The sequence below is a fragment of the Mytilus californianus genome, unplaced genomic scaffold (assembly GCF_021869535.1).
Source record: "Mytilus californianus isolate M0D057914Y unplaced genomic scaffold, xbMytCali1.0.p SCAF_3, whole genome shotgun sequence".
In the NCBI taxonomy this organism is placed as follows: Eukaryota; Metazoa; Mollusca; class Bivalvia; order Mytilida; family Mytilidae; genus Mytilus; species Mytilus californianus.
The window spans coordinates 88,206,625-88,342,841 of NW_026262679.1; the positions used below are offsets into that span (position 1 = coordinate 88,206,625).

The 136,217-nt window shown below is 32.0% G+C and overlaps 1 protein-coding gene across 2 annotated transcripts; it reads left to right on the plus strand.

Moving 5' to 3' along the window:
- Positions 1-25,270: 25,270 nt before the first annotated feature.
- Positions 25,271-94,220, plus strand: LOC127735331 (prolactin-releasing peptide receptor-like). 2 transcript variants are annotated; one of them, XM_052245484.1, is made up of 3 exons: positions 25,271-25,528; positions 63,179-63,238; positions 92,581-94,220. In XM_052245484.1, the coding sequence occupies exon 3, from the start codon at positions 92,676-92,678 to the stop codon at positions 93,855-93,857; it is 1,182 nt and encodes a 393-aa protein (XP_052101444.1). In that variant the 5' UTR covers positions 25,271-25,528; positions 63,179-63,238; positions 92,581-92,675; the 3' UTR covers positions 93,858-94,220. The 2 variants fall into 2 exon arrangements, with proteins under 2 accessions (XP_052101444.1, XP_052101445.1); XM_052245485.1 differs by lacking the exon at positions 25,271-25,528 and having other exon boundaries at positions 62,936-63,238.
- Positions 94,221-136,217: the final 41,997 nt, after the last annotated feature.

The window sequence follows — 136,217 nt, forward strand, 5'->3', positions numbered from 1 at the left end:
TTTCCTTATTTCAAATTTCGCTATTAAATGGTGAGCTTTACATGAAAATTTTTTTTCTAGATAACCCTGAAACCATTGCAAACTAAAACGATGAATATTTAGTTCAGAATCAATGCAGCCATGTCATACAATTTTTTGTTTTTTTTTGTTTTTGTTGGTGACATCATTGTCTAAGTTACATAACTGATGACAAAACGCGCGTCTGGCGTAAAAAATTTGGTCTTGGCATCTATGAGTTACAAAATGTATTACTATTTACTACACCTTTTTTGTTGCCGTCTTTGTTAGATTAATTTGTATGTTTGTTTTAATTGTTAAGACAGTTATGTTGTATGTCTGTGCTGTATGATTACACAGTTTTCGATGCTGTTTCCCAACTATTGTCACATTAACCTATTATGTCTTTTAGGGTTGCTTACCAAATTTTGTCAATATACCGTTATATTGACAAAATTGGGTTCCGTTAACGGAACTATAAACAACTTTCATACAAAGGGTAGGTTTATTTAGCTATAAAACCAGGTTTAACCCACCATTTTCTTTGGAAAATGCCTGTACCAAGTCAGTTGTTTTTAACTTGTTCCGTTGATTGGAAGGTTTTGATTTTGTAATTTTTTTTATGAACTAACGCTTTTTGAATTTGCCTTAGAGTTCAGTATTTTAGTTATATACTTTTTACACATGGTCCAGTTTATATAACGCTCTTTAAGCCAAATCACACATAGACATCCAGTTTATTTAACGCATTGCTCTTTTAGTCAAATCACACATAGGCTTCCATTCTCTTTAATACATTGCACTTTCAGCAAAATTACACATAGGCATCCAGTTAATTAAACGCATGCTCTTTCAGCCAAATCCCAAATAGGATTCCAATTTATTTAACGTGTTGATCTTTCAGCCAAATCACACATAGGCTGATTCCAGTTTATTAAACTAAAGTTTGTATTTGAAGAATTGTAAAAGGAAGTTATATTTGATTAAAATGACGTCAGAGCAAACATCTACATGAATTATTAAAGTTATTCTACATTTTTGGTTATCAAAAGTAGCAAAGAGTAATAATTCTTCAATAAAATAGGTATAAAAACGATCCATCAGTGCATTTGTCTACTTACTATGCTTAATTTTACACACTATTTAGAACTTTTAAAAAACATACAAATCTTATAATTTCAGTCATAATTTGTTTTTTTTTTCAAAATACAAACTATTACTTTTACTTATCCACTTGTGATAATAAATATTTATCTTCGTTTCAGAATTGCGACAAACACTTATCTCCGTTCCACGAATACAAGTAATTTTGAGAAAGGTGTTGCAAATTGACGATAACTACACCTAAACCGTGTTGCTGCGATTGTTTCACATTAATTATGCAAGACAAATGTATTTGTTTATATCAATTCCATAATCGACAAGATTTCATGTGTTAACACATGCATTAACTCCATTTACAACTGTAACAGAAAATTCTTTTATTATGTGAAAATATGCAGATAGAATAAATCAGTGTGTTAGATGAAATTTTGTTTGAATTCTTTGATACTTATTTTCTGCATAATCTATGATTTATGATTCCATTACGGTAGATTATTGCTTTCAGACAGTGTGTATCTAAATAAACACGGTTATTGTCTAGTGAAATAAAGATGACTAAATTTACCGTCATAATTTTATATACTAGTATAACATTTTCACGCGATATTATATATCAATCAATAGTTGGCAGAAATTTTTGTTGAACAATGCACTTTTTGCCCAATCCACGCGCGACATATACACAACCGAACTTAATTAAGGAGCAAGCGCGAAGAACTGTTTTTCTAATGAGGTTGCTTTATACCAAGAACCAACATACTTTTTTGTTTGAAAACAGTTCGCGATCACGTGATAATGGAAATGCATGCAAATTTACATCTATTTCATAAATTATCAGGCTCTACAACTTTCTAAAAGTTTTATTTTGTTGTTTCTATTGTGTTTTTATTTGAATATATATTACAATAAGAATGTACCATGTGAAATATTAAATGTAGAGCTTTGAAAAGTATTTTTTTTGTGCATATAAGGGTTAAATATGCATCACTAGGAAGATTTCCGCTACATTATATCATTGTCAAACTATGTTTAAAGATTGTAAGATTTACAAATGCTATTTAGTGTTTGGAAATAATAGTGAAACACTAAAGTCTAGTAAATTAGATACATACTTATCTGTAAAAATGAAATTTGGTCCAAAGAATTATTCAAATGTTATTAAAAACTTGTTTTTTCTAAAAAAAAAATTTCAAGTTCAGAATATCGGTAAACATAAAGAATCAGGAAGATTAAAAAATATATACAAAGAACAGTTTATTGTTTATCTACTGACCATTGTGGACCCATTTATTTAAGTTCTTTCATTTTTTTGTTACCGATACAGTTCCAAATGTTATTTGTTTAATCCGAATAAAGAAGTTGTTCATTACGAACACTCTATAACGGGTAGGGTCTGAATTACTCAATTTATTTTTTAACTTTGGATTTAAGTTAATAAGCTGCAATAGTTAACCGACTGGTACACTGTATTCCCAATATTCATGTTTCCCCCCAAAAATATATGATATCCGTTTGTAATAATTATGTGCAAATTCAAGAGATACAGTAAAAATCATCAAAGATGAAATATGTATGTGTAACAAGACAGCTCATCAATGTTTTATGAAACCATATTTTGTTCTCCATTCTACATGTAATACTTTTTAGATATTTATGTATAATACCTTATTCGAACATATTAGATCCTGTAGGTTTTTTCGTTGTTTTTTTTATTAATGAACATCTTGCATTCAATACATTTTTATGATAAACAATATGCTCTTCAAAGTAAAGATATATTTATTTTTATTCAAATCCTATTGTTTGATTGTCAGATGTCTGAGTATTTATTCATAATGGCTTCAGTTCTCTAAGATATTTAGCGAGAGAAAGGGTGGGAAAAAAATCGACTTTACAATGACTTTAAAATATTTTGCATGAGAATACATAAAGACTTATCAACTCCTGTTGCTTTTCCGCAAATGTCGATCAACCTGCCGTTATGAGGTCAGGAAATAAACAAAACTCCAATATTTGGAGTCTTAAATCCTGGTGGACAAAATGGAACAAAAAGCAGAAATACCTGATAAAAAATGTAAATTGTCCCTGAGTATATATATTTAAATTCAAAATGGTCCAAGACTATGAAATTTTATTCTTAAATCATACATTCAGTACATGTATAGAACTACTTATGATAGATAAAAGCAAAAATGAAATATTATACAAATGTATCGGATAGTTTGATACTATATAAGTATACAGTCTAATTAATATCATATGTTTTTAATAATGTTCACTATTAAAACAGGTTTAACAGATTTAATTCAGAATCACATTCTATGATGAAGTTTTAATTACACATTTAAATTCAGGACTTGATATCAGTAACAATGAAATGTCTTCTTTTGTAATTAAACCTAACAATAAATTTGGATCTACTAATGAATAGAACATGATTATTTTCATTCATGTTATAAAACGAAATTCACATTTATCAAATCAAATAGATAACGAATCATCGATAAAAAATAGAGTTTTTCATTAATTAATACAATATTGACGAAGGAAACATATGTTGTTCTCTATTTTCATGTATAAATTAATAAATCTGTAAAACATATAGGATTTCACGACCGTGGTATATCAGTTATAAAATTTACATTCGAATGACTAATCGAATTCGACATTGAAAGTTTTCTGGTATTCCCGTACCTGAAAGCAGATCTAGAGTTGTAATCACATAACAATGTCCTTACAAATGAGAAAAAACGGACTTCATCAGAGTACTAAATATTTAACAGCGAAAATTATTTTATATTCATACCATATAGATATAAAAGGAAGCAAATAGTAGAATAAATTAAACACTGTCCACTGTTGAAGACTGTCCGTTGACCTGTTATTGTTCACTTCTGTGTCCTTTAGTCTTTCAGTCCTAGCTGCCTAACTGACAATCATACCACATTTACCTTTTTCAACACAAATAACATAGAATGATTTTCATGACAGTGTGGACATGGACACCTGATATTTGAATGATATCGTGTCGGTCACTGGCTGTCGACAACAAAGACTTCACGCAATTACAGTATGTCATGGGCCTCTCAATGGGGATATACAAAATTATTATTTTACAAAAGAGGGACGAAAGATACCAGAGGGACAGTCAAACTCATAGATCGAAAACAAACTGACAACGCCATGGCCAAAAATAAAAAGACAAACAGACAAATAATAGTACAGATGGCACAACATAGAAAACTAAAGACTAAGCAACACGAACCCCACCAAAAACTGGGGGTGATCTCAGGTGCTCCGGAAGGGTAAGCAGATCCTGCTCCACATGTGGCACCCGTCGTGTTGCTTATATTATTACAAATTCGGTAAATAGTCTAATTCGGTAAGTCACATTCGTGAAAAGGGAAGGGTATTGTAGTTACGACATAAGGAACATATCCGATATCATCTGTGAAACGGTTATTCCATAACGGTCAACCAACTCGTGATGGCGTACGTAAAATTTACGAAGGGATGATTTCAACTTCACCATTTGGAACTCTTGGCTTAATAGCTTCCTTGTGAGCAGCAATCCTCTATCAAGGAAATCATGATAGGAAACACAAGCCCGGGAATATCGTATCAATTGGGAGATATATACTCCGTATGCACGCGCTGCTGGAATGTTGCTACATACAAATGTCCATTCATAAAATAAAAGTTTTTGCATGAAAGTTTATAGGAATTTGTTTTGAATATATCTATATACTGACAGCATAAAGTTTCTTTCAAAAGAATGAGTATATTCAGAGGTGATATCTCAAAGTAATCAAGAGAAAAAAAGTAAGAAAAATTCTTTTCTGGCAATAAGTGAAAATATTAAGAAGTGTGTCAGTTATAGACAAGTAGTCCATCATGCATTGCAAATCGTTCAGTGGATTGGTCAATCGCTAAAATAAAAACAAATGCTTTATTTGTCAACAAACATTAATACATGCATTGACGGGATCATAAGTATGCTAAATAGTACATTTCCGTATAAGGAAATGTGCTCGACCTGTTAAATGCAGCTGTTCTGTTGATTTAAAAAACAATTGGACGGATCAAAACGATTTAATTTAGAATAGTACTTATTTTTTTTTATTTGTGTTTCGGTATCTTTCAATGAATTACATATGTTCACAATACCTTTTATACTAGAATAATTAAACGAGTGCACCCAGTTTAAAGGTTATCATCACACTGTTATTGTCATGTTGACTTGATAACCTGTACATTTTCTCGTATTACAGTTGACCAGTTAAGTCTTGTGTACATGATTTATTAGTCCAAAATAGATGTATTGTGAACATATCATTTAATTCATGGATATATATTGAAACACAGAAACCGAAAAAGAAGTGAGTACAATTTCAAATTGAAAGGGGACGACTATTCCTGATTCAGTTAAAATAAGGGAGGGGATGGCTATGCAAGAGGCTTTTGAAATCAGCATTAATAAGATTGCAATTAAACGTTTATGCAGGATTTCCTCAAATGTGCGTCCTCAAATAACAAAAAAAAATAAAATAATTGAGTAAGACCAAATGCACTGGAATTACCTGCTTAATTTAAGGAAAAGAATATAGATCCCATAAAACAAAATCTAAAATAAATATCAATGTTTTCACAACGCTACTCTTGACTCCAATCAACGTAAATTTTGCACACAAGACCGGAGTCATATGCTTCTTGATATTTTCACATGTTGTTTTTTGTTAGAATGATATTTAAATGTTGAAGAAAATCTGATCGTTGGAGTCCTCAATGGGAATTCAAATTTGTCCTGTGCAAAACATTATGCAGCTCAGAGGACTGAAATGATTTGTCTTAAGGTCCGGGGTTCTAATTATCAACAAAAATAATCTTAGTATGCAAGTTGATCGTAGGTTACTCTACATCAACGCGTAGGAATAAATGTTTTCTTATTTTTTAAGGAGCCACAGAACATTTGTGCAAGAAAAAACATAACGTTTTTTTTCTCGATTACTTGGTGATTTCACCTCTGAATATACTTATTCTGTCAAAAGGAACTTTTAAAAAATAGTCAAAACAAATTCCTATAAACTTTCATGCAAAAACTTTTATTTTATGAATGGACATGTGTAAGATAGTAATTGTGTAAATCCCCATTGAGAGACCCCTGAAATACTGTAATATTGCGTGAAGTCTTTGTTGTCGACAGCCAAGCCAGTGATACACACGATAACATTTAATTACGATGTGTCCATGTCCACGCTATTATGAAATTCATTTTAATTCCAATCGATAGCTGAAGGTTATTTTTCTGCTTATAAGTTGTATTTGGCTCACTTGCGGATACATGTATGACACACACAGATGCTTTCTTCCTTGTCTTGATTTTTACTGAATACATAAATGGGAAAAATACCATATGTTCTTTTAATTATATTAAGAACTATAACAAATTCCATTAATGAAATACAAAGGCGATGCACTATTCCTTTTCTATATTGGTTCTACTCTAGGACAGAGGACGCCCGGTGGCTAATGCTTAAAAAAAGAGAGGCGAAAGATATTAAATGGACATTCAAACTCATAAGTCGAAAATAAACTGACAGCGACATGGCTAAAAAAGAAAAAGACCACCAGACAAACAAAAGTACACAAAACACAGCATAGAAAACAAAAACTGAACAACACGAACCCCACCAAAAACTTGTGGTGATCTCAGGTGCTCCGGAAGGGTAAGCAGATCCTGCTCCACATGTGGCACCCGTCGTGTTACTCATGTTAATACAAAGCCGGTAATAAGTCTAATTCTGTAGGTGACATTCGGGAAAAGGGGACGGAATTGTAGTTACGACATTAAGAACATATCCGCTATCATCTGTGAAACGGACCTTCCGTGACGGTCAAACAACTCGTGATAGCGTCTGTAAAATTTACGAAGGGATGATTTCACATTCACCACTTGGAACTCTTGGTTTAATAGCTTCCATCCGAGCAGCAACCCTCTATCAAGGAAATCATGATAGGAAATACAAGCCCTGGAGTATCGTATCGACTGGGAGATATATACCAGCTGATATATACTCCGTTGAAAGTATTTCTTCTTTTCTCAAGTATATGAAAAGTTTGGAATAAAGGATGATGAACAAACCAAATTGCCTTGCATGCTAAAGATGATATGATTTTTGGTTTAGATTAAGTTTCTTTGTTTTAATACATCCGTCAATATCAACTTTAAGATTCAATAACAGTTTGGTGTTAAAATGAGTATAGCAAGTAATGGACGTAGTTAAAACTGTGTGTCTGTGCTTTTACGAAATGAACTATTCAAACTGCGCTCTCTTATTTCAGTTTCATTGATTTGTCACTTGTATAAAAGTGTCAGGGAATCATATTGTCAAGTTACCTACTGTTTTTCGTTTATATTTTAATACAAAGAATTCACTCTTGTTTTTAAGTTCTTTACATTTTTACTTATTATGTCTGTTTGTTTTGCTCACACATTGTTGTCAATATAATGGAATTTTATGCGACTGTCACACTAGTGAGAGATTTAGCTACCTATAAAACCAGGTTTAAATCACCATTTTCTACATATAAAAACCCTGCACCATGTCAGCAATATGACAGTTGTTTACAATTCGTTTAATGTGTTTGAGCTTTTGATTTTACCTTTAGAGTTCGGTATTTTTGTTATTTTACTTTTTACAAGGTACACTCCCATCGTCTTGTTTCATTTTAAAAAGACTCAGCAGTAGCTGTATCGGACAGGCCGCACAAATCTTACTAATTTACTAATTTGATCGCTTGAGAAGGAAAATGGTATGACTTATTGTTACGGTTATGACATTTTTCATAAAATCATTTGCTTTTAACAGATTTCAACTAATTCTTTACAGACAAGGACGCTCCATTTTACGATGTTTGCTTACACGGCTAAGGTTTGTCGATAGAAATGTTAGTCAAGAAGGAAGGTAATCGGAAAATGTTGTTAAATAATGTACGAAAATGTAAGCGATAGTATTGAATGGGGCGGCTGTCATTCCCTTTAGACTATTTAAGCATAAAAACTGCAAAACACTAGCTGCTTTCTTTGTAATATGTTAGCATTTATAGTAATAAACCGATAATCGAGACGAATAACAGTTTTAACCTTTCATTTATTGTAATAAATATTTAGAATGAAAGAAAAAGAAAATATCAGTTATTTTTTATCCGTCCATGTATATTCCCTGTAAATTTTATCCAGTGCTGTTCAAAATAATAATGCTATGCTATGTTATAATGCAAACGGTTTCATGCAATTAACATGCATAACAGACCAGGAAATTATCTTTGGTGTACTACTAAACAGCAAGAAGAAAATCATCGAAAAGAATATTAAAAGTCCGAAACTTAGAATATAGAAAGTATAGCCGATCATCTCGAAAGATGACGGGATTGTGTTTACGACAATTGGAACATAACCGGCGTCATCTGTGAAACGTCATCTGAGAAACAGATATTCCATAACGGTCAACCAACTCGTGATGGCATCCGTAAATTTTTCGAAAAATAGAGATGAAATTTCGCTATTAGCAATCAGTTTGGTTCAATTTCGTCAAAATAAGCTAACACTTATCACTGATGTATTATTGGCTTGAAAGTCAATAATTCAACTCATTTGAATCCATTCATGTAACCGTTAATTTAACAGTTAGTTGGGATTGTTGCACATGTTCAGCATGTGTTGGTCAGCATGTTCATTCATTAAAAAGAAAAGAATATCAAACTTGAAAAGTGAAACAAGGGAGACACCAAGAATGACCATTTTGTTGACTGATACGGCCTAGAAAAATAATTCATATACAGGTAAAACGATGATTTACATATATTTTTCAACCTATAACATTAAATCAAACAGATCTAGAAAAATTCGGTTGCACGTGTTTAACTGTCTGTTTATAATTATATTCATGTTTATATCGGGTTATGTTACCGTCGGCAGTCTTCGGTCATCTCAATGAATATATAGATAGCATCTAGTCTGAAATCCGCACAAAATCCTGATACATCATAGCAAGTCCATGCATTGCTAATTGTTTCTTTTGCACTTTTTGTAATTTGTTTATACCTTTTAGTAGCTATAGATAACATATAAGATTTGGGTCAAATCGATGAATATGAATTCGACATCTTAAACACCTTTGACTGGTTCCAAATGGAATACAATCATGATTTTCAGCGATCATTCAACATTAATTTTGTATAGCGTTTGAAATTTCGAGATCATGCCTCTTCGATTTAATTGACGTAGAACAAATTGACATCTGTTTAAACAGCGACATTCACAACATTCACAAATTCGTTATTTTATAAACTGATTTTTTTTTTACACCAAACGTTTCTTGAGTTTTATATTTCCAGTCTGTTTTACTCAATTAAGACATACCCGATTCAAATTCTTGTTTGTCTACATATCAAGGCAACAGTAGTTTATCTGCCGATGTTCAAATCCCACCGATCGAAAACAGACAGAAGATACCAAAGGGATATTCAAACTCATCAGTTGAAGACAACGCCATGGCAATGAACAAAAACGACGAAAGAAAAAAACAGTCATGAAAACAGAAGATAATAAACTAAACCCTGAGCTGCACGAACTTCATCCAAAAAACGGGAGGATCTCAGACGCTTTTCACGGCTAAGCAGAGCCTGCGCTACATGTGGCACCTGTAGTTTTGATGGCGTAAGTATACATATAGTAATAAGTCTCATTCGGTGATGTCACATTTGAGGAAAACCGAACCGGATTGTGATTATAATAATGGAACATATCCATCGTCATCAGTGGAACAGATATGCCTTATCATTCAACTGACTCGTGATGGCGTCCATACAATTATCGAAAGCCTTGGTTTAAAAGCTTCCTTATCCTTCCGGAGTACCTGAGATTACCCCCAGTTTTTGGAGGTGTTTGTGTTGCTCAGTCTTTTAGTTTTCTATGTTGTGTTTTGTGTACTGTTGTTTGTTTGTAGGTCTTTTTCTTTTTACAGTTTGGCGTTGTCAGTTTATTTCCGACTTGGTTTTCTTGTCCCTTTGGTAACTAACTTTCGCCTCTCTTTCTCTTCTTTGTAAGCAGGAACAAGAAAAAAAAAGAAAAAGACAAAAAAACAGTTCACAAAAGACAAAATAGAAAACTTAAAACTGAGTAACTCGAACTCCGCCGAAAATCGGGGGTGATCTCAGGTACTGTTGAAGGGCAAGCAGATCCTGCTTCACATGTGGCACCCGTCGTGTTGCTCATGTAAGTACAAACCCTTTGATAAGTCTTAGTAGGTAGGTCACATTCGTGGAAAAGAGGACGGGATTGTGGCTACGACAAGTGGACCATATCTGTCGTCATCTGTGAAAAATATATTCCATAACGATCAACCAACTCGTGATGGCGTCCATTAATTTAACGAAATGATCATTTCAATTTCATCACTTCGAACTCTTGGTTTAAAAGCTACTTTGTGAGCAGCAACCCTTTATCAAGGAAATCATGATAGAAAATACAAGCCCTGGAAAATCGTATCAACTGGGAGATAAATATTCCATGTGCAGGCGCTGCTGGATAGATGCTATATAGAAATGGAATATTCACAATTATGAAGCTGAAATAATCTCTTTTGTCGAAAAGTTTTGTTTTCAACTGACCCTCGTTGTCAATTTCTAGATTTAAGTCAAGAAATGAGGCAGACGTAACTGTATCTGTTGTATCCTTTTTCTCAAGTTCGATGGGATAGATGCTTCAACATAGTCACCAAACTTTGAATTATTTAGTGCGAGGACATCATCTATATAACTGAAAGTAAAGTTTAAGGATAATGACAACTTCTTTTTTTTTCAACAGAATCTCATGTATGCAGTCAGCCTCGTATGAATAAAGGAACAAGTCAAGAAGAAGAGGGCACAGTTTGTCCCCATGGGAATGTCGATTGTTTGTTGAAAAACATGTAATCCGAACGTAACAAATATGTTGTCAATCAAGAAATCAAGTATCTATATAATGTCAGTTTTAGAGAATTTTTTGTTTGAATCGGAGTGATTTTTTACAAAGTACGATTTATCTGTCTCTAAGAAAAGATACTTGTTTCTTCGTTGGCCATTTTTGAAGTCAAGTTTTAGGATAATGCTAATTTATTTATATTTTTTCCTAAGAAGCTCCTTGCCTCAAATGAATAAAGTCGACAAGAAGAGGAGAAAAGTTGGTTCCCATAGGAATGTCAATTGTTTGTTAAAAAACACGTCCTCTAAACGTAACAAAAATGTGTTAAATCAAGAAATCAAACTTCCGGACAATTTCAGTTTCAGGAATTTTTGTGGTTGAACCAGAGTGCTTTTTTTTTTTACAAAGTATGATTTATTCCTTCTTAAGGGAATATATTTGCATCTGCGTTGAACATTCTTTTTTTTGAAACAAAGTTGGATCAAATATTTTAATTTGTCCTTAAGTTTTACATGGGGAATACCTGTGTAAAGTAAATGCTTTTTTCTTGTACTATTTCAAGATGGAAGACACTTAGATTGTATGCCGGTACTCACACAGATCTTTAGGATTGTTTTATTGTCCACATCTGACTTACACGGCCAATAGCATATGTGTTTTCACAAGAACTCTGAAGCCCAGCTTTGATTGCTGATAAAATTGATGTTCATAGTTTGGAAAAATGTTTGGCAAATCTAGCAGTACGTACTATATGATTTACACACAAAAACGACGTTGTTTGGGGCATTATTTGTGTGGACAATAACATATTTCCCATGGGACTAGGAAAGGTGCTTAGCAAAATTTGGGTCTTTGAGGATCGATGTAGCATTATTTTTAAGTTATGATACCAATTGACGAATTTAATCTCGCAGTATATCGGGCCTTAGGATAACCCATTTAACAAAGAACTGTCATCGACAATGGCCATGGCACCAGTAGTAACGTAGCCAAACAAAAAAACAAATCAAGGCAACACAAAAAACCTGATGGAATCGCATGGATTTTAAAGGGAGCGAGACCGGGTGCGTCGACAGGGTTTAAAAAGTATAACAAAAAGTAAAATAACAAAAATACCGAACTCCCAGGAAAGTCTTTATCAAATGGCAAAATCAAAAACTCAAACACATCAAACGAATGGAAAACAACTGTTATATTCCTGACTTGGTACAGGCATTTCCTTATGTAGAAAATGGTGGATTAAACCTGGTTTTATAGCTAGGTAAACCTCTCACTTGTATGACAGTTGCATAGAATTCCATTAAATTGACAACAATGTTTGAGCAAAACAAACAGACATAATAGGTCAAAAATTTGGATACAGCAGTCAGCATTGTGTTATGATCTTAATAACTTTAAAAACAAATGCCGAACTCAAGGTGAATTCAAAAAGGGGAAGGTCAATAAAAACTGACAAAAATCGAACGTTATCAACAAAGCGTCTCCTGTAAGCTACTCTTGTCTTGCTATACGTACATCGCTGCGAATCCGCACTTATTCAGAATCGGAAATAGGACACAATTCGTAAAATAACAAATTAAGACGACTAGTCTGGTATCTAAAGATCCAAGATTAAAAACATGTCGTTAGTGTAAGTTGAAACACAGACAGTTCGATTTTTATATGCCAATTTGTGATGTTGACTCGTACTTATTCATGAAGAAATATATTATCATTCTTTTATATGAAAATAAATGCATGTGAATTCATTCATAAATTAAATCAATTGATACACTTATGTACCTACTTAAAATCAATCGTTGTTCTACTTTGTTTGAAGTGAACACATGTTGCCTCGAAAAAGATAACAAAATGAATCTCAACAATAGAGTGTTGCAGATGTATTTATGTGAAAGACTTGACATTTAAAACTATACTTTGATGGTTGGTAAAATATAAGATATCAATACCTCATTACTTCGTCCCCTTTATCGTGTCACAGTTAGATTAATTGTATAAAGGATATAAAAATCTAATTAATGAAACTTTATGAGTTCATGACGAAGGTCACGGTTTTGTATTCAATGAATTGTTCTGAATTGTCTTTGATGTCCAAGGTGTTTTGATTGTAAATTAAACTTTATTGCATTTTTAATGTTTTCCTTTTACATTTTACAAATTCAAAGGGAATATTGGTACTAATAAAACTTCGATTCATAAGTATGAAAGTCGACTTTACAGTTACAACGAATTGAGAAATCTTGTACTCCGTGGAAACTGCAGTTACATACTAATTAACATCAAATAAACAAAAATAGCAACATAGTCGTCTGAACTATATATAGTCCGATTGTGTCCTTTTCCCCATTGTCATATTTTGACTGAGTGTGGATTCTCATGGCAGGCGATGTATGCATTGCAGGCGACGCTTACCACGTCGACGCATTCAGTCTCGCACTATTTGAAGTTCATGCGATTCTTTTAGTTCTCTTCACTTGGTTTGTTTATTTTAAATGATTTAGATATTTGAACAGTAGTATCAAAATAAAAAAAAACTATTATTATTCATCTTACAATATCAGGGACCAAACTTGTTTTAGATATTTACTATTAGTACTTTTGTACATTCCAGTTCAGTTAATAAACGACCCTCAACAAAAAAGGTGAGATTGTTTGAGAGAAACCCAAATTAATCAATGTAGGAGGGATCCAGTTTTTTGCTATTTTTTGCTTTTTTTTAATACCCGTTCCTTCAAGTCATGGACATTTCATTTGAACTTTTCGTAGTACAATCTGAATTTCGAAAATTCTAAATAAGTTATAGTTTAGGCGGTTGATTCGACGCTTACCCTGACGAAGCACCCGGTCTCACTTCTTTTGAAGTTTATGCGATTCACTCAGATTTTGTTTGTTACCATGAGTTTTCTCTTCCTAATCGAACTACGAGATTTTTACATCGGTTAACTGCTTTCGCCTTAACTAAACAACAACATAGATTTTATCGATACGATTTAGATCTTAGACTACATTGACACCCAAAATCATATAGTAAAGTGAATGCAATTTAAACATACCTTTAGTGCTGTATTTTAGAAAGGATGATAGAAACACCGAACTAATGGAGAAATTGTATCTATGGATACAGATATATATTTTGTCTTAAATGATGACCATAATTATCCCGTTATGAATTTTCCCCATTTATTTGTATAAACCATACAGCAGCACCTCCAAATGATGTACATATTCTCAGTAAATATTCCCGTGTTTGTGTTTCCTATTTTATATACCTGTTACTTTCCATATTTAAATTTATTTGCTCATAACTTTCTTTATTTAACGTGTGTTTACTTTCATGCATGAAGTTTAATTTGATTTATCGTAAATTATTTCAAAAAAATAGTTTATCAATGTAAAAATGTCTGAAATGCAAACTGAAATGAGCTGCGTCGGATAGAAATGGACATTATGCAAGTGTACTTATACATGTAAATGTATAAGACTTTGATTTAGGCGGGTGATTCGACGCTTGCCCTATCAACGCTTACCCTGCTTAACGAATAAGACGTTCTAAGTTGCAAAACTTGTGTCTGATCCTATTGTCGTTGTTTTTAGACATTACAATATGTTTAAATTAAGACTTTGGTTGATATTTGAACATTCAAATAAGAAATTAAGATGACTTTTGGTCTGTTTGTATGGTTCTTATAACAACCCAATTTTCAAACAGTTAGAGACTTTGTATAGAGATTTTTCCAACCCGAAATAGGTTATCAGATGTATTGATATTCATTTGCTTAAGGTCGATTTCTATCCGACGCAGCTCATATTATATTTCATATATCAGTAGTTAGAAAAACGTTTACTTTTGAAAAACAAATAAAGGAATTAACAAATGTGAAAAAAAAAAATGTTATCGTCAAACTCCTGTCAAATAATTCTTTTCTCAGAATTTGCCCATGATCAGCTATTCAGCTTTATATAAATTTTGGTTTTTAAAAAATGAAGAGACATTTATTGTCGAAATGAGCATCTGGCGCAATAAAATTGGTACTGTTAATGTTATAACGTAGACCTTAGGAATTGGCATTTTTTGTTTTGGTTTTTTTTGTTATGTTGCTCTTCAATAGTTTCTTATCTTATACATCCTTGGCTTTCAAATATTCGGCTTTGAGTGTTTCTTATGAAAGCAAATCCGGAAAAGCGCTTCGGACGCATGAAATTTATAACGTGTTATTTTAATTTTATTACAGCATTGGGTCGATACCTCTGCTGGTGGACTCTCAGTCTTCGAGGGTATCATCATACTGAAAGGAATTATAACAAGCCTTTCTAAAATTGTCCGTTTATACATTTTGAAATAAATAAATAACTAATGTTTCAACTCCCTACGGTGCCTTCAAGCTTTTATATATCATGCTATATCGTGACCTTTAAATGCTATTATTACAATCAAGACACGGAGAGACAAATGGACGCCTGAGTTACTATAAGTATACCCGTTTCGCAGTTTTAAGGGCCATGAATATAAGAATCCTATCTAAATATTGATGAAGTTTTTTTTTCAATCAAATCTAAACACAAAAAAGTCATAAAAGGAGGCAATAAATATCAAAGAGATAACAAACAGTCGTGATAAACCAACAGTACTATGGCGAAAAACGAAAAATGATGAACTGACAAAAATCACAACATAGAAAACTAAAGACTGAGCAACACTAAAACCGGGGATGGTCTAATCTGCTCCAGATTAGAAGATCCTGCTCCACACGTGTCGCTTTCGGTAAAAGTTGATATTTAAGTATCAAAGAACATAGTTTTTTAAGGTATGTATTTGACCTTATATTCTTATTTTTTTTTCATCATAAATATATTTTTAATTAAATTTTATTTTATTTACTAGATGTCTTTATTATTGTATAAGTTCAAAGTTCCTTGATTTATGCAAGTATTGTAAAATGACAATTTCATGAAATTGAACCCCAAAAAATAAATCAGTGAAAAGACGCATGGGAAGAGACAAAAATGGTTATCTGTTTGTGATCAAATATTTGTCTTTCTAGCAGTTTTTAGTTAATTTTGAAAAGTAACCTGTACTACATCAACGAATATAGAGTTGTTTTTCTTTTTTTAGCCTCACCATCTCTCGCATACATGCCTTCAAAGATCTTATTCTAAAGGGTTCCTTTGTTTTCTTTTAACTTTAGCGACCGACAGTAAGACTTTTGCAAAGAGACCTGTTTGTCTGTGCAGTAAATAATTATTTACAGCCATACCCGGCTGGTATTATTGTTAAAAAACTAAATCTAAGTTTGCAAAGATGACCTTAGTTAGTTCTGATTATTTTGCTTAAGTCAATAGGGGTTAACTGTATTGTATTCTAATTCTGGCATACGTACGCATCAATCACTATCGGAAGATTCCATTTGCGACAATAAAAAGTTTTACGTTATAATATAGACGGTGCCAATTTTAAGAAACCGAATGTGCTTTTCGACAATTAACGTCTCTTCAGTGATGCTCAAGGCTAAAATAATTGAAAATAAAAACGTTGAAGAGCAGATAAAACGAAACGTTGGCCATCGGTAAATCTGAACCTGGACAAGGATTAGGAACTATGCAAGAATGATATACATTTCAATTATATAACAGAAAATTTCAATGAAACAACATCCTTTTGTCATGCCAGTATCTGGATCCTGGGCTGTAAGACCTTCGGGGGCTTGCTGTCCTTCATAACAGGTATTTGTGTTAGTAATAACATTGAGGGTACCAATAAAACTGCACCAAATGCGCATTTCGACAACTAATTTCTTTTCAATGATACAGAGGCCAGAATATTTGAATATCCAAATCCAAAACCAATACAAACTTTAAAGAGCTCATAAAAAAAAACACTACCTGATGGGATGGTGATCCCCCAGAGGACTAACTGTTAACCTGTTAGATGTATGGACCTAGTTCTAATAATATAACGTTTCCAAGCTTTATGTACTATACAGAGAGTCTCGTGAATCTCTATTCAAATTCAAAATACATGTAATTAAAACATGCCATCTAAGATATCAAACCTTGGCACCAAATATTAATAGGCTTTTTGTTTGATTCAGAATGGAAAAAAATGACAAAAAAGATGGTCTTACAGGTCTTATCATTTTGTTCATTATTGAAGTAACCACAGATCAATTATTTCCGAAAATCCTGCAAATTCCCTTTGTTACAGACCAATAAACCGTGGAAGTAACAATCTCAAAATATAAACGGTCATCCAATTAGAATCATGACAACAAATACATTGCATTAGAAGTAGCCTAGGTTTTGATGCTCAGGAATGATTTTTTTATTTAGTATTTAGTGTCCCGGTATACTATCCGTATAGTGGCATGATTCATATGTCACATTGTACGTGTTTGGAGTAAATTTAAAGATTACTAATATATAACTGTTTTAACGTAATGTTGCAATTGCTTGGGAAAAAGTTGGCATCTTCGTCTGTTTGACAAGGTCCATTTGAACGCGCTTTGGTAAGGTTATTTTTGGAAAAAAATAACGTTTTTTACATTTTGTATCCAAACTTTAGGCCTTATTCCACATACACCTGAATTAATAATTTTATTCACGTAACATAACATGGCTTTTCGTTGATTCTACCGTGGGTTAATAAGGGCTACAGTATTTTCCGATGATCAAATTTCGTAAATCGATTAAGGAGACAAATAAAAGTAACAACTGCAAAAGGAGCGAGGCGGTATGCGTCGCCATTGTAAGCGTCTCCTGCTATCTACTCACCAATCGACATGCGCAATCAGTTAAAAAGTCTCAATTGGAAATAGGACACAATTGTAGAAACTACAGTTCATACGACTATACTAGTATCCAATGATTAAAGATCGAATAAGCTGAATATTTGTAGCGCAGTAGAATTTGTTTTCGACAGAACATTTGAATGTTTGCCAACCTCGTTACGTGCAAGCTCTGAAATAAAGATTTTATGCGTTTCTATCAATTCTTGTACTTACTGATATAAAGCCATCATCGCAGAGACTGCCTATAATTATTACACCTTGGCACCACTTTTATTTTAGAATAAAATGACCAATATATACGTTTTCCTACTATAAAAATTGTATAAGAGTTGTAGAAAAAAGGTTTCTAAAAATCTTATAAAGTAATTTATATTCTAGTTCTGACTTTTTTTTTTTTTTTTTATCTCGAGTGTTTCTTTCCCTTTTTAAATGTTATTCTTATTGGATAAAACAGTTTTTGCATTATCAAAATCAGTAACTATTTTGAGGTGAATCTGCTCTTGTATTTCTTGAGACAAAACTTCTTTTCCATTAATACCTTCGAATATCACTCTGAACCAGACCTACAGACTACAGCTGACCATTTCACTTTTTACAAATCGTTAACAACCTAAGAAGAAACTTCATAAATAAAAGGAGTGTAGCCGTGGATTGTGAACGTTTATTGGGAGCGTAATTAAGGTATAATTCTTATCTTCCCAAGGTATTGTCTTCTTAAGTATCGCGAAGAAAGGTAATATGATGTCTATGTATCCTTTCTAAACATCTTCCTGGTTCTAACTATCAACAGCTAACGAATCAAAATAACTGATATTATATCACCCTGCTGTTACGTTAGTACTAATTTTCTCTGTTTAAACCATTGTAACGAGGAAGAAATGTACAATTAATAAAATTTTGTATGTTTTACTGGATTAGGAGCTTTCAAAAGACGTATCTTACATCCATTATTAGTTTCTATTCACCTTTTTTTCATGGCGTATTTGACAAAAGAAAGAGGTAGAGCAAATCTCTCCTGTTAATATTACACTCACATGGTCGAAATCTTAAAGTTGCCAAAATGACAAGATTTGGAAACTGAATAGTTAAAAGTCTTTATCATATCCTTATGTTTTGAATGATTTTACATATTTCCATAAAATCTAATTCCTATTCAGTTCCTGATGAAGGTAAATCCAGAAAAGCGCTTTGGACGCATGAAATTTATAAAGTGTTGGTTTCATTTTTTTACAACACTGAGTCGATACTGCTGCTGGTGGACTAAACATTTATTTTTTAAGAAACCAAGCTTTCAACTACCTCAGGCAAAGTTGACCTTAGATAGTTTTGGCTATTAATTTTATGTCCTGTTTGATCATATAGCTCTTCATCTGTTTCGGATCTTATATATCATTGGCTTTCACATTTTTACCATTTTACATTTTAAGTGACGATGTCCTTTTTATACGTTTTTGGGATAAATACTCAAAATTTGCCAAAATCTGTCAAAATTGCGGTTTTGGGCTTCCTTCGGGCGTTTATAATTTGAGCTGCGTGGGATAGAAATCGACCTTATACAAATGAATAGCATTTTTTTTATCAAATGTATTTATACAAATTATTGTTTCAACATGGAAGGCGGGTAGAGAGACAATGTTGTCGGTGAAATCAGGCAAAACAAATTGATCGAATTCAGACTGACTAAATATTTGACAAAGAGATTGTGATAGTCCTGTATAAAATTTTGTGTGATCAAAAGAGTTTTTCAACTAAAATGAAGAGGAAGGGCCAATCTTCGAGGAACTTAATTTCACAATTTTCAAATGTCTTATAATTTTTACTTAAATTCATAGTATCTCAGCACAATGTGTGTTTCTTAGGGTTCAAACAATATTATTCCTTAACCGATCACAGAATGAGCTGCGTCGGATAAAAATCGACCGTATTAAAGTACACGTATACATGTACATGCATATGACCTTGAATGGTTTTGGAACATTCAAATACGAAAAAAAAAGATGAATTGTGGTCTGTTTTGTAGATTTCTTAAATAAACTCAATTTTCAAACAGTTACAGACTTTGCAAAGAGATTTTTTCTACCCGAAATAAGTTGCTATTCTTTTGTATAAGGTCGATTTCTATCCGACACAGCTCATATTTTAAAAGATTAATGTTTTCAAGTGCCTATAATAAAATACATTTATATATATATATATACTGGGAGATGTTGGTTATTTATCCTTTATGATCACCTGGTTTTTACTCTTTTTCATGAGAGGAGGGTGGACGGGTGTCCTTTATTTAGGATTTTGTTTTACCATTCTTCTCTATTCTTTCTCTATTTTGCCTATAATTATTCTTTTTCCTTATAGTAATGCACCCCATTACTCTCTATTCTTGATTTTCCCTTTTACTCTGCACTTTTCATCCATTATTCTCTATTTTGTCAACCCCATCCAGACCCTCTTATATCTGGTTGACAAATTAGCTTGCTTGATTTCTTGAATTGCTGTTTTCATCCACCACGACTAAATCACAAAGCAGTGGTTATCATGCTGCCTGAAAATGATTCGAAAGTACATAATAATATAATATGGAACGCCTCAGCTGTCTTATGTGGAACTCTGATATTACTTTATGTTGTTTTATTATTACTTGATGATATTTTGTCTTTACTTAATATGGTTTTGACATTACGTAATGATGTTTTGATATAACTCAATATGGAATAGTCATTACTTAATGATATTTCGATATTACACGATATGGTTTCGTATTGACTTGATATAGTTTTGTCATTACTCAATATGGTTTTGTCATTACTCGATGTGGTTTCACCATTATTTAATGTGGTTGTGTCATTAGTCAATGTGGTTTTAACATTACTTGATGTGAATGTGACTTAACGTTATGTAGTTGTTTCATTACATGATGTGGTTTTGTTATTTTGTAATGATGATTTGCGTATTCTTTATATGGTTTTAACATTACGTAATGATGTTTCAAAATTTGACGATTTTACACCACATGATGTGTTTGTTTCATTATTTGATGTGGTCCTGTCATTCTTTGATGTGGTTATCCCATTACTTGATGAGGTAAAATCACGTGACCAATTCGGAAAAAACCTGTTCTATTTTTAGATAGATTTCCATGTTGTATGTGCCTTGGATGAGTGCGGCCATCCATCGAATTAGAGTTCAAATTAAAGTTAGGGTTACTGTTTGAGTAGAACTTTGAGTTAGTCTCCGATTCCGAATTCAAGTCATTATTAGAATTAAAGTTTTAGTTAGCATTGAGTTTCGAGTTGGACTTCAAGTTTGAGTCACATTTAAAGGTAGAGTTCTAGTTACATCATTAAATTTGAGTCACTTTTTGAGTTTGAGTAAGATTCGAATATAAGTCTCATTTAGATTAATTAAGATTTTGAGTTGAAATTCGTGCTATCTTACATGAGTTCGTAATTAAATTTTCTATCGCGGAACAAGGACTTTTGCTCGGGATTCCGAAAAGAGGGCTCCGGGGTATGCGTTCAAAAGATAAACAATGTTACAGTATACAAAACGCAACATAGAAGTTGAAATAAAGTTAGATGTGATGTGATTGACAATGAGACAACTATCCACCAGAGTTTAAATGCAGTGGATGTAAGAAATCATATATAGGCAACCGTACAGCCTTCAACACACCATATAGTCAGCTATAAAAGGCCACCATGCACCATGTGAAAAAATTCAAACGAAAAAACAAACGGTCTTATTTATATTTAAACAATCTACAAAAAAAAATGACACACATTTATACAACGACAACAATTGAACCTCGTGCTCCTAACTTGGGGCAGGTACATAAAGAAAGTGCACGTGGCGGAGTCTAACATGTATGTGAGCGCTAAATCCTAACCTTACATCGGACTGTTACACTTGTGTAACTGCACAACACGAGAAAAAATGTAAACTAGACAAAGTGATGCCCCGCACGCAACTCATTTAACCGCTTATACCCCAAAAATGACAAAAAAAAGTTCAAATATCTCCCAAAAGAGCAAAAGATAATAAAAATAAAAACCCTGACCACATGCACACCTTCAATATATGTACAAACAGCCAGCAGAGCGAAAACTTCCTAGCATTCAAACTGTAGGAGGAGTTATGCGGAATAACTATATACCCATAATGGGACGGACAGACGGACGGACGGACGGACAGGGGTAAAACAATATCCCCCAGCCTCCAGAAAGGCACCCGCCGTGTTATTCGAGAAAGTACAAACCCAGTGATTTGGTTTTATTTGGTAGTTCACATTCAAGAAAAAGATGACGGTATTATGGTTACGACCACTGGAACATGTCCGTCGTCACATGTGAAACAGATATTCCAAAAAGTTTATTTTTCAATTAGTGCGAGGTAGATCAGGAAATTCAATTGATTACAAATAAAAGATTGATAATTGTATAAGTTCAAATGATCATTTACGCTAAAAAAAAATCGGAGAATTCTTATTTTATAGTATTGATGCTTTGTCGCTAAGTCCGAGCCCCCTCCCCACGTTTCCCTGTAACTTTAGTGTGAGTTGATTTGAAGCGCTTCATTTGTTAACATTAAAGTTCAAGTCGTTTGATTTGTGTCGAGCCTGCGACATCAATGTAGCGGCAGTGAGACCCAACAAACCTATATTTCGTCGTCGATAGTGGCGTCGGCGTCTCTATCTCAATTCTTTTTTTATTTCTATTGAGTTAAACCTTTCATTATACATGTTACTAAACACGTATGCCATTATAATTTTGTACTTTTAGAATATCGTACTGTATTTGTTTACCTCAACTATTGTATCTGTATTTATATTGTATGTTTCTCTGTAAACTTGTAATTAGTTTTTAGAGAATAAAGTATCTATCCATCTATCTATCTATCTATAGATCGTAAAGTTTCTAGTTTTTTACGTTTTTCATTTCGGGACCTTTTATAGCTTACTATAGGGTATGGGTTTTGCTTATTGTTGAAATCCATACAGTTTTGTTTTAGTTAAATAAAACCGAATTAAACTGTTTTGACATGATAAATTTGTAAACCTCCATGAAGTATTTTAAAATTTGTATAGGAGTATAGGAGTTATTCTTCAATTTCAAGAAAAAGCATCTACAGAAAAACTTTTTTTTTAATTTTGTTTTTACCGATAAATATATAGATAAATGTACAGCCGATCAACGTGACGCTTTTACACTTACAGCAGCAATATCAGGCGAGACATAGGGTTCCGTGGAATATTTTACAAATTTATTACAAAAATACTGCTTTCGTTTGAGAACTTAGGATAAAAACAACAAGACAAAGTGGTTTGGGGATATCCCAATTATGTAAGAAATACTGTAAACTTTTTAATACTTTTTTTCTTATTATTGTCTGCCGGTTACCTTTTTCATGCTAAATAACTCTGAACAACCACTCGAGCTTTAATTTGAACTTTAACTCAATGGATAGCGATACCCATCCAAAGCACATTAAACAAATGATATATTGAAATCTGTTTAAAAATAGAACATATTTTTTCCGAATTGGTCACGTGGTTTTACCTCATCAAGTAATGGGATAACCACATCAAAGAATGACAGGACCACATCAAATAATGAAACAAACACATCATGTAGTGTAAAATCGTCAAATTTTGAAATATCATTACGTAATGTTAAAACCATATAAAGAATAGGCAAATCATCATTACGAAATAACAAAACCACATCATGTAATGAAACAACTACATAACGTTAAGTCACATTCACATCAAGTAATGTTAAAACCACATTGACTAATGACACAACCACATTAAATAATGGTGAAACCACATCGAGTAATGACAAAACCATATCGAGTAATGACAAAACTATATCAAGTCAATACGAAACCATATCGTGTAATGTCGAAATATCATTAAGTAATGACTATTCCATATTGAGTTATATCAAAACATCATTACGTAATGTCAAAACCATATTAAGTAAAGACAAAATATCATCAAGTAATAATAAAACAACATAAAGTAATATCAGAGTTCCACATAAGCCAGCTGAGGCGTTCCATAATATAATGTCATTTTACATTTATTTACACAAAGGGTATTGTAGAAAGTCACTCACGAATAAGATAAGAATAAGAAGTACAACTGGTTAATCATTATTGCAAAATTCTTAATCTAGTGCAACATAAAAAGACTTGAATGAAATCAATTGTAAAGTGATACATGTAGCATTCTTGTTATGAAGTTATGTAATCAATGTATTCAAGCTTTGTAAAACCGATGAAAGCAATTGTAAAGTGATACATGTAGCATTCTTGTTATGAGGTAATGTACCCATGTATTCAAACTTTGTAAAAACAGATGAAAGCAATTGTAAAGTGATACATGTAGCATTCTTGTAGAGAGGTAACGTCAGTGCATATTAGCTTTGTAAAAGCCGATGACTTCTATTTCTTGACAATTATTTTATTGTTCTGTCTAGTATTTTACGAATAAGGAAGCAATTTTATATGTGTTCTGTTAAAATGAAAAAGTTTTTAAAACTATGCAGTAAGTATGGGCAATAAGAGATTTGTTCATTGTAAAATTCAACTAATTCTGTTCATGCTTCAAACTACAATTATCTTTTTTTATTGACAATAGCTACTGATTACTTTATTAAAAAGGGTTGTCAAACGCCATGACTCCAATATCCTGATTTTTTGAACGAAAGCATTTATGTTATATTTTACAATACTTATGGGAAATCTACAAATATCAAGTACAATTATACACTAAATAGCATATTAACAAAACAGTAATAATATACCAGTAACAGAGATTATCAATCGTTTAAAATTTCAATTGATTTCTATGAATATTAAATTCTAAAGGATTAGAGAAAACAATGTTTTGCTTGTTGCGTGTAGGATATTAATGATTTCTTTTATAACTATTTTCAATTAATTATTTTTTTTACATCTTGTACTTTTATTGGATTTGAAATATTAATGACCACCATTTATAGATATTAAAGTTCATTTCTTGGTGTAATATTCTGGAATGATTTTTACCTCTTACAAAAAGAGGAAGGAACAATACAACTGATTAAATTTTTTATATATTTCCAACCAATTTAATCATCATCCAGATAAACAGCAGTAAAAAATCCTACTTGTGATTGTTGTCTCAACAAATATTCATTTTTTGCTTATATTTTGATATTGAAACCGTCGTTAATGGAATAGATACTATAATCAATTAGAAACAAAACTAGCCAAAGAAAAACAGTATGGTGACCATTTTAAATCCTCGGGTGTTTCTTTAATAACTACATAATTGATCTAGCCACATTTTAATCAATATTTCTATTTTTTTAACATCCGTTAACAAGCAATAGTATTCGTAGAGGATGCGCACTATGATAATGAACACTATCTATTGATTTGCATGGTTATAAAGCAGACGATATCCTCTGCCTTCATCTTCTCAATATTTTACTCGTGCTCACTTATCGTCTGTTTAGTGTGTTTTGGAGTTGTCTTTCGTAATACGCCTGGATTAGAGGAGATTTTTTTCTGTGACAAGCTAATATCAATATGCTTTGTAGAGCTTGATCGTCAAATCGATTGCAGTAGAGTTTGGAGAAGGATTGTCGCTGTGTGATGAAGATTTTCTGGATCTTAACTGGAAGCTACTAATCAGGTTTGATGCATTTTTATATCATTGTTCCACACTTACAAAGAATTTTTTGTTCTGGATGTTGCTGTGTAAATTTTTCTGATTAAATCTTATCTTTTTTATACTTGAATTTTAGCACATTTGCAGGATTTGCAGTTGTTGAGCTTTCTTATTCATCAGTAACTTAAAACATGAAATATAAAAAAAAAAAAATTTTTACTTTATGATACAAACACTATTAAGCCGGGAAACTAAATGTCAACTAAGACTACAAGATTCTAATCAAATGTTTTGAAAATTAGATTTTAGAAGTGCATTATATTTTCTAATTTGATTTTGTGATAAAGGCAAATTCAAATAGCAAAAATACGTGTCGATTTCATATAATTAAAAGATGTGATACGAGTATGTTTCATCAAACAACATGGAAACAACTTACTAAGTGACAAAAGAAAAAAAGAAAAATTATAAAACACATATTAAAGATTTTAAATCACAATTACTTTAGAGTAAATTGAGAAACATAAATAATTGACTTCACATTTCGCCTTTTCTGTTTGAATACAACATAACCTTAAATGGCCCGTAACGAAGTATTCAATTACAGTATTTCTCACGTTTTTTTGCCCTATATAGTATATATTACAACGCATCTGCTGTTTTTTTCAAAGCACAAATGAATTGGTATTAACATCTAGCGAGGTAGTCCGCTCAAACAGGTGCATGTGGCCGTCAAGAACTTGCAGTCAGGTGTTAGCTGTTACTCTGTACATTCAAGAGTTCTCCGTGACTTTAAGATGAAGAACAGCAAAATACCTTTCTTTGCTTTAGGCTTTGTTAGTGTGTGTAAATACACTATACATGTACATAAATTCATTTCTATTGTATTCATGACGAATAGAATATATCTTTTTTTTGTAATTTTAAAACAAAAACGAAGAAAAGCAATGTGAACGTTTTCATTCCATATAGACAAAATGAAACGCAATCCTTCGGTAAAAATCGCACTTTACTACCAAGATTTTTCTTCCCCTAAACCACAAAACTGTAAAATAGAAAGTATTGATATTCGAACCACCTAGTGCTGATGAAAATGCTTAATTCTAAATAATTACTAGTATTTTTTGTTAAATGCCGTGAAATGATACTACTAGAATGGTTATGATCGAAGGTCAAGATGGTACAAATTTCATCGCTAACGAACAAGTAACCACAAGGGAATTGTTTGGAAAACAATTTAAGAAACAAAAGAATATAGATCGTTATTAGTAGTCTGTCATTACCGAGAGCCACCTGGGTTGTATATTACATCAAAGGCCAATACATTTTTGTGATTTTTCTTGCGGAATATCTCGTGGCTAGTTGATGGAATCAATAACTCTGAAATTAATTGCTAATTACAAAGCTTCGCTGGAATCGTAATTTTAACGCATTTATAAACACTGAGCCTGAAAGCAATTCTATCTAGAATTAATTTAAGTCTCATTTGATGGTGAAAATACAATTAAATGCTTATATGACACTTCGTGATACATCGAAGATGCCCATTATTGAAAAATATCATAAACTACATACATCGAAGATGCCCATTATTGAAAAATATCATAAACTACACCTTCCTGTCTTGTTAACGACTTTAATGTTTGATTGAAAATAAATTAGGTTTTCCGTTAAACTTGCTGCACTGCAAAACTTGTTAATGTTTTTTTTATTAATTAGCAACATGCAATGTTATGATGACAAACAAATGTAATTGACACTCATTTTAATAAAATATTGGCGCATTCAATGAAGAATTGCAACACGTTGCGCATGAAAGCATCTTAGAAATGCGTTTTTGCTGAAGTCTTTATACATATCTAACATAATGTGTATGGGAGTACAATTTTTTGCTTTGTTATGTTTATTATACAAGTTTAAGTTAATCTTTTTATATTGTTTCCATGTTAATAACCCTAAGTACATTTTAATACTATTCTATCAAGTAGATCGAGAGTACTTTATGCACACATTTATAAATATCTACTGATTGTCTTGATAGCAAATTACTGTGAATTATTTAGTTTTTCATGTCTATTGATTGCAGAAAAAAATAAGTATTGACTATAAATAAAGAATACTTTGAAATCGTTCTATGAAAACAACCAACAGATGCTTATAACATTACAGTTATATTATGTATACACACAATAGCGTGGTAAAACCATATCATAGTTCTAGAATAAAGTTATTCATGCATTCTACAGTTTTGTGTTAGTTAAGGGAGGGAGACTACAATTATGTTTTGCAAATGAAGAAAATGAATAATCAAAGGCTGTACCGGAGACAGTTTAAACCTCAAAATTTGGAAACCATTAAAATGCAAAACACTTTTTTTATTTGGAATTGCAAAAAAAAAAACAATATTGAATTCTGAACCAGAAACATATTATGTAGCATTGCATTGACGGTTTGGCACAAACAAAAATCGCCATAATAAAACTGACAAATAAATGTAATAAACCTTTAAGTTTGCAGAATAACATGCATTTCGGACATATAGAGCTGTCAAATGGTGAGACATCAAAAGGAAAAATATCATTGCAACTAACGTCTTTTATCCGTGAAGGTTAAAAGAATAACAAAATGAACGCTTTGTAAATTTGTAATTTTTACAAACTCTCTTTACCTCGATTAATATCAGACAAAACGCACACCAAAGTTATTCATGCATTTACAGTTTTGCATAAGTTAAGGGAGGGAAACTACAATTATGTTTTCAAGATTAAAGGAAATGAATAATCAAAGGCTGTACCGGAGACAGTTTGACATGATTTTCAACGGAGAGTAAATGATATGGAATATAAAAATGAATACTGAAATAATTTACCTGAAAGACAATTTTACCTGATTAATATTGAAGTCATGAATATAGAATACGTCATATCTACACGAAGATAACTCAAAACTATAAAAACAAAACTTCTCAAAAGCATGAAGAATATAGATTCCGAAATGTTTCTTTTGAAATGTACAGGTTTAAATAATCAAAATGACTATAAAACTGTTATCATATAGTTAGCTATGAATACTGGTATATTATAATGATAAAATGTATGGCTCATATCAGAATACAAATGTCAGTCACACCCCAAATAAATCACATGCCAAACAACCCATAGTTAGTAAATCAAATGTTTAATATAAATTAAATCATAACACACCCCATATCAAACTCTCGACCTTTGCTCTCGAGCATGATCATTTATGGTTAGTATTGAATGTGATATGATATTCAACTTGATCGATGAATATGTTGTATTATAGTTTCATTAAATATACAAACATTCTTAACTAATAATGTATTGACTGAAACGAGCATGAAATCTACAATTCCCACATTGCACAACAAGAAAAAAATAGAATGTTTTTGTCTGAAATCAACATGATTTTATAGATTTGAAGAAAAAAATCAAAACTTAAATCCTTTTACTCTTGACATAGATTGATTTCAACGTAAAACGCCGTTCTGTTTTATTTCGAATGCCGTGTTGTTATTTATCTAAACGTAATAGAAATTAGTTCAGAAATAAGATTTCTTTCTAAAGTCAAATTTTATTTAGGATCGGTCTTCTGGCTAATTGATAGACATGCAATTTCGATTTATCGAAAACACCTGTTGTTTATTCCCGTTATATTAAGGTCGTTACCCTTCAAATCTTTTATTTATTAGAAATTCTTTTGATTATCTGCTTTACCGAAAACACTATTATATACAACACGAGAATATCAATGTTCTTCGATTTATGTCTGTTACATTGTTCGCTGAAATTATAAGAAAACTGCAGGTACTTCAGAAGATCAAAAGCAGTACAGTGAACAAACAATGTAGATTCAAATTTAACACATATACAAATAACGAACAACTGTTTGAACATTATTTAATGATAATATACACGTCCTTTCTGTAAATGAATATGTAATTATAGAAATGAATGTCTTAAGAAAGAAAAAAAAATAAGAAAATGAGCTGAGACCAAAAAAGTCAAAATGTAAAGTTTTTGAATTCCGTTTGGTTATTACAGTCATAAGGAATCAAAGTTTCTCTGCAAAGTTATAAACCATAGACGCCTCAATCATTAACATGTTATCTTTTACTGTGCGTATGCATGCACGTACCGCCTTTGGCAGCTTTACTAACACCCTATAAACGCACAGCGTCCAAAGCGCTTATCTGGTTTTACCTTCATCAGGAACGCTTAAACCTCAAAATTTGGAAGCCATTAAAATGCAAAACACTCAATTTTTTTTTTGGAGTTGCAAAAAAAAAAGAAACACCAATGTTGAAATCTTAACCAGAAACATTATATGCATCATTCAATTGACGGTTTCGCACAAACAAAAATAAGATCGGCATAATAAAACTGACAAATAAATGCATTAAACGTTTTGCAGAATAACTTGCATTTCGGACACATCTCTGTCAAAGAGTGAGACCTCGAAAGGAAAAATATCATTGCAACTAACGTCTTTTATCCGTGAAGGTTAATAAAATAACAAAATTAACGCTTTGTAAATTTGTAATTTTTACGAACTCTCTTTACCTCGATTAATATCGGACAAAACGCGCACAAAATTCTTTCACAGTGCTTTGTTTTGACAGAAACGAAAACATATGATAATGTCATTAAACTAATGTAGTGTCGTTTCTGTATCAATTGACAAGAATGAATATCACAAAGCTGTGCTTTCCAAAAATAAAATGTAAGGTCACAAGAGCAATTGAAATCGCTTTACATTCTTGAAATAACTGGAACATGTTCAATATTTTCAATTTGACTTCGTCTAGTATTCCTGCAAGATTCAAATTTGGTGCCTTTATAACCCACATGAGGTATAAAGCATGGTTTGCAATGTAGGTCTTATATTAATACACTTTTTAAAGGAAGAAACCCGAGGTTTCCACAGGAAAAAAACCAAACAATTACCCACCAACAACAAGAAAAAAGAAAACAGCGACGATCGGTAAATAGTCTTATGACATAGTTTCTTCTTTGGAGATATTTGTTATTCGGTTTCTTTATAGCTTTTTGCCGTTGAAGCGTTACAATGGTTTATATACCGTTGTGTATTTAAATGAAGTATAGTATCGTTTTATTTCTATTAAAGCTGGCGTCAACTATGGGACAATTTATCGACACATTTTCTTCTTTTTTCAATGTAGGTCTTTTTATACATATACGTATAAAATATCTTGAAGGGAGAAACCTGAAAGTTTTACTCTTTTTACAAGTTTTCATTCTTAAAACTTCGAATGAATCTTTTCTTGACGACAAAATTTATTCCTCAGTCGGTTCCCAACGACGTCAGCAAGTTTAAATCAATGCTTTAAATTAACCTTAATAAAATCTAATTAGGATAGTTTTTGTAAAAAAAATGCAGTTATTGAATATCTAATTATTTTGAAAACAATTTAAAGGAAGCGTGGAAGTGTAGCGAATCAAACTGTGGGCGTCTCAACTGGAACATACGGAAACCAGAACACGATAAATTATGGTGATGACATTACATAATATTAAGTTGTTAATGATAAATGATACATTGGATATTGATTATTTTAACTATAAAAGTATTATTTTCCTAGTATGGTGCGTGATATCGAATTGCCATGGGAGATTATAGATACAAATATCTTTGGTAGGTCTCCCGAGACCATTGTTTCTATAGTGTTTATTCCGATAAACACAACGTCAATTGATATTTTGACTATGTGTAATTATGTTATTCTGCATGTACACACCCTATAAACGGTTATCGATACTGCATATGCAATAAGTAACAAAACCTGTTTTCATTTGTTGCAAAAATCCATTTATTTCAACGGCAATCGGGTCTGCAGATAAGAATAAATCTGTTGTCAACTGTTGCAAAATCCGTTGTGTTGCAATGACAATCGAAACTGTAGACAAAAATAAATATGCTGTCAATTGTTGCAAAATCCATTGTGTTGCAATGACAATCGAAACTGTAGACAAAAATAAATATGCTGTCAATTGTTGCAAAATCCATTGTGTTGCAATGACAATCGAAAATGCAGACAAAAATAAATATGCTGTCAATTGTTGCAAAAATCCATTTTATTGCCATGACAAACGAAACTGCTGTAAACATATCTGTGATAGTCATTAATAAGATGTGATGTACCCAGTCATTAATTATTAAGCTTATGGATAACCTATATATTTGCAACAACAGGGAGCATTCTTGGAAACTTACGACAATGGCTCAATTATGATGTCTATGTCGTAAATATAACTTCTTTGGTTTGATTGGTTTGTTAGTGTTTGTTCCGGAAATAGACAAATTTGGCTGTATGAAAGGAGGAGATTTTTTTGGTACCAATTAGAAGGAACAAAACATTAAAGAAATTAAATCATTCTTTTATTTTACCCTTATGTCTATTGTATTTTTTTGGTATGAACGTTCTCGACGATGGTCAATCCAAGAAAGCGTTACGGACGCACCAAAGTCCTAAAGTGTTATTTTCATATTCATTAACTATGAAGACATGGTTAATTCATTTAAAATTGCAGGAGAAAAACAAATTTCTTATGTTATGTTAAGTTAGTGTACTCTTACGATTAATTACTTATAGAGCATTAACCTTAGAAAAATGCGTGGTACATGTACTTAAGTGTTTCAGCGAAACATGGTTTATTTCTGTATTAAGACTTGATGATTAGCGAAAGGTTGACCAAAAAGATGTAGAAGAGTTTACTAGACATCTATTCACGTGACACTTGCCTCTATATATACTGATATATACAAAAATTGTAACTGATGTTTCCGATTCATCCCTTCGTGTCCATTAACAACAATTCATTGATTTATATCAACCTGTTGACTGTACATATAGATAAGAAGATGTGGTATGAGTGCCAATGAAACAACTATGTTGTATGTATACTGTAGATCACCACTGATATTTTATTTCTTGTACAGGGAAAAACATTTTTTTAGCATTTTAAAAGTTGCCAATTTGTGTTATGTCTTTTCCATTATTTAATTTTTTCCAGTCTGCTTTCCCAATTTTGCCTTTTCTAGTGTGTAAAATTTTACCAATCTGATCTCCCTATTTTTACATTACCTGTATTTAGAATTTTGTCATTTTGTGCCGGTTCCTTTGTGTTGCCTATTCTAGTGATTTTTATGTATTGTTACTTACGGACGTCTTGAGTTTTAAGCAACATTTTGATTTTTTTTTACAAAAGTGTTATTATTGAGTTCATCTGTAATAGTATCTTTGCAGTTGTATCTGTCTCGAAGTATTCCTCTGGATTTTCGAATCTATCATTGACTACATGTTTTGCATCGTTAATTTAGCAGAGTTTTCTGCAGTGAAATTCAAAAGCAGCCGTGAAACTACAACGTCTTAAAAAATATAATGAATTTTATTTTCTAAAACTTCTATGTTCTTAAAGTATAAGATATCTGTCCAAATTGATAGATTTGCATTTTGTGAAATGTACTTCTGGTTTATCAATTCCATTCGTCTCAAATTATTTTGTCAGCCCAAGTAACTTTACGATAACGAGAGCCAATTGTTTGTTTTAATGACTCGTGTTTATCTTTGGATGTTTTCAGTTGCGAATAGAAACTTTTATATCTACATTTACATTTGATCTGTATGACTATACTAACAATTGAAAATATAACAAAAATAATTGTTTAAACGCTCCAAGGATCTATAACCAGAAAAGATAAATCAAACGAAAAACAATACAGGAGGTGAAACCAGGTGTACGAGGTTGGGTTAGTCTGCCTTTGAATATGAAGTTGTTTGGTAATATGTATATTGTCAAGAGGAGCGGACAATGAAAGAAACATATCCATAAGCTCGTTAGTGACGCGTCGGCACTGTAAGCGGCCTGAAGCAAAATATTAAGCTTATTATGGGATACTAGTATTTACTGAATTATTAAAGTACTTTCAAGATGATGATTTATTTGATATCTGGAATTCATAGTGTTATATAGCATTTTGTCTCATCTGTTTGCAAGCCTATCATTACAAATACGAATAAAAGTAAATGTTTTCATTTTGTCAGAGGAGGTTAAGTATCCATTTGAAATGACTTAAACATGTTAAAGACCCAGTCTATTCTCTGATTACAAGATATACCGAATGCACTTCAGAAACCATAATAATAGCATAATAATCCATATCATTTCATATAGTAATAGACTCCGATTAAATAGAGTCTGAGTCTCAATTATTTAGGCCCATTGTATAATTATCACTTATACAGTTGCATAATATTGTTACAAACAGAAAGAAATATGAACATATTGATCCCCGCTTTCTCATGTATATTTAATATTAGGAATAATATGAAGAAAACATGAAGACCTAAGACTAGATTAAAGATGTATTTGCAGACTTAGTCGTATTGTATTTCTGGTCTTGTATACAAAATTTTATCATAAGATGTCTAGTTGTCTTATTGTATATCATACACTATCTCTTTGTTTTTTAATAACAGTATAATTGAGACATGTATTCATGTCTTATTATTGGATCCTGCATGTTGACGCATAAAATTATAAAGGTCTATTTAAATTTTTTTTTACGTTTCCTTATAGTTAGAATCTACTTTATCGGAGTTATTGTTCCAAACGATGAACATTTGGCTTTAAACCTTCCTCTTTTCCAGTTGGAACCCCGTTCTATCTATTCTTTCAAAAAGTTATGGATCTGCTCCTGGGTATGTTTTCTCACTTGGAGAAACTAAACAATGTCAAAAATTGAACCATAAAAGGCATAGTTGAACCACTTCTTCCATATTACATCAAAAGCATTTTCACTGCATAGAAAATAAGGGGTAAAAAAAATTCCAGACTGCCAATTTTGTAGGAATAACTTTTATCATATTCAATGATGACTGTTGAGTCTTGTCTAGTTTATTTTTTGAGGATTAATAAAAATCTTTGACAACAATTAATAAAATTACAATGCTTCGAACACACGTGTTGAAATCAACTTTCAAGATTATAAAAGATGTCATTTTCCATGACAACTTTTTAATTTGATAATTTTTCGATCTAATCATGCCTCTACATACGCATGCTTTTCCCATCTTTTTATAAATGTTAAAGTGCAGGCGAATAGTTGGATATTACTTAAGAAATATTTCGATGTTATTCCAGACTTCTTCACACTTGCATATTAATAGGGATCATAGTTACAAAGCTTACTTAATTGTCTTAAAAGGCAATAACGAAAATAAATGTATTCTTAAATTAATTTCCCTACCAGAACTAGAAATAGATTTACTTTAACAAAATTGAAAAGGGTGATAGAACACACATTGACTCGATTTTCTTTAAATCTAATAATTGCAGAAAATTAAATCACTGGCTGTAAAATTGTCACCAGGTCTCTGCCATTAAATCTAGAATCGATCAATCATTGGTTTTATTAGCTTTACTGTTGACATATCCTACTTTAGACTAAGACAGAGAAAAATAAACAACATAATGTGAGGCATAGCTAAAGGTTCTTGAAAACCTTTATAAAATAGATCCTTAAATGAAGATAAAGTAATACAAATTACTTCTTCGACCAATGTACTGGTTAATTTCTTCATTTTGGTATTGAACGATTATCGACAGGAAATATCACTCATTATTCTCCATATAAAAAACTTAACAAAGGAAAATTGCTGTTCGTATTTTGAGGACAAAAACATTAGAGAATCAAAAAAAGTTGAAAAAGAGTTTTCATGAAATAAGGAAATTCCTTGAACATCACAACAACCGGAAAAGAACAGTCTTTGCCGCTCTTTCTTTCTTCCTTTTTCATAGATGTTTGACATTACGATTTCAGTCCAGATATGCAACATGTTTATTTTCTATTGTAAGCATTGTCATGTTCAAAAGGCTAGTTTAATCCCATATTATGCATTTCGATGTATAACTTAAACGGTCTTGATATTTTTATTTGCTTTGTCGATATCGAGTAGTTCTTCTGCAAATATGACGAAAAGAATAAAAAGGAAAAAATCCATTGCAACGAATACATTACAACGTTTTAAAATCACGTTCACAAAGATCAGAGTTACAAAGAATGGTTAGATTTGTGTTTTATTTGTATTTCATCAAGTGCAAATCAAATTACTTTGCTTTTTCCTGTTTGAAATGGTATATTCTGATTTGTTATCAACTGAAGACATGTTATGCATGCAATATCAGATTTGAAATAATGACGTTATGAGATGATTAAATACTTTTTACAGTACAGATTTGAGTAATAATTACTTCATAAAATTATACATTCATCGAATTTTTCATCATCAACATCAACAAAGATCCTTTCTCACATGCAACACAGAAGATGTTTTAAAGAATGAGTGCCAAGCAGCAAAATTGTGTTCAAAATGACAGAAGATTAATGCGGTGTGCGTGGATTTCGGACCGCTCTGGACCTTCATCAAAGTTAAGTAAAGGACCGGTGAGGTCCGGAAACCATGCCACATCCAATCAACAATCATCCAGAAAGACTAATTGTTCAGCACCTTGGGAAGCCTCGCTCTAACACAAACTAAACACACAACGTTATATAAACAATGCAACCAGTCAACATTGCTAAACCTGGTACAGGATGCTTCGAGGGACAAAGATATCAAAATAAGCCAAATACTCATTTACACAGCGTTGTTTCATACAATGATCAACATAGAACTCTAATAGAAATTGTTGTGAGGCAACACATCATACAATCTTATGAGTGCTTCTCCAAGATTGACAGAAAAACTATGCAGTATTACATAAGACGCCATCTCTAATACAATAACCAGAATAATGAAAAACACCATCCATCTACAAGACAAAGAGACTCTAACACCCGTTTAAATTACCACATTTGTACACTAGAATTAGATGATATTACATGAACTCCGTTTGTATTGTTAAGAAGACTAAGATGACGGTATTCACCTTAAAATGGACTTAATGTTCAATAAAAGAGGGACGAAAGATACCAGAGGGACAGTCAAACTCATAGATCGAAAACAAACTGACAAAGCCATGGCCAAAAATAAAAAGACAAACAGACAAATAATAGTACAGATGACACAACATAGAAAACCAAAGACTAAGCAACACGAACCCCACCAAAAACTGGGGGTGATCTCAGGTGCTCCGGAAGGGTAAGCAGATCCTGCTCCACATGTGGCACCCGTCGTGTTGCTTATGTTATTACAAATCCGGTAAATAGTCTAATTCCGTAAGTCACATTCGAGAAAAGGGAGGCACTATACAACGTAATGAAAGAAAAAAGTAAGGAAATACCAAAACATGTAATCGTTTAAAAAAAAGAAAGTAGGACCCACATCATCATAACAACAGGGAAAAGAGACAAACACGCAAGCAACATTAACCTTCAATAAAGCACTATACAGAAAACTAGATGAAGAAACTCCAACAAAAGCCGGGAGTAACCACAAGAAAAGTACACACTTCGACTTTATAAGTGGCATTAAGGCGACAGTAGTTTACCTATGTTCAAATCTCGTAAATCGATAAGAAGAGACAAGCCAAAGTACCAAACAAAAACTGAGGGAATCGCACGAACTCCAACTCTATGCGTGTTTCGCATGTGAATTAAGAATCTGGTGATGAATCATATTCAGTCATAAACGTGGAAAGGAGGCTTATGTGATGGCAACAACAAACACGTGAAGTTTTGTTTATATTATGATAAGCTATAAGAATGTTAATGTCAACAGGAAAATAATGCATGTAATCTGAACTATGCAGAGATTGCAGTTATATATTGTTTTTAGGTTCAATCATGCAAACTTCGACACAGTAAACATTTGTCTAATTTTTTTTTAAACATTAGATATATACATTGAATAACTAATGCTATCAAAAATCAAAGTTTTCAAAAATCTTAATCAAGTATGATAATTACTAGATATTTTTAAAAATCCAACGATGATGTATTATACATCCAGGGGGAGGAGGCGAATATAATAAAAAAAAACTTGGTATTAAAAGTCAACTTACCGAGATCTGCTTTGCGTTAGGCAGTTGGAAACTTACGGTTTTGTATGTTTGTTTTGTTTTTGTCAAAGTTATAATTAGTTCCGACCTGAAGTCGTCACTATTTTGTGAAACGTTATGTGATTTTAAGAGAGCAAGATCATCAATTTCTCCGACGAATATATATTTCTAAATTAAAACCAACGCTCAAACCAATGATTGCGTTGGATAAAAACCGCAAATTTTACACGTGTGCATGCAAAATACATTTCTTGGTAGATGGGTCTAATTACAGCACAAACAACATTTTCCAAAAGACCAAAAAAAGTGAAAAAAGTATATTTTAACAAAACGCATTTGACTAACAGGTCGAACAACTGATGTTCTTAAAACCCTGCTGACTGCCATTGGCGATTGCCAAATAAACGTATCACAAGATGTAAAAAATGGATCTTAATTATTAATTTAATACTAAACAGAAAACAATAAACTTGCGGAAATAAACAATGTATATATATATATCTCGAGTCTCTCGAAATTATTATTGAAGTTGATAAAAGCATGGAATGGAGGAACTACTGTAGTGTAACTAAAGGGATTAGCATGATGCTCGAACATATTGATGTTGAGTATTTTGTTCTTTTTGAATTATTTAGACTTTCTCATAGGACGGTAGTATATAAAAAAAATGCCACTGAAATATATTATTTCAATATAGTTAAGAAGAAACTTGAAAAAGACGAATTATTTTGTATACATTTGTAGTCTATGAATCGTCATATCGTCCATATCTCATCGACATTGTTCAGGAATATAATGTTTAACTATTCCGTATTGTGATATAAAGATGTTGACCTAAGTATAATCAGCTTTTATTCCTTTTTCAAATGAGACAAAGGGGATTAACTCTGCTCCTTAATTGAACTCCATCGTGTTGTTCCTCGGCATTCATACAAACTAATAATGTCCATCACTAGGAAAAGCGACAACTTTTTTGGACAAGTTTACGAAAGTTGCACAGAGAAAAATTGTTATAACTGATTTCATCCATTAAGTTGTTAAGTTGTGCCAGAGGATAACACTTTTCATTTAAATTTAAGCATATTCGAATATGATATTGGTAAAAGGTATATCAAAACAGGAAACGAGCGCATGTCGAGTCAATCTGCGACTTCATAATGTTGGTCTTCGAACTTTTTGAAGTTATTCAGAATATATGGGTACAACTGGAAAGATGATACCCACTGGATTTAAAACTTCATCAAGAGCTTGGAAAAATAAAAGATTTAATGTTGCTTTATATATAAAATCCTTTTAAAACAAAATTCAAGTCTAAAGCAACATGAGTGGTATGTGTTAGCCATAATGAATTCTGATTCTCAGGACGGTTTTGTTAAAACATTTCATTGACCATTGACATTTTAAAGAGGATATTTCCTACTTGATTTACAGAACTGTCTGAACATCCATTTACATAATGTGACTTTAAAACGAAGTAATAAACGTTGTAATGTTGATATACATGTACTTTACTTTTTTCGATAACCTTCCAAAACACTTTATCTTTCACTGTGGTGTTGAGCGTCGGTAAGTGAACTTAGTTATTGCCGGAGATTTGTGGTGTTTTCTTTAGTCCGTCTGATGAGAAGGAAATAAATGTCATCCATCTCGGTCGTTACATAGTGAGATCCCGTTTCCTCTACATCAATACTAAGAAATGATAAAGTTGTTTTAATTGTCCTGGCCTGTTTTTGATGTGTAAATTGCACCGTGTTACAATAATAGGCTGTAAATGGAAAATATTGATTACAATGTTCTGGTACTGTAGAATGTAGGAATGACAGAATGCCTATTACGTTAAATCACTGAATACTGGTTTTATTTCCAATTTATCATTAAGTTCAAGATTTCATTACTGTACTGTTTCGTTTAAAATTATATCACAAAGTTCGCCAAGTTTACTGATAAGGATTTTGTTCCTTTCGTCACATACGCCCCCGTAATTGCAGTTTTAGATTTCTCTATTATTAAAAAATATTCATAAATTTATGATTGATTATCACTGATGCCCAGGGAGACAGGTAGAAAATCTAATCCCACGCGTTTAGAAACATTCAATAAAGATATTTCAGGAAGTCAGTCACATCGAAGGATATTTAGATGTACTCTTCTTCCAATATCTTAGTATCTCATACTTACAACGTGTTTACTCCGAATAAAAATCATTATTGTACTTAAATTATTATTTTAATATAAAGAAAAATAGATGTTGGATATACCTCAATGAAAGCAATGCAACAACCAAAAATAGAAAATTCCTTTAGTTCTCAAAGATAGTAACATAAACGGTGCCGATTGTATTGATTCGCATTTCGATAATTAATGTCTCTTCAGTGATGCTCGAGGCCAAAGTATTTGAAAGACTAAAGATGAAAGTAAAACGCGGACAGGGATTCGAAGGAGATTCATTCCTTATTTGAAATGATTTCGAAATAATAATATGAAAACAATACTCTTATCATTAAATGTAATTTAGGACGCAATGCCGGACTTTTTCTAGTGTTAATAAGCAATTCATTTCTATATACATGTACATTTGTATTTACAGCCCTGCTGAAAAATTATAGTTTAAAATGTTATTGATATCTGAGCGTTCGTCATCCTTGCATATGTTTCTAGATAATTATTAATATCCTGTTCGTCAAAAATCTAAAACTAACTTTAATCAGAAATTACTTATATTGTTATAGTTTGAATTGCATCTGTTTTAAAGTAATTGCCAGTTACTATCTTTGCTAAACTGAAGAATTATAGTGATGCAGGTGACAAGGGTATCAATGATTACCGTCATCTATATTTGTTACAATTACAAGTCCTCTGAGAATAAGACATTTGTCTACTTTAGATATATAGAGGCTTTATGAAATATGTGTGAGGGTATTAAAGAAAATTTAACAAGTGTAGAATTATAAACTTCATTATAACTGTTAGAGAACAATAAAGTAAAAAAACAGTTGAGAATAAAGACCTAATATGTTACAGAATAGTAATCAATAGGAAGAAAGATCCCTGTTAATTTAAATTCAAAGTAATGATTCTGTTATTGACTTCATGTTTACCTAATTTGGACAGTCTGTTAAACAAAATTGCATTTTATGTGTTTTTGTTCGTTAAATTCTCTGCTCCTTAAGTGTTAAAACTTGCAATGACAGTAATAGCATGGATGGTGTTTATCTTTAAAATAGTAAAAACAAATTCAATGTAATTGTGATTTGAAGTCAAATGACAACGATGTTGTTGAAATAGGATGTGTGTCGTTGGAAGGCTGTCTCATTGACCTTTAACCTATATCTTCTGTTATTTATGTGTAAACGATAAGGCTCTACTTCTCACATGCATTGCACAATGTCATATCGTTCCCACTTATCCCTTGATTCTTGTGCTAAATCTGCTTCGTAGAATGGCGATATCATATTTTTCGTACGAGAGTATTTAATTCAATATGCACATTTTATTCAATCATTCAGTATGATTGTTGGTGTTAAAGTGGGTGTAATGAACTCTATCTATACTGGACAAAAAAAAAAAACCAACCAAACAGTTAAAAAAGTATAACAAAAATTCCGAACTCAAAAGTAAATTAAAAAAATGGGGAAGTCCATACATAAAGGCAACAGTAGTATACCGCTTTTCAATAGTCATAAATCGATTTAACTGAAACAAATCCGGGTCACAAACCAAAACCGAGGGAAACACATCAACTATAAGAGGAAAACAACAGAACAACATAAACACTGAACTGTTACAAAAACAAACGGACTAAATCAAACGTTATACTTTATCCACCAACGGAACCAATCGAAAACAACTGTTATATTCCCGACTTTGTACAGTAATTTTTCGAAGAAAATGGTGGATTAAACCTGGATTTATAGCTAGTAAAATGCTGTGTAGCAAAGTTTTATCACTTTTGTGTCCAATTTAAGGTTTTGAATATTCTATTTTACTCGGTTGGTTTCAGATGCTAAGTCGAAAATCTTGCTCACTTCATCTGGTGTTATGAAACCATAGTTAGTTTAAAAACAATAGTTATAGTTATTATAATCATTTACAAACCCGATTATTTTTTTGAAAAAAATAGCAGTTTCAAGACCTTGCATGATATAAAGGAATATCAAAAAGGGGGAAAAGATACCAAGATAAACAAAATCGTGGGGTAGAAGTAGATTGTTAACAATAAAGAGTGTAAAATATTCTGAGGATAAAAGGAAATATGTTTCCCTTTTGAATTTAAGAATATGTTTCCTGCTGTTTTTAACATCCATGTTATAAAGATTGGGAAATATCTGAAGATCCTAAGATTTTTTGTGTAGCAAAATATACTGGTACAAATGAACAAACATGTAAAATGACCTAAAGTGTTTGTAGTTATTATGACAAAGTGTATAATATTACTTTATTGATGTCAATTATTTACACTGATAGCTATTTGTTTTGTCTACTCTGATAATTAAAAAAAGGAAATTTGATATTCATAATTCTTATTGACAGTATTGATATTTGTTCGGCTCTCAGGAAAACATGAAGTTTTTCAAATCCTCCAAATCATATTGTGCAGACGTCACAGATATATAAAATATTAAATAGGCAATAAATATATTGTATATCCAATTTCAAACAAAATAAATGTTTTCATTAGAATATCTTTTGATTTTGAATAACCACCAATTATTAATATGATATCGTTAAATGCCAGATGCACTATAGAACGGACTTCAACCTCAAGATTGTATTGATATCAAAAGTGCCGCACATATGAATCGGACATTATCTTATCGTAAAATGGGTTAAATGCTTCTTTAAATGGACCCTACATAAGGAAATGCCTGTACCAAGTCAGGAATACGACAGTTGTTTCCCATTCGTTTGATGTGTTTGAGCTTTTGATTTTGCCATTTGATAAGGGATTTTCCGTTTTGAATTTTCCTTGGAGTTCGGTATTTTTGTTATTTTACTTTTTAAAAACCTGTGAAATTTTCATATGATCATGGTAATATTAACATACAATATAGAAGTTACATATGTGATAGGTCGGAACAGATTTCTTTTTTCTCTGTAGACCATGTACCTAAGACTTCAGATTGTTTTTTCATTATAAGCCAGTAACTTATTAAACTCATCATAGATACTTGATTACGCTCGTTTCGTCTACCAAAGACTTATTAGTGACGCTCGAATCAAAACAGTTAAAAAGGCCAAATATAGTACGAATTTGAAGGCCTTTGAGGACCCAACATCCGAAAGGTTTTGCCAAATACAGCTATGGTAATCTATTCCTGGGGTAGACAATTCTTAGTATTTCGAAAAAATCGAAGTTTATTTGATTTATATATATGACCATATCAATGATAATTCATGCCTACACACAGAAGTGCTGACTACGTAAAGTGGAAGAAATAGAATATGCTGCATTCGAATATTGGCTTTATCGTTCACGAAAACGATCAATCAGAAGGTTTGATAAGCATTCCTCAAACTCTTTTAGATCTGAAGATTTGGATTGACACCCTTCTAACACAATTAGATCTGAAGGTTTGGATCAACACCCTTCTAACACAATGAGATCTGAAGAATTGGACTAACCTTCCTCAAGCGTTATTTTATCTGAAGGTTAGGATAAAACTTTCCAAATTACTTTTAGGTCAGAAGATTTGGATCAATCTTCCTAAAACACCATTAGGATAAAGGTTTCGATCAATCTTCTTAAATCACTATTAGATCAGAAGGTTTGAATAAACCTTCCAAAACCATTAAGGTTTGTATCAAACTTCTTGAAGCATTATTTGATCTGAAGGTTTGGATAAACCTTCCTCGGGCACTATTAGTTCTAAAGTTTTGAATCAGACTTCATAAAACACTATTAGATCTGAAGGTTTGGATCAATCTCCAAAATCATTATTAGATCTTTGGAATAGGGTTAACCTTCCTCAATCATTATTTGATATGAAGGTTCGGATAAAACTTTCTAAAATACTTTATGGTCTGGAAATTTGGATCAAGCTTCCTAAAACACTATAAGGGTGAAGGTTTCGATCAATCTTATCAAATCACTATTAGATATGAAGCTTTGGATTAACCTTCCCAAATCACTATTAGGTCTGAAGTTTTGTATGAACCTTCTTGAAGCATTACTTGATCTGAAGGTTTGGAATAACTTTCATCGGGCACTATTAAATCTGGAGTGTTTGATCAAATTTCCTAAAACAGATTCAACGTTCCTCAAGCACAATTTTTTATCAAGTTATTAACAAAGCATTGATAGTATTAGATCTATATGGACCAACCTTCTTCAAACGCTATATGATCTAAAGGTTTGGATCAAATTAAACTTTCTAAAAAAAAACAAAAACAAATATTTCTCAGTACCTTTAAACTTTTACGTTTTTGTAAATGTGCAAAAATAATGTAAATCAAATGTTTATGAAAAATACTGCACACTTCCATAAGCTTTATGAATAATAGCTGTCAATGACCATGCAACCTGATGTGGGAAGCGGAGGAGTAACACATCAAATCTCAGTTTGTCTACAAGGGATCATTTAAACATTAATGTGACAAGCTAGATTTCACTTAATTCCATAATAGCAATCATTTCAGGGAATGTCTTTTGAAGTTCCGTAATATTTTAATGGCGTAGTATCTTTAGCTTCATTATATCAAAATAATTTCGATGTATGTTTTTTTATCTATCATTGATCGTCAAATTCGTTTTCAATTATTTGTTCAAAGAGATAAAACACAATAAATCGAACCAAGCGCCCCGCTGGACTTGATTTGCCTATCATTTTGTATAAGATTCTAATCTACTTGTAACCAAGGGAGGTAGTCGCCATATTGATCTAGAGGAAAACACCGTGTCATGTTCTTCAATTAGAAGGTCTACCTAGCTTCATTTACGTTCACATATATATTTAACTTTCTACTCGCTCTTTCCTATATTTGACAAATACTCTCATGACGTTTTCTGGTGAAGAGATTTTGATGTCGGGAAAGATATCTTATAAACTCTTTATGAATGAGAGTTAGAGGATTTAATATGAAATGGTTGGCATCAATATAGGCGATAATTGTTAACAGATCTTGTCAGTCAATACTAAAAACGTTGTTATGTGGAAACGTTCATTGTGGCAAGGTCACGATGTCGGGTATTGTATTTCAGAATCCCCTATTGATACAAATAAGAAGAGTAAATATGGAGAGAAAAAAAAAATAATCGAAGATGCCAGTCTTATTATATTTTTACGCCAGACGTGCGTTTTGTTTACATGATACTCATCAGTGGCGCTCGAATCAAAAACAGTTAGAAGGTCGAATCATAATTATTACAACGAAGAAGAGCATTAAACACCGAAATATCCAAAATGTTGTGCCAAACAATGCTGAGGAAATTTATGCAAGGTACAAAATTCTCGGCGTTTTGAATAATTCAACATTTTATAAAATTCATATAATCGGCACTTAAATCGTTGCTACGTGGCGAGATCACGATAACGGGTATGTCAAACTTCCTTATCAATGAGAGTGAGATGTTTTAATATGATTTATTTTTTTGGCATTACTATATGCATTAATTGTAAACAGATCTTTCAGTCGACACTAAAATTATTGTTGCGTGGACTGCTCATCATTCATTTGAAAAAAAACTTCCCAAAAAACACGCAGAAGCGTATTACCTTCCCATTTCAACAGCCTAAGTGACAGAATCTTAATTATTCCAAAAACTGAAAGTGTCTTATGTATTTGATAAATGAGAAAAACGTGTATGGCGTTACCTTACCTTAATTTGATATCAAGATTTTGTTACCCCATTGTAGGAGAGAGAGATCTTCTAATGTAACATTCAAATTAATTGTATCATGCGATATGCTCCAAGAGAGAACTGGTTGAGTTTTCTATTGCATCTTGTTTAATTCAAATTTCAAAAGATGTTAGAGAAAGCTACTTTAATTAAACTTTTGCATCCAATGAAGATATGGCATAATTGTTTAATTGTATCGAATATCACGTTTTGATGAGAAAAACCGTTGAAATGTCTTCCACTTGTCTCAGTTTTACATGTTATAAACTTGATAGAAATTGGATCTTGAGAGATTCCTATTGAATTATAAATGAATGGTTACACGTTTGTAGAAAGAGAAGGTATCGAATTTATAATTGTGAATTATAACAAAAAAACAGGCCTGTTTTACGCAAGGTAATCATATCATATTTGTCAATTTTCAAGCACGTCTAACAACATTGTATTTTAAGCGTTAACTTGCTTTTTTTCCAAATCCCCTACAGACTCCCCAACCAACATGTCAACAGAAAATGATATATGGAGCTATTGGGTTGAATCATATCCTATTAAAATCAATTATACGTAAATCTCTGAAAGACTTTCCTGATATCTATACGTACCAACAAGATTTCGTTAGAGTTCTACTTCCGCTTACAATATATAAGGAGAGATTCTGTACAATTCATTTATTGTGTTTCCGTCGAGCATATTATTCATTTTCTGTTTTACAATTCTTTCTCAGCATGTTGTTAACTACTGTTGTATTGAAGAACATTTGATGGATTGTTTTCTCGAAGCTAATGTTTCTGAACTAGTTGTTTCCGATGTAGGTTTTGGAAGTACTTTTATTATCAGTTAAACATGAACATATTCTAAATGAAAATGTAAAACTATAAAAGGACATTGGAAGGTTATTGATGCGATACAGACAAGAAAACACAAACACAAACACTAACACAAATAATTATTCAAGTCTCACCTCTCTGTTGACATAGATTAGTACATGTATTGATAAAGTCACAGTTATAATATTGAACAATAACAAGAATGTGCCCATAGTACACGGATGCCCCGCTCGCACTGTCATTTTTTATGTTCAGTAGACCGTAAAATTGGGGTCAAAACTCTAAATTGGCATTAAAACTAGAAAGATCATATCTTAGGGAACATGTGAACTAAGTTTAAAGTTGATTGGCCTTCAACTTCATCAAAAACTACCTTGACCAAAAACTTTAACCTGCCCATTCGCACTATCATTTTCTATGTTCAGTGGACCGTGAAATCGGGGTCAAAACTCTAATTTGGCATTAAAATAAGAAAGATCATATCATAGGGAACATGTGTACTAAGTTTCAAGTTGATTGGACTTCAACTTCATCAAAAACTACCTTGACCAAAAACTTTAACCTGAAGCGGGACAGACCCATGGACGGACGAACGAACGGACGCACAGACCAGAAACATAATGCCCCTTCTACTATCGTAGGTGGGTCATAAAAATCACTCTAAAAAGAGTTATTGGACTATAAAATAATAGGACATAAAACACACAACTATCTACAGGTATAGGAAATACTTTTTCTTTTCAATAAGACATTAGAGCAGATTTAGATTATAAAATAGCAAGATTGTTCATCTGTGAATTAAAACCTGAATTTACCATCAATGGGCAAATTAACAAAATAACAATAAAACGAACTAGCATTGTTACAAATGTACTAGTAATATTATTATACATGCTTCTCATCTTCGATAATACCATTTGTACTAAATATTTCATCAAAACACAATCTATTCTCAGCAACAATGCCTTCATATCGCCCAGTTTCTATTCTTAAAGACGCAACTCTTTTATTTACTAGGCATATTTATACATATGACTTTTCTATATAAAACTATTCTTGTTTAAATAATCTACGTAGCTAACTGCGTTCATTTCATAGACTATGTGGTTTCAATTCTTAAATTTAATATTACAACGTGCATTTTCTTATATAAAAAAAGTTTTTTACCTGACAATAGGATGCATAAGTTAATCTAGACCATAATGTAAAAAAATCATTTCCAATGAGATATAATACAAGGATTGATCCCATATCTCCGTACATAGCCACGATTGGGGTGCATCTGTTCTAACGAGATTATATTTTCCTTAGATCCTCACAGATGAATATTTAATTATCATAAACAATATATGTCTAGCTTGTTCGATTTTTTCTCTCTTGAGTTTATACTTTCACCTGCTAGTGATCTCCAACACAAGTGCGTTTTCGTAATTCTAGAATGGTTCAGTTTATATATCTCTGACTGTCCATCTTGGTAGTACAAATATTCATTCAGTTTAGAATTTAATTTGAGATAAAAACACCAAGGAACACTCTGTACAGGGGCGGATCCAGCCATTTATATTGAGGGGGGATTCCTTACCCAGGATAAAGGGGGGTTCCAACTATATGTCCCAATTCAAATGCATTGATCGTCAAAAAATGGGGGTTCCAACCACCGGAACCCCCCTCCCCTGGATCCTCCACTGCTGTATATAGGTAAATATTTATCATGATGAGATATAATTTTCAAAGGTTTCGAGTTCAAACCCCGAAAGGTGCGTTCGACTTCGATCTGAATTGACTAGGATTGCCAGTTTCCCTGCTCTATGTACTCCGGCTTCCTTCACTAATAAAAAAATGATATAGCCAAGTGCTATGTATGTGGCGTTAAACACCAACAATCAAGCAAATAATAGTATTTTAAGTCATAACGTTTACCAAGGATACTTATTTTTTTTAGGATTTAAGTAAAATAGTTTCAATCATATGTCGTTTGCAAAATTAATCTACTTTATCTTACATCTAAAAGTATGTTCCGGTTACATGCCAATTACAAAAAGTTAGAACTGATGCCCTGAAATTTGTTGCGTTGTTTAATCATAATACATGTAACAAAGAATGTTGCATTATAATACCTAACCTGTTGATTGGAAAATCCCACCTTTGACATTTATAAATAATACTTCTACATACTCCAACGTGGTGACTAACAATGAAATTGTATTTGTGAATTTGTACAAAGAATTTAGATATGTTAAAGAAAAGAAATAACATGAAGATTATTTTTATCAATCTTTAATAGCGAATAGGACATCAATTTTGTTTAAAGTATAACTTTAATTTTTATCTATGTCAAGAACTTAATTTAGACAATAAGAAAGATCAAAACTACAACTCTTAAATTTGATTTAGTTTGTTCAACACGTGCGTATAAAAATTGGATTTGAATTATTGGCATATTAACATTAATATTAGAGTTGTAGTATTTTCGTATCTTTATTTGTAATATTTAATTGAAAGTTATGACATTTCGTGATTTCGTATAAGACATGATTATATAAAGATAAAATATCAAAAGTATATATGATAGAGATGTGTATTGTATGGTTTCGCTTTGAATGTGGACATTCGGAAGAAGGTCACATTCGGAAGAGGGTCAATACGTTTAATGAATGTCATGCAACATTATGGTTTGTCTGTAGAATCTTATTATGATACTAATCACGGTCTGCGATCGAAAGAGATATTTCCTTTTCGTCAAATTATATTTCCATTTTCCAGCAATGATATTGCGTGGTTCTGTGATATCAGTAATTTATTGTTAGGTCTCTGGAATAATTGTGTAACTAATCTACCAACAGAACATTAGTTTCATTCAGTACGTTCTGTGTGAATGTCCATTTGAGTCTTCATAGGTCTTCTAGTGGTATCTGTGTTATAATCTTATTTCTTATGATGTCTAAATCAATGAGTTGTCCATGATTTACTAGAATTCTTAATTTCATTTTTTCCGAAGACGTAAATATATTCACGAAGTAAAATTCGGACCACTAAATCTGATGGTCATATTTTGGCGCTAAAAATTGAAGGACATTTGAGAACAATGTATCCAAATATAGTCTATTCAAAGTCTAGATCATAGTCGTAAAGAAAGGAACACACAATAACAATGAAAAATTTTGTCCTGCCTTTTTTTTTTAGCTGTAATCTCTGTCCTGCCTTTTTATTTTTCACTCTCTTCGGTCCTGCCTTTTTTTTTTTAGTTTATCCTGACTTTTTTTTTCATAAATTGTCATCCTGCCTTTTTTTTTTGCAAAGTGTCTCATCCTGCCTTTTTTTTTACTCAAAACTCCTGTCCTGCCTATTTTTTTCAAATTTCATCCTAGCCCCCCCCCCCCCCCCATAAAAATGAAATGGTAGCTCCCTAACTCACTAAAGGCAACAAATATAAAAGACAACTCAACTATAATCCTAATAGCAGTTATATTGTGTAATGCATCAACATTTTTCGAAACAATGATGATCCTTCAGTTGATTTGACCGATGACTACGAACATTTAATCGATTGCCATTGTCATTAATAAGAAATGAACCTTGTGACACACGTAGATGTGTGCCACGTTTGACTGTCAAGAATAGAATCTAGATTTGGTATTTAATGTTTAGATGAAAGCTAATATCTTATCTTGCTGCAATGATTGAGGGAAAAGTCTGAGCTGAAGTCTGGAGATCGTTAATCAGATATTTGAATAGTTAAACCAAAAAAGGGAAAATTAGATGTAACCGCCATACTTATATCGTCTAAGAAGGCTATTAGAAATTAATTGCGAATCTGCAAAAATACATCTCCTTCAGCAAAAGCTATCGTCTTAACAACTTACAAATAATGAAATGTAAATTAGTTTCATGTTGCACGGTAGACCTGGGCGGTTTGTCAAAGTTGACGATTAACGGTCTGTTCGACTGGATTCTATCAAAATCTAGATTGACAAGCTGAAGAATTAGAAGATTCTTTGTTCTCAAAATTGAAATAAACTGAAGCTTTACGTTGGCTTAATGAATACCCTTGAGAAGACGTCATAGATAAATCAATAAAATACTTTAAAATTATTCAAAAATGTCAATTCTGGTTTGAAAACGTCCCTTCATGAACACTTATGATTTATTTCCAGTGATTTCCACTGGGAACTAATCTTGACATTTTCATCGCCGTATTTGTCCAGCGGCGATCAGGTGATTAGCTTAATAATATTCTTGGTGGTTAACTAAATTATAAACTGCGTGGTCAAGCTACAATGATAACTCAGGAGCTATATAAGTCAAAGCAAGTTTTACACGAAATCCTGCAATGAATGACTGTAAAATAAGCCTCGTTTCTGTTTCGCCTCTTTATGAACGTTTAACTAATTTGTCTTGCACTGTTCGCCCATCCGTCCTAAATACAACAGTTGTATGGACTCTTCGTCGTAATCACTGATGTAGACCCCAATTTATGGTATCCAGTTGCATCGTAATGCGCTAAAAATCGATATTGAACTCTGTTTTTGGTAAACATTAATATGTCTGAATGATAGACATTGGAATAATAAAATTTGATATAAAAAAAAAAATTTGGACTTCTATTAAATTTGTTATTTTTATGTGTTAAGCGTTAATTGTGTTTAAAATCACAATTATTTAAAAAAGATTGATGAAAGTTTTTTGTGCAATCGAACAAACAAAAATATAAAACATATTAACCAACTAGAATTATACTAAAGTAAGAATGCCTGATATCTGGTGAATAAAATGCGCAGTATTGTTTGAAAAAAAGTTGATTCACGTTCTTAAAATCAAATTTCTATTTCATGTACCTAGCTTCTGAAACTTTTCAATCCTCTTTTTTTCAAACTTCCTGCTGTCTGATCTAACTCTTTGATTGGAATTACAAATGATTCAAACGTTAGAAAGCTATTTATCAAATCAACAGACTTATTTTATTTTTCAATTTATGTTGGTCCAAACAATTATTGTTATAAATTATATGAACATGAACAAAGCATCTCACATTCTCATTGTCACATTAAAAAGATAATCCACTGTAGAATTCATTAATCAGAATTTTTTGCGATGTCAAAGATTCGGAAAATCCTCAAGGACATAAAGTGATATATTTGCTATTGTCTGGTTACTAAGTTACAGATGAAAAATACTTATTATAAGTAATAATTTAAATGGTATAAAACAGTAAACCCCTAGAGCGTTCAATAGCGCATCAGAGATGAAAGGTACTGTCTAAGAGCTTTCTATTATATGCCCTTGGTGACATTTTAATGACAATGATCTTTATAATAAAATCATGTTATATATGGATTTTGAATATCCTAGGAAAAATAACAATAAATATGATATTTTCCAATATACTATAGACATAATTTAGTAATATCCCATTCATCGAGCATCTTAAAAAATACATTCACGTAATTGTCATTTATAAGATATTATACATGACATGTCAAATCGATGATGAATTGAACATTCTGTGTGATGTAGGGCGACGAAAAACATTTTCGTTTGCTTGATAAAATGGGCGTTTCCTTTTTTTCAGTTTTATGAAAACATAATTTTCAGATAAAAAGACGATATTATTCTTTAGAAATAATAAGTTAAACTGGATAAAAGGGATAATTTTTTTGTGACACTTTTTGCAGCCTTAGTTTACGCATGCGTAGCAGGGTATCTATTATACCTAGACGGGATCCTGCTCTCCGACTAGAAGTTGTGGTCGGGTCAGGATGCCAGGTTAATATATTTACTGTCGAAACATCTGATATCTTTTCAGGAGTCGAATAGCACTAAAGATCAATTTCTATCTAGAACTGTGCACACCTTTTCTGTAAACTTATTGAATGGACCGAGTTCAAAATGAGCAGTCGTATAAGATTAAAAAAGTGTATACACAAAGTAATATATTTACGAATGGTAAATATTTACCCTGATATTGCGTGAAACTATTTAATAGTTACAAAGTATCGTGTAAAAGTACAATCTCAACAAGTTTTGGTTTATTGAATGAGTGAACTTTATTTATTTCAAAATAACGATTGTTACTATATGGTTGCCAAAACCTGCTTGAATATTTTAAGTAGACAATTGAAGTTTTGTTGTACAATGTTATGTAATTTAGGTATTTTATTGGAAATATATTTCATAGTTTCTCATACATTTTAAAAGAATGACACTTGCGTTTTATCTTTGCAGATGGTTTGTTTTAGATTGTGTTTATACTTTGTATGTAATATATCATTATGCATTGCAAATGGTGGGACTCCAATAAAATATTGAATTTTAAATCTAACTTTGACGTAATTAGCGTGCACGTAGGAGTTCATATTTTGAATTGGATAAGCTATAATAATTTTTGAAAAAATTTATACACGTAAAGACCAACACAGGTTTTCTACAACTTTATTTGGTCTATTGATTTAGCCTGCGTTTTTCGGGAAAATAGATTCATCAAAACACTGGGAAATTGCTAAAACGCTTGTTTTTCCTCAAATTTGTTTATTTTGAATTCTGATTGTATTTATTGGTCAGTTAACAATAAACATATTAAGATTTAGGGTACAATATTGCCCTACCCCCAGTAATAAACATATTATATAGGGTACAACAAAATTGGACTTCCAGTTCAAAGTTTCACACCTTGACGTTAGTTTCTATACTGATTTTTCTGTTTCACACCTTGACGTTAATTTTCCTGAATCTTAAGTTTGCTACGTTCTTTTTAATAGTCTGTTAATTGTGTTTTTTTTTATTTTGACAAATGTTGTCTTTTTATCCCCCTTTGGTATTTTCTACTTTTTAACCATTTACGACAAACCCTGTACAGAAATACTAGGGAAGTCCGATTTGGATGTCTTTAACAATAACAATTGAGAAACTTTATCCACAGTTCATGTTTGATAACCAGACAATTAACGGGCAGACGGACTACATGTAGTATAAGCTGGTTAATCTTTACGAAGCTTAAAAAGAAAACGTTTAGCTTGCTATAAAAACAAATTTAACCCAACATATTCTTCGGAGTTGTCTGTACAAAGTCGTGAATTTAACAGTTGACTGGTTGATACAGTCGAGCGTTTGATTGCGTCAGGCTTTACGGACTGCCTTCGTTTTGAATTTACCTTGGAGTTCAGTATTTTCGATAATGCTTTCTTAACTGCAAAATTCATGTTCCTATATGATCCATGTTTGTTGTGTTGTGAGGAAACAACAAAACGCGTACTCGTATATGGGTTTTATGCTCCATATTTACAACATGAATGATCAATGAGAGAATATCACTGCTTCAAACTATTAATTTCAGCCAAAGTTTATGCTTTCAATTCATCTGTTTTTTATTACCCATTGGAACCTTAATTTTAATTGCAAAGTCTCCTGATGATTGATGTAGTCTGAATGTTTGTTATTGTTATATTACTAATATATTGCTTGGCAATTAATGACAATATTCAAATAAGAGGAAAATCTCAACAGTTATTTAATTAAAAATGTAATTAAATGATTATTCCTGCATATTGTAACTTTCAAAAATTATTATTTTTAACGGCCATCAATAAATACAAAAGAATAACTCTGAAGTTTACATTATAAGTCCTCCTGGATATTAGGTCATAAAACTTTTCTCAGTACTTGGAGTACAAAATGTCTGCTCGAAATTCAAAATCCAGTATTTTGATTGGTTGATTTCTGAGTCTGAGTACAATAATCGTACTCGAATGTTTTGTGACTGTAATCATCGGTCTTGATATAACAAAGAGTTATGCAACTGTACATTGAAGATTCACGTCTAACCTTACGATGAAAAACACCATTAAAATATATTATTAATAAGAAAGACGAAGGATCAAACATAAGTTTTAAAAGTTATTAACGCTTTCTCAAAAGAGAAGAAAATCAGCAAAACCGTTTTGTCTTTGATATTTCTATTTGATATTTCCAAAGTTGATATGTAATGATTTATTATTTCTGAAGTTATTTCTTCATGAACACCATTTCCCAAAAATGAAAATCTTGCATTGTACCACGTGGCACCGAATTCAAATTTACATTTTATTTCGTTAGATATCAATTTTATTCTTAAAAGCATAAACATTATCTAGACATAACAACTAAAAAAAAGAAAAGAAAAAAGGAAGAACAAGCATCAATTGATATTCTTTGCAATTCATTTATGTCTTATGATAAACAAAATTAATTGAGGATAGATTTTGTCTTCCTTAGATCTATTATAACCTATAACCAACAAACAAAATTCCAACCTTTGTAATTTCTCATGTAATATGAATAATTGACTAGATAAAGCATTGATAACTGATTATATGATGAATATGAAAACATAACCCTGTCAAATCTAAGCCTATTTACTTTGTAGAATAATTTTTTTCAGTTGAACATGATATCGACCAGGCAATTATGGGAAACTAAACAGTGTGAAAAGAGAATTTGTTTCATGCAAAAGATATCAACCATTAAAGTAGCTTTAGATTTTTATTTTCACACGACTGATTAAAGCCTAGAACATCCAAACTGGGTCAATTTAAGGCTGTGGTGGAAATTTTATTTTGTTTTTGAAGATTAAACTTGTACAAGATTTCGGAATGGTTAATCGTAAATATATACTAAACACAAAAGTATAAATGAACTTTCTGATCTCGGTTAGAATTCACACACTCTAAATATATAAAAAAATTGTCCTGTCGGTAATTTTAGATGCGTAAATATATTGAGGAAAATGGGGGTTTTCAGAACTCAATCCCCTCTCCCTCTTTATTTTCATCATCTCCAGAACATTATTTACAAACGAAACCGCAGAAATAGCACTTCTTAAAATTCCTATTACAATGTATTACAGAACTTTTTTCCAAATTGCCCAAAATTCAAACAATCCTACATAAAACTGTACTGTACTTTGAGTCTGATAAATCAAATTCAGGGACAAATAAAAAGTCTGCTGTCAGTTTTCGTTTTAAGGTTTACAATTTTTTTCCCCATTTATTTATTCATTCATTGCGTTATTTTAAATTCAAAACTTTACCAAACAGAACTAACAAAAATAAAAATAAAAATAGAAGAAAATCTTCAATTTGTTTACAATTCTATTATTTTTTCAGTTATTCCGAGATACAGCCTTTGTCAGTTTTTCGAAAGATTTTTTTGATATACTAGTATATAAATACAAGAAATATAGGATATAGGTTTTTATAAATCATTGCAAATAAAACAACTGACATTTTTGGAACTCTATTTCATTACAATTTAAGTTCAATACCATTAAGATATACAGTAACATGGAAGAAATCAAGGACTTTAATTAATCCTGTGTATTGATTTTCATTTGTCTCGTTAATTGGTGTTTTTATTTGTCGCGATTCCAACTTTGGTGCAGTTGTTTTGTTATCGCATAACTGTATTTACAAACAACTTCCGAAGCTGCCAGGAACTCTGCGTCGATTTCCGACTTATGATAAAACCTTGCTTCGAATTTGATTTACAAAGGGCAAATATTTTACCAGATACATCACTGTACTTAAGTCATAGTTGCTTTTATTGATTTGTTAATTGCTTAACCGTCAATGGTTAGATATGATATTTTCAAGCACGAGAACTATATAAAAAAAAAATGATAGAAGACAGAGATGATAAACAAAAAACGTTGTCACTGGAGATAAAACTATATTGACTATTCTATAGTTTTCAGATGAAATGAAAATATGGTCCTTTCACGTTTCATTTACAATATTTATCAAGAGAAAGTTTTTTTAACGTTTGATCAGTTTTTCCGTCAATTGAATCAAAATTCACTTTGCTTCTAGACAAACCAACCAAGAAATATTGTTAACGAAATGTCATTTAGTATGATAACTCATATATACATTTTTTGTAAATTTGTGCTGTTATGCAGTTCTAGACTTGGATTCTACCGGCTGCCAGGCCGTCTGCTAAATGACCGTGTTCGCTGTAGACAACACAATGAAATTGCCCAAAAACAAAATGTCTCACAAAACATGTGCCAGTAGCCAACCAGCAATCGCGTTATAAATGTGTGCTATAAGAAGATCAAACCAAGAAACACGCTGCCTCGTGAAGACCTAAGTGTATCGCCTTAGATGAGACGACAAGTTGAGCTTTTAACCGGTCCGAGTGTTGAAAATTCTACTGGTTGACATCTACATGAATGACAATGACAGACATCAATGGCATTTATAATGGAGAGGAATTCACATGAAATATATGTATTATACTTCTCTGTAATATATCATACAAAATTAAAATTTTGTTCTCACCGTTTAACTATTTTCGACGATGTCTAGATAATCATGCTAGTTGACTTAAAGCATAATAACTTATAATATATGGTATTCATACTTGTAAACATAACCTTAAAATCGAGAAAAAAATCAAAACATTTTAAAATATAACTGTATACTACCTGTTGTACAGTTAACAAAAGCCAAAAAGAAATAAATAAAAAAGTATAGTTAAAATATGAATTTAACATATTAATTGTCTTCATTTTTAGTAACACAATCAGATTAATGCTGCATGGCTAGTAGCTATATAAAAGAGTCAGTTACTGTACTAGACTTTTCGAAATTGCTAGTTTTCAACTCTCTTGAACATCGTATTTATTTGGCCTTTTAACAGTTTTGATTCGAGCGTCACTGATGAATCTTATATAGACGTATCGCGCGTCTGGCGTACCAAATTAACCACCTGGTATCTTTGGAATTGTCGGGGATATTGGTCAGCACAGCAGATCACACCACAACACGACTCCTCCGAGAAAATTGATATACAACCAAAGACAAACAACAACGAATAACACATAATCCAGAACTGAAAGACTGCATGACTTGGTTCAGGAACAAAACACCCTTTTCTTTATATTTGCATTAACAGTGCTTCAATATAATGTAAATTGAAAAAAAAAGTAAAATCACAAAAATACTGAACTCCGAGGAAAATTCAAAAAGAAAACTCACTTATCAAATGGCAAAATCAAAAGCTCAAACACATCAAACAAATGGATAACAACTGTCATATTCCTGACTTGGTAGAGGCATTTTCTTATGTAGAAAATGGTGGATTGAACCTGGTTTTATAACTAGCTAAACCTCTCACTGGTCTGACAGTCGCATCAAATTCCATTATATTGACAACGATGCGTGATCAGACACAATAGGTAAAAATGTCAAAAATAGGGGTACAGCAGTCAACATTGTGTTATCATCTTAATCACTTTAAAAACAAACAAATGTAACAAAGCACAAAAAGGAAAATTTAACATCCTCATTTTGCTTTTTTATTATACGACAGGGGTTCAAATTAACATTTGGTACTGGAAGGTCCAGGACCTTTGACACTCCAAACTGAAAGGTCCACAACCTAAATTCCAGGTCCTTCTTTTACTTGAAATATTTCCTAACATTGTAAGATACAAGTAACAAAATTAATGTGCTGTTGGTGTTAGGTCAACTTGTTTCATTGTCAAAGTCACTGTTGTATAAAATATTTAATAACAATTGTAATTGTCTTGTATATTATAATTCAGATAATCTTTTTTTTTTGTTATTGAGGAGGGTGTCACCATGGGTGGGTGTGTTGTCTCAACTATTGGTAATTTATTACTACTTATACCATTTTATAAAACACAGTTCAAATTCAAAGCTGTTTAAGCAGAGACGTATATACATGTGTATATATGTCTCTGGTTTAAGTGTATCATATCTAGTTGCACTATTATAATGCATTAGTTCCTCTGTGAAAATAAGATAAGAAACTTCCAGATTTGTACTGGTCCTTTAGAATTGAGAAGACATTACCTCTTGGAATTGTAGTAATACATTTACACTATACAAAAATCTACATGTAATATCAATATTTATTAATGATAAAGAAAATTACTGTCACATTTTTTGGGATTTGAGATGAAAATTTATGAACTAAAAGTAATTTTGAGTTTCTGTAAAAAAATATTTCCTACTTTTTCTTTCTTTTCAATATATCTTTTGGTTTTCAATTCTAGTGTTTATATTTTATCATCATAGATGTATTTTGTCAACTGCCTGGAATTATTATTTTTTCATTGTATTTGATCGGCAATCCCGGAATTATCCTTATCCGCTCTGGAATCGGATCCGTTTTTTGTTATTTTCTTCATTTCCGGTTTATAGCATCCAATGTTTTTCAATGTTGTTTTGTCAGTCAGATACGATTTTACTCGGATTTACACATTACTAGTTGGCAATTTTCGGTATAAAGCTAGCGGTTGAACAAAATGAACATCGCTGTCATGAATAATAATGATGAAAATAAATTTTGAGATTGTTTGGAAATTCAATGTTTGTTTAAAAAGGTCGGCAAAGTTAATTTTTATTTTCTTTCAAACCGAAGGTCCGTCGGGCGTAGCTTGTAACCAAAACGAGAGTCCGACTGCAAAAATGGAAGGTCGCGGACCTCAGACCACCGCTAATTTGAACCCCTGATACGATAATACTTTATACCACAGTATTTGGTACGTCCGAAATGCGTTTCTTGGCTTAATTTCATCAGGAATGCTCAAATCCCAAAATATGAAAGCCAAGAATGTATGAATACGCAAATACGTTCGGAGCTGTATGACAAAAAATGACCTTCAGTTAAGAGCAACTTTTCCCGAGGGAGTTAAAGCCTTAGTTTCTGAATAATTACTAAATTTATCAACGGAGTGTTTTAAGAAAGTGTGTTTTAAATCTTGTCAGTACCGATTCACTGACTTTATGAGCTGATGATACAAACATTGTACCCTCCGGGACTTACACATGACTTATCACATGTGATGACCTTAGTGTATTGCTCTAGATGGGACAACAAGTTGACCTTTTAACCGGTCCAAGTAGAAAAATCCTTAGTGTTTCGAAAAATTCAAAAGTTAATTTATAATTATTACCATATCAATGATATTTTATGTTAACATATAAGTGCTGACTATTATACTTGGCTGGTGATAAACACACACAGTGGTTACCTTAAAAAGAAAATAGCACCCTTTAAATTTTGTGCGTCCAAAGCGCTTTTCTGGGTTTACCTCCAAAGCAAGGCCAGGGATATATTAATAAATACTTGAAGAATTATATGGCTGAAAAGGATCCTTAACATAATAACCATCTATAAGGTCAACTTTGCTAGAGTGAGTTAGAACTAAGGGTTTTAAGAATTTTTATAAGTGTTATAAATCTTATCAGTGCAGTGACTACTGGATTAATGATGGAGACTACCAGTCCGCCTGCAGAAGTATCGACCCAATGTGTAATTATTATTATTTTGAATTGAAAGCCAAACTACAATGAAAGAGAGGCGAAAGAAACCAAAGTTATAATCAAAATCATAAGTCGAAAACGAACTGACAATTCCATGGAAAAAATGAAAAACGACTTAACTATCAAAATGCAGCTGTGGTTTGAATTAAGTAGTGAATTGAATTCTCGTCTTTTTGAAAACTACATTTTTTTCATATTTCAACATAAAGAATTAATGTGACAGAATATAAGTTCCCCCATAATATTTGTTCCAAAGAACTTTTATCATATAACAAAAGTTCCATTGGGAACTTTCCTTATGTAATATTTTATCCAGTGATATAAGAAAATTTTCTTCACAAAGGATAAAATATTACATGACAAAAGTTCCATTGGAACTTTTGTTATATGCTAAAAGTGTTGTGACATTTTCCACCAGTATGAAACTTCGAATTGGAACTTTTGTTTTAAGTTTCCTATAACAAATACACTGATTTCTATCACGCAAGGACGTATATTAGTTATATGTTAGTTATACGTCCTTGTATCACGTTAGCAAATAAGTAACAACAAATGAGGCAAAAGCATTTTTAAACATATGCATTGTACATGTATATACAACACACTGTTTAGAACAAAATCTTGAATGCAATGACTGTTCATTTACAGCTTTTTATGAGAGGGAAATATTCACCAATACTGTTAGGGCGCTCTTTGTTTTGGTCGTCCATTACTTGATCTTGTGGAAATTTGTTATATTATAAAAGTTCCAGGAATATTTGTACAGGTAAATGCCATACACAGGTGAGGTGAGCAGTAATTAAGATGCAATCAGGTGTAAAAAAATTACAATACACTCTTTCTTTAAAGGAACAAATATTATGAAACCATATATTTTAGTTCCAGGAAAATATCTAATAAGGGTGGAAATAAAATTATGTAATGTTCGTTCCCAAGAACTTTTATTTTCCATATTTTCGTTCCGGGGGAAACAAGTATTATGCGGAACAAATATATGTTCACATTAAGACCCACCTTAACGTGTACATGTAATTTAAGAATTTTGAAATATTCTTCTTATTACCTATTTATATGAAGGTTCTTGTATAACGTGTCTGCGCATATATATATATCGCCAATGGCAGTCAGCAGGGTTTAAGACCATCCGTTGTTCGACCTGCTAGTCAAATGCGTTTTGTTAAAATATACCTTTTCACTTTGTTGGTCTTTTGGAAAATGTTGTTTGTGCTGTATTTAGACCCCTCTACCAAGAAATTTGTTTTGCACGCACACGTATAAAAATTGCGGTTTTTATCCAACACAATCATAGGTTTGAACGTTGTTTTCAATTTAGACTTTTGTGTGTATATATATATATATATATAATATATATATATATATATATATATATATATATATGGCAGTCAGCAGGGTTTAAGAACATCAGTTGTTTGACCTGTTAGTCAAATGCGTTTTGTTAAAATATACTTTTTCACTTTTTGGTCTTTTGGAAAATATTGTTTGTGCTGTATTTAGACCCATCTACCAAGAAATTTGTTTTGCATGCACACGTATAAAAAATGCGGTTTTTATCCAACGCAATCACAGGTTTGAACGTTGTTTTCAATTAAAACTTGTTTATATTTTTTCGTTTGGGCTTGTATTATATTTTCCTTCGGGTTTATGTGATCCGTTCATCCTATTTTGACTCCTCAAAATTCAAGAGTCTATCCTAAATTGAGGTAAATTGTATGACTTTCCAAATACCGTTTCGATTCCTAACATCACTGAAGAGACATTAATTGTCGAAATCCGGATATGGTGTACTAATTTTTGCACCTTTTGTTTGCGGTATACCATCTTTTCCGCAAGTTTATTGTTTTCTGATTGGTATTAAATTAATAATTTTAAAAGATCCATTTTGTAACATCTTGTGATCCGTTTATTTGGCAAACGCCAATGGCAGTCAGCAGGTTTCAGAACGTATATATACATGCCTTAAATGTCAACTTAAAAGGCGAAATTTCCGTCAGACATACAAAACCCTGAATGATATTTCAATTATTGTTCTACTTTTGTTAAAAAAAATAAATAATTAAAATGGCCTCCTGAAATATTTGGAACTTACACATACATGGTCCTTAATGCTCTTCAACTTCGTACTTTATGTGGTGCGTCGTTGATGTGTCTTTTATAGAAGAAACGCGCGTACAAAATTTTAATTCTGGTATCTATGAGGAGTTTATTTGAATGTGTAATTTCTATATTGAAAAAAAATTGACAATAAAAATTTCGCCACCTTTTCACATTCTTAGCTGTCTTGGTCAATATGTAAATATTAGTTTTTATGCGCTAGCATATCTAAACGTTACAAACTTGTAGTAAAGCTTACAAATTCATATCTCTCCCCGTTTGTATAGATATGTCAACATTAAGTTTTTATTTCCACTATTCGTGCCATGAATATTCAGCATCAATTAGATATTTTGTAGGATGTGTATACAAAAATGCAAAATGCAAAACGATTGATTCAAACAATGTTGCAATGCATTATATGTGTTTCATGAAAAGTTAAGGTGTATTATTCGCACACATTTTTACAGTGTAATACTTATATAGCCTAGTTGTATTGTGAGCTTAAAACTACAGTAAATTGAAAATATCGGTAATTGTAATTTAAATATTCATGATTAGGATAATCCGCAAAACATCAACCAAATTAAAGTAATTGTGCATAAATATTGCAAAAAATGATAATAAAATATTTAAGATGAAAACGATCAAATGTAGATTCCCAGAAGTAATATAAACATACAATAACAATTCTGATAATAAGTTGCTTAATTATAAAATCTCGACGCAACAAACAAATTCTGCACTGAATATCCCCAGTGAAATATGCTATGTATTATTAATTAACAAAATAGTTGCTTAAATAGGACCTCCGAGCAGATCAGACAAGTAATATTATTTATATTTGTCAGAACATGGCGTTTCATATAACCTTCATAAATATTTGTTCTATTACACATTTCATCGATATATTTTCTGGTTATTATTGAAAATTGATACGTTTGAACTTTTTGCTCAGGTTTCAAAACACTCGAGTAGAACTGCAGTTTCTCGTTGATTTACATTTAATGTGATAAAGTACGAAGGAGACGATATGCAAGAGAATAGCTACATCATATGCTAATTATTTAAATGAAAAACATAAAGGTGAAATATTTTAAGCGACTTTTGATGATACTGACTGCAGAGTTTACAATTCATTATCATCACGCAGTCAACAAAAAATGCATAAACTATAAGAAAATTGTTAAAATGGTTCCGAGGAATTGTCTGGAGCAAATCCCATTTTTTTGAGATATTAGAAAAAAAAATGTAAAATGATTTTATAACTTGATAAGGAAAGATTGTCTTGTGTGTACAGTGCTATCTAACCGACATTAGTTCTTTTGCTACGCTGCAGGTGCTTTGCCAATCGATTTTTGTAGAAGCTGAGAATAACTACAATGTCGCGGTGAAATGAAGCTCTTTCAAACGTTTAAATCCATTTAATTATTGTTAATGAATATCAAGACTTAAACTGGACAAATGCATCTTAAACTTTGTCATGATTTCAACATGTGATAAAGACGACATCTTGTTTTTGTCTGCAGGTTTGTGGAATAATGGCGGGAAATTAACAGATGAAACCTCGATGTGACAAGATGGACTTGGTAAGTGACATATTGTTGATCATATTGATTTGTAAATATCAAGCAATGGATTTCTGATATCAAATAATTTTTATATTGAGTGAAAGATTCTTTATTTTGCTATTTGTGATAACATTTGATCTTCTTTTCAAATATCGATATTTTCTTGTGTAGAGTTGTAATACATGACATCATGCGTGCATAATTTTACAAATTGTAATAAAACATGGCTTATCAGTATCTCCTTATACTTTGTGTATTGATTTTTTATCAAGCATTTTTTTTTTATGATTTTAGATCGCCTTTACAGATAAGGTTCAGTTTATTTGTAGAAACTGTAATTTATTTGTTACGTTTATATGATCGTAGTCGAACTGAAAATGATACCATGTGTTTGCATTTTGCTAACATTATCATAATTGTTCTATGTATTTCATTAAATTAAACCATTTCGTTTGTATCAGCAAATTGCCTACCGTATTAAGTATAAGTAGGATCAAACTTAGAAATATATTTGAACAATGTACAGGCCTATTTTTTTTATTACAAACAGGGCAGTGAGTGTGTTTCCACTTACTGTCAATACTGCGGCATTTTTATATAAATCTTGTTTCATTTTATTTACCTGAACGTGAGTTTTGATTTCTCATTTGCAATTCCTGACAGATAGCCTCGGGATATTGTCTGAGAAAAATGCGTGAAAATTATATGAAATTTGTTTATGGATGAAAAACCATCACTCTAATGATACAATGTAAGGTCTGTTAACATAGTCATACTCGGCTTTACTTTTCGGTCTTTTTGTTTTTTTCTTGGTATTTAATGTTTGTTTTAAGTTTCTGATTCCCAACTGTTTTGGCCTTGAGCTTCATTTAAGACACTTCATGTGTCGAAATGCGATGAAACTAATTCCGTCTAATGCTATTTAAGCCTTCACTTTATTTTCGTTGATTGATAACAAATATTCACCAAATACGCGATATAAACAGATATAAACAGATAAAAGGCCAGCTAATGAATAAATTATTGTTTTTGCAATTATTTTTTATAGGCAGAGTGGACCTTTTACTATTCTGGCTAACTTGTTTAGGTCGTTTAAGTTTTAGTGTTCTTAAACATTTGTGTATTTGAATTACCAAACTTTGGTTCCATGACGTACCTGATGACGGCATTTCCATAAACACCACGGGTAGTTCGCACTGAATTCTGTGTCACACCATTATATTGCACTTTGCAAAACGATGTTTGGACACACCTTCTATTAGATCAGCTTTTTCATTCAATGTTTAGCATATCTTTTTTGTTCGTTGGCGTATTATTCCCAACACTCAATATCTCAGTCTAATTAAAAACCGATCTCGCATCGTTCCCGTTTTCTGATATGAAGGGACATATCAGAAAACGGAAGCGGTGCGAGATCGGTTTTTAATTCGATTGAAAATATCTAAACTTATCAACCTCTGCAGGTACATTTTAAATAGGTTTTACAAAATAAAAATGGATCGTATTCTGAAAATAAGTCTTGCATTTTGATAAAAAAGAAAAGTAATGTGTCAGATGATTTAAACTAGTTCAATGGTATCTATAAATAGTTTTAGTATAGAATTAAAAAATTGTGAACTGAAAACGCATAAAAAGTTACACTACGTCTAAACAGACTGTTTTGAGACAACTGTCTGTGTGGTCACAATGTGTACATGTACAGTACCACTGCAACACCCTTCATCTGTGCACTGAAGCATGTAGTTACTTAGCAGTTTCTACAACGGGTTAATCAAATTTAGTAAATACGGCTATAATTTGGCAAACAATCTCACTGTCCAATACAGAAATAATGCAAGCATTAAGACAACGCGGAGTACATTGAACTTAACATTACATGCCAATGAATGTTGAATATCCTCTATCACTATAGATTACCATTGTGCATAGTTTACATGTATACATGACTCGATCTGTAACATAAAAAGTGATATAACAAAAAATACCAAACTCCAAGGAAAATTCAAAACGGACAGTCCTTTATCAAATGGCAAAATCAAAAGCTCAAACAAATCAAACGAATGGAAAACAACTGTCATATTCCTGACTTTGTAAGCCCGTCATTAAAAAAGTGTACATGTACATGCATATAAAGCTCACGCTAGATCTGTATCACTTAAAAGTTGTACAAGTAAATGAGATTTACTCCGTGTTCCAACACTTACAAGGTGGATATGTATGTATTTCTGGGTTGCACATGTATGAAAATGCTTGTAGTTTTATATAATTAAATATATGATACCTGATTCATGCCATCATAGTTTTATGTAATAATATGAACATGTATGCAAGATTTTATCATTGTCACTGCAGATCATCAAAAGTGTATCGAAGTTTCTCGCTCCGATTAATTTGAAATAGAACGGTTTTTTTTGCTTATTTTAATAGTATTAAATTAATACCGTATAAATGAATGTAGCTGTTTTTCAGGCATATTAATTATAGTGTCCTGATATTTTAGAGATACTATTTATGTATCAAGGATTATTAATAGCTTTTATAACGCGCATCATGAACTGTCTTGTTTAGCCTTTTAAAAATAGTTGTCAGTCTTTAATGATCTTCGTCGTAAAAGGAAAGCCATAGTCTGTTTTATGCAGAACCCCTCTTATCGTTTCCACATATCTAAGCAGGTGAAATAATGTGTGTCTCTTATTTCAGGCTCATCATTAACAAAAATCGACCGTTTTTTATTTGCTCATGATAAGGAAACTGCTTGAAAAGAGACAATCAATTTGGTTAGTTTTAAAACAGTAATTATGGTACGATTGTTATGTTGTAACTGTAAAGATAACGACTTCAGCAAATACTCTTTTTTATATGGAATGCAATGTATAAGTGCTAATTTAAAAAAAAAAACACGTAATTTTGTTCCATTTTTATTACACTTTGAATTCCATCTCTCAATAAGCAGAGACGATAATTAACTAAATGCATTGTACTGATAAATGCATTTCAATTACAATCACAAGTATGAATGCCACAAGATAATTAGTTGAAAAATTATGACTACACAGAGAGGTAATTGTGTAATCGATGTCATAACAGTCACCATAACCTTCTAACAAATATTATTATCCAATCCCTGTATTTTTGCTTTCATGTTATAATTAATGCTTGGTTAAACTTAATTGAAAAACAGTTAACACTTCTGATTGGTGTTAAAGTACATTAAAGGTAATATGATGACGTAGTCAACGTCAAAAAAAATTTACTTTCTGCTTATCCTCACGACACGAATTGTTTGTGTCGACCAAATATAGGATAGGGCGACTGTTGTTACGGGAAATATGTAGAAACATGTATGCAAAAAGGGGTAAACTAAAGTTTACCATTACTAAACTTATAACTGAAAAATTCAGTTGTTGTAGAACTTCCTTTACCCTTAAGATAATTTTTTTTTTATACAAATATTTTCCTAGCTTCCCAAATGTTTTATTTAAGTAGATGTACCAGTTATTTTATCTTAAATGTATATTTTATAAAGGTTAAATGTACATGCATTGGAAAATGTAAAAAAAATATATATGCAAGATGCCAGTAAAGTAGTAAAGCTAATTAAGTTGATTAAGTCGACAGTAGTTTACCTATGTTCAAATCTCGTAAATCGATTAGGGAGAGACAAGTCAAGGTAACAAACAAAAAATGAGGAAATCGCATGAACTCAAAAAGGAGCGAGAACGGGTGGGTTGACAGGGTAAACGTCTCCTGCTATGCATGTATCACCCGCCATGCGGATTCACACTCAAGTCAAATTGTTCAATCAGGAATATGACACAATCGGTATAAATACAGATCTAAACAGAATGGAGCTCTCATACAAGATAAAACTACCACACTCAAAGAATATCATGTAGCAATAATTAATCATTAAAGATGAGTCTCGAATTCCTTTGTTTTTCATATGTACAATGAAAAGTGACGAAGTTCACCTTGACCGTATCCTTTTAGCAAAAGGTCATAAAAAAAGAGATTTATCAAACCGTAGTCGAGGTAATCAGTTTTTTGTAAAATTGCCAATGGTTTGTTGTTAACATTCAACGTTCATAAAATTAAGGCGGACCACACTGTTGGTTTCCTTGATTCAACATTAAAAATCATGTTTAGAATAATAAAAAACATACAACATATTCTATAAAATACAAACAGAGAAAAGATAATTACATTTCAAATCATTTAACATATTGTTTTAGTACTCACGTATAACGTATGTTTCATGTAGATGCTTTTGGACTTTTCGGGTATCATATTATTCTTACGAACACACAGAAAATTGGATTTACAATGACTATGTTTTACGGACGTTATCATAATTTGGTTGACCGTTATGGAATATGTGTCGTACTGCCTTAGACACAATCCCGTCATCGTCCTCGATTGTGATATCAGTAAATGAGTTTTTTCACCGAATTGCGCTTACCATGAGCAATACGACGGGTACTACATGTAGAACACAGAGATCACAGGCGGTTATGGTCTGGCTCGTCTTTTGAATTAGTTTTCTATCCAGTGTTGAGAAGACTTATGGTTTCTTTTTGTATTTTTTCGTTTTTTGCCATGGTATTATCGAATTTTCTTCGACTGAAGTTTTAAATGTCCATTTGTTGTCTTCTGCATCTTTTTTCATCTACTCAATTAAACCTTGCGATTTAATTGTCTTCGACGAGTACTTCTCTTGAAACTATGTCGCAATATATAAAACCTTCATTTCTTTTTAAATCTAAATATCCCTAGACCTGTTTACAAAGGGGTTAAGACGAATTTTAAGTCGAGGACATCAACAAAAATGACCGAGAGAAAGGAGACAAATGACCAAAACATTTCATGATAAAAATTACACAACACGTACCTCTCTGAAAACCGGAGGTTAAAACTGTTCTTTTGGAGGAGTAGCAGTCACTGATCAGATTATTGTTTCAGTCGGAAATACAGTGACATAGAAAAAGCAGATAAGTCGTATTCGTTGCATTTTATGAAAGAAGAAAAAAATCACATGGTCGTGGTTAAAACAAATTGAACATATCAATGATCAATGATATAACAGGTGTTCCGTAGAGTTCAACCTCATCATGATGTTGATCATAGAAGTTTCGAAGAGATTACTTCAAATATTTCAGTATAAACGCCACTCTTTCAAGGAAATCCGGACTGAAATGACAAGATAGGGAATACTGTTTGAACTGTGAAATATACAATCCATATATTCAGGTGCTGCTAGAATCTTTTTACACTTGGTGATCTTGCATCTTTTCAAACGACTATTTCCAAGGAGGAAATTATATGTCTGTTTTATGTTAAGCTGGACCTAAGGACTGAAATTACCTTCTCTTTCAAAGGTCTATTAGTACATACAACTAAGTCTTCTTCTTGTGTAACAGAATACAGATAGGATTCAAATTATTTGTTTAAGGTTCCACTAAAGTCAAAATATAGGACACTTCATAAACATCTAAACTTTGCCTGTTTTTTCAACCTATATTGAGTAAAGTCCTAAACTATGAGAACATATGTTTATTTAAACATACTTAACATATACACACTGTGTAAATTGTAAATAAACTTGAAATTGTTATGTTGTGGCCAAACCGGTTCTTGGGGTGAACACTAAATTTTCAAAAAAATATGAAGGCCTGCGAGACGACTTAATTTTCTTACAATTGGTATTGACGAATACTGTTACATGTATTGCAGGGCAAGCTCATGTTGATTTGTCACAAACATATGTTTTAATGGCATATTTAACCAATTTCCGTATTGTACCTTCGATATTTGTTCACCTAGATACATGAAATTAACTGAATCTCGAAAATCAATACATTTTCTGAAAAATCAACATGAGCTTGCCCTGCGTTAGATATAACAGTTGCTGAACATCCGAGTTCACCCTATTTTGTTTTATTCATATAGCTCAATCTTAAGATGGGGTTTTTCTTTTTTCTGTCGTCTGCCTTCGACATAGAGATTTGGATTGCCCATGTAGCGTCGTCTTATCTTTTTCAAAAAAGAAATTTAAAGTCATTTCATTTGTCGAAAACTTTAGACATCAAATAGCTCTCTCTTTGCACGTCATTGTTTTGGTGAATGACTGAAGCTGATCATTTTGAAATAAAAGGAAAGATGCGATCATCATAGTCACTCAACTTTTATATATTCATATAAATTAATATACTAAAGTGACGATTTTATGTCAAATGATCTAATTGGATAGTGGCAAGCAAAAAAATATCAGTACGTGTATGTAACCAAGAAAAACGGCCAGTTGGAGTTCGGGAAAATTTTATGTATGATTTCTTCAAAAATTAGCCAAAAAGTATATTTTCTACTAAAAATTTTCTTTCTGTAAAATTTCATTCCGTATTGAAGCGCATAATAATCTAGGTAGACGCAACATACGACAGTAAAACACACGTGTTACGAAGGTCTAGCTGAAAAGTTAAAACACAGTTATCACCAGGTGTTGTACTGAAATAAATTTGCCAGTTTTTTATGCATTTGTTATCTTACTTGATTTTCTTCAATTCGGTCAATGGTCCTTTAAAAAAAATACAATTAAAGTAAACGTCACTGATGAGGACAACTATACAACAAATTTGCACCAAAAATAGAACCATTGTATAGATCAATATATGGTCGTACGCAATTAGTAGGCACGCAACCTGTATAAAAAGCTTTTGTTTTCGCGACGTATTGGTGTGCTTTTGAATATAAAACCAAAATAAAACTAGAAAGTTGAGGTCACGGAAAGGACAGGGTTCATACATTCTAAAGTTAACAAGAGGAATACGATAAATATAGCAATATACCTTTCAAATTTACATTAATGAGTGTCGAGTTTGTTTTTAAATGTATTATTGTGTCATTCCCTGTTTCCATTCTCATTTTTATTATTATTCATTCAAAAAATAAGAACCACGATGGAAAGCTGTTTTATTTTTGTTCTGTCTTGTTGGCGTATTTATACCTCAAATATCCCTTTGGTCCCATTTGAAACTGATAATAAATTACACTATTTTTAAGCAGAACTTTATTTTCTCTCTACCGAAATCGGGAAATGTTATAACTGAGTAAATGTCTGGTTCGAAGGATTACTTTCCACATTTACATAAGTAACGTTTGTACTTTTCTTAAGATTCTAACATGTCAGTCGTAAAGTGACCGTCAGAGCCAACTAACAAAATAAAAGACACAATTTCCTGAAGCAAAATCACTTGAAGACATTACTTCTCACAATAAATTGTCTGTTGAATTCTCTCTTATGGCCAATTCAGTCTTGGTTTGATTAGCTTGGTCCTCAAAGGACTTTGACAACATTGCTGTCTTATTGAATTTAGACATACGCTGTTCTCTGTTTAACTTGTTCAACAGATTTTCTTAGAGAAAATTAATTCTTTGTGTTCGAGATGAGGTTCATGTTGTTGAAATCTAATGAGATATTTTCTTCAGTCTTAAGAAAACAAAACAAATGTGAACCATAAATTCACCAAAATGGGTGCGATCGTATGTTAAAAAAGCAAGATAATCATACAAGTTATAAAATATATTAGGTGATACGTTTTTGTGATGAATAAGGTGTCGAGTTTTATTTATTGGTGCAGCAGTTTTAGAAATGGTTAAGGGTTTATGTTGGTTCAAAGCATTTTGAAATTGTTGAGTTGGCATTCAAATATGTGCTTTAAAACAATTGATACCTATTAATATCTTAACAGCGTGTCTAGACTTGAGGGGGTGTGAGCTTAATAATTTAAGTAAAGACATTTGTCTTTTGTTGATTAACGGTTTTTGTTGGGTTGCTGTCACATTAAGTATACCATATATATGTTCTTTGATGTATTTCATTGGTGAGGTTCCTGACCTCGGACGTTATGGCTAAGCTATATAGTTATATAGAGATATCAACATATTACAAAAAGCAAGAACAATCTAAAAACCTGGATTTAGAGCCAGTCGTTTTGTTTGAGTTTGTTTACGGCCATCAGATAACCATCTTCATTTTATTTAGATGTCTATTGAATATATCTTTGTTTAATATTGGCTGCTGGTTTATTGACGTTTAACTGACTTCTTTTTCATTTCAAAGGCAGTTTATTTCAACATTCATGATTAAAATGTTACACTAAAATTTATGTTATGGTTGGATAAAAGTGTATATTTCAGTATTTCCCTTTTCCCACTGTTACATATTCCAAGTAACCTTCAATTTACGAAATCAGATTAACTGATATACGGGTTATTACATAATTCCTTTGATTAAAACATACAAATATCTTACAATCACAGTTTATTATTTTACATGCATCTATCACGATATAGATTACAACAAGAAGAGGTTCTTTCTTATCCATTTGTCGGTTAACTTTTTTCTAAAATAAAACTCTATAGAAGTTTTATCATATACATCGTTACATATAATGATCTTATCTTTTAGAGTGGAAGATACGCGCCAACTATTCGAAACCTCTGCACAACACTAAATCATATACATATTAACTTATAAAAGTGAAGTGTTTGATAGATATACTCTAACAATTGCACTTGACATTTTGTATGTAGGTATTGAAGATATGTTTCGATATGACTTTGAAAAAAAGTGTAACGCTTCCTGTTTTACATTCTTAAGTTAGTATAACGAATAGCAGCAACTCTTAATGATTCCGTTTTCTGCATTTTCAAAATATTATGAAGAATATGAATTCAAGCAGGGTATGCACAAATAAGACAGCAATACAACGACTCGAAAAAGAAAACAAAGATCTCTATAGAAATTTAAAGCTCAACTCCAGTAAATCAATTACTTTATTCTAAATGATATTTTCTTCCAAAGATCAATCAAAAAGCAGGACAATATCAAAAATATTTGATAAAATTGAGAATGGAAATGGGGAATATGTCAAAGAGACAACAACCCGACCAAAGAGCAGACAACAGCCGAAGGCCACCAATGGGTCTTCATGCAGCGAGAAAATCCCACACCCGGAGGTGGTCCTCAGCTGGCCCCTAAATAAAATTGTGTGCTAGTTCAGTGAAAATGGACGTCACGCTAAACTCCAAAACATATAAATGAACTAAAATTAAAAAACATACGAGACTAACAAAGGCCAGAGGCTCCTGACTTGGGACAGGCGCAAAAATGCGGCGGGGTCAAACATGTTTTGGTGAGATCTCAATTCCCCCCCCCCCCCCCTATACCTCTAGCCAATGTAGAATAAAGAAACACATAGCAATACGCACAGTAAAACTCAGTTTAAAAGAAGTCCAAGTCCGATGTCAGAATAGGTAACAAAAGAAACTAAGCAAAATGACAAAAACATGGATACAAGTAGATGACGTGAGAACATGAGAGATACCGTAATCTAACAGCAGGAATTTACCGTAAATAGACCTCTACAGATCAATATCCTCTAGCGTCAAAACTGCGTGACAAGCTCTAAAAAACCTTGAGTGTGGATAAGTTCTAAATTAGGTCAACGAAACCGATTTAGATCTAAAAACACCGTCACATTCTGTGGATAAACTTGTTTCTTCAGAGACTGACGAATATCTGATATCGACGCCAACTCTGTATCATCCCAAAACTAAGTTCTGGCTATCTATCGAAGTACGTGAACTGGGAATATTCTTGAATCGTAAAGATTATATTTAGGTGATAGACAATTTCCTGTGGGTAACATATTATTATAAAATGTTCTTCAACAACTAGGCCCTGTGTATAATATCCATTTATTTTTATTTTCTGAACATCTATTGGAATATGTATAAATAAAATAAAAAATGAGAGTATACACATTTACATTTTCAAAACTCTAAGCCTGTTATTATCTAGTGTGATTTTTTTTTTTATTTTTCTTCATCTCGATTGATTGATTGATTGTTGGTTGCTTAACGTCCAGTGGCAAATATTTCATGCATATTCAGGACGATCTTTATCTCGAAATTTCATCCCACCAATATCACTGCATTTATTCTATGACACAAACTGATTTCTGAATTTAGAACGAATAAACCTTAGCTTTTTATGCTTGTATTCTCTTTTTTTACATTTGAACTAATTGCACTGCACTTATTAACATTTAATTAATTCAGTGTATAGACGAATTTGCTTTCTGTGATGGTAACCTTTATACTGATAATAAGGTGTTCTTATTTATGAGTGTTTTGACAACTGTCTGAACACCTGTCTAGGCTGTAAACTAATCATTTAACCTGTTTAATATCATAGACTCTTTGAAAATCATAAGATATTAAAAAAAGAAAACTAAACTGTTCATTTTGATGTAATATAAATGGTTTTTAATCGGCCATTAGATATTTACCCCACACACTCTGAAAATGATGACTTAATTGTAGACTATATATATATCTTCTTATTTCTATATAATTCGTAATTTAAAAATTTTCATGCAATTATGTCTTTGTTAATTCACTGTCTATTCTATTTATAGAATGATTCCATCGACCCCTTATGAGTAATCGTTTTTTAATGGGGAGGGGGGGCATTAAATACACTTTTGAGGGTAAGTTATCCCGGCTACGATATTTGCAAGTTCAACCAGGTTGATATTTCCTATCTAAATCCAAAAATAAAGATTCTAAATACGTGTATTGTAATGTGGAATTACAGTATACGCAATCATATCCAACGAAGTAAGACATCACGTGACTTGGGTGACGTAGCGAGCCGCTATTTTGTGTCATTTTGTCCCATAAAAAATGCATAAGTGCTGATGTTTTTGGAAGTGTCGCATGTATTTTTTAACATCATGTATTTTTCATGCAGAATTTGTGCTGTTTCTGTTATTTTCTTCGTTGATATTCTGATGTGTTTGATTTATAAATTTCTTGATAAAAAATAAATTATATCAAGTGTGAAGGGAAAAATATAGTTACCACTGAAATTTATAAGAAATATATTTTTATTCACTTTTTTTTATAGATTTTTTTCCCTTTTTTCTGTATAATTTATCGTTATATAGAAAAAAAATACATTCTTTTTGGAAAAAAAAATGTTTTCGTCTCGAGAGAAAATAAACATGCAGATCAATAGATAAATGCTCTATACCTATTAAAGTTAATGTCCCTTTAAAATTTCTATGACCAATATGACCAATCTACGAACAGGTTAACTCAGATTTGGGTTATAATGTTACATAACAACAAATTGTCAGGTAATGTAAAGGAATCATGTCAAACCAAAAGCCATCAGGTGACATTAACATTCTGTGTACACATGTATTTCACGAGTTTAGTTTTAGTGATATACAAAAGTTTTCTAAAATAAACCTTTACTATCGAAGAAATATATAAATCTTAATAATTTCTTTGTTGAATAGATAGAACCGCCAACTTCTGTTTTGACATAATTTATCATTGATATATATATAGTCATAATTATAAATTAACTGTTTACAAAACTTTTTGATTTTTTTTCGAAATACTAAGGATTTTCTTCCCAAGGAATAGACTATCTTAGCTGTATTTGGCAGAACCTTTCGGAATTGTGGGTCTTCAGTGCTCTTCAACTTCGTACTTTATTTATCCTTTTTAACTTTTTTTGATTGGAGTGCCACTGATGAGTCTTTTGCAGACGTAACGCGCGTCTGTCGTACACATTATAATCCTGGTATCTATGATGAATCAATTTTAATGTTTATTCCTAGGTATAGATATCGCAATTACAGGGTAACAGTTGGTGATGTTGATACTTATTAGTTCTGTAAACTAATTATCTAACCTGTCACGATCACTTCAGATTCGTTATATAACGATATAAAAAAGAACTTTTTTCGCTTCTTTTCATGCAGAATAAAATCTTAGGAAGTCATAAATATGTTTTTACCTTTATGCACTCGGCTAACTAACGAAATTACAACGTCTTTAATCATGCAATGTGCTAATTAATGGGATCATACACAGCTATAATAAAGGTTCATATGCGTAATTGAGTCCGTAACATATCTTTCAAGTTATGATAGATTGAGTTCTTAGCTGTGTTTGAATTTGTTGATTTCTCCCGTGAATATGCCATATCATTATTAGTAGTATCGTGCAAACCTGTATCATAATAATTTAGGTAAAAATAACTTTTCAATTATGTTTCTATAAATGTGTGTGTATCAGCATTTTCTTACCTACAAAAGTCAGCAATTGGTGTGCTATCAATGGTATATACAGCTAATGTTTATGAATATATATTGTGTTTTGAAATTAAATGCGTTTAACTTGAAGAAAACGTGGAACTTTCTACGGGTACACTGCTTATGGTCGTTAGTTGACAACAGCTAAAAGAGAAATGGGAAAATCTTCAAAATGTATTTTCACAGATTATAAGAGCACATCCCTAACCACCAATGACAGTTGCAAACTAAGATATAGCTAGTATGTTTGTATTGAAGTGACTTCTAGTCATACTACATATAAGTCGTATAACTCTGAAACAAGGCAGTGAACATCACAAAACTAATAGCGATCCTTAAATCATCACATCAAATAATTGGTGGGAACATTTGAAAAACTACACAAGTTAAAAACTGTCGGACAGAAATTCAGTTCAATGTGTACGCAGTTGCGGTATGTAGGACAGAAAGCCACAGGACAGACTGTCACAAACAAAAAGTCAAGGACAAAAAGTCAAAGGACAAATGTTTTAAAGTTTTAAGAAAAAATATTAGCAAAGACTTATTTTTTCCAAATCGTTTGTGTATTTTAATTAAACAATTTTGTCATCAAAATTTAATACTGACAATATTTAGATAAATAAAAATTATCTTTTTTGTAGTCTTGCTACATTGATCCAATAAATATCATGACTCTTTGTAAGATAAAAAAATGATAAATTAATTTAAAAATTTCCTAAACTTTTAAATGAATTTGTCTATAAATCGAAATTATTTAGAAAATTCCCTTTTATATAGTCACATGATTGAAAACTAATCAAGTGTGACTTTCTTTGTGTTCACAGATGTATACTTATTCAACTTTCACTCCTTTAATAGTTAATCATTAAGGTCTTTCCTTTCTTAATGGAAAGACCTTACTGTATTTCGTTTGTTTATTATTATTATTATTCTTTTTCCTCGTCCGATTTCAAAGTCAAAAGCCAAAAAAAGTACGCGACAGATACAAATGATCTTTGGTATTAAGTATCGGGTTAATAAAATCTATCTTGTATTAGGGGCACCAAAGTGTACTATTTACCTTATAGGAGTTATCTCCCCAATTACAAAAATCATTGTTATCGCTACTCTTCATAAACTATAAGAGTTACCGGCAAATGGTTTTTTTTGAAATGCTCCTTGCCACATGTCGCAACTTTAAATAATTTTAACCGAAGCGATCCAGTGACTTCTTATAGGAATTATTTCCCCTTGAATATTTTACTTTTCAATATGCATATGAATCTCATGAACCGTAAGTTATAAAGACCTAGGGTCTTTTGATTTGAAATCATTGGACCATAACTTGAAAATATAGGTCAAGGTCAAATGTCAAGGTCATGTACAAAGAGGCAAATTATGTGTTTTTGGCACTATTTAAAGAGTTTGATGTGTGTTTTAATGCTTTTGTAGGTTGACATTGACCTTTAACCTTAATACTTGTTAAGTGATCTCTCAAATGATAAATCCCATGTGTTAAGATATAGTATTTAGGCTTTCTATTCCGTTTTTGCATGATCAAAGTGAATCCGTTCTCTGTGTTAACCAACCAACCAACCAACCAACCAACCAACCAATCAATCAATCAATCAACCAATCAGTCAATCAATCATTGCATGCATGTTTCTGTCTCTTGTGTTTAATATGGGGTCCAAGATCTCATTTGTTTCTTTTTCGCTTGTTTCAAGAGACCATATCCCACATGTTAAATTAACTAACCAACCAACCAACCAACCAACCAATCAATCAATCAATCAATCCATAAACCAACCAACCAATCATTCATTGTGTGCATGTTTCCGTCCCATGTGTTTAATACGGGGTCCAAGATTTCCTTTGTTTCTTTTTTCGCTTGTTTCAAGAGACCCTATCCCACGTGTTTAATCAACCAACCAATCAACAAATCGATCAATCAACCAACTAACTAACCAACCAATTAATTAATTAATCAGTCAATCAATCAATCAATCAATCAATAAACCAACCAACCAACCAATCAATCATTCATTCATTGTATGCATGTTTCCGTCTCATGTGTATAATATTGTATTTACATCTCTTCTGAAAAAAAAAATCCACATGCTTGTTATCCGATGTTCTGGGAAACTACATGTCCAATTGACCCCAACATTTGCAGTCAGCAGGCTATACATGTATTACATCTTCATAAAACAATGTGGTGCAGATATCTTTCAAGAATTTTCCTAGAGAAAAGAAATTGCAATGCCGTAAAAATCGCTTGCTAGCTCCGTAAATCTCAGTTAAATCCTACAATAAAATGTCCGCTCCTAGATTGAAATACAAATCTGTGTTACAAACTGCTGCTGAAAAATGTACATTGTATGAAAATAATCGATAAACGTGTTTTAAAGTTACACAGGATCAATTAAATCCAAAGCATGCACTGCTCGTGAACTGTGATCGAAATGTCAATTACCTACAATGACAAAAGAAATACATTGTGTGTATTCCGTCGCTATACATGTTGTCTGTCCAACGTCTCCACCTAAAAAGAAATAAAAATACTAAGTTTTCGCTATTATAAAGCTTCGTCACGTGACGCCACAATCTGGCGCGAGACAAAGACGCGCGCGGGACCTAAAATAGAATAAAAACTTTCCAAACTAAATATAGAAACTTAACCAACACACTAATATGGACCCTTTAAAGAAAGAAAGAAACAAACAAACAAACAAACAAACACACACACACACATATCAATCAATCATGTTTCAATAGGGGGGGAAAGACCGTTTACAATTGCTTTTTTAAAGCAATTGATTTATATTTATTATCTGCTTTTCATGGAAGAAAATAATATACTATACAAATGACTATAAGAAAGATCGGCTTTGCACAGCTGTAGACTTTCTAATCACGAGTATAAGCTTTTAAACAAAGCTTGGCTGAAATTTCCCTATTAAATTACCTCACGGTTCGAAAAAACTTAAAGTCATTAATTTATCAAGTTTCAGCGTTTTATATAGATATAGCTGTCTTGGCAAAAGAGAATCAATAGGTATAAATATTGACATGGATTATAGGTCATTGAGACAGAAAAAAAGGAGAAAATAGACATCTAGCAGTCAATGAACGGCATAATCAATTAACAAGAGTTCTTTTTTACCATTTTCCAAATTATGCATCACCTCGACAAGATCCAACAAGATATGGACACAGAGGGTGGATCAATTCTTTAATTTACTTTACAATTTTATTCCATGTAAAAATGCCGTTAACAGTGCAGAGAATACGATTCTGTGTAAAGTAGAATATTTTACTGTAATACGGATGATAGTACTTTTCGAAACACCTTTGATCCGAATTTAATATGCCATTGTATTGGTATGAGTTTGATGACATATCACTTGATCGGCTTGAATTGTCGACCTATACTTCCTTTTCACGCTTTTCTGATACATCTATGTAAACCCGACACTTAAAGTTAGACAAATCGAACTTACATGGGATTTTATGTCTAAAAGATAAATGAAGCATCTACGCGAAAATGAACGATACTTGTGACGAGTTTATTTTTTCGCCATCTTCCGTATTTGGTTGGCCGTGGCGTTGTTAGTTTCACTTCGACTTATGAGTTTTGAATGTACCCTTGGTATCTTCCACCTCTTTTGTTCTCATTATTGACCTACGATGACAAGCCAAGTATTAACTCAATAAGCGAAACAGGATCACTCAGTAAAAACAGATTACCATAAATATCTAGAATGAATTATTTTCTTTACATTACATTTGGGTACCATTACTGTCTAGGTATAGTCTCTAGATATATGATTCTTTGATATTCTCAATTTATCAAGTGTTAATGACCATTCACATGACTAAAACTTACACCAGTAAACAAATAGTTTTTCGCACAAATAATATTGTATGATTTTTCTCTACTAATTTACAGTTTCCCAGCATAAAATGGGAATCATGGTTCGATGACGTCTCGGAAAATATATAAAAGTTTTTACAGACTTGCGCTGACAACACGCTGTGCCGTCTAGATGAAACCATATATAGTCCAATAAATTCGATCTCATTCTTTTTCTACACTCCGGACAATTCAGTGCAGTATCCATTGCATTGACCTCGGGTTATTCTCGAAGAATATATTGTTGACTTGTAGATGTATTTTGATTGTTTGTGTCGTTCACTTGGAGTCTCATTGACGTATACACACAGCTGTTTTTGTATGCCATAAAATCATTACATTATACCGTGCCAATTTTACATCTATGAATGAGTTCGATCATTATGACAAATCAAAATGTTTTTAGTACTAATATAAGTTTTTGTGATTTTTAAGGTAAATTTTCTACTTTTAGACATCTTAATTCTTTAATGTCTCGGAAAAATAAACGTATTTCACTGAATGCTGCGGTCGAGATCAGGATTACGATGAATTATAGTCAATATTCTGACTCATATTATGTTGTGCAGCATCAATTTATTGTGTTTCTGTATTTTAAGTCCAAAATGTATAAAACATCGGAAACATGAACTTTGGATCTAAACAGGAAAGCCAAAGCCATATAAAATCATTTAAAAAAAGAAGCGAAAGATACCAAAGGGACATTCAAACTCATAAGTAGAAAATAATCTGACAAAGCCATGTCAAAAAAAGAAAAGGATCAAAATTAAACACAACATGGAAAACTAAAGACTGAGCAACACGAACCACTACAACAGTCGGAAGTGATCTCAGATTAAAGTTACGAAATCAGAATAGTATACATTCCGAAACGACGCAAAGTCAGAATACTTTGGATTAATTTCTTGTTCATCAAGTGCATTATTTACAACTTTTTTTTCTTACATGTAGTCTATCAGATAAATATTCTATGATTGCATGTGAATATTTTTAAATAAAAGAAAAAGGAAGAACTCCCAATTCAAAGATAAAAAAAAAAACAGAATAAAAATTATTGTTCTCCAATCAAATAAAATGAAAATACTTCTAATGAAGAAAAAAATCGAATATTCATTTCAAATAATCTAACTATATTTTTAATTGTATTTCTGGGGCAAGGTTTCATTTTTAGGATAAAATTAGATAAAGCTGCAAAGGCTTTTAGATTTGAAGTATAATCGATTATTCATTTGGAAATTTGATATTTAGGGTGTCTTTTTATTGAACATTTATACTAACTTTTGCACTCACAGTCATATTTAGTTTATGGCAGAATGTCTAAGATACAAAATGTCGAATCAATAAAGACCTATGGCATTCCACTATAATTTATCTAGGTTATTAGTAAATGTAACTCCTAAACCATGCCTCGTCAACTCCGCACCATTTGCAATTTCTAACATAGACGCATCGGTGGTGTAATGGTTAAAAAAATAAGGAGAAATTAGAAAAACAGAGTCGATTCGGAAAACATTAACTTTTTAGCTGACAAAATATATGTCAATGTTTTAGAAATACTTTGGAAAAACCGTTCCAGTATAAAAAGTAAACTAAAATAAAGATTTAAAAAAATTGTTACTCCATGTGCCAAACACGATGTCGACATGGCCAGGTATACCCCGAAGGGTTTGTTTAATAATGAATTGCACGCCTATCAAGAAAAATGTGGAATGATATGGAAGACATAACATTTGAATGTACATCATCGTTTTTCATTCATGAAATAGATACAGATCACAGTGATAGTCGAAACATAGAAATGTTGATACCCGGACAACTTCCTTCTTGTAGTGACTAACACTTTATGAAGAACATCTATTTTGGCTTTGTAGAATTTATGAATACACATCAGCGTACGCGTCTTACCTGATTGGGTCGCGAAAAAGAATGTTTAATTTTCTAAAATGGAAATAAGGTGGGATTATCGGACATTATTATTTTTCCAAATAGATACCCTTAAGAATGATTGTAGCAAAGTTTGGTTCCAATTGTTTAAGTTGTTGCAGAGAAGAAATTAAGATTTCTGTCAACGGTTACCAAGTGCCGAGAACAGCGCGCATGACCCTTTAGGCCAAATGAGCTGAACATATTTTTTTATTATCCATATCTAAAATAAAATGTTTCATTTTAAGGTATAACAATTAAGCAGCTACATTTAGTAAACACTATAGATAAGAATAGCAACCTTTTGTACTTAATGTCGTATGAAATGAACAGCTAATACATTTCGAAATATTTCTATAGATATGAAGCTAGTGTCCTCTCAAAATCTTTGCAAACACATAAAAATCAGAATGGCAGTAGTGTGTCATTCAATACAGAATGAGGAAATATCTTTCGGTACCTATCTTCACCGGTTAAACGGAAAGCAATTTCCTGTATAACTCATATCGGATGCGACGTTCCGAGACTTGGAATCTCGTATTTTTATACCCGCATAAAATAGAAAATGAGTTGCAGCAAAACTCGTAGGAATGAAATAGATGTGGTAATCAAAAGATAAGAATTTAAAAAAAAAACTGTAATGTATTACAACATTAGCTATATATTACTCCAGCTTAATCAAAATTCATAGATATCTAGTTTCAATATTAAATACATTTTATAGAGATTTGAAAACGATTATCGATCATATCAATATTATATGAACATGGAATTGCTAATGGAAAGTGGGTAAATACTATTGAATTGTACTTAAGCTATAAGATGATTTATATTACCATATATAAATTTTCAGAATGATAAATGTAGTTGAACAATACATAGGAAGATAGAAAGACACATCAGCAAAATAAACTAAAATAACTTAATGCATCAAATTTCTCTTTGAAATTTCATGATTCAACAAGTAGACATACAAATGTACCAATCACAGACAGATTGATGTCAACATAATGCTTGTATTTGTTCTCTCATTCCCCATAAAAAAAGGAATAGGAATTTAAAAAGGCGAGTCACATTCTGTAAACTGACAAAAAATAAAATGAATAACTCATTTATTTGACAATTTTCCAACTATGAAAATACTTTATATCACAGTAAAAGCAAAACAAACCAAAAAAAAAAAAAAACCTAAAATATAATGCCTAGTATAATGACATTTTGAATGCAATCTTCTTGAGCATGCCTTACAGAACAGATGCATTAGGGCTTCTAGGGCAGCTTTAACAGCTAAATTTGACCTGATCGAGCTTGCTGTAAAACAATTATACCCAATCTAAGACTTGAAAGTATACAAAAACCAACTGTTGATCAGCTTATTGGCATTCCAGTAGAGAAGGCGTCTTAAACTCTCAAAGTGTGAGCTTTTTTTCGTTTCAAAGGCCTCACTATGACTTGGAGATGAAGAAAAGCAGTAAAAGCGTTGTTTATTTGCTTTGGTTTTGATTAAATGTGTTAAGGCATTTTGTTACATGAATAAATACACAAAATTACATCTCTCCATTCCAGTAGAAATTTACAAATATTTTCATTGATCTCGTCTGATCACGCGAGATAAAGTATTACATATGTAACGTCTGCCTTTAGGTATCAACTTTGACCAAATTTGTCTTTTTGTTGTGGTGGCCTCGGTGGCCGAGTGGTCTAAGTAGTCGAACTACTGTATCACTAGCCAGTCAACACTGAAGTTGTGAGTTCGAATCCCGCACGGGGCAAGTGCACTCGATACTAATCTTAATTGACTAGGATTGTCAGCTTTCCTACCGAAGGTCGGTGGTTCTCTCCGGACACTCCGGCTTCCTCCACCAATAAAAACTGACCGCCACGAAATAGCACAACAGTGTTGAAAGTGGCGTTAAACACCAATCAATCAATCAATCTTTTTGTTGTGTAACATTTGCTTGCCGGTTCGTGTAGCTAACCCTGTGGTTAGAAGAGAAAACAAACACAAAGGTATTATTCTTAAACAAAAATGATCTTTTGAAAATCAAGAAATAACCGGACATTTGTACATCCTAACTTTGGTTTAAGATAAAATATTCTATATTGATAAGATTTGTTTTGAACAAGAATGATTTTTGATGTTTTAAAAAGGCATCTAGCTATATGTCATGTAGTTTATTGTGGGTGTGTTTTTATGTCTGGGCTGGATTTTTCACATAGGCTGTAAAAATTAGATTTTACACAAAACAAAGAAAAACAGATATAGCCGTACACTTAAAATATCCTTTATTTTATCCTTAAATATCCAATAATTAAATGCATTGTATTATGAAATACACATGGTTATAAAGAAAGACTTAGTCTGCGTGTCGTGTTTTTAACATACTAACATACGATATATGTACAAATGAACACATTTTAATGATGCTAGTTCCAGTTTTATAAAAACACTAAGAGACTTTGTAGCATGCTGTTATCTAAAGCACATTTGTACAATTTACATGTATATTTAACACGAAATAAAAACCTGCATTATTGATGTTAATATGATTACTTAACAGCAGTAGTTTTCTAAATATCAATGTCTATTTTCTGGCTACATAACTTGAAAAATTCAAGTAAAGAAAAGATATAGCTTGTTATTTAACACAAAATTGAATAGTTCAGTTGGTAAAATTTATCTTAATAGGTTTTCGAAACTTTAAATTAAAAGTATTGTCTGAAGATGATGGTTTTAGATGTTTGAAGTGCATGTAAAAATCTTGACGTCTGTTTATTGATTTGTGATAGTCAAACTTTAAAATGAATATTCAATTGATTTTGTTAAGTTTCTGTAATCCACACTAATACATGGATAAAATCTCTTCTTGAAGACTATGAAAATAATTGTATACTGGAAAGATTTGTCACCATAGCAACACTTACTTTTTGCAACAATGAAATGATTTACGTTAATCCTCTTGTTAGTTTGCCGTTGCATCATGTTTTAAAGATTCCATATAAATGATGGGTCTCGTGTGAATAGTTCTGATTTTGTTGGAAATTAATTGTAATTCTCCATTACAGAATTGATAGTTTAACGTGGATTTGGGTGCGACATTCCTTATATAATGACATACTTGTTTATGGATTAATATGTTACAGTGATATGATTTTTAGTAACAAGTCGTCTTTCAGAACACAATGTTTTTGTACTGTCATGTACTTTTTCGGGAAAATATTTCTTTTAAGTTTAAATGGTATAGACATTCAAATCTCTTAAATCTGTTTAATTGCTATTTGCCTTTACTTCCCTGTTCTTGTGCTAAGGATATTGTATCCCCCAGTTTTCCGTCATCAAAATTTGTTTTTTAACTTTTTTTCATTTAGAGTTAAGTCAGCAAGAAAAAAAAAACTGTTAACAGACAAATGTCTTGCAAGCTTTGAAGGATAAATATAATGCATGCGTTGGTTTTCTCTTTTGATTTTTTTCACATTGTATTGTCTCTCGTGGATAGCTGTCTCATTGGCAATCATGCCATATACCTTTATTCTGATATAAATATAATATAAGTATTCGTCGGTCGTAAAATTAGTTTAAAACATGTTCTGTCTATACCAATGGCTTAGGTAAAATGTTAGGGGTTGTCTCTAAAATAGTAATGATCGTACACACATGTTAAAAAACTTTATGAATATGCCTAGCAGTTTTCTTGAAAAATGTTATTATATATTTTGATTTTTTTAAGGAATGACTGTAATATTTTTTCTATCTATGAAGAAATAACATTAAAATATGGTGCACACTGAATAACCCGCGAAGCGTGTTATTCAAAAGTGTGCACCACATTTTTTTAGGTTATTTCGAATAGACAGATAAGATATTACATTCATTCCTTATAATTTAATTCTAAATTCCATTTTTAAGGAGTAAGTCATGAAAAAACGTTGACCACGTCACGGTCACATGACAAAATTATGTCTATAAGCTGACAGACAAAAAACTTTCAGCCAATCAGAAGACGTGTTACATCCAAAATTAAATTATAAGCATCCGTTAATGAAATACGTTTTAATATTGAGTCTGAAAAAAAGACAGGCCTCATTCTTTAACATTTCAACTTTAAGATGATAAGCATCAAGCTTTCTTAATCAAATAGGAATGATCAAAACAAGGTATCAATTCAGTAGCTATTAGCTTAAATCAAATACTGTTTTACCAACATCGACAAGGGCGGCAGAATGTCGGTTTATTTTGGCTTCGAATGCCCCCATGATGTACCCATTACTTTATTGTTTTTAAGTCATCAGATGGATATAATCAACTAGAGGTCTGTATTCCGCGACAATACGGCTAATATTTCAATACTTTTACTTTGAAACATCCGGCTTACGGTTCACCAGAGACCGGAAATGGTGTTATATTTTATCTTCGAGGAGAACACATTGTTCTGGTTACAAAAAACTGCTCTAGCAAATATACCCAGCGTTGTGTATATCCACCTGTATGTGTATTGCACGAAGGACGATTAGACCTTACCATATCCACTTCGCTTTGTTGTGGTGAGATAATAACATCGAGAGACGTAAAAGAGACATTATTTAGCTTCTGTTAATTTTGACCGCGAAAAACATTGATAAACTTGGTACCAGACACATAATTCTTGTAATTGAGTTCAAAGTCGTGTAGCTGTAAATTGGTAAATTATTGTTTTTGGACATTGATTTAATTGGTTCCAAAACAACCCATATTTCAGAATGCTATTTTGGAAAATAAATGCATACATTCTGACGCTTCCTATTTTAGGCAGAAACTATATATCAAACTACAGTATCCTTTTAATGACGTCAATATTGCCTTATTTACTTATAAATTTATGGTCGCCATCATAAATTAGGGGAAAATGTGAAATAATGTGACACGCGACTTTTTTTGCAGCATTCTTTATTGATTGGTCGAACTTATTAGGGAACGACTATCGACAAGAACAAGGCGTTCAATCAGAAGCGATAACAAAGTTAATATAGCGATGTATATAACTAACTTATTGTTTTGTTATTCTGTCAGTCGGTAATTTGAAGGGTACTACTCGAGAGCGCAAAATCTTAGTTGATATATTAATTCCATCATCGTGACTTTGACGAGATTTTCCACATTCGGATTGCTTAATCCAATCCAATTAGGGAAGGCTAAGACAAGGATTGATGCAAATTAAACAGGAATGGAGAAAGTTGGAATGCGACTTACTTTGATACAATGTAAAAATAAATAGGATTGTGTATTTTTTCAGCGTTTGAAGTCCATTCGAGAACAATAAAGTATTATAGAATCCTGTCTGATGAAGGACAATAAATGAGATTTTCTCTGGAAAGTCTATTATGTTATCAATGCATAAAAGACGATATAAAGAAATCTGATTCTGTTCTATGTGTTGACTTATTTGACATACGGTAATAGAATGGCGTTGTCATCGATTCAGTCATTTTACTATATTGGAATATTTCTTCTGTGTCAATTTACAAGAACATTTTTTGAAATTGATTTAAGAATCATTTTTATATATACTCATACAAGTTTGTTTTCTCTTTTAATATAATTGCTTTTTCACTGGTATTTGTAAAAGATTGTATTTTTGCATTCATTGTGGATAATCATAAGGCTGGAATCATGAACCCTGTTTACAGGTCAACAATTTTTTTTTCACTTGGATGATTTATAATTTAAGCCGTAATCAGTAATGATTCAAATAATATAATTTAAAAGGCTATTTTTTTACTTTCCCATTTAAATTCTATCATTTACAATTTATATGTAGATGTCATGAATTTCGATTTATCAGATTAAGCAATAAACTGGATGGCAACAATCTATACTTTGCTTCTACTACAACTATTCACAGTGTAACCTTTAACATTTAAGGATTTTTTTAACTTTCCAAAATTGGTAACAGTGTCATATTATCTATTTACATGATATCATGATGACATTTGCATCCATTAGAGTATCATACACCACTCCGAATGATTAAAGTAATGCATATCTTTGAATCGGCTTACAAGTAAAATACGACACTTAAGTTCACCCAAGTGGACTGTAAATACAAACAATCATTATCCAAGCTTAAACGCAAAGATATCATAAATAACATGGTGCATATTTAATAATTATGTTGTTGATGCATGAACCATTTGATTATACTATATACAGTTGGTAATCGAGGATATGATTGCAAAACAAAATTTGCAGCTAATGTAATGATGAAGAGAGCTGACCTGTTCTTAATAACAGAACACTGGGATTAATTGAACCTCATAGAATAAGTCAGTACTCTTGGTTAACCGACTGTTCCTGAACGATAAATACAAAGTTTCATTCTAATTGCTAATTATTTATTACAAATTCTGATTAACAAGAACACGCACAAGGGTAATTTTTTTGTTAAGAACATAATTCTTGAGGAGATATAAGGGTAATGTCTTATAATTTTATGGAATTCGAAATGAGATGGAATAATGGTCATATCGTATCATTTAGAGTGTTAGTATATTTTCAAGTCCTTTGACCTCGGAAGATGGGGATCATTGTTTTAAACTTTGGTTTAATTTACTTATTTTGTATATCTATGATGTATGATTACACACTTTCAGCTGCTGGCTCTCAATTATTGACTATGTCTGTTTGAGTTGCTCACTCAGTTTTGTCGATATAACGGAACTATACACAGCTATTATACAAGTGGAAGATTTAGCAAGCTATAAAACAAGGTTTATCCCACTAATTTTTTTTCTCGGAAAATGGCTGTACCAAGTCAGGAATATTACAGGAGTTTCCAGTCGTTCAATTGGTTGTGAAGTCGTGCATTTGGTTTTGTCTATTTTTATGGATTTCCCCTTTTTGATTTATGCTTTAGATCGGTATTTTTGTTACTACATTTTCTATTTGGTCTGCCAACGATGTTGAGGAGGGAAGCACGAATATTATTCTGGTTGTAATTCGTTCTGTTGGTTCGTACAAGTTGTTGTACAAGGAAAAATTACAGACCTCAAGGTACTAATGCATCTCTGAATTTCCAAACCTTTAGACGCGTTATACGTTATGTTGACCTAGTCTTCCCTCGAGGATCTCGCACGACAGGAATGACCGCAAACGTCCTTTGTGAAAGTAAATCCAAAAATTTGAATGGCAAGTGTCTAAAACTTTCTTTTGAACCCTCCTTCATATATGTCTATGCTTACTTTGTCAAAAAGGGGGTTTTAATAGGAAGTTTCCGGAAAATGATATTTAACCTTTAATTCTTTCGTAATGTTCCTCAATGATTATTATATTTAAAATTAAATTTGTCCTGGCTAGATTTACTTTGGCAAAAAAAAATATACTGCATTCATATTCATCGACGAAATTCTTAGTAGTCATAGTACAACGTGGAAAAAAGGAGATGTAGTGGTAAACATCAAAAGAGAGGTGAAAGATACCAAAGGGACATTCAAACTTATAAGTCGAAAATAATCTGACCACACCATGACAAAAAAGAAAAAGACCAATAGACAAACAACAGTATACAAAACAAAGAGAGAAACAGCAATCCAACAAAAACAAAATAATAGCTTAACATCTAGAAGGTAACAAACAGTTTTCAACAATAGAATGGTGTCTATGCATCATACAACGTACTAAATCATCAATGTGAATACACCTGACAGAAATAATCAAACAGTTGTCATCAAAACCATATACCCCAAATAACGAAAAACATTAAGATAAGACATTCGACGCTTACTGACAAACACATAAATGTGTGGCGGGGTTAATATATTTTTGTGACCTCAACCTTAGTAAAACCCTATTTAACGTTCTTGTTCCTTAGATTTAAGCATCTGATTCAGATAATTTAAACTTTTACAAGTGAAGAGATCTTACTCAATTTCAACTTTTACAAGTTTAGAATATAGCAAAGTGCTCTCGACCAATGAAAGTGTAGAATTTGGTGTTCCTTAATTGTGAAGAATGAATGGAAATCATGTTCTTAGTAAGGGATTATCCTTTTGTTTAGGCCTATTTACAGTTCAAAACAAAGAATTTGTATAAATGAGTTACAACTGCCTGAAGCACATTTATTAGGATTATTGATTTAAAAGTTGAATTTTGAAACAAACACAAATGATCAAAATAAGTTTGAAGTTTACTTGTGCAGTACAATTGATACCGTTTGTGTTATCATGTGAATACTTAGAACTTTCAAATTACAAAAAAAATAAACAATTATATCACTTATACAATTTCTACAATTTCATTGTAACGTTGTGTCATCTAATGTCTAAAACACAATTTATTAAAATTTCCCAAATTAAAAGTAAGTCCTTACATCACTAAGACCAATACATAAATGAAATGCCTAAAAGGGAAGTCATCCATTAATCATAAACATTTCACGGACAATGAAACAAATTCTTGAATAAAACCAATCAAGAGATCATTTGAGCCTTGAGCACTTTACAATATTCTAAGTTTGTAAGAGAATGATAATCCCTTTCATCATGATAAGTACTCGCTAACGCTCGTACTTAATCATGAAGAAAGGGATTGTCATTCTCTTACATATACGAAGAGATCTCACTCAATTTCAACTATAGTGATGTATCTGTCCTTTATTAAAGTTATGTTTAAACCACATGGTCTTATTACGAGAAAGGTTGTATAAAGGAGACTTCTCATACTTTTTTTTATAGTCTCTTGATGCCTTTTAATTTTGATTATCTCCCCTTGGTGAATATACTTTTGTTCAGACACTTAATTAGGTATAATTTATCGGAAGTCATTAGCTGTCTGTATACTTAACTTAAAAGGACATATACACTCATCTTGTGTAACATTTTGCGTTATTCAACATTGTTCGACGATTTTTTATTCAAATTGTTACTCTCATGGCGCCTTTATATATCCATTATTCTAAACTATTCTATTAAACACATATTTTTTTGTTTGAAATCTAAGCGATTACTTTTTGAAAAACATTTATTGTCTGTTAACCAAGCATATTAACTTTTCGTTTCTAGTAAGTACATGTTATCAGACATTACCAGATCATTTATCAGTCCAGTTGCCATTAAAGATAACTATCTTTCGAACACATTAACAACTTAATTACGGTCCATTTGCATGACAGAAATGATCAACGCAGTCAGTGAGAAAAAAAGTCCATAGGATTGACAGTATACCATACTTATGATCATTTGTTAATAGAATTTTACATATGGCAAAATTGAAAATGGCACAATATGGTCCCTAAACTCTGCTAAACATATTAGCAGTCGTTCCTAAGAAAGTGCTACAGCATTGACCATCATAAATTGGGAAGATCACGACAAAAATAAATAAAAATAGTCCCAGCATGCATGTCGGTTGAAGTTATATACTGATTTGTAAGTAATCAGGATCTCCATGAAACCAATTTAACCTAACTGATCAGTTGCTTCTGCTATTGGATTATGTGTCTTATTAAAATGGCGGCGAATAAAAGAAAATTTATTGCTCATTTATTTCCGCTGGGTCATCGTTTATGGACAATAACTAATAAACAAGCAATGGCACTTGAAGCTAATCAGTTATTCAATATAAATGGTCTAGTAACGGATACAGTTCTTTGGGTTTTTCCATCAAACAAGTTTCCGTTACTAATTTGGTGTTGTTTTACTGGCCATTGTATAAAAGTCTGTGAACAGAAGAATTTTGCAGCCAAATCATTTTTTTTTTTAAATTATACAGATTGATAAATACGCTCGTCTAGTATGAACACTGCATTTAGTTTATGGGCATTATTTCTTATAACTTAATTTCCTTGCAATTCTTAAGACACATTGTTATCAAATATCTTTTTGATCATTTGACAAACAATTTCATAAAATATAAAACCTTTCTACATAGAACAATCATTTGAAAAAATCCAGTGCTTGGCAACCATACCACATCTTCTTATAGTTTTATCAACTTCCGAAGGTAGGTTGTCGGCTCTCCGAACTTTTCCGAAGTCCTGCTGAGTTTATGAGCTTGGACGTTGATATTCCTGTACGTAGCTATTATTGGCCAAAATGCAGCCCTTTAATAATTATGTAATTTCAGTAAAAAACTATCTGCATTAAAATTTAATTGTAATAGTAGCTTTTAATAGTCTAAAGGAACTGGTCATACTATCAAAGTAACTACGTTTTGAGAAGAGGCTTTTGTCATATACTTTTCTAGGTTTTTTTTTCACTTTTACTATAGGAACAGAACATCTTGTAGAAGTTCTTACATTTAAAAAAACTTTTTACAAATTAATTTTATAAGATTCATCGTTACATAGTTTTTTTGAGAAGAGTAACTTGTGAAGAAAACTCTTTTTAGCTATCATATTTTGAACTATTGTTTTACCGTTATCTGATACTGATGAGAGAAAGTGTATATCAGATGACTTGTTTCAGCAAGTGATGAATTTAAAAAACAGAAGTATGAAATATGCTTTCCCATTATATCATTTTAAAAACGAGGAATGACGTAATAATTTCAACTTTATAAATTTGAGATAATATCTTAAGACAATGCACTACAGTTGTTTTCAGTTATTATGACTTTTATCTCTATACATCATAGCGTTTAAGATTAGAAACAAAATATCTTCATCATTCATTCAGTTCATATTTACAATGTACAACAAAATACATAAAAATAGATATTAACAAGAATTACCAAAAATACTGTGCATTACACCAAATCACACAGACCACTAACACACGATTTTCCGAGAAAATAGACGAACAATCATAGTCAATTAATAAAGAACTTATGACTCAGATAGCCCAACTTGGAAGAGGCACACTATGTGGAGGAGTTAAACCAGTTTTACGTACACCCCCTTTGGCGATCCTCAAAAAATGTCGAAAAAAAAAAAAAAAAAAAAAAAAAACACTACCAAAGATGACCCCTTACTTGAAAGTGAAATTAAAACCGGCACATAGTTTGGAAAGCAGGGTTAAATGTGCTTGCTACTACAGAAGGATAGCTAAGGTAGCTTAAACTTAGTTGAACACTGTTTGTGTATCAGTAATGAAAAAAAATAGCAAATTAGATAATAGTTCTGAAAGCTTCGTTTTCTTTTTCAGTACAAAAATCAAAGCCATTGACGGAAGCTAGATGCGAGGTTAATCTTGCTATACAACCATTTCATTTGATGATTTTTTTAAGTGATTGCAAAATGACGACACAAATAAATGCAATTTTTTTTCATTTTACAAAACAAACCTTCTTTTATTTAGTAGTGATAACAAGTAGAAAAATCTCTTATACAAACGATACCGCGGTATGTTAATGTCAATTTGCATGAGATCCATATTAAATTTAAACGTATTTATCGTTTCAGGTATTATAGTTTCCGAAGACGACACGATAACCCATCAATCAAAACCTTTCAACACAATCTCATATCTTGCTGATTAAATCAAACTGCTAGTCACGATGGAGAATGCTACAAACATGACAAACGAAACAATGGAAGGCAACCATACCATCACTGACCAAGTCATGCATAAACCTGTACTGATGGGTATATTTGTACTGCTGTATTGTGTTATATTTTTGTTAGGTGTTAGTGGAAACACTCTTGTGGTGTATGTTGTTGTTCGGAACAAGACAATGCAAACAATTACTAATATTTTCATAACAAATTTGGCTGTATCAGATATTTTGATGTGTTTGCTAGCAGTACCGTTTACTCCGCTTGGATATTTCCTACAGTCCTGGGTATTTGGAGAGGCACTTTGTCATATAGTACCAATGTCACTAGGTATATGTGTGTATGTATCAACGCTTACATCTACCGCCATTGCTGTTGACCGTTATTTTGTTATTGTATATCCTTTTAAACCACGAATGAAGGTTTTTGTATGTTTGCTGATGATCGTTGCAATCTGGGTCATATCTATTTCTATATCCCTCCCACTTGGTATTTATATGGAACTAACTCCGCAAGCGGACGAATCATTTATGTGCCGGGAGAAATGGCCACGTGTTCAAGCAGGGCAGTTTTTCACTGTCACTAGTCTTATCCTTCAGTACATTGTGCCTTGCAGTATAATTACTTATTGTTACACGAAGGTGTCTCTAGCTTTGAAAAAACGTTCCCGGTCAAAAATTGGAAGTGGATCGAAATCTAGAGAGCGAGACGAAATGGAAATTAAGAGAAAACGACGTACAAACAAAATGTTAATCGCTATGGTAACTATATTTGTTTGCTGTTGGCTACCATTGAACATAGTACTTTTAACAGCTGAATATATTCCATCTTTCTCAAAGTGGTACTACTACACTCTGTTATTCTTTAGTGCTCACGTGATAGCAATGAGCTCTACAATTTACAATCCATTTTTATACGCTTGGATGAATGACAATTTTAAGAAAGAGTTTAAGCAAGTGTTGCCCTTTCTGTTTAAAAGAGACCGCGAGAGGCCAGTGAACGGAAGCTATACTCAGTATACACATGTTGACAATCAACCCTCTGTTGTCATTAACAAATCTCCTCAAAAAGACCCTGATGACAATAAACTAGATGGCAAGGTTACAAAAGCATATTACGACACTGAATCAGAAAAAGTTCAACTAAATGTTAATCATGAAGGTGACACAGAGGACTCTGTATGACAGTTTAAAGTGTGTTCTCGTAAAATCTCGCCACACGGAGTGACACCACACGCGATTAACAGTCTGACAATAGTGCCTGGCAAATCGGAGTGAGTTTGGAATCTAGATACTTAAAACTACTGATAAATTGAATTAGAATGATGTTTGAATTTGTAGAACATAAAATATGTTCTAATGTTTCAAAGGGTATATTTAACTCTTTGTAGGAGATCGCAAACAAAATGAACAAGCTCATTCAGTTAGTTGTATGTATCATATTGTAAAAATGTTTCGCTTTGTGACTATCAGTGTGATTATGTTTCATTCATTATCTGTACATAATTGTTGTTTTATTTGTGAAATAAAATCGAACTCTTAGTTCTATACAGGAAGTTAATATCGACGAAAGAAACTTTCAACTCTCTAGTTGGAGCCTTTCATCAAACTATCCATGTTATATGTTCAAATTCCAAATAATTATAGTAAACTTTGAATTGAATTGCCATAAAAAGATATCAAGGGGACAATCAAAAACCATTAGTCGAATAAAGACCGACAATTCCAATGAAAAAGTACGAACATAAAAAAGATCAGCCCACAAAATACCACAGAGAAACCCAAAGATAGAGCAACACGAACCTCACTAAAAAACGGTGATGAACACAGTAGCAACGGATGGGTTAACAGTGTGTTCCCGTAAAATCTCGCCACACGGAGTGACACCACACAGAAAACCAAAGATAGAGCAACACGAACCCCACTAAAAAACGGTGATGAACACAGTAGCAACGGATGGGTTAACAGTGTGTTCTCGTCAAATCTCGCCACATGGAGTGACACCACAGAGAAAACCAAAGATAGAGCAACACAAACCTCACTAAAAAAAATGGTGATGAACACAGTAGCAACAGATGGGTTAACAGTGTTTGCCCTACTAGACACACCAATCATGTTACTCGTGGTGAAATGATTTGTTGAAAGATGCAATCACAATTCGAGTACACCATTTTGTAGATGGCTTGGGTAAAACTTAAAAAGCAAAGTAGTAACTGGGATGACGAATATGAAAAAGAACATAAACAAATGAAAAGTTTTTTTTCAAGGAAAAGTGGATCGACAAGTAAAAATCATCTCCTTGTCGTTGTATGGTTTAGATAAGCAAGAGTCGCGATACTCTTCATAGGACACTCAAACAACATAAAATATATATTATACAAGCACATAGTTTTTTTAATTTTGTGTGACTTTAACAGAGCTTTAAATGAAGTACATCAATTAAAAGATATGTTTTAAAAATAAAACAAAAAGAACATATAAAGGACAAATGTTACGCTCAGACAAAATCGTAACAATATTAAATTAAGAGTTAAAGTCTCCTTGTATACTGAGTTATGCAGATATTTTCAATGTGGAAACTAAATTTGGATTTATAATTTCGAGAAACGTGTTGTTTTAGGACTTGAATGAGATGTATATGTACACTGTCGATATCTTTTCTTTTGGTAAAATCTGCTATATAGTATTCTGAAGTGCTTATACACTGTATGTAAATCGTTAACGATTTCAATTAAAGAAGGTGAAAACAACTAGGGGACAATAAAAATCCATAAGTCGAATAAAAAATAGACAAAAAAAAAAGACAAACAACAGTGTGCAAAACACCATCCATGCAGAAATCTAATTATTTAACAACACGAACCTAATTGCGACCAGTAATCCGGGAGTTAACTTAGCTGCTCATGAATGAATGAAATGTTTCTTTACTACTGATTTTCGTTAACATATTTGCCTAATTATTTTGATGGTATTTCGAGCTCTCTGCGAATTTTTGCCTTCATTTGTCATCTTTTGTTATATTCTGACTTGCAGGAACTTCTTAGGAAGAAAGAAAAGAAGTTAGCAGTATCCTTTAAATTTACTTTCCACTACATAGATGATGTTCTCTCACTAAATATTTCAAAATTTGGTGACTATGTTGAACGCATCTATCCGAATTAGACTCATTATCGGGTTTGTACTAATATGAGCAACATGACGGGTGCCACATGTGGAGCAGGATCTGCTTACCCTTCTGTTTTGCATAGTCTTTAGTTTTCTATGTGTTTTGTGTACTTTTGTTTGTCTGTTGGTCTTATTCTTTTTTAGCCATGGCATTGTCAGTTTGTTTTCGACTTATGAGTTTGAATGTCCCTTTTGGTATCTTTCGCCTCTCTTATACAAGAGTAACAGAAACCGTTTTCTTTGTCTTTAACAACTTGTAAATTTGCGGTCAATTTATATAAAGCGATCAAGGTCAAGGTTCATTTACGTACACATTCGTGTTGACATTTTATCAAGGCCGACGTTATAAGTTTGAGGTAAACATATTCAAATTTACTGAAATCATTAAAAACTCGAATCGCAATTTAATTATATGTATTGAATAAGTAATCATACAATTCTTTAATAATGTTATACAAAAATGTGTAAAACATAAACTAGTTTAAAAATTTATATACATTTGAAAAAATATTGATTGTTACAAATAGGAATTGATGCGAGAAGATCAATGTTATAGATAAAGACTGTAGTGTTGATAAAAGCATGAATGCCAAGTGTTCAATAATACATGTACACAAACCAATATTTATAAAATAAATATTTGAGGGCACTAAATAAGCTAACTTAAAGAATAACAGGAAGTTATACTATGTTATTACTGTAAATGAAATCACAAGTTTATCCACCTTTTTGTAATGCTCATTTTCAGACTGCATAGTACATGTACCATCACATCAATTTTTATTCCTTTACAAAAAGTAGTATGTAATTTCTCTTAGATAGCATTACTTTCGATTCCCTCAAAGCCACCCATGAAAAAATGTAGAATGATTTCGCGAATGGAGTTAACATAATCCCGAACTTCAAAAAGAAAACAAACTTTCCTTCAAATCCCGACAGAGGACTGCGACGATTATAATTGTACAAGCACAATAGCACTCAAACAGAGTCTTTCATCTAGAGCAAAATTTCTGTAATAAATAAATATAGGAAAATAAACTATAATGCAGTATTTTCTTAGACATTGTAAGGCTTTCTAAAGCTACTGGCATGTTATAATTCTTAAATCACATACTAATCTTTCAATCGGCTAACCTCGAGTGCCTCCGCTTCTCTCCAACTGGAGGTACGGAATCGGCCGAGTTGTGACGAATGACTAAACTTTAACAATTTTTTAGCCAGATGTGTACTATAAAATGAAAAGAACAAATTATAATGTTGGTGTTCCCAGGCACTTTGCTGGATTTATCTTCATCAGGAACGTCCAAAACCAACAAATTTGAAAAGCGTGGATGTATAAATACATCTAGTATATATTATGATTATGACCAAACCGGAACTTAACAGAATAACTAAAACCATCTTAATTTATAAACGTACAATTTAAGAAAGGTTTGTTATAAATCATGTCAGTACCGAAGTACTGACTACTGTGCTGATGATACCCTCGGGGACTAATATTCCACCAGCAGAGGTATCGACCGAGTGCAGTAAAAATGAAAACAACACGTAAGATAAACTTTGACTTAGGGAGTTCAAACCTTAGTTTCTTAATAAATACTTAACTTATTAATGTAGAACTTATGAAAAATATATGTCATAAATCATGTCGGTGCAGATGATATATATACCCCCAAGGACTAGTAGTCCACCAAGCACCGGTATCGACCCAATGCTAGAAATTGAAAATAACACTTTATTAATTTGCAGTGTCAGAGGAGCTTATCTGAGTTCATCCTCATCAGGAACGATCATACATAAGAAATTGAAAGCCAAGGAAGTATACTTGAATACCTGATAAACTATAATGATCTATACAGACTTAATAAGAATATCCAAATCAATCTAAGGTACAAAATGTATAATCTAGTCTTTTCACTTCAGTATCAGTTATGACCATTTATCTGCAAATCAACTTGATCAGATACTAGACTGTCTGCGTGCATTCTACTGATTTCCCACTGTTCATATATCTACGTATAAGCCTTACCCACCAAGAATTGAAATGAATCCTGTATTTAGTTTTATCTGTTTTTTTTAAATTTAATTGCTTGCTATTTACTCTTAAATGAGGAAATGGTAGGACTCCTGAATCGACGGAACCCACCATATTCAATTTTGTTTGTTCAAAGACGTATAGCGACAATGTTTGTGTTTATTTTTTTTCGTAGTTGTTTTGTTTGTACATCTTTCTTGTTTTCTGATATTTAGCTATTAGACAAATTTGATTGTGTTCTCTCACGGAAGTGTCTTTCGTTGATACTAACACTAACGCTTACACAATACGAAGATGATGCAGGAATATTGCTACTTAGAAACGAAAATTCACTTATTGGAATCGAAAATAACAACATAGATGTGACAATGCTAAATAAGGAGAAAGTATACAGTTCTTTTAATAGCAAAGGGCAATTATAAACATTGGGGTTAAAAGTCGAAATCGTGTGGATTTGAGATTAATCTTTACTTGAGGAAAGGACATGACCTGTGTAGCGGAAACATAATTCAAATTAATTGGCGAACATCATTCATTTTTCTTTAGTAAAAATATCTTAGATAAATTCTGTTTCATTTGAACAAAGACCAAATCCTTGACAGGAGTAGTGGTTCATACATAATCATTGCCAATCAGAATAATTATCGTGTCCACCGAATCGAAATAAAGTCTATTAATTTCAAACATGTAAAAACTCCAGCATTTAAACAGTATTTTCTTCTTTCCGGTTTTGTTCATGTTTCATTTTATCCGAACTAGACCCACAAATAGCATTTGCACATCTTAATTTTAAACATTCCAACTGGGTGCATATTTTTAGAGTTTATTTCAAACCAAAAACAATACAGTTTAAAGATCTGTAAAAAATATGTACATACAAATTATTACAAATATTTTCAATACAATCGGAGACAACAGACAACAACAAAAAAAAACCTACAGGATTGAAACAATAAAGCATTTACACATAGGACCGTCAAGGTAATCCTCCCAGGATTGAAACAATAAAGCATTTACACATAGGACCGTCAAGGTAATCCTCCCAGGATTGAAATAATAAAGCATTTACACATAGGACCGTCAAGGTAATCCTCCCAGGATTGAAACAATAAAGCATTTACACATAGGACCGTCAAGGTAATCCTCCCATAGGGTATCACCAGCCCAGTAGTCTGTGTTGATATGAATTATCATTGATATGGTCAAATTATAAATTTACTGCTTAAAAAACTTTTGAATTTTTCTAAATACCATTGATTTTTTACCCCAGGAAAAGATTATTTTAGCTGTATTTGGCAAAACCTTTTGGAATTTTGGGCCCTTAAAACTCTTCAACCTCGTACTTTTTTTTGCTTTTTTAACTTTTTTTTATTTGAGCGTCACTGATAAGTCTTTGGTAGACGAAACGCGCATCTGGCGTACACAATTTAAATCCTTTTATCTATAATGAGTTTATTTATATCTACAACTTATTTTAATATTTTCCTAAATTAAGAAATACCTTTATATGTTTGTTGATTATAATTGTACCAGTTTAAAAGCAGAAATCTGATGCGTTTGTATGATACTACCTTTAAATATACAAGTGTCTTATGTTATAATGTTTTTGACATTTTGAAATAAAATGAACTTCATCCTCAATATTAACTTCAAAGTTGGTTACATCTAATCTATTAAACACCTGCTATCATAACCAAGTCTTTTATGAAATAAACAGTAAAAAGACAAAAACAAATACCATGCAAATGAATTATTTTAAAGCAACTTTAAGATATGACATTCAAGACAAGCACTGACAATCGATCGACTTGGAACGAACAGATGCGCTTATGATTGTTGAAGACTATCTTGAAATCTATTGATGTCTTCTTTTTTTAATTGTCTCGTTGGTTTGCTGTTTTACTGACGTATGCTCATGTATCGTTAATTCACATGACAGTGTGGCAAAGGCCGTTTGCAGATATTTGATGGTTATCATGTTTTCATACTTCAAAAATATTTGTGACAAGAATGATGTTCAAAATGTTCTTTTTCGGGTCATATGTTTTCAACATTATCAAGTTATATTATCTGAAAATGATGAATTACAGTTTGCCAATAGTTTCGGGAAATATTTTAGGAAGTTGTTTTTCTTTGTTTTTTTTTCCCGCAATACATTGTATCATTGTTTTAAATGTTTTTTGACGATATTTCATGACATTTCACTAAAACATTTCCATAACACGTAAAAACTAGTAATTTCGTTTTTGCTTGGTTTTAAAAATATTTTTTTTTAATTTTCTGATGGATTTTGTTATTTATTCACGCTAAATGCAGACAAAAAAATGTTCGCCGATTCCCTTTTCTGGAAACTCTAGACAATTAAAGATCAGAGAGTAAAATAATAAGATGATTTGTCATTGTCAGCTGAATGACTATTTGATGTAACTTTGTAAACAAATCTGATGAACTCCGAAGGAAAACGTGTTTTGTCTATCATGTATATTTACAATTATAAATGACAACAGCGAAACTTAATTCCGATTTACTTTTTGGTGTGGTAAAATTCTCAACAAATGTGTAAGAGAACACTTTTCCTAACTTTCTAATCATTATGAAAATTCCATTTTCTCATTTCCTAAATCCCACAGCAGTGTTCCTCTCCTCGGTTATTATGTAACATTTGTTTTCAAGCTGGAGGTTCAGAAAATATTATATCATACTTTTATCATACTTGTAAAAGTGCGGAGGTAATATGATTACCAATGAGACAACGATCCATCCGAATCCAAATGGCTTGAATTTAAGTAAGTAAAGTTTAACCTTCAACAATGTTCAAAACCCATACCGTATAGTCCACTTTAAGGGCATACGATACATTTACAGGGGAAGTAATGATGTTGCTTACGTAAAATGTTATTTTCGCGACGTCAAACTGTGACATTTCAGGAAAAGATGCATATTTCGACTGATTTTTATCATTCAGATTGATTTTACTTGAAAACGAGTTCATGGACCCCTCTTTTTTAAAATGACATTATGTTTGATTACGTATGAAGATTATTTGTACCAATGTTTATGAAAAAGTCACCGATGAAATGTTTTTAAATTAGATAAATATATAGCAAAAAATACCGGTTTTTTTTTCTAAAATACAAAAATACGCTTTTGTTTATCTTTTGAAACAAAAAAAGTTAGGTATGTCTATCGAAAGAATAGAAATGTCTAAAAAACCGAAATTTTTAGTAAATGTCTAAAATTTTGACCCCATTTATCTCTTAAAGAAGCACATGAAGGTATATTTTTTATTACATATCTAAATTGACTAGGTGAAAAATAGCTTGTATGCAAATACGTAAAAAAATCACCGTGGGATCAAAACTGTATCGTATGTCCTTAAAAGGTTACGACATGACAAAATGAAATTATAAAATGAGTGTATCAATTGGATTGCTATTGTTAAAGACCGCATGATGAACTCTAGCATTTTTGTAGGTGTTGTCTGGATGTTGTCTCATTGATGGATACAAGTACCCATAACTTTGTTTACTCATATTGATGTTTTCACATGTAAGGATAAATGTTAAATATAACAAATGCAAAATAAAGGATGGATGCTTTCATCTACTAAATCCATGTATTGGTTGGAAGAACAAAACAAATGTGCAATTCAATATTTAAGTAAATTACAGTTTTAAGTCTGTACTAAAATAACCTTATAAAAATATCTGCAAAAAGCAAATTTAATGCATTTCTTCAGGACATTCTTTTGTTGTGCTGATTAAAAGAACAAAACAAATATGTTATTGGATGCAATGGTGCATTATTTTATAATAAGAAACGCATCTAAATCAATAAAGCTGAAATAGACAATCTTTTGAAACACGTATGGTGATATGTAATTCTTTGTGAAGCTCTTAGTAAAGCGATGAAGCTTAAATGTACAAAGGAAAATTAAAGTCATTATAGCATGCATAATTAGTGTCACATGCATGTGTAGCAATTTCATTTAAAAAATATATCTAAAAGCTCCAAGTATAGCGATGAAGCTTAGATGTACAAAGGGAAAGTCAAAACACCATACAAGCTAAGTGTCACATGTGTAGCAATTTCATTTAAGATATATGTTTAATGGGACTCTTGAGGAGACTTTATTTAGAATAAAATATTTCATATTGCTTCGGGTGTGTTTTAATTTGACTTTAAAAAAATATTCCTAAAAATAAATATCTTAACAAGATTAAGCCTGATTCATACAAATAAAAATTCAAATAATGTTAGTTTTTCTTAATAATAGCTACATAATAGATGAACACGTGACTTTGTCTAAGCTTTATCACATTGAAAAAACAATAAATGTTCCGGTATCACTGAAGATACGTTATTAGATTTGACAATGCATCCATATTTAAACTCAATGTATTATAACTGTATTATAAAAAAAATTACGTACATATAGACCACTAAAAAATGTATATAATGGTGTAGGAAATTATCTGAATTTAATATACTTGGTAGATACAGGAGTGTTTTCGCAAAATTTAGATGTGGTGTGGCGGTAATTAATGGTCGTTACGAACATATTGATATAGAAAATAGAATCATGTTTTAATTGTTCTGATGACGATGAAGATCAGAAACATGTTTAATTTGTTAAACTGTGCAGAATATGCAGATATTCGTAATGTTATTTTTAATCATGCAAGTGTTGTTGATTTTTTTGTTTTTTGTTGGGTTTTTTTTTTTTACATATGTCTGATAATGAAAAAAACAACTTTATTTTTATACTGCCAAAATCTGCAATGAAATTTTTTGTTGTTAAGTTGTGTTATACGATGCTGTATATTTTATATTTAACAAGTAGTGAGACGTTTGAATTAAGTATTTGTCTTGTCTTACAAAAATAGGAAAATAGGGTACGATTGCCAACGAGACAACTCTCCACCAGAAACCACATGATGTAGAAGTTAACAACTGTAGATTTATCTTGTATCCATAACTCGGTGTATTGTACCCAGTTTGTAGTCCCTACCATACAAAAAAGGGAAATTTTAAGAGAAAAAAGGGTTGGAATTTTGTAAATGATATGAAACGGTATGATGTATGTTATTACGTTTCATTGTACTTTCTTAATTTTATTTTTCATCAGAAGTACCATACGAATGATAAACATTTAACGTTTTATATTATTCATTTTATAATAAGCCTTCCCAATAAAGAAAATCCGCCAAAACACCTTTCGACTATCATCATAAAGTACAACAGCCAGTTAGTTCAGAAAGCCCAACCTACAAATCACTTGATATATGATCCAAATATTCCTCGCAGTTGGCCCGAGAACACAGTTATTTCGTAGTGCATTTCTTTTAGACAATAAATTCAAATTAAAAAAATCGCACCTGCTCTATCTCAAAAAGAGTTTTACAGTGTAGTGTACTACTATTGATACAAATAATATCAAAATTATAGAAACTTCTACCAGCTCTAACTCAAAATATTGACAATTTTGTGTTAAGGGGGGCTAAAATTCAGTTTGACAGCTTCAGACATTCTAATTTTTGACCTTTTTTAACTGAACCAAATCACTACTTAACATAAAGATTCAGCACCCAAATTTTTTTTAACATGTAATTTCATCCCCTTACTTAATATTTCATGCATAAAATATCAAGAAATAAATTGGGAAAGTGTATAAAAAAAAAGTTATACACTGTTCACACTAGGGACTATATTCGTTTACACTACCGACTTCCATTATATTTACTCAATAGAAAGTGCGGATTTCTCATTGTAAATATAACAATATGGGTGGATGTCCTTGTATTGACAATAATACTTCAACACCATCATCTATATCAACCTGTAGATGTCCTTTGGTGTTTTGTCACTCACCTCGCATCATTTCATTTTTTAATCTGAAATGGTTTTGTTACATTTCCCTCGAGCTCGGTATTCATATTGACATAGAACTCGTACACGAACTATCCATAGATGTTCAGTACACACTGAATGACGTCTACAATATGCATGTTCGATGTCATAAAATCATGGAAAATGGATGATTATACGTGTTCATGTATTGTTTAATGAAAGGGTGATCTCTACTAAATAATAATTGCAAATGAAAGATTACTTAAAATTGATTGATCAATATGCATGCGATATATGTAACAGAAGTTATTTTTGAGCTATACATAACATGTGAACTACACTGCTACTTTTGCAAAGGTACTATTTCTGTACTAAAAATCTGTAGTACTGGAAATTTACTTTTAATATTAAGTACTATTTCTTTACTTTAAAATTCTTGTAATATTTAGGTACCTGCATTTTACAGTACTTGATTTGTACTTGAAATATTTGGTACAGAAGTAATACCAACAGTGATAACAATATTCCATGTTTGAAAATCATAACTTTAAGAGATTTGAAATAGACAAACTTTCAAAATGCTGAAAATGTAATGGTGTAGCCAAAATTTTGTAGTACTTAAATTTCAAGTACATATCAAGTACTGTAAAATATCGGTACCTAAATATTACAATAATTTTAAAGTAACAAAATAGTACTGAATATTAAAAGTAGATTTTCAGTACTATAGATTTTTTGGTACAGGAATAGTACCTATGCAAAAGTAGCTGTGTAGTAAAATAACATCTACAACAAAACAAAAACTACAAAATTAAAGTTCCACTCGAATATAGCGTACTCTATAACATATTCCAAATGATTGAGAAATTACACACTGAAGTAAAAGTTTGTGGTTGCTAGATGTATTTTTGTTCTTTGCGTCGTTCGGATTCCGTTTCTTTAGCCTGTATTTCTGATGTACTTTACCCTAGTCTTGCCACAAACTATAATTATATACTTCTAGCTGATTACACACAACACAGAATCTGTCAATTATGTAAAAACGATGATACGTATAAATAGTGATTTATATAAAAATAAGATGTACTAGTAGTATGATTGCCAATGTGACAACTCTCCACCAGAAACCCAATGACGTAGAAGTTAACAAATATAATAGGTCACCGTACGGCCTTCAACAATGAGAAAATCCTATTCCGCATAGCAAGCTTTAAAAGGGCCCGAAATGACATGTAAAATAGTTCAAAGTATGGAAATAGTGGCCTGGTTTATGTACAAACAATGAACGAAAAAAAAAATCATTTACAGCAACAAACGACAATCCATTTTCGATAAGCCCATGTTAGTTCATTCGAAGTTCTTATCGCATACATGAAAAGGGTCTTTCCGTTTTGAATTTTCCTTGGAGTTCGGTATTTTTGTTTTTTTTACTTTTTACACGGCATGATGCTATGTCTTTAATATGTGAGCAGTATTAGGTCCCAAATTATTAAGTTAATACACAACAATAAATTCTAAAATATATGGACGCAGAAAATGTTTATGGCAACATCAGGTAAACTGAAAGGTATATTTAGGTCAACTTGTTTTGTAAAGGTCCTTTTTAAACCCCTATATTCTTTTGATATGTGTTATAATAATGGCATCTTTGAATTTGAATTGCAAAGCAAACATCTGTCATCCAATTTGTGTTATAAGGTGTTACGTTTAAAGGGTATGCAATTCAAAATATATCCATGATAATCTCCCTGCGTTCGAGTGGAATTCGATTTTAAAAAGCTCGTTAAATGTTTCACAACTCATTTTCATCCCACTGAAATGTATATTGAAAGAATGTATCACGGTATTATCAATAATTCTGTTGTAGATCGAATCTGGGACTATTAGTATAATAGTCCCAGATCGAATATAAACATCAGAGAACGAATGAAAAGGATTTACATTAAAAATTTAAATAATATCTAAAAACTCATTATTTTACCACAAAAATCTATTTGATGAAGATTTCTAATTTTCATTAATCGTAATGATAGTTTATAATTTACATTTCGGTATCTTTCGTCTTTTATCTAGTATTTCATTTACCGTTTTATAATATTGACAGCACTTTAGACGATTAGTTCTAATTCCTCTTTAAGTTTATGACATATAATACATTTCACATCAAACACATTCCTCCGAAAAGTACATCTCTTACAAATAAAATAAAAACGTCTCTTAAAATAAGAGGCAAAGTAATTAAGCTCACATTATTTTGATAAAACCAAGAAGGTTTACAATTTGTTTGGAGTAATAATTTAAGTTTAAAATAAGATAAATTGAACATATGTTGGCTACCGCGATTATATGTCTGTTCGGAAACGATTTAACAAGTTTACATTAGGAAATGCAATAGGTGCGATGAGCGGAAATGAAATTAACAAATTCTGTGATTTATTTCATTTGTAAAATCAATGACGTGTAAGCAGATTAGTCGAAAATTATGAAAATTGATGATCAAAATATAACAGGCAGCAGATAACCCCTTCAGTACAGAAGAGAAGAACTATACCTTTCTTAAAACAAACAATAAGACACAGCAATCAAAACCATCAGTCGAAAAAGGAGGAAAGGACAAGCAAAAATTCATAATATATTACACAGAAAAAGGAAGAACCATACAATGTTCCGTACATAAACTCCGGTGCTCCTCTGCATTTCTGCTCAACTAGCGACACCCATCGTGTTTTCTAATGGTACAATCTAATAAATCGATAATGGTTCACACCGTTGTTGAAAGGTTAGAAAATATTAAAGTTGGTGTAAGTTCAAAGTACGTCCTTTCGAATTCTGGGTCCCAAATGCTCATATATTTCGTACTTTAATTAACCTATTTTTTTATTCTAGTGTCACTGGTGAGTCTTTTGTAGACGAAACACACGTCTGGAGTACACAGTTTATTTTCTACAGTTTTGTAAGGCAAAAATATACAATTCTTCTATTTACTACCAGATGCAATTCAAAAGAATTGAGCTAAAATTTTCGATCTAACAGTTACTCCTTGACGTCCACACCTCCCCTCTACATAATACAAACGGGTTAAAGCCCCTGAAAACACAGGCTATAAGCTATCAACTTGGTAGACGAAAACAAAAACCAACATCTGTTGTTATTAATTTGTTTTAAGTCTCATATTGGGATACAAATTAGGTCCACCAAAAACGTAAATAACAAGCAATCTCTCATTTCAAACTGTGGAATTAAAACCGTGTAAGTATTTATATGTGAAGGCAATCATTAACACTACAACTTCCATTTTTATGCCCCACCTACGATAGTAGAGAGGCATTATGTTTTTCGGTCTGTGCGTCCGTTCGTCCGTCCGTCCGTCTGTCCCGCTTCAGGTTAATGTTTCAACTTGAAAATTAGTACACATGTTCCCTATGATATGATCTTTCTAATTTTAATGCCAAATTAGTATTTTGACCCCAATTTTACAGTCAACTGAACATAGAAAATGATAGTGTGAGTGGGGCATCCGTGTACTATGGACACATTCTTGTTTTTTTCTATTTTTACACATAACATGCTCACTGAAAGGGAAATGTTGATACGTTGGTTTGCTTCGTTTAAGGGATAATCGTGAAAACTTTGAAAACTTTGAAAACTGAAACAACAAAAGGGATGATTATGACCATATATGGTGCGAATTGACCAACATCTTATAAACTTACATATATTGGAATATTAACAATTAATCATGCACTCTTTTAATCAGAATGTTTTAGCACTACACATTATTGTTGAAAGCAACACACAGGGGTTTAACCGTGGAATTTCAGTATGGTCATCTGACTTCTTCAATCCGGAAACCGGAAATAAAACTCATGTCCATTTGGCTGTGTGTATGGAATGTAAATACACACGCTTTGTAAAAGCTACCAATGTAGAAACGGTCAACTTGATCTCGTCTTAAATGTTCATGATACATTTGCCACATAAGCAAACGATAATCAATGATCATTCAAATTAAAACAATATTCCAAATTTTACAGGTTTTTGTAAGAAATTGCATTATTTGACAAAATTATTGTTTTGTATCTGAACGCTATTTAATTCTAATTGTGTCGACTAAGAATGTAATTCTGCTTCATGTATTGGATAGATACTCAAAATGTGCTAAAATCTATAAAAATGGCAATTCTGATCCATCTTTCGTCATTTATAATTTGGTCATGTTTTGAAATACGTCAAATAATGATAAAACCTTAAAGTACAAACGATGCTGTGACACTGTAAAAATGGGTAAAGATTGTAGGTCTTCCAGCAAATTGTTCCTACTTCTTTCATAAGTATCGAACGTAATTACTTCCTTCTTAGACGTAATTTTCTGTCGGAAGATTAAAGGAGTAATTTTACTAAGTGAGTATCACATTAAAAACGTCATGAAAATACTGCATCTTTTGCTTGAAAAGTTAAACGCACAGATAAAAATTAATTCAGTTACATGTGTTTATTGAATGCATTGCCACAGTAATACAAAGAAGATGATACTAGTAATATTTCAACGTCTCATACTTTATCTATCAATAATTACATTACATGTATGTTTCATAAGAATCCGTACTCTTGATTGGTTAAAAGCAAACGTGTGACATTCCAAAATCAAATTGTGTTTTTCAATAAGATTCAACATTCATGACTGCACGTGCTTTTCATGACAACGCAACTACACTGTCTGCACAGGACAACAAATGAAAATATTGATATAACTCGTAATTTCATAATTGTAGTAGACTAAGCATATAAATGTAACTATAAGAATTGAAAGCTTCTTTTTGTTATTTTCTAAGGTTATAAAAGCGTTGATTATGTGCACATTTTTAGAATGAAGCGCTTCATGCAAAATGTGCTACAGTCAATGGTACAGTCAATGCTTTTACGCCCCGATAAAATTAAAACACGAAGCTCAATTCTTAAATGAAATCTAAAGTAATTTTATCAGTTGTGGACCACTGCGTACATGTCTAGTAATTGAGTAAATATTGAAAATTTATTCTTTAATGGCCGAGAATGATATATGAACCCAAACGTTCTTGTTTCTGAAGAACTTTATCATCAAATTGGCAGTCTTATATTTGTTCAGCGGATCATATATTAATTTAACACAATTATTACATTATCAGCTGTATAAAGTTGTTAAGCCTAATCATGACATCGAATTAATGAAGAACAGTTGGATGTCGTAAAGATAATTAGAAACGTCGCGAATTTGGAAGGACACAAACTTACTGTACATTGCCGTGTAAACAACTTAATGTAAATATCTAATAAAACATGAGGCTGATAACAAGATTGAGCAGTTTTATTAGGCATTTTACAATAACTTTCAGATTTATGAATACACAGTTTTTTTAACCTTTATTGTAAGACGTGTCCTTATAAATATTAAAGCTGCCCCCATTCTACTATATATAAAAAACAAACTGCTGTGCACACTATTCCCACTCGTATAACTAAAATGATGTCAAGACATTATTTAAGAAACATGATAAAACTTTAAAATAAAAAAAAAAAGTATAATAGAACAATATCAAAGTCCAATCAATAACCATAAGCGTTAGGGACTGACTATATGAAGAAGAAAAAAATAAGACAAAAAAATTGCCCACAAAACACTGCTGTGACAAAACAACATCATACCTAGAAGGTACACACTATACTATTAAAGAACACGAACCCCGTTCCAGCAGATGTCGAACATTAAGTGCAGTATTTCATAGATTCTGATGTTCTATCAGCCTTTGCATCAATTTAAGCTTGACAAATTGAATTATTACGTGTCATGAAATAGAATTTGATTAAACGTAAGAAGGTAAATCATTTGTTTACAGTTGATTTACCAATGGTAATAATATACTCAAATGATGCCGATTTGGAACTCAGTGCGCACGACAAGTCTCTGATTGATTGATACTTGTTTTGCTTATATAACGTCCTACGTAAATATTTTAATGCATATTCTATTTCAATGCATATTCTATTTCAATGCATATTCAACACAAGAACCAATCAACAATTAATACAATAGTAGGCTCTTCGAACTTGGTCGATTGGGTCGAGGGTAAGCTATTTGGACAGCCTCTTAAAAATGATGATATGTTAGATAGGACATAAATTTTGCCTTTATTCAGGACATTCCATGGTCCTCTCAAATAATTGTAGCGACGGTCTGTTACGTTAGGAAACGACCATTTAATTTCAAAAAGGGGGGGGGGGGTATGGTTTTTTCCTAAAAAAAATATTTTGATCCCCAATTTGATGAAAAATTTTCCCCATACCTTATAGTGTTAAATTTTGAAAAAAATAATTTGATTGATAGCGTCGAAAAACTGAAAAAATTCTGACTCAGACAAAAAACCATAACCCCCCTTTTGAAGTTAAATGGTTGCTCCCTTAAGACTACGTGACACTCGTTTTACACGACGCACTGGATTTTACATCTACATTTCGACAAGTCGTGACTATGTATCTATACCCCCGCATAACCAAACGGACGCCACTCTTATACTGTCACAGTGTATTACTGCGAAGGTGACCTCAATTCGAAACCCCAGTCAATCTTATAGGGTTAACAGGTTTCGAAACCATAACTCGTACAATAAACAGTTAATGGGCATCAAATCCAGTCAACCTGAATTTTCATGAACGCAAACATATAAATATTATCGAATACAGGTGTAATACCACCAAATCATAGTACGTCACATCCGGTTGCATACGAAAATAGGTCGAAAAAAATATTCCCTTGAATTTGACAGTTGTAGGTAATTGATCCTATATTTCATTTCAATAAAACATTTCCGGGTCATAAACATATATCTTGGGTATTTTAAAGCACCATTATTTTTTTATTTGGGGATTTCTATAGAATATTTTGGAAACTTGAGGTTACATGGTTACTAAAGCTTGTACACAGGTTAAAAAGAGGGAAAATTTGATTGGTTAACTTCCAGTTATGGTTACTTTCTTATATGCAATGAAATGTTATGTGAAATTTTTTCTATAGTACTGGACAGGATAAAACTTTACTCATGCCAAGTATTTCTTTATTTGAAACAAAGATAAATTCTGCACAATTTTTTGAAAAGTGCAAATTTAACAAAGACTCATAGGGGAAAATCAATGGTGGTATTACACCTACAAAGAAATTGCTGGCTCTATAGTAGATTTTTTGCATGTCTAAGAGTTTCATGTATATAGTTTTATTACGGAAATTGGAAAATGCGAAGATATAAATATATCGACTTCTAAATTTATAGGGAGACCAATGTATCAAATGTAAACATTTCATCAGATATATTGTATCGGTATGTCTTGTATCCAAAAGAAATACGTTAAATGACTATGAACAACAGCAGACATGCATTTATCAAAATTAACTTCTTTTTTGGCACCTCACATTAACAACTACGAAGTTGTGAACCCTTTATTATGCATTATTTATGTTGTAGCATCAGTTTTGATTCATTTTGTTTTTGTCATAACTTAATAGTTTTCCTAATCCATTTTTTTTTGTCTAGGGATTAAATGTCAATCTTGTCATCTTTTAATTACGTAACATTTTAGATCCTGGGTTGCGGACAAGGTTAGATTTCCTAAACTTTTTAGGTAAAAAAAATGCTTAAAATCATCGTATTTCGATAATTATATAAACATCTTTAAAATGTGCTGACTAGGAGGCTACACATATATTTAAGAATCAAATTGTGGTCTTATTGGTATTTTTTTTGATAAAGTTGAAATCCAAGGCAATATTGTGCCAAAAGTGAACCTTGTCCTTTAAGTGGACAGTCGAAATTTATGCTTGGAGAACATGTTCTAACATCTCTTTATATCTGAAAATCACCGAGTTCTCTCTTATATGTAATTAAATCTATGATGAATTTGTAGGATATATACAGTTCAGCAATAATGAAGTTTTCAAAATATAAAGTTAAGATCTAAGTTGAACCACAAATCTTAAAAACTGCGCTGACATCTACCATAAGCAGTATAAGCAACATGGGTATGAATTATAGCTTTTACACCAATAACTAAGAGATAACATTATATTAATTGTGGGCGATGATAGTGAATATTATGTTTGTATTGCAATTCATCTTTCAAGAGGATTCCAAAATTTTGATTAACCAAGAAGAGCCATTATAGCCATAGAATCATCACATCTTTAAACAAAAAGATAGTTTACTAGTATTAAGTGCGATTTATTAGGATTTCTTTGAAGGAGGCATATACATTTTCTACTAAATAAAATACTATTTTAACATGATTATGTCTTTTATATATAATTGAAGAGAGAGATGAAATAAACATTAAACATGCCTTTCGTAACTGGAAACACACACTGCATTTTTGCTATCTTTCAATCGTATTACATGTAACTAATATACAACCAAAGGCCACAAAAACATTAAAAATAAATGTTTTATACTATCATATAATTTTAAATTTTTGATTCAAGTAAATACCAACATCCTGTTGCTGGTTGGCATAAAACACCATACCAGCATATCCATTAAAGTGCAGTAACCAGAGCCAATATTTTTTTATATTAAATTCAAACTTATTTTATGGCTTTATCATATACCATTTGATTTGATTAAATCTGTACTTTCAAAATATCAATGTCCTCAAAAAGAAATGTGGTCACAGTTTTGAAAAGATCAAACGCTATCTTTTTTCAGATTTTTATTATGTTTTCAAAATTAAAGAAAAATGTACCATTTCATGTTAATTTTAGATCATGAAACAGTCACTCTTTTTGAAAACATAGAATAACTTCCAAAACGTCAATTCGTTTTTACGTAGTTTGAAGTGTTTAACATACTTATTGTGTTTTTTTCTAAATTCTACCTCTATCCTTTAACATTTCAGCAATGACCTTGACCGACAAAAATCCAAAAGAGAGGCGAAAGATATCAAAGGGACATTAAAACTATAAGTCGAAAATAAACTGACAACGCCATGGCAAAATAAAAGATCAGAAGACAAACAACAGTACACAAAACACAACGTAGAAAACTAAAGACTAAGCAACACGAACCCTACCAAAAAACCTGGGTGATCTAGGTGCTCCGGAAGAGATCCTGGTCCACATATGGAAACTGTCGTGTTGAATATGTAACACGACAGTTTCCATATGTGGACCAGGATCTGCTTACTCTTCCGGAGCACCTCAGATCACCCAGGTTTTTTGGTGGGGTTCGTGTTGCTTAGTCTTAAGTTTTCTATGTTGTGTTTTGAATACTGTTGTTTGTCTTTTGATCTTTTATTTTGCAATGGCGTTGTCAGTTTATTTGTAATATGGTAAGTACAAAAAACCCGGTGAAAAGTCTAGATTCCTTTGGTTACATTCAGGAAAAAGAGGACGGGATTGTGGTAACGACAATTGGAACATATCCGTCGTCATCTGTGAAATAGATATTCCATAACGGTCAACCAACTCGTGATGGCGTTCGTAAAATTTATGAAGGGATGATTTCAACTTCACCTCTTTGAACTCTTGGTTTAATAGCTTCCTTGTGAGCAGCAACCCTCTATCAAGGAAATAATGATAAGAAATGCAAGCCCTGGAATATCAAACCAATTGCGAGATATATACTCCATATGCAGGTGCTACATAGAAATGGAAAGTTCACAATTGGAAAGCGGAAATCATCTCTTTTGTCAAAAAGTTTTGCTTTCAACCGTCCCCCATTGTCAATTTATAGATGTAAGTCTCGATATGAGGCAGACTTAACTGTATCTGTTGTATCCTTTATCTCAGGTTAACGTTCAACATAGTCACCAAACTTTGAATTATTTAGTGAGAGGACACCATCTTTATAGCGGAAAGTGAAGTTAAAGGATACAGTTAACTTGTTTTTCTAAGAAGCTCCTGTATGAATTCAGCCTCATATGAATAAAGGAACAAGTCGGCATGAAGAGGAGCACAGTTGGAATGCAGATTGTTTGCTGAAAAACAAGTCCTCCAAATGTAAAGTTGTCAATCAATAAATCAAACATTTTGATAATGTCAGTTTCGGAGAATATTTTGTTTGAATCAGAGTGATTTTTATACAAAGTACGATTTATCCCTCCCTAAGACAAGTTACTTGTATCTACGTTGGCCATTCTATTTTATGAAACAAAGCAGGATCAATTACTTTAGTTTGTCTTTTAGTTTGGAATGAGGAATACTTGTGTAAAGTTAAGAAAAAAATCGAATGTTTTAATACTATTGCAAGATGAAAGAGTCTTAGATTGTATGTTTTCTAAAAGATCTTTGGTATATTTTAATATTCACATCCGATTCACGCAACCTATAGAATAGGTAGTTTCACAATATCTTTGAAGCCCGGCTTTGATTGCTGATAAAATTTATGTTAATAATTTAGAAAGAGGTTTCATGGAGCACTTAATAGACCCAGCAATATAACTTGTTTGTAAGGACATTTATGTAATATATGTATCCAATACATTGAAGGAAGATCCAGTTCTTCATCTTTGGTCAAAATTCCAAATGAACATAGAACAGACCAATGATCATTCAGGATTTCCTCATTGGTAAGTGTCGTGCGGTGTAAGTTTCCAAGTGAATTTTTAATATATAATTCTTTTATGAATCAGTTGACGAAACGTGATTTACACACAAAAACGATGTTGTTTGGGGCTTTATCTGCGGGGACAACTACATATTTGTCATGCAGGTAGGACAGGTATTTTACAGCATTCGGGTCTTTAAAAATTGATGTGTTATGTGTACTCATAGACCATTCAGATCTTTAATTCTGATTTGTATCGCGTTTAACCCATAGCCTGGCATAACTCTGGACTGAATCCATCAGTATTTTGAAGGTGTGTTCCCAATTAATGGATCAATGCTCACGAGATTTCGGGCCTTTGGATAACATATTTCAAAGAGAAGTGTTATTGACAATGTTTAGGTCACCAGTAATAATGTAGTCAGTTGGATTATATATGAATAGGAACTAGCACAGGTGCAATCAGGAGGTTTAAAATTGAAGTCGCCAATATTGAGATCCTGCAACACGTGTTTGTAATTGAAAAAATGTAGTTGCAATTGATTTAATATTGGTATGAGAAATGACAGGTACAGACTGATCTTTAATATAGGGAGTTATTTTTGAGTAAACCTATTTTATGATTAGGAATATTGCCCAAGTTGATGGCATCAAGACCTTTGTTGGCAAAGGGAAGTTTTAGAAAGGATCTCTTCTCTTTTTCATCTGGCGAACTGGTTTAAAAAGTCTGTGATGCAAGCTGTTAGTTTGTATTGGTTCGAATGGTAGTTTCCAAACATAAGTTGTACAGAGAATGCAGTTTTGAATGTGAATAGAGCCTCGTGCGAATGTGATGAATACCCAACAGCTTTTGTATAAATGGCAGCAGGTCATTAATAGAAACATCATGGAAAGTAAGTAATGTATAATGATGATGACCATTACTGTGTCTACGTCGAGGAGTAGAGTTGAAAATGTTTGACCCATGAATTAAATGGTATCTATGTGTCTTGTTTTTATAGAATCGAATAACCTTGAAAAGAACCTCGTTCACGTAGTAATTAAAAGAATCAATGAATGCCTTGCAAAACAGCTAAAATGAAGCCTACCATCCTTAAGAGGCTAAAACTACAGATGTCAGTAGGCGCTTCTTTTGTTTCATTTGTCTATGAAGTGATTAGAATTTTTACATAACTTAAGCACATGACATTTCACACGGAGATTTTCCCATACATGAAGTCACAAGATCTTGCAAGAATTCTGCTGGCATATGCCCTTCAAAATACAGTGGGTGCAATGTGTCATTAATCTCTCACCATCTTTCTCTAACGGTAAGGTAATAGGATGGATGCAGTCCAAATATGAGATTGGGATGATGCACGAAGAATAAGTTGTTTCAGTATCGATTCAGAGCGAGACAATCTGATCAGACTTACGTTTTTACTGGTTGCAACCTTGACACGCATTTTATTCATGGCATGATGAAAAGATTTAAAGTGTTTGAATATGAAGCTTAAAATTTGCAACAAACTTTCTTGCACATACAAGTGTTTCATCTTTGTCAGGGCTCGCTGGGCATTGCGAGTTGCTGAAATCATTGACCGTTTCTTTCATTGTCCAGTGCACTTATTCCGCCGATGACGAGGTGGGATAGGAGGGGGATTGTTTAATGACCTTGACTACCCATGAGGGTGTTGCACGGCCGGTACTTATGTCTTTTCTATTCTAAATACAGATGAAATTGTGTCGCATCCGGTTATAGAAGGTACAGCAGGGAAAACTTTACAACTATATGTCGAAAGACAGGTTCATATTTTGAGGAATAGTTTAAAATCTTCGCCCGTCATTTACACCTGTGTGCTTCTCATCTGCACATTCAACTCACTACAGTATTTGTCATCTGTTTTTGTAGTAGTTTACACACAAAACAAACACATCAGAGCTCCGTATAATTATCCTATCGTTTTTTCCCAATTCTCTAAGCTTAAAGTCAGAGTATACGCACGAAGAATCATACGAGTATCGAACCCTTGTGACTGCTGAACAATTAATGAGGTCATTTACAATGTAGTCTTCTATAACCTGAAATACTTTAGTGGAAGCTATTGTCTTTGTACGACCTTTCACTTTCAGCAGGCGAGTTTTTTATGACGAAGCTGTCTTGAACGTCTTCAACTGTATGCACCAGAGTAAAGCATTGAGACATATATTTATAATGGTCAGCTGCAATGTCATCGAACGTATTATGTTTTTAGCACCATCCATACATTGTTCCAATGCCATACCATCTCTGGTGTAATTTGTAAGTGATGTGTCAAAGACAGGTTAAAAAAGGAAAGAAGAGATCTCTGCCTTAAATTGTTTAACTAAATCATACTTTCATGATTTTCTCATTGTGCCCCATCATCTTGATAAAGGGAAACTAGAATGGAGCTGACGTAGTGAAAGAACATTAAATTTTTCTATGGTAACATCATCTCGCCAAAACCAAAGCACATTTGAATACAAGTTATGGATTTATGAGATCTGAAATTTTTTTCCCCGATTTACATATTATGTTTTTTTTTGTGATAATGGTTTAATTTGGATTTTGATATAGGACTATAAAAACTCCCTGACTAGCCTTCGAGAAGAGCATTAGCAGCACAAATTTTAAACATTTTCACGCCTTCCTCCACGTACAGTTGCAAGCAAAGAATCTGGCATATCTTTTGTACGTTTGCTTACAAGAAATAAGGCTTCATTCGATAAAGATAGAGATAAAGGACATAACATTACATTTGAGTCGATTGTTTTACATTTTGCTTTAATAATTTGTGAAATTAAATTGAAACCTACTAGTTTTAGCACAAACTATTCGCAGTTTTTAAACTACTAGTATACATAAAATGTTCAACAACGGATATATTATGTTATATTCTTGTATAGAATAATCAATATAAGATAAAACAAGAATGTATATAATAACTGAATGTTGAGTACCAATGTACTTTTAAAATGCGGTCTGTAAAACTTTGCAATGTCATTTTTTTTTTATAGAAAAAGGGTTACGTAGTTTAAAGTCAAGTTTGTAAATTTGAACCATTGTATTTTTGAACATTGATTAACCAATATTGTGATTCGTATCCGCTAATTCAGAATTCCAATATAACTCTGTAAATATGCGACTTTTTCTCATTTGGTCACAATACTAATAGTCATCAATACAGAGATTTAAGATGGAAACGGGGCTGTTTTCTTTTAAATTAGAATAAACAGAACGTTTTAAATAGATTTCAGACAGTCATTCTTTGCTTTCCTCGTAGACACTTCCTGGTTGGAATTTGAATTTTTTTAATATTCGTAATGGATCCATTACATAATGCTTCAATTTTTTAGTTAATAATTTCTCGCTTGTATTACAATGCCAGTGTGATTCCAACAGCATTGACATCCCTTCTGAAATTTATATCAATTATGAAACTGACTGATTCAAAATAATCGTCTTTAAAAAAAAATTTACACTTCCCTTAAGAAATTAGATTGTCAGTGATTCAACTGGAAAAAATTGTACAGGATGATCAAAAGAAACCTTAATATTTATAGAAGTATAGTTATGTCTCCATTTTACATAGCCAATTGTTTTAATAGAAGACGATTTAGACATGTTTCTGGTGCCATCTTTTTTATGAAGATGAAATCCATGACTATAAAAAAAAAGTCTTTTATCTGTCGCTTTTATTTTATATAGAAACTTTAGAAAGTTAACTATATTAGTATATTTGTAGACTCCTCAGAACATTTCATATAAAAAGTCGAGTTTATTTAAGGGATAACGATTTAGGAAAAAACATTGATACCAATAAACGCGAACGTATTATAGTTTGTTTTTCATTTTGTGAGGTGTAAATTGAGAAGTTGGAGAGAGTATAAAATATAAATGAATATCTTTGAAAAAAGAAAAACATACAGAAGAAGTCTTACAAAAACTGTCATGAAAATTTCGAAATTAAAGAAAATGTAGCATTTCATGTTGAATTAAAGTTAATGAAACCGTCACTCTTTTTTAAAATATAAAATAACTTCCTTGACGTCAATTCGATTTACGTAATTTGAAGTGTTTAACATACTTATTGTGTTTTTCTTCTAAATTCTACTTCTATCCTTTAACATTTCAGCAATGACCTTGACCGACAAAATTCCTAATGAGAGGCGAAAGATCCTAAAGGGAAATTAAAACTCATAAGTCCAAAATAAACTGACAACCCCATGGCAAAAATAAAGAACAACAGACAAACAACAGTACACTAAATACAACATAGAAAACTAAAGAGAAACACGAACCCCACCAAAAAACAGGGGTAATCTGAGGTGTTCCGGAAGGATATGCAGTTCCTGCTCCACATGTGGCACCTGTCTTGATGCTTATGTAAGTACAAACCCGGTAATAAGTATAATTCCTCGGGTCATATTTGGGGAAAAGAGGATCGGATTGTGGAAATGACAATCTAAACCATTGCCATGACGTCAGCCTATTCATTTACCATGGTTTCTTTTTCTAGAATTAACGCTTCCTAAATCTATCGCTAAAATTGACTCACCAATACATATTCAATTATTTCCTTTGTGTGCTTAATTCCATTACCTTGAATTGGCTAACTTGCTGATTTCTGTTCACTTATAGAATTGATTTAAGTATCAGCTAGTCTATTAAAAGGTATATACTATTAAATTCAGAGCAAAGGGCTTGCCCCGAACACTTAATTTCACAGTATATACCTTTTCATAGACTATCCAATTTAGCACATATTTACAACTCAAGTAACCTTTTAATTGGTCTGTTGGTAGTTTATTATAGCTGACTTCTTGTATCACAGGTGTTTGTAAAACAGAGTTCATTAACTAAGTTTCATGTTTTGTAAATTCAATCAGTGACAGTGATTTACCAGTCCATGAGTTTATAAATGCACCAAACACGAGTTAAGAAAATAGCGGTTTATATTTCAAATATGTGATTTTAAATGGCCCTTGACTCCGGAATAAAAAGATGGTAGCTGCTAGTGTAAGTATGTATATTGATATAAAGCAGTGTCTTACTACGTGTACTTCTTTTCGTGGTATGATGACGAAATAAATTGACCAAAAACTGGCATATATAATTAAATTGCAGGATCCTGTGTATTGTATAAATGTATATTCGCAAATCCCTATGCGAGTAAATCGTGATGTGTCTAGAATTAGGTTTCTTGCTAGAAATTTCGGTAACATACATATTATATATACTTACAATTTGTTCGAATACGTCCTTATTTTTTTGTAAATTACGGATGATATTCAGGTGCATAATATCGGTAATTGAGGGGAAATTTCAGTTAAGTATACTGTAAGTGCATGTGATTTTGATCTACTATTTTTTCAAGTTAATTTTCTAATTATTGGTTGTTTCGTGTGAATCATTTAAGATAATTATGTGGTTATTTGAACTCGCTGATAATGGGGCCTAATTGATAAAAAAAAACTAATTTTGAAAAAAAGGATCAACAAATGTTTAAATAAAAGACACACTGGATAAGCGTTGGATCGTTAAAAAGAAACCATTCACCCTCCGGGCTCATGTTTTTTTTTAACAAACAAACGCTTATCCGTCGTATTTATATTTTTGGAACATATCCGTCGTCACCTGTGGAACAGATATTCCATAACAGTCAACCAACTCGTGATTACGTCCGTTAAATTTATTAAGGGATGATTTCAACTTCACCACTTGGAACTCTTGGTTTAATAGCTTTCTTGTGAGCAGCAACCCTCTATCAAGGAAATCATGATAGGAAATACAAGCTTTAGAATGTCGTATCAACTGCGAAATATATGCTCCATATGCAGGTGCTGCTGAAATGTTGCTACATACAATACTTACAATTAGTTCGAATACGTCCTTTTTTTGGTAAATTACGGATGATATTCAGATGCATAATATCGGTAATTGTGGGGAAATTTCAGTTCAGTATACTGTAAATGCATGTGATTTTGTTCTAATATTTTTTCACGCTAATTTTCTAATTAATGGTTGTTTCTTGTGAATCATTTAAGATAATTATGTGGTTATTTGAACTCGCTGATAATGGGGCCTAATTGATAAAAAAAACTGTAATTTTGAAAAAAAAGTATCAACAAATGTATAAATAAAAGACACACTGGATAAGCGTTGGATCGTTAAAAAGAAACCATTCACCCTCTGGGTTCATGTTTTTTGTTTAACAAACAAACGCTTATCCATCGTATTTATATTATTGGAACATATCCGTCGTCACCTGTGAAACAGATATTCCATAACGGTCAACCAACTCGTGATTACATCCGTTAAATTTATTAAGGGATGATTTCAACTTCACCACTTGGAACTCTTGGTTAAATAGCTTTCTTGTGAGCAGCAACCCTCTATCAAGGAAATCATGATAGGAAATGCAAGCTTTAGAATGTCGTATCAACTGCGAAATATATACTCCATATGCAGGTGCTGCTGAAATGTTGCTACATAGAAATGGAAATTTCACAATTGGGAAGCTGAAATCATCTCTTTTGTCAAAAGTTTCGTTTTCAACCGACACTCATTGCCATTTTCTAGATGTAAGTCTCGATATGAGGCAGACTGTATCTATTGTATCCTTTATCTCAATTTTGATGGGATAAATGCATTCAACATAGTCACCAAACTTTTAATTATTAAGTGAAAGGACATCATCTTTATAGCGGAAAGTGAAAGGATAATGATATCTTGTTTTTCTAAGAAGCTCTTGTATGAATTCAGCATCATTTGAAATAAGGAACAAGTCGGCAAGAAGAGGAGCACAGCAGGTTTCCATGGGAATGCAAATTGTTTGTTAAAAAACACGTCCTCCAAATGTAACAAATATGTTGTCAATCAAGAAATCAAGATCTTGATCATGTCTGTTTTAGAGAGTTTTTTGTTTGAATCAGAGTGATTTTTTACAAAGTACGATTCATCCCGCTTTGGTAAGTGTCGTGGGGTATATGTTGAGTTTCCAAGTAAACGATGTTGTTTGGGACTTTATCTGCGGGGACAACAACATATTTGTCATGTAGGTAGGAGAGATGTTTTGCAACGTTTGAGTCTTTTAAGATTGGTGTAGTATGTGTATTCATAGACCCATTCAGTTTTTTTAATTCTGATATTTATCAACGATCTCGAAAAGATTATCTACGTATTCTTTCTCGCGTTTAACCCATGGGTCTGGCATAATCCTCAACTGAATCCATCAGTATTTTAAAGTTGTGTTTCCAATTGATGGACTTAGGCTCCGATATTTCGGGCCTTTGGAAACATATTTCGCAGAGAAGTGTAATTGAAAATGTATAGTTCACCAATAATAACGTGGCTTTAGTTGGATTATATATGAATGAGGATCAGCACAGGTGCAATCAGGGGGTTTAGACTTGAAGTCGTCAATATTGAGATCCTGCAAAACATGTTTGTAATTGAAAATTTTAGTTGCAATTGGTTTAATATAGGTATAAGAAATGACAGGTACATACTGATCTTTAAAAGAGGGAGGTATTTTTCGCATGAACTGATTTATGAAGGATATTGCCCAAGATGATGGCATCGATACCTTTTTTGGCAAAGGAAAGTTTTAGAAAGGATATTTTCTCTTTTTCATCTTTTCCAATGCGAACTGGTTTGAAAAGTCTGTGACTGGTAATATCCGAGATGATAGCTGTTAGTTTTTATTTGTTTATAATAGGGTTTTGAAGTGGTTTCCAAAATAAGTTGTACAAAGATTGAGGTTTTGAATGTGAATAAGGCCTCGTGTGTGTGAATGTGATGAATATCCACCGACTTCTGTATGAATGGCAGCATTATTTAAAGAGACATCATGGAGCGTAGGTGAAGTATACATGATTGTGTCTACGTCGAGGAAAAGAGTTGAAAATGTTTAACCTATGAATTAAATGGTATATAAATCAAACCATGTTGAGAGCACACCGTTCATGTATGGTTTAATTATGAACAAGCAGGTGACTTTTTACATCACGATTTCCCCTTACATGCAAACACAAGATCCTGCAAGAATTCTGCTGGCTTATGCCCTTCAAAATACAATGACTACAATGTGCCATTAATCTCTCACCATCCTTCTCTTATAGGGACGGAAAAGGATGGATGCAGTCAAAATATGAGATTGGAATGATGCACGAAGAATAAGTTGTTTCAGTGTCGATTCAGAGCGGGCCAATATGATCAGACTTACGTTTTTACTGGTTGCAAGCTTGACACGCATTTTATTCATGTCATTATGAAAAGATTTAAAGTGTTTGATTATAAAGCTTAAAAATTGCAACAAACTTCCCATTACATACAAGTGTTTCATCTTTGTCAGGGCTCGCTGTTCATTGCAAATTGCTGAAATCATTGACCGTTTCCTTCAATGTCCTGTGCACTTATTTCGACAATGACGAAAGGGTTTTAACGACCTTGACTACCAACGAGGGTCTTGCACGGCCGGTACTTATTTCTTTTCTATTCTAAACGCAGATGCAATTGTGTCGCATCCGGTTATAGAATGTACAGCAGGGAAAACTTTATAAATATATGTCGAAATACATGTTCATATTTTGGGAATAGTTATAAATCTTCGCCCGTCATTTACACCCGTGTGCTTCCCATCTGCACATTCAACTCATTACATTATTTGTCAACTTTTTGTAGTAGTTTACACACAAAACAGAAACACCAGAGCTCCGTATAATTATCCTATCCTTATTCTTTCCCATTTCTCTAAGCTTCATGTCTGGGTATACGCATGAAGTATCATACGAGTATCGGCCCCTTGTTACTGATGAACAATTAATGAATGCATTCTTCTATGACCTAAAATACTTTGTGGAAGCTGTTGTCTTTGTGTGGCCTTTCCCTTTCAGCAGACGACTTTATAGAGTTCTTTATTTCGTAGCTGTCTAAAACATCTTCTATTGTATGCACCAGAGTAAAGCATTGAGACTATTTTTTTATAATGGTCCGCTGCAAGGTCATCGAAAGTATTATGTTTCTTAACAGCAATCATACATTGTGTCAATGCCATACGATCTCTGGTGTAGTTTGTAAGTGAAGTTTCAAAGACCGGTAAAAAGGACAGAAGAGACCTCTCTTTTAAATTGCTAAACTAAATCAGACTTTCATGATTTTCTCATCGTATTGTTATCTTGATAAAGGGGTACTAGAATGGGGCTGACAGGGTGTGAAAGAATTTTTTCCTATGGTAAAATCATCTCTGCAGTTCGCCAAAACCAAAGCACGTTTGAATACAAGTTATGGATTTATGTTATCTGAGATTTTTCCCCCGATTTAAATTTTATGTTTGTTTTTGTGGTCATGGTTTCAATTTTGATTTTGATATATGACTGTTAAAACTCCTTAACTGGCCTTCGGAAAGAGCATTGGTAGCACAAGTTTTGAACATTTTCATATCTTTCTCCACGTACAGCTGCAAGCAAATAATCTTGCGCATCTTTTGAACGTTTGCTTATAAAAACTAAGGTTGCATCCGAGGAAGATAAAGATAAAGAATAAAGCATTATTTTTTTTCGATTATTTTACATTTTGCCAAGGATTTATATCTAATATATGTACTTGATTTTGCTTTATAATTATTTGTGAAATTGAATTGAAACCTACAAGATGAAACACAAACTATTCGCAGTGTTTAACTATTACATTAACTTTTCAGCAACGGATAAATCATCTTATTCTTTTTTATATAAAATAAACTTCTTGTACACTATTTATTTTAGTAATAAGTACAGAGATTTTAGATGGAAAATGTGCTGTTTTCTTTTAGATAAAAATAAACATAACATTTTAAATAGATTCCAGGATGTCGACCTTTGCTGTCCTAGTAGATTTCCTCCTGGTTGGAATTTGAATTTTTTTAAATATTCTTAATGATTCCATTTTCTTAATGCTACCATTTCTAAGTTCAACATTTTTCGCTTGTATTACAATGCCAGTGTGACTTCCCGCTACATAGAAATCCCTTCTGAAATATATAACAATTATGAAATTGACTAAATCAAAATAATCATCTTAAAAAAACTTAGTCAGGGAGAACATGATTTAGTTTTTAATTGTAATTGGCTTTGAACAAGTTCTCAGTAACTGCGAGTACTTTTATATCTGTGGTTTGTGTCTATTAATTTTTATATTAGTTGTTTTTCCTCGTACTGATCATTTGAGTTAAACCAATTGCAACTGATTTTTACAGTTTTTCCGTATGTTGTGCTGTTATAGCACACCCCCAGGTTTAGGGGGGGGGGGGGGGGTTGAACGCTTATATTTAACCCTGCCACATTCTTTATGTGCCTGTCCCAAGTCAAGAACCTGTACCGTTCAGTGGTTGCCGTTTGTTCATGTGTCATATTTTTTTGTTGTAAATTGTTTTTTTTATAAATTAGGCCGTTAGTTTTTACTCGTTTGAATTATTTTTTATGTCTTTGCATTTTAAAGCCGACTATACGGTGTGGATTTTTCTCATTGCTGAAGGCCGTACAGTGGCCTACAATTGCTGAAATCCACTTCATTTGAACTCTTGTGGATAGTTGTCTCTCTTGAAATCATACCACCTTATTTGTTTATTGTGAGTACTATTCCTGCAAGAAATTAGGTTGTCAATGACCTCACTTGGAAAAATTTGTAGGTTACATATAAGAGGTGAGTTGGGCTAGATAACTAGTTGGCTCACAAGTCTGTGACATATATGTGATAAAATAGGCAAGATGTTTAACGCCACAATCAGCGCAGTTGGCTATATCAAGGCGGAAATTATATTTTTGGCAGAAGAAGATAGAGTACGTGGGGTGAGCCACTGAACTCAGCAGGAAAACTGACAATCCTTGTCAATCAAGATCGGAGTCAAACACTGTGACATCTCACTACAATGGGGTTCAAACTAAGCAAAGTAAAAGACAAGAATACAAAAGAATGACCATAGCACAATATCACATTGTCGGGATATATAAATACCGAGCCACGCCGACAGGATATTTACAAATATGGACTAAACAGTAAAGGTTAAAAATATACAAAGACAAATAAAAAGAACACTATAACACATATTTAAGATGATAAACAACAATAGTACCTAGAATCTATACTTCAAGACCATCATGTATTATTTGTGAAGTTGATACGGAATAACAAGTTCTTGGTACCTTCCGATGAACCTTTTTAGAAAAAAGGACGAAACGTTCTTTGACATAACCCTTGTTCATCAACTTTCTGCTCAGACACTGGTGACGTTTTTTAAGGTCTGATTATCAGCTGCAAGCTCTTGAATACCGAATGAGTTGGGAAATGTATATCCCATATGCAGGTGAAGTTGATATATTGCTGCTAAGGTGGAGGAAATTTATAAATTTAGAATTCATAGATTCTGGTACTGAGATGACCGTTTATGTCAAATTCGAGGTATAAGTCTAAAAATGAGGCGGAGGAAGCCGTGTCTATTGTTTCTTTAATTTCTAGTTCTGGAGGATATATTAATGGAACCCAATCAGAAAAGTTTGGATTGTTAATGGAAAGAACATCATCAATATATTTGAATGTGAAATTAAATGATCTGGCTTCTTTGATCTTCTTGTTTTTGGCAAGTGTCGGAAAAAACTCCGATACATATCAAAATAAGAAGAGGTTGGCAAGGAGAGACGCACAGTTCGTTCCCATGAGCGAAGAAGATAGAATGAGTGAAAAAAGTGTGAATGCGAACGAGATAGAGAGAGAGAGAGGGAGTGAGTGAAAGACGACACAGCTTACTAGCGAACAACATAGTGAGCGAATAAAAGGGAAGGACATGAACGTGAGAGACAAAACGTGAGTGAATGAAAAGATAGAGAGTGATAGAGAAGGGAGCGAACAAGAGAGAACGAGACAGAGTGTTTGAAAAAGTTAGTGAAGAGAAACGAGTGAGCGAGAGAGAGCGAAAGAGCAGTGAGCGAACGAAAGAGAGAGTGAGTGAAAAAGAAGCGATAGCGAGTGGATTAATAAGTGAGTGAGTTGATGAGAGAGTTTATAATTTATACCTTATGACTTTGGAGCATTTGGGTGTGTGTGACTTTTTATTAGTTATTGTTTATTTCATATTCAATGCAAAAAAGTCGCATATCTTTGGCTTAAAACAACGTTTTTAACATTCTGCTTTATTCACATTTCTGTTTGATTAAGTGCGAAATATGAACACTTTATTTTGTTTTTACAAGTGTACTTTCTAATGAAGACATGCAGATCTCATGAGAATATGGGGTTCTTGTCCCGTTGTTTTTTTTAATTGATCTAAAGTTTTCATTAAGTTATCTTATTAATAATATTAATAAATCTGATTGGGAAAATTGAGATCATGTATAGATCATAAGAAATTCATCAATGTTGTAATTTTCCACGATTTAAAACATCTTTTACTTGTTATATTTTCATTTATATCAAATGAGGGCGAGAAATTTTTTTAGTTTTAATTTGGTACTTAATATGTAACCATTAACCTATATATGCTTCTATTGACAATATAATTTGTTAGTAAATTCAGAAAGGGAGAAATATCAAAATAATTGAATGAAACGTAATTCACAATGGCGTTTACTGACAATTATACCAGAATCTAACTGGAAACACATGCTACATTTCTAAAATAATTTGCAATGAAATACCTTTAATTAATTTTGTTTTAATAATACCACTGAGAAGGAGGAACGTCTTAAAAAAATAATCAAAATGACAGTGTAAATAGGCAAAGAATAAAATATGTGCTATAAATTAATTTGCTGTTGGAAAAATTAATGCTGGTATTTGTTACGCTATATGTAGCAAACAAAGAAACTTGCAAAGCTTCAGGAGATATGGTATAATTGCCAATGATACAACTACCCACCAGAGTTATTATAAAGTGGTAGTCAGAATACCACTCCTATAGATTAAAGAGACCTTTTGAGATACATGTACTTATGTATATTTAAAATATATAGTATTTTAGCCATAGTCTTGGAGTAAACTTGATGTAATTGTGTTACCAATATTATCAGTAGAGAGCACCACCGTTGAAACAATCATTCATTATTGATAGTTTTCATTAATGAAAACAGAAATAACGCCAAAGTATTTATGCCCCAACAATGGATATATATGCCAAACCAATGTATATATTCCCCACCAATGGATATATATATACCAAACCAATGTATATAAGCCACACCAATGAATATATTTGCCGAACCAATGGATATATATATTAAAATATACTTTTTCACTTTTTTGGTCTTTTGAAAAATGTTATTTGTGCTGTATTTAGACGCCTCTACCAAGAAATTTGTTTTGCATGCACACGTATAAAAATTGCGGTTTTTATCCAACGCAATCATAGGTTTGAACGTTGTTTTCAATTTAGACTTATTTATATTTTTTCGTTTGGGCTTGTATCATATTGGCCTTCGGGTTTATATGATCCGTTCATCCTATTTCGACTCTTCAAAATTCAAGAGTCTATCCTAAATTGAGGTAAATTATATGGCCTTCCAAATACCGTTTCGATTCCTAACTTCACCTTAAGAGACATTTATTGTCGAAATCCGGATATGGTGTACAAATTTTTGCACCTCATGTTTGCGGTATACCATCTTTTCCGCAAGTTTATTGTTTTCTGTTTGGTATTAAATTAATAATAAAGATCCATTTTGTTACATCTTGTGATCCGTTTATTTGGCAACCGCCAATGGCAGTCAGAAGGGTTTAAGAACATCCGTTGTTCGACCTGTTAGTCAAACGCGTTTTGTTTAAAAATACTTTTTTGGTCTTTTGGAAAATGTTGTTTGTGCTGTATATAAACCCCTCTACCAAGAAATTTGTTTTGCATGCACACGTATAAAAATTGCGGTTTTTATCCAACGCAATCATAGGTTTGAATTTGTTTTCAATTTAGAATTATTTATATTTTTTCGTTTGGGCTTGTATTATATTGGCCTTCGGGTTTATATGATCCGTTCATCCTATTTCGACTCTTCAAAATTCAAGAGTCTATCCTAAATTGAGGTAAATTATATGGCCTTCCAAATACCGTTTCGATTCCTAACATTACTGAAGAGACATTAATTGTCGAAATCCGGATATGGTGTACACATTTTTGCACCTCATGTTTGCGGTATACCATCTTTTCCGCAAATTTATTGTTTTCTGTTTGATATTAAATTAATAATAAAGATCCATTTTGTTACATCTTGTGATCCGTTTATTTGGCAATCGCCAATGGCAGTCAGCAGGGTTTAAGAACATCCGTTGTTCGACCTGTTAGTCAAATGCATTTTGTTTAAATATACTTTTTCACTTTTTTGGTCTTTTGGAAAATGTTGTTTGTGCTGTATTTTGACCCCTCTACCAAGAAATTTGTTTTGCATGCACACGTATAAAAATTCCGGTTTTTATCCAACACAATCATAGGTTTGAACGTTGTTTTCAATTTTGACTTATATATATATATATATATGCCAAACCAATGTATATAAGCCCCACCAATGAATAAATATGCTAAACCAATGTATATATGCCCCTCTGATGGATATATATGCCAAGACAATGTATATATACCCCACCAATGGATATATATGACAAACCAATGTATATATGCCAAACCAAGGTATATATGTCAGATAAAAGTTATACATAAAGTAATTTAAAAGCTTTCAAAATTGGATGTCTAGAAACGTTTCTTTTACGAGTATCCATACAACAAGTTGTCCACATAAGTACATGTTCAGTCATTTTCTTTATATTATCTTGTATGCATTTGACATTAGATCAACGTATATATGGAAGTATTGAAACATGCAAATTATTATTTCGCGAACAATATACAGCGGTTTATACCCCTAGAGCTAAAATGAAAACTGTTACAAGTGAAACGTATTATTTCTTTTAAAGTCAATTAAGACATTGAAATATATTGGTCATCCTATTTCCATTGGTTATATGGAGACATAAGGACGCTGGTTAAAAAGATACCATGAATCCGGAGGGCGAATGATACTGTTACGTACCGTATGCTCTTTTTTAAACCATTGCTGTGATATTTGTTTTCAACAATTTGCAGTTTTATTCTTAATTAGACCCTATTATAAGTTAGCTAAAATAATCATCCAAATCTCTTGGATGACGGTCGGATTGGGTTTACAGAATAGAGAATAATGGCAAAAAAAATGAATTGGGGGAAAAGAAGCAAGACATTGAAGAAAAGAGAATAATGGTCGAACGGTATAAAGAATGAATGTGGAAAAAAGAATTAGGTAATACAATACTGATTATAAATGAACGATGTACAGAATAAAAAAATCATATTCTTACAGAAAAAAAATAAAAATTAAATCATCGTCATAAGAATTTTACAGAGTAAGCGTTATTTTCAAAAATGGAAAAAGCCATAAAAATTGAAATAATACAGAAATTAAGAACCTCCCCATCCAGACCCCATTGGATGAAGCACTAACAACGATCAATAGGAAGTAAGCAGTCATGCAGAAGAGTTAAAAATGTTAAAATAGCATAACTATGTTTACATAAAAATACATTTGCTGTATGTCATATTTATCAAACAATACATTATGTCCCAAGGTTTTTTATTTGAATTGTTTTGTTTCACGGTTTTTTATGACATGGTCTTTGAAAGCTTACAGTACGATATTAGTTTTGATGATTTTTAAAGGCTGTATGGTGACCTATTATAGTTATTCACATTATCTTGCTTAGGTGAATAATTGTCTCATTGATCGTGACAATTTTACCACATCTTATTCTATTATGATCAGCTTTGGTATGCTGGTATGGTCTGCTTACTTCCAGTAGTATTACCTATGTAAAATGTAGATTTATTTTCTTTCTTCTTTCAGTTTTTGATAAATCATAAAATATTTTGCAGACAAACAAACAAAGATTTGGTACTTTAAGTTCATAAATATAACCCTTAAAAGTCCAATTTATTGATATCAGTAGAGTTTTTTTTTGGACGTGTAACATTTTTTAAACTCAGATTATCGTTGTGACACCCTTCCTTGACATACTTTTCTGACCACAAGCCGACCAGTCTTTGCTGCCACGTTCTTAGTTGAGAAGCAGTAAATATAAACGTAGATGTAAATGATAATATTGTATCCGGAATATGTATTTAAAAACGTGTCATATTTAGCTAAGCGACAATTAATACCATAAAACATATTCTCTTTGATTTTTTTATTTCCAACCGAGTGGTATGCTGTTTGATTCAAGTCCTTACAGTCGAATTAGCCAGACACTGCAATATTCGACTGTAAGCATCGATAACTTTTCCTGTTTTGTCAGCGATATCGAAATTTCAAACATCCGTTACAAGCTACAGAATCGATAATTCGGATGGAAATAAAATTTTCGCCAGAGTGTGTAAAATCCAAGCTGAATATTATAACCATTTGCAATGCAAACAACCGAAAACTAAGATTTGCCAATAAGTACAAACTTGGCCCAAAGTCTTTGACTGTCAAGAACATTTTGCTATAAAATATAATTACTTACAAGTACAGGTAGTATTGACGTATTGGAGTGGTCTGCAATTTTGGGTCGCAAATGATAACATATTTCTAGTGTGTAATTACTGAAATTAGCTCACGAAGAGTTAAACTTGGCCCTTAGATTTTAATGTTTTTAAAATCAGGCCAAAATACTACAAACTTCATATAAAAATAGTTGTGATATCACGATTAATACAAAACAACGTCTGTTTGGCACATCACATTTTCATTATTCCATAACTTTTAACATTTTTTAGCATATTTTTCTTTGGCCGAAAACCCTGACAACGAAAAAGTTGCGACAACAGATTCAGTATAAACCTTGGCACCGTTTGGGTACAGACGATTTTAGTTCGCTGGTTGCGGCCAATGTTTTCCTACAGTTTTTATCACCGAAAATGCACAAAATCATCGTATATCGACAATATCGTCGAAACGTGCTGCCTTTGGACCCTATAATGTATTCTTATGAAGAGACTTGTTTTACCTAGCATTAAGGCTTCTGAACTTTGAGACGAGTTGAGTTTTTTAAAAATTGTATTTATGATAAAGTTGAAATTCAAAGTCTTATTTTGCCAAAAGAGAACCTTGATGCAGAATTTGAATGAACTTGTAGCACTTGTCATTTATATCGTCTACAATTATTTATTATAAAACTGTATAGTTAAGCTTGGAAGTAATCTAAACAAGTTCAATACATTGTAAAGTTATTAAATATGATGCGTGAATGATCTTTTGTTTTCAAAAACTCGCATGAAATGACATATTTGTTAGTAATTTCGACCACGTTAGTTGTAACATGTTTAGAATTACTCTCCCGTGGTGACGTTCACGATCTATTACTGTATGTTTTGTAATTAATATTTTTCACATGAATACGTTAACACCATATACAGCAATGTAATATGTAATATTAATTACACAATTTTTTAAGGTATAATTGATTGCGAAAAATTCTCACCGGCAATTGAATGTTTGAACAAAAATAGCTTTCATTTAGCCGATTTCATGTAAATATGCTATATGAATAATTTATAAATTCCAAACAATTTTTAATCAAGCGGAGTTCAATTCGTTTCATTTTCAAAAAAGGACTTTATTTCAAATTAATTATTTAAAATTTCTAAGCTATTTTCTTCCCACAGTCTGCCTACCTGATAGTATGTGCAATTATTCAGTCAGAAACGGACATTCGTACACAAATCTCGATGCATTTGAAATTTCCAATACTAGGCTGCTAGATACTTATAATTTGACTTGCATCTTTACTTAACGCGTTTGAACACATTAATTCGTTCAAATATGATTTGACCGATAATTTGATTAATATCGTGCTGAAAATGTTCGAATTGATATTTTTCCGTGATATCACTGAAATCACAGCGGGATATGCATACTCTTACGAATTAATGATTTTTCCCGAGGAATTCAAATTCATCCATTGATCTACGATAAAAGTAAAAATTCAAAAGTGTTATTAATTGAAAAGATATAAATTGGCTCCACATTTAATTTAAGACATTGATTCAACTAATTATAAAAAAACAACGAAATTTTATTTTTAAAATATGTAGATTTCATTAAATCCCATAGGATTTCTTCTTTCCAATTAAAATTTAACTTTCCTAAGAGAATTTAATTTTTAATATTACCAATGAAGACTAGTGAAGCATTGTCGGATCAGGCACTGCATATCATTCTAGAGCGCTCGAGTTCACGCCAAGTTTTCTGTAAGGGGTCTTCGCACTATTCTAGCTTTATGTTTACTTTGAAATTTTGTGATTAGTAAATTCAGAAACTTTTAGTATTTCAAAAAATTCGACGGAATCGGCGGTTTCACAAACTTGAAAACTCGCATTATAAATTTCAATAACTTGTAACATTTCCTGTAATCGAAATAATTAATCTCGCAGTTTTATTCATTGTACAACCAACACAATAATAAAATCACGCAAACAATTAAGTCTTATTCGGTAGGTCAGCTGACATTTGAGATAAGACACTTTTCGTGTACTAAAATATATAAGAAGATCTGTTGAAGAATAATGAAAAATAAAAACATTTAGAATTGACGAAAGAACCTAAACATGTACGCATTGCATAGTAATGTTGCCTTTTAATATCAAAATCGTAGACAACAGTATCCACCAGAGACCACTTGATGAGGACATTAACAACTATAAAAGTTCACTGAACGACCTTCAACCAAGAGTAAACCCTATACCGTAAAGTAAGCTATAAAAGGTCCAAAAGTGACAAATTGTGAAACCATTCTAAAGAGAAAACCAACAGCCTTATCCATGTATATTACAAAACAATAAACGAAAAACAAATATAACAGACAGCAACCAACGCCAACCACTGAATTACCAGCTCCTGACTTTTGACAGGCCCAAATTTATTGTGACAGGGTTACGCATGTTTGTAAACGCTCAACCCGCTATTAGCCTTGGACAGTTATGAAACAGAGCAACATAAGAATAAACTATTATAAATTTTTGATACAGAGATATAACTCGCATTTATGTAGTTTTGATAGTATAAAATGCAAATGTCAAAATTAAAATACTAGAAGCAATAACTACTTTAACATGTTATTTATGCAAAACATTCAATGAATTATCCATAGAAATGAGAAACACCAATGGTAATACAACTGCATACCAAATAAATGACTTACAATTAGTGGTTCATCTTAATATGATCTAATCACAAACTTTAACATGTAAACTATGCAAAAGAGTCAAATTCAATAGACAATGCCTGAGGGAACAGGGAAAATAATCTCCATGGAAATGAAATGTGCCACTGATTATACAACTACATGCCAAATATTGTTGACCTACCACTAGCGTTTCCCCTTAAACTATTCTAATCACAACCTTTAACTGTAAACTAAGCAAAAGTTTCAAAGTCAATATATCATGTCCGTCGCTGGAAACAGCACGCCTAAGCACGCCTAAGTCTCCCTAAATCGATTTGGGAATGCTGGACTCAGATTGGACTGAAGCACGAAAAAAACTAACAAAAAGTCAAAACAAACAAAGTACCGATATAAGAGAACTCGCATTTAATGAAAGCTAGTCCAAAACCAATAACAATAATAAATCATATTTTCCCAGAATACACTTCCAACGGATTAAGTGTAAATACGTCATAAACAGTCTGAGAAAGAATTGACCTTGTGCAATGTGAAAATATACTGGTAAATAATATCGACACAATGTAGGACATTAGTTTTCAGTATAGTATAGCAATACACATATTTTGTTATCATGTTTTAATTTATCAAAAACAAAATATATATGTTATAACCAATAAAAACAATATTCAAAGATCTTACTACAGTATTGAATTGATATCCTCTGAGAATAAGTTTATTTAAAGAACCAATAAGTTTAAATGGATCGCGCGGGCTTATTAAGCATTATTGGGATGTGATATCCCGTTTGTAAAGAAGAGTTTTACAGGTACAGTCAAACTTCAAACCAAATTTTTTTTATTTATGAAGGTATTTAGTAAATTTTAAAGTTTTTAGTAATTTGTGGTAAAGAATTCCCTGACTTAAATAATTTATACATAGATGACGATAATTAAATTTAAAACGTCACTACAGACACATAGCATAAGAGTCGGGAAATACAAACATGGTAAGAAGGGGCAAAAGAAACATCACCGTCCAAACGAGGAAAATTAACAATTGGAAACAAAAAATCGTCCCATCTGTCGTATACCCTTGTTTTGAGTTTCTCGCGTTTAAAAACATGATGTATCCATATCTAGAAAAGAATAATTTTTGCTGTTAATATTATGTATTTTAAATAAGTTCCAATGCCAAAATATCCCGCAGAGGATTCTTGATTATTTAAAGCAAACATATTATCAAGATAACGGTATTATACTAAGTGTAAGTAAATTTATCAATTGAATGTTATTTAGATCGATCTTTATTTAGTATGACCGTACACATGAATTTTTACATTACAAGCATAAACCTGTTTTTAAGGGGCACAATTGGTGCCCATTGGAATACGTACAACCTGTCAATAGACGTACATAGATTTTGTCAATGAAAATTAACAGCTCGAATGGTCTCATCGAAGTTCAAACTAGTAAGTAGAATTATCTTTAGCATCTTTACCTTTGCATTATACAACTATCAATCTACACAGCAATAACAACATCTGAGCTGTCTAAAGAAAGGAATAACATGAAATACGCGCACTTCATATGGAAAATAACAGGAAATACGCGCACTTCATATGGAAAATAACAGGAAATACGCGCACTTCATATGGAACAAAACAATTGTAGATTTTCACAACTTGTAAAAGAAAATATTCGGGTTAAATTGTTTATAAAACTTGTCATTCATGATTAGGCTTTACATAAATATAACCATCCTGTAAGACAGATAATTATATTGCTAATCATTTTCTTTTTCGTACCGCCATGAACAATTCATAGAAATGTCACGTTTCTTGTAGGGTTTATTTTGACAGGACATATGACAATAATTGATCGTAAATAGATGTTACATCCCTGTCCCTAATCAAATGTGAAAAATTACACAAGTTATTACCCAAGTGACTATCATTCGTGCTCATTATAAACTGTCCATCAATAAGTCATCAATTATGTTACCTCCGCACAAAATGCTGTATTTGTTAATTATGAATTAGGGACGCTGGAGATTTGGCCAGTTTATATACACTTTGACACCTTTTGACCTTTAAGCCACTCGGGATAGAGTTATTATATTGAAGACTGGCGTATTCTTCAAATAAAACTGATCTTGATTGACTCTGGGGTTAATTTTTTATTTTATATTCGAACGGGTAGACATAATTTCCCTGTATTTATTCGTGTTCGTAGTTATTTAATCTTAACTGAAATTTATAGCTTCATGTGTAGACGTATAGGTGGCTGCAACGTAATGAAATATTTCTAAAACTTCAATCCCATAAATGCCTAAATATGGCCTAAAACCAAGTATGTCTACTTTGAATATACGTTTTTATAATATTCCAATAAAAAAACTAAAATCAATCAAAAATTATTTGACTTCAGATTCCTATTTATGTCCCATGTGAAATTTGTAATTTTATAAAACTGAGATATCATTGCAATATATACGGTAATTCATTGCAACCAATATAATTGAACTAAAACTAATGGTCAGTAAATCCCTCAGACGAGGTTATCAATAATTTTGGACAATGTGGACTGTACTGTTGAGGTCCTTTTTTTTTTAAATATTTTAATGTTTTGTAATGTTGTATGTATTCGCTATTATAATTTTTTTTATCTTGGTTATTTTAAAAATCGAGATCGTTCACACTTCAATCTGTATAACATGTTGATAGCAGATGGTTTTAAAAT

Bases quoted from the DNA above. Each gene is read 5' to 3' on its own strand.
- LOC127735331 (XM_052245484.1), top strand. From the start codon at position 92,676: ATGGAGAATGCTACAAACATGACAAACGAAACAATGGAAGGCAACCAT.